Source organism: Eutrigla gurnardus, assembly GCF_963514095.1.
Source record: "Eutrigla gurnardus genome assembly, chromosome: 4".
In the NCBI taxonomy this organism is placed as follows: Eukaryota; Metazoa; Chordata; class Actinopteri; order Perciformes; family Triglidae; genus Eutrigla; species Eutrigla gurnardus.
The window spans coordinates 15,963,760-16,107,395 of NC_139918.1; the positions used below are offsets into that span (position 1 = coordinate 15,963,760).

The following is a 143,636-nucleotide window of genomic DNA, read 5'->3' on the forward strand; positions in this document are numbered from 1 at the left end:
AATAATATGAATGCTCTGACCGTAGAGATATATACACTACCTTTAACAGCAAAGACTGTCTCGTGTATATATCAGGGAAGTTCATTAATATCCACATGCTCTTACTGAAGCAGCAGCGCTGACCACCTCGCCGCTACAGTATGGTCACACATCATTATGTAGCGTTACTTCATTTGCTCATAATAGAAAAAAAAAACATTACTAATACGTCACATAAATAGCACATACTGTATGGAAGCGGTAATTTAGGGATATATTTTTGCAATGGGACCAAACACGAGTGTTGTGATAAAATAAAATGAAATGCATTTCCTTTTGGTTTAAGTGACCAACACGTCCCTTTCAAAGAGTTGTCGTGTAATCATAAGAACCCCTCTTATTTTAGCCCACGAGGATATTAACAGGGTTTTTTTAATTATAGAGGAGCACATTCTCCTAACATCCATTAAAGGAATGCCATGCTAATTTTAAATCCTCGCAGCAGGCATTGGCATCAACAGAAGAAAAGTGGATGAGTTTCTCTTTAACAGCTGTAATTTGTGTTTTCCAATCACCATGCTGATTTCTGCTCATTATACTCCGGTTTCACACCGGTAAGTGAGCAAAGTTTGGATTGATTGACTCTAATTAACTAAAAAATGTTCCAAGCCACGGATTTATTATCATGCTAGCTAGCCACAAATGTCAGAGACTTTCACAAATTATTATCCTGTTAAGATAAATATCGTTGAAATCAAACGAGTGTGGCAACAAAAGGAACATGTATTGTTATACTGATGAATTTGTTTGGCATGTTTTCGGCGCCGTTCCACATTAAAGACTCACCTGGGCAAACACACTGTTCCAGTGTATTGTTAAGCTGTACAGTATGACTGAATGACAGACGCTGTAGTTAGCTCAACTTTAAAGGGACACACTCCCTAATGATTTACTGTACTGTAGAAACACTGAAGAAAGTGAACAGGAGACAACGTTTTAAATGAGTTAGTCAGTATTCTCCACAAGATTAAAGATATTAAGAGCTGCCTGGACTCCTCTATCTGGACAGAGGACCTATTTCCTCTTCTGTGCTCCAAAACTTGGCAGCATCCCCCTCATTGATATTTTAGACACAGTGGCACCTCTCTCCACTCACATTCTTTCCTCGACTCCAACAGCTCCATGGATCAACTCTCCACTTGCTCATGAACAAAGAGAGGACGGTTTGAGTGGGACACCTCCATTTATTTCCTCCCCGAGTTTAAAAAGATCTCGAAAAACAGAATTTTTTGGGCAGCTCGAGAAGACAGAATGTTGCTCTGATTCACTCGGCTTCACGTCAGCGATCAGAAGCGATCACTGGAGTGAATCCAGACGAAACGGGCCCATCGTCTGCATGATGGCGCCAGGCTGAAATTGAGAATCATGCTGCCTGTAAATCAGATTTTCCTAACATGTCTCCTGCAAAATCTGCTTTTATACAAAACTGCAAAAGCATCTTCTAAACCGGTTTTGATGTATCACAGAATACAACACGGTGATGCTTTAGCTGTAATGTCCATCCTCATCATAACGAAACAACCATCCAAAACAGAATAAAAATAAATCCCAGCTGTCAAGTGGCCCCATCAGTACTTCCACAGTCCATCCTCTCCAGAGAAGCAGCGTTAAGGTGTGTGCACCTTGAGGCACGCCTGCAGATAAATGTGATGACATCTAGTTGTGGCTCACTTTCATTTATTTAGAGGATTGATTAGATGCAAAGAGAGTAGATTAATGTGTTGGGGAGGCACTCACTTGAGATATTACCATATAGTAAATAAGGAATATGAGACGGACTGAACATTTTTCTTTTCAAGGTGCTTTTAGAGATCTAGTTGCATGATGCAGGCAGTCTTTATGAGATTCCGCTTTAATGCCATTATGCAGGCTGCTCTGTATTATATACTTTATTAAAATTTAAAGCTACAGAAACAAACTACTAAAACTCTGAATTAATTTTTTGGGATAAAGAGACTACATGCAAATTTTTTTTAAATTTGTTGTTAAATGTTTACCAAACTATCTCCAAATGTTCCAGTTTGGCTGAATAATAACAATCCTTATTTTGAGATGAAATGCTAAGGCCGTGTTAAGACACTAGCCTGGTCCACGTTGCAGTCAATTATGTCTTCCTAAGGTTGTTGTGTTCACACTGCCCCCTTCTGTCCCCACTAGTAGGAGAGGCATCCAGCGTGTCCACAAAACAACAGCATCTCTATCAACCAGACACAGACAAGAGGAGGGCAGCACATATTTGAAAAGGAGCAGTCTGAAAGTGTTGACCTTGAAAAAAAAAAAAAACACACAGCATGGGATCTCTTTATCTTTATATGAATATTATTATTGACTTTGTTCTATTCTTTAATATAAATTAACAAAGTGTCTGATGAGACATCCCAAACATTTATAGTTAACTTTTAAAATCGACTGTAAGTGAAACAGACATTCGTATTTTGCTGTTGCACCATTAGTATGACATCGTTGAAACATGATGAAACAAAAATCTATTTTCTATAAGTACTAAATGTGATGAAGTTAATATTCCAAATTGAAAACAGTGTTTCCCCAGGGTTCTGTAGAAAGCCGGTGGATAGTGCGCACACAACATCCTTTCGTGCACACTATTTACCCCTGGATTGCTTCAGGCTAATGTCTCAATAATTTTCACTCCTTTCTCAGGTCCTTCCCACAAAGGACTTAACTAATGATCCATGGACAAAATGAAGCATTTAAATTTATTCATTAATCATTCATCTCCAGCTCATTGAAAATGCTAAACTTCCACAAAATTAAGATTGAATATTGAAAAGTGATTGAGGGAGACAGCTCTCAGAGAGCGAGGGGAGCGAGGAGAGTGGGAGAGTGCGGGGACCGGTAACAAAAACAGACTCTTTCAAGAAACGGTGGTCTTCGCGTGGGCATGGTCAAGGTGGCCAAGGTGTACTAAGTGCTAGTTAAGGTCACAGGGTTTCACTAGTTGTAATTAGATCTTGGAATCTGGAGAAGCGTAGAATTTCTGTCAACACTGCCTGTAATTATTCTCTTTTCCAATTAATGGTGACATAGATTAATTATCTGATGAGGCAAAGCCAATTGCAATCATTCACCCAGCTAAAATTAGATCAGTCCTGACAGCAGCATGAAAGTCACCTGTTTCATTGTTATGGATTCGCTGCAAGTAAAGGGGGGGGTGAGATAGTGAAGCGTGCTAGGGTAAGTAAGTTGTCTGGTACAGGTGAATGTCCAATTACATTGCTATTTGAACTGAAGGCATCTACTCATTCGATCCTGGACTGGCTTGTTTGTTCACCCCGGCATCATCAGGGGAAGTAGAGTCATCTGTCAGGGATTGCAGGAATGCAGAGATGAGCTGAATTTCTGCTGACAACCCCTCCTGTTTGAATAACATAATAAATGAAAACAAGCCAATTAGGAAAATGCAGGGTTTTTTTTTTTTTAAAGAAAGCTAATAATACAAACTCCTCTTTCTGTCTGCATCCCACACACGGCTGATGGTGAGTCTACATTTGTGGGAGTAAAGTTGCTCTTATTTTTGTGAGGAAGGAGAACAAGAGGCTCCTGGTGAACCACGTCCAGGTTCAGTGCTCTTCTGCTTTAAAAACCTCAGCATCCAGTTTTTCTATTAAACTGCCTGGCACTGTCAACCAGCTTGGGAATCTGAACCGGCCTAGCCATGCAGAAATTCTCTGACTAACAATTATATCAGAAACAGGATCTTGGATTACAGTCCCCTGGGACTGGGGCAGTGGGCGTCTGCTCCAATCATTATTGGCCATTCAACAAGGCTCTGCACTGCTCTCCGCTGTTAGCCATTGTCAATTATGCCATCCCTAGTGTAAACTCGCAGAACACAAAGCTGAACTGCCAGTTCTGGCAGGAGTGTAACAGGATGACAGCCCGCCGCCTCCCCCCCCCACCACCACCACCCCCACCCACTCGCCCACCCTAGGGTTCCCCGGCCTGCCTCCCCTCAAGCTACTTTTGAACAAACTGCCATTTGGCTTCTGATTCCAGCACGCCGTAGCCGTGAAAGCACTAACCTGACCTCTCTTACTTTCTGCTTGTGGGGTTAAGTGGACATGATGGATTAGTATAGGCCTCGTCGGGATTCAGCCTCATTTTCCTCCACTGCTATCAGTTCCTTTGATATCTTCCTGCCTTACAGGCTAGCAATGATATTGATAATCTATGTATCATGTTATTGTGAATCTGTTTAATAATGACCTCCTGAATTACCATGTGCATTATGGTCGTCTGCATACCGTGCATTTCTTTGTGGATCATGAGATCACATTAAAGGCCTTAATATGTAGGTACTCATGCAAATTGAGTGTTTATGCCTGCTCATAAAGGTTTTTTTTTCTCTCTCCTTTTCTCGTAAAGGTTGTACTTTTTGGAGGATAGACGCTGAGCTGGACTGTTCATGAGGAGCCTGTTTAAAGTGAGTGCTGCCTGCTCTGATGGACCCTGTGCTGAGCTGTGACGGGTGACGGTGTGGTGCGCTTGAATACACCAGCTCTTTTGTCCTTCACACTCTGCGGCTCTCTGATAGCTCCTCCCCCTGTGCCCCACTCCTCCCTGCCTTGAGCTGTGATCTGCTGGGGCCTTTTGAGGCTGGGCCACTGAGACATGGCTGCTCCCTGTAATGTCTGGACCAGACCCATCAAAAAAAACATGTCAGCAGTCAGAGGAGGAGGGACAGAGATGGAAACCACTTAATAGTATTTCCACTAGGCACTCCCCTGGAAAACCTCTAATCAAATCTCAGAATATTTTGCCTCCAGCTTATTTGACGAATTCATTTTGGTGAACAACAAAAACAAAATGACTCTCCTTTACACAAAAGCAACCATGACAAACATGACCAGTTAGGGGTTTGGGTTGCCCTCCTGTTGGAGTGAAGAAGAAGTCAAAGAAGGTAGAAGTAGTTCATGGTATGTTGCATGCCACCTGGCTCTGCAGTCATCCTGGACAGGACATTTCATAAAGATTCATCACTGTCCCTCTGTCCGCTTCGACCTCATCTCACATCACAGCACAGATTAGACACCGATTATCCTCTAATTGAAGATCCTTGCTTCTCAACCTTGCAGAATATGCCGCTACCCTTCTGCAAGATGGACAGAAGGTTATTCTGTTCACAAAGAAACACCTGCAACGCAGGTATCTCAAAAAGAACACCCCTGCTACAACAGGAAACAGGCTCAAATGTGATGTGACCAAACCCAAGGTGTTTGTGTATATAGAGTTATCCAGAGAGGCAGCGCTAGCCTCAGACATGGGGGTCACAGCATAGCAGACACATCATCCATCACGTCAGTCTGTGATCTGATGACTGAATGTATAGACTGCAATGTAACAGCGGCGCGGCGTCTTTAACTCCACCATAGCAGTGAGGCACAAAGCCTTGGTGTGTGTTTGCCTGGCTGCCCTCGCTTGGCAAAGAAGACACAAGGCGACCGACTAGCCGGATGAGGCTCAAACAATACCATGCATAACATGGAGTTACTGTAGTATGCAAAGGAATACGCTTCCATCCGGTAGAATACCTAGACTGGCATAAAAAGTTGAATAGAGGGATTTTATGTGAATTCATTTAAATGAATGGTGACAGTTTTCTAGCCTGTTTTACATGTATGTGTACAAATACCTGGGCTGTTTTTATTTTCTGGTCGGTCTCTTGAGAAAGAGCCTGGCACCGGTCCAGTTCAGCCTGGCTGTAGAGGCTGCGTTCTTTGAAGTATTTCACCAAAGCTTTGTGCATCCTCTTCTGCAACAAAGAGAGCTAGGGGGGGAGAAGGCAGAGAAAAGGAATTGGTAAGGCAGGAGAGGAAATTAATGGCAGTGTTCAAGAAGAATGATGGAGGGGAATAGAGAAAGCAGTCAATAGCCCATTCTGCAGTACACGGGCCTGACAGGAATTTCACAGTCTCTTGGTTTCTCTGCCCACTCGTGTGCACTCATCAGAATCCAGTCACATCTGGCTGCCAGGATGGGGGGTTAATTTTCTCTAAATGCTTCAGCAGTTTTGTTCTAGCCGAGGCAAACTCTGTGACTGCAAAGCTGATGAGTAAAATATTTCTACTTCACCCAGTTTAACTTTATACCAATCCCCTCAAGACATATTTTACACATACACACAGAGTCATGAACCCCCCACTGAAACCAGAAATTATTCCTAGTCTCTTGGAAAGACATGCTGCTTGCTTTATTATTTGAACACAGTTTCAAGCAAAGAGGTTTAAATTCTGATAGATGCCATTGCTTTTCTTCCCCCTCCATCTCTCTACTCTTCCTACAAAGCTTATCATTGCTTGGCAATGTGTTCCCCAGTGCATTGAAAACTAAAGCGAATTAGCTCAGTCATCAGCTCCTGAAGGAAAGACAATAACAAGAATGCTCTTTATGGTGTACCCTGTTAAAACCCAAGAGCAGAAAGCCTCTATATAAACAAAGCACTGCTTACACGTACAAATCAAGAGGATTTCTTTACAAGAGTGTAAGGGCTCTCAGATGCTAATTAATCTTTTTTTTTAATAAATGAGAATTGTGCTTATTTGAATATATATATATTTTTTTCTTTTTACTAAATGTCCTCTTTAAAAGGAAAAACTACTAGTTGTAATATTTGATAAACCAGCTGACGTGTCTTGATTGGACAATTAATGAATAGGACATACCACTACACACACACACATATACCACAACATATGCAACACCTGTGTGGTTGAATGGAATCGGAGTAAAAGTATCTGTATCAGAAATACCAGTATATCAAAGCTGCAATCGGGTATTTCTTTTTCAGGTTTTTCGTTTATGATAGATGTTTCAGGTTTCCACCTTATTGTATAGTTTTAGATGTTAAATCATGGTGCAAGGAAATGTGTTTATATAAGTACAAATCTTACCATACTTGATGCCAATTTATATTTAAGGCCTTAATGTGCAAGTATAGGTTGTTTTAAACTTGTCACTTGAACTATATGTCAGGAATGCCTGTTGTCAGGAAAATATGTCATATATACTGAAGAGAGAGAGTCATTGTGTCACACACATGACTGGTGTGAGGCATCTCACACACACACACACACACACACACACACACACACACACACACACACACACACACACACACACACACACACACTAATGTTCTGATCCCTCAAATGATTCTGACCATGTTAAATGCATTTACCTTGTTGCCTCCAGTCACAAACAAATCAATTAATGGTAATCACATTGTGTTATATTTGTACTAACTGGGACATACAATTCAAACACGATAAGGATTATTGTAAATTTGGAACAGGAAGGAGGGGTGCTTGGATGTTCCCGTATAAATCAGATCAAATGTGATCATTTACATTTCAGAAACATTGCTGATTATAAGCTTGTTATATAAAAAGAAAACTAAATTCAAGCATAAAACACTAGCCGGGAGGCTGCCGTTATAGAAGGGAAGAGTTGAAACAAACAAAAATGGTGAAGGCTGAATCCGGAGTAAAAGAAAATCAGGCTTTGATCACGAGCGTGGAAAATCCTGTCCACAGGATTTTATTTTTGCATGCATTTTTCACTTGATAACATTCATGCAGTTAGATGAGGAATTGCTCAAGTAAAGGTATTAGTCATTTTTGGAACAAATAATATGAAGTGTTTCATTGCAGGAGCAGTGTGGCTTCTTGGCGTTATGCTTGTCATGTGTAATTCTACTCCAGTTAAATAATGTCAAAAACTATATCGATTAAAACAGTAAAATGCCGCTTGTCTCTCACAACTAGCAAAGACCTCTGGTGCTTTTTTAGCACCGAAGGCACATTCATCCCCTCATCCGAACCTGCGTTTGCTGCTGATCCCTAACCAGTGGTGTGTGTGAATCGTGGTGAGCAGAGGCAAATTTGTAACACCCCGGTAATAAAACGTTTCACCTCTGGCCACCTTACAAAAACTATAATCAAGAAAATGTAGACGGTATAATATTTACCATCAAGCTCTCTCTTTACTCCCCTTGGTGGCAAAACTACATAGCTATCATTACATTATGTCACATCCATCATCCTCCTCCACTCAACTTATCTCATCATTATTAGATTGCTGCAGTCACCTCCTCACTGGTTGCCAAACTAAAAGCCTCTTAAATATACTGCCCTTACAAAGAAGAGCTATCTGGTGCAAAGAAGAATAGCATGCGATAGAACATATGATAACAGAGCCAAATATCCGTAGTCGTAAAACATAATTAAAAAGAGGGGGGGTGATAGTGGATACAACAAAAAGTTAGATAGAGCGTACCTGTGTGTAATCATGAAAAGATTTAAGTGCAAGGTTGTTCTCGCTCAATGCAGACACTTCCTCTTGTTTGGCCTCCATGAGGATCTTCTTCAGACCTTCGTACTCACTTGCCAGCCGTGTGTTCTCGTTCAGGGCAGTTTGTAGGGCTGTCTACACAAACACATGACAACAAAATGTTCAGGTTAAATGGTAAACGTAAACAATATGTTGAAAGTAAATTATGAACCAGTAGGCACAGTGTCGGCTACTGACCAATACTGTAACTATTGTAATTCTGACATAACTACTAACTACTCTAATCAACTCGGAGCACACTGAACCAATACCAGTTTTCTCTTTTTGCTAAATTTAAACTTTGCATAAAATTCACTGGAAACATTATTATGTAGGGTAACATGAGGCCAGGGTGTGTGATGTTAACAACTTGAGGTAGTGTCCCTCTGTGACTACATTAAAGTAAAAGTGGTTAGTGGAAAAATAAACTCTTTTTATAATGGCATTACCAAAGAAAGCACATCTAATGTGGATCAGTCATGCCACAGCTAACACCAGTTGTGATTAAGAAGGTCTGTATCGACCCTGATACCAATCTGGTGTATCTGACTGGTGTATCCCTTACTATCACTAATATACTGAAATCATTCAAAAAGGAACCAGGGACCTCTCACACTTTAATGTGAATTTAACAATGAGAACGATCACCATTCACATATGGAAATGGGTTAACGTGATGATTATTTTACCCATATATTTGTAGTAGATCACAGCTACGCTGGCAGATGAACAAGTGCTGAGGCAGCATTGTGTACAGTACAGATGTAAAATATATAATGAATGATAATGAATATAATGAATCAATGTTTTCATGACATGTACAGATACCCAATAAATGGTGGCATATGCTGAAGGAAACTAGAGGGTCAATATACAGTACAATGCATACCGTACAGTAACACCACACTGGCCATTTAGAAAACACTTTAGTTGTACCACTGACCTGTTATGTGAGTGACAAGACGATACATACTCTCTGTGTCTGTGCTGTTAATTAAGGCAATATAAATGGCAGGGATATAACAACGGACACTTTCTGGGAAATCAAGCAAATACATCACTGTGAATGTGTGTCTCTCCATGTCCTCTTTTCATTTGAGCAGTGTTCCCCACCCCCCCAAGCATGTGGCTGGTGAATACCTCAACTCTACCTGCAGACATAATGAAGTGTGTCTCTGCAGTAAAACAGAACAGCACTAAAGTGATGAGTTTAACCCAGCAGAAAGAGGGGCTGTAAACATGACAAATGCCTGCTATTGATTTCAGGTTTAATTACTCCATGCAGCACTGACAAAGCCCATCTGATGCTGTTGTGAAGTGTAAATGGAACAAATTACACTTCATTGCCCATAAGAAACTGATAGCGTCGGCAGTTTGCATTGTTTACTTTGTGCTCGCCAAACGACAAGCCCTGATCAAATCAAAAAGCAGGTGCAAGTATGAAAGACGGAATACCTTCAGGTATGGGTTGAATCTAGACGGTTAACAACCAACCTATTTCACCTAGATATACCCTGTAGTTTTATCTTTAATATAACCAGGTTGCATTTAATACTGACACAAACTAATTCCCATCAGGCTATTAGGCTTACTGACCTGTGCTAGTTCATATAGGAAAGAGGAGCTGTGACCTACAGCAGCTTATGTGAGAATAGTATGGGGTCAGCAGTTTTAGAAGAAATTTCTTCTCTAAGAAATATCTGAAAGAGGCTAACCATTCTGCTTCATGCACCGTGGCTTCTGAATGCACACTCCGCTTATTATGTTATGCTAATGCAGACATTATGTGTGCTTTATATTGGTCTCGATGATTAAAGTGACCAATTTCCCTCGAACTTCAGACTCTGATCTTTTTATTCGGTGAGGAGTATTGTTGTTATATCATCTTATTTCGTCAAGTGAAAAGACTAAACCCTTTTTTTTGCATGACTAACTTTTATCTGGCTAATGGGAGTTGTGTCTATGAGGAAGACTTCTAATTCTTAAATTGTCTCACGCCAACAACTTCCTTAAAGTTGCTGCACTTGGATGCATGGCGGCTTAAGCTCCATTGCCTTTTCTTGTTTTGAACTAATGCATTCTTGATCACCGTTTAATGAAACTATATACCACATGGCGATTTCACATTAGATAAGCCATGTGAAACCCCCATCAGCAATGAGGCTCTGGCTGGGGCTGATAATCCTGCAGATGAAAACCTTACAATAAATAGGGCTTTCTCTTATAAAGGAGTGTTCAAATACATGCCATGTTGTGTAGAGTGCTCCCATGTTTTTACAACAGCCTATTTGACATTGATATATAAAAAAGAGATTAGATGCTTATTTGATATTGTGAACTATATGCTTACATTGAAATTGCTATTGAAAATGTTGGCCTACAGGTAACAAAAATGGTGCAGCATCTCACCACGACACGCATCATCAAATTCGTCCAGACAAAAGACTATAACAACAGTGAGTTGTCATTTGTGGGAAAAGCACTTAAACAAGATTGACCATGGCTTGTAATTTTAATTGCACACAGCTCTTTTCTCTGCATCTTAAGGGAAGTATTGTGACAAGCAATGTGCTGACACTAATCCACAAACAAATAAACAACGAGGTGTTTTTTTCACAGCTTGTCTCACAGTATTTGACACAAGAAAAAGTTGTGTATTTACAGAAAACAATGCCGAACAACATTTTGTTACCTTGGTGTCTTCCATTTTCTTTTTTCTCGCTGTAACATGAGCAGTGTGTGTCTGCATGGCTCGCTGTGTTCGTTGTTGGCAGTTATTAATATCAGACTGCAAGGTGCTCATTATGAGAGCAGCTGATTTGTTTTTGAATTCCACCGCATCAAAAACACTTCTGGAAGGAGAAATCAAAACGCATAAAAAGATTATTATTTTTCTAAAATTAGTTCTGAACACCATGCATATATGATTACTGCATCAGTGGGGGAGCTGGTAGACGTATACTCTAAGTAAGGCATTTATTTAAGAAATACTAATTTAATATTATCTTAGAGAAAAGATTCATTATGAATTAATTTTCTTTCAAAAATCCTAAAATTGAAGATGGTTAAGTGTTCCCAAACAATAATATTCTATTCTTTAATAAAGGAAAGGGAAGGCAGTTTGATTTCTATAAAACTTCTATACACAAACAGTAAAGACAACAATATTTATAGTTTAAAAAGTATAAACAAAACATAAGGCCAAACCTCACCATCCAGTTCAAAGGAAGGCTATATACAAGCTAAGCTAAAAGCACACATTCTAAGCCATTACAGTAGGCAGTGTAACGCTTTTCATTGCGATTTATGTGGTTAGAATGGGTTTATTTGATATAATCTGGGAGATTATTCCAGGTCTGTGCTGTGTCACCGTGTTTTGTTCCAACTCTTGGGGCAGCCAGCTACTCAGCCCCAAATGTCCTAATTCAAAACGATTATAGCAAGTGTTCCTTGTGTTTAACTAACTTACTGAAGTTCTGCTATGTCGTCCGGCACGCTTTCAACAATTTCTTCCATTTTAACCGAAGCATCCTGGTATTCTTCTATCTGCTTGGTAAGGTCACTGATTCTGACCAGGGTGTCGTCGTATCTCTTTACAGTGGCAGTATGTAAATCCTGTAAACAAAGAGTTGCATTCAAACAAATATGTCTTCTCCAAAGTACTATGAGAGGGATTATTTTGAATAACAACCAGAACTAGCTTTGTGCTCAGTGAGCTTTGTAGAGTAAACCCGAGTTAGCAACTGTTCTTTCACACGTTTCTTTTCTTACCTGAGCAGCTTTCAGGTCGTTACATTTGAGTTTTTTCTCCTTCTCAAGGTTGACCAACGTGTTCTCGTGTTCAAACTGACTCTTTTCCAGTTTGTCTATCAATTTCTTGATTTTCTATACAAACAAAATATCATTAACAAATGCAGTTGATTTTTGTACAATTCTTTACAAACTACAAACTTTTTTGATGTTCAATTATCTTCATACTTAAGGTGAATCATTACCTCATTTTTGGTCTCTAGTTCTTTTGTTGCTGTGGATGCATCTTGAAATTCTTGCTGTAGCTTTTGGTTAGTTAGCTCTGTGCTCATTCGCTGTTGATACAATTCTTCATTTTTATTTGCACACTGAGCCTGATACAAAAGGAAATACAAAGCAGAATGCCATTATCCCAAAGGCTTCAAGTATTTAGGTGGGATAAATGCAGTAAGAGGAAAGGGTTTGGGGATGTTTAAAATTATACAATTGAATACAGCCGGCATTTAAAATGATCTTTATGAAACGTATAATGTTCAATTTTTATTGAGACTGTGCTTTGTGAAGCTGAACCTCTTCATACCTTTCATCATATAAAAGTGTTCCACAGAAACTTAAAAAGTCTGCAAAAAAACGGCAACTTGTTTGGAAGATTTCAAGTTAAATCTTCTATTTTTGTGTCCCGATTTTGTGATCAGATTTTCTTCTCTGAAGCGCCTCATGAATTTACCTTCAGCAGTTCCAGGGCAGCCATCTGACCCTTCAGATCTTTCCTCGGGCTTTCAATCTCTTTCTGTAGAGCATAGAGAGAGCATCACATTTCCCTTAAAAACTGTGACCCATGCAGTATACATAGAACATGTACATATGTTGTCACTGACCCTGGCCCTCTGTTCTTCCATGAAGGTGAGCTGCTCCTGCTCTTCCAGTTTAGTCTGGGTGACACTGTGCTGGGCTACAACTTGGGTCACTTCCTCCTTGGCCTTTTCCCACTGCTCGTCATTGTCAATGATTTTCTGGAGCATCTGCTTCCTCTCCTCATGCATCTGCTTCACTGCCTTCTCGCTAACAAAAAAATCACACAGAAAAGTAACGGGAAGCTCACATAGGTTGCCTACAACTGTATGTAACAATAGCAACACGGGGAGGTTATATATTGCTGCATGGTTTTGGGTTTGATACTGTACCTCTCAGAAATCTTTATCTTGTATTCTTCCACTTTCTGTTCACACTCCATGTTTTCTTTACAAAGTGCGGCAAAAGCATTACGTTTTGAATGGAGGTGCTCTTCTATGCAGGAAACCTCTGCTTCCCCATTAAATCTCTGTGGATAACATAACACACAGTGTGCCACTGAGTGGATGCACTTATCCAAAACACCTTACAGTGCCATGAATTCAAATATTATTAGCGTGCATAGCTCCAGTGAGAGTCCAATATCTATCTACCTATCTGAAATATATAGACACACATAAAGTAGACAGAGTAGCACCAATATTATATTTTTAAGAAATGTTTTTTATTAAGAAATGTCCAGATTTTGGTGACATGATTTGAACAATATTGTGACAATACTTACAGTTTTCTCAGTGTATTCTCGCAGTGCACTTAGTTTCTCTTCTAACTTTGTATTCTTTCGCATTTCATCCTCAATTCGTTGTTCCAACTGTAAAATCTGTTATAAAAGGGGGCAAAATGTGAATTTGACTATTTTTGCAAAATACCTTTTCTTAAACTTTAAAAATTCAGATGTAGACAATACACTTTACCCAGCCTTTTTCTGTTTTCTCTAGCTCCATTGTTTCGGGGATACGTTGCATTATGGCTGTGAACCTTTCTTCTGTGAGTGCAACAGTATTTTCAGCATCCTTTATTTCAGCACATAGACCTCCCTCAAGCATCTTCAACTGGTTTAAATCTTCCCTGGAGAGAAAAACAGTTTTGCCTTTGGTAATTGGTGGATTAAAGGCTGTTTTTGAGGGTTGCGAATCGGACAATGCTGTCACAATATAGGCAATGTTATCACAACACAAGTAACACATGATACTTGATATACTGCAAAATAATAATCTGCAACACAACAAGATAACTGTGTAACTGAACAGGGAAATATAACCTTCATTTCTGTAGTTATAACAAAAGAGGTATGACAGCTATATCGATTTGGTCATTATAGACTTGAATTAACATGAACATGACCTGGTTTTGACATTGTCAGCATCTAAGAACGAACAAATTTTATTATTTTCAGGAAAACAAGCAATCAAATCTTTTTTTTTTTTTAAGTTTGTTGACTGAATGGTTAGGTCAGTTAGACTAAGGCTCGTTATCTGGCAATGCAGCATCAAGCAGAAGTATTGTTGCTATGGATACGTGCAGGTTAATATACCTTGCACAAGCAGTGGTTAAACTATTGACCATATCTTTTTTTGAGGTGTCCTGTTATATCATCTCAACAGAGACACTGGAACAAGTTTTTTCAGTGGCATAATCTGAAATACAAAAATGCCTTAAATAGGAATCGCATATGAAATATTTAATGATATTTAATTATTTAGCAAAAATGATGCAGAAAATACATTTTACCTACAAGAAATCACAGAATAAATGCATTTGGAAATAATAAATCCACAAGAATACAACAGTCATAGAAGGTAAAAAGAAGAAACAAAGAAAAGGACAGAAGCCACTACAGTCCCACCACTTCGAAATAAAAGTCACCAATGATGTATGCTCTCAATATGTACTTATTGACAGTAATGATTCAAACTTTTTTATGAAAGATGTCTCCCATCTCAGTTGCACTATGTTGATGGTGAACCCATTGTTTTCACTACAGTTACATACTCACAATTTCTCCAACAACTGCTTATTCATCACCCAAAGAGCAGAATCCAGTGTTTCCTTTTCAGTGTCGGTGTCCAGCTCCACCTTCTTTCTCTCCTCCTGTAACTGTATGAGATCTCTTGTCCTTTTTGAGGATTCTTCATAAACCTAAAAAATAAAACATTTATCATTTTCCTCAGATATAATTTGTGAACAATTTCATAAAAAGGCACAGATATTAAAAGGCAAGATATTATCCTCACCCTGTTGAAACTAAATAGTTTGAGTCCCATACCTACAGTAAGCCTCTGCCACAAGCACAACACACAAAACAACATTACATATATTACATACATTTTTATTTCACTAATCCAGAAGCCTAGCGATTTACCCTTGGATCTCAAGAAAATGACTTGAATATCACAGCCCAGGGTTACTATCTTCAGAAAACTTGAAGAACTTGTTGAGATGTAATTAAAAACCAAACACATTTGTTGTCAGTTGAAGTTGCCCCGTCTGTATCACCCCTCTGTCTGCTCCCCATCACTCTTCTCTCTATTGATACACTTTCATGAAATATTTGCACTGAATTCTGTCATTAGATTTGGATGCATCCTGACTTAAAGGAAAGGAATTAACAAGGACAAAAGCTAAATGAAAAGTCAGGGAATTAAAAAAAGTTATTACGATTCATTCTCTGGGGACCAGGAATGTACCAAATTTCCTGGCAAACCAGTCAATTGTTAAAATGGAATGATTTCACTCAACCAATGTGTTGGATAAACACTGGACCAACAAACATTACAATCCCTAGTGGCTTGTCACTTGTGGATTTAAAGAGTTAAAAAAAGAGTGAGTTGGTGAGTGAGGGAGAAAGAGCTAGTTTGCGAGGGAGAAGCTAATCTGAAAATGTAGTTTATATTGTGCTTATTTTAGTGTGGTTACTTCCTAATGTATGAAATGCACCAGAACTTGGTTTGGCACTTATCTGTATGGAACAACCAGCAAAGACACCACTTTTAAATTCCTGGCCTTTCTGGGTTTGAAAATGATAACATAATGGTTTAAACAAGAATAAATCAAATTAAAAGGTTACCTCAGCTTGTGCAGTGTTGATTTCATTTATGATGCCTCCTTGGAGGTCCATGTTTTCTTTCACAATGGAAATTTGTTTTTTGGCAAAGTTGATGTCCTCATGTAAGCTCTGGTTCCACGCCTCAGCTTGTGAAAGTTTCTCCTGGGTGTGGTCAAGTTTCTCTCTTTCCCGTTTTAGCTGCCACTTAAGTTCACTAATGTCTCTAATGCAAGCTTGGTGCTCTAGAAAAACAAAAACAACCGCCAAAATTGAATTAGAAAGCATATTCATTGTTTTGAAGAACATTTAAATAATCTCTTCATAAACATTTTCATAAAAAGAGGACAAGACACCTCTCACTGACCTTTTGGGACTACAAAAGTTGCTTGTTGCTTCCGCAATAAAAAACTGTCAAGTTTGCTCTCCAAAAATCTTTTTGTTCTCTTCTCTTTATGGAGAGCATCTTCTGCATACTGCCGATCAGCCTCCAGCCGCTCAATCAGATACACCACCTCTCCAAGGACATCATTTATGTTCTTCAATAGTGGCGATAAAGGACAACTTTCTAGAGGATGAAAAACTTTACAACATTGGCATATTGTATTATACTGTATAGCACTTTATACTCAAAATGACTCGTTTTTACAAAACTATGTTAACATAATCTGACCAACCAATGCAGATGAACAACTTGACCTATATCAAGTATTCTGTTAGCAGAAATGCATACTGAATGGTATCTAATGGATTATTGTGTAGAAAAAAGATGTGAACCAGTAACTGGGACTGGTAGGAATTATTGTTTCACTGACTGGGCACACAAGAAAATAAACCTAGAACTTCTCTAAGGAAGGGGTAACGACACACTTGTGTTGCTCTTTTATCTGCATTAGCAATTATGATAGTGTTTGCTTTTTGAGACAACATATTTCAGAAATGACTTTATGCTATTTTAAAAAGAAAAGGGGTTCACCTCTTGCACTAATTGCGACGCCTTCAATAAACAACTCCGTAGATGTCACTGATTCAGTATCTGATTCTCCAGACTGAAATCTAATTAAAAAGAGAGTTAAATTCATGTCATGTTTTCACATTCTACTTAATGTAACAAAAATAAATAAAAATAATTAATGAAGAGCAGAAAACCTGACTTTAAAGCTTTGCTGTATTGGTGCTTGTCCTGGTTAATCTGTGACCGACATTTTCCAGACTGGTACAAGACAAAAGGAAAGAAATCCTTTTAAATGGATTTACTCATATATGTGTTGTATATTTTCTCACATGTCAGACACCAGTTTACCTGTTGACACCAATTTTCTACTGTCATCTTCAGTTCTTTGATATGGTAAACAGCGGTGTTGACACAGGGCAAGGGACTGTTGAGCAATGCACATGTGCGACGTCTACCAGAGCAGACAGCTTGAAGATCTGCTTGATCTTGAGAAACACAAAATATAGAGATCTGTAAATTCAACTTTGGTTTATCGTCAACAAAAAAAAAAAGATTTTGGAGAAGCAAGGAAAAGCCTACAAATGTATTTTACATAATGCCACAAAGCCCCTGAAATATTGTATAAATAACTCATTGATGAACCATGTCTCAAAGGAAAAAGAAGAAGAGGGAAAAAATCTGAAAACAACAGACTCTTGCTGGAACAAACATTCACCCTTCTTCAGTCACTAGTTTTAGAAGTAATTTGTAATTATTAGTTGTGGTTGGCTGTGAAATATGTTCTGTGATTCTTTCTTTTCTCTTTGATTCTGGTTGCATTTTGCAATATATTGGAAGCATCAGAGACAACTAATTTGAACATCTAAAGACAAACCCATGGCCACAATTCTTAGTGGTGAAAGGACGCCATCTGGCTGACGGAAGGGATACATTTTTTTTTTTTTTAAACCATGGCAATCATTCACATCAACGTCTGATAAAGAGTGGCTTGGTCTTTTGTCTATATTTTAGTGCAAAGACACATCGTGTTCATTCACAACTAAGACTATGTGCTGGGAAAATTCCAAATGTTGAAGATTATTGAAGACCAAGTTGATGTTATTGGCAAAAGGTTCACCATACTCGGTATCTAGGCGTACAGTATGTGAATGCCTCAAACACCACTTTTAATTCAAAAAGCCTGCACTTGGTAGAACAGTTAGTCTATCACATCATTCATTTCATTTGGTTCTTTTGTCATATTGTAATACTGAAATTATCTCTAACTGGGATTTCCCAAAGAAGTTATGTAAAATGTGTGATATATAGCAAGTAGATAAAAATAGAGCCACAAAAACATAAACTATTTAGAAAGACTTTTATGTACTGTAAGAGGCAGTATAAAATCGCAGGTTAGATGGTGGTAAGTTTTTTTTTTTAATGCAACGCCCTGATAGAGGGGGGAATAGATGTTCGTAGTAAGCAAAACTTTTAACATAATTTAATTCATTTAATTTTCTATTATTTAAATTTGACAGCTGTGTATGTGTTTTGGTGTGTGCTTAAACTTGGAGGCTGAGGGCTGCTCAAGGAAAAGGATGCAACCACAGATTCAGCTGAATCTGAATGTACGCCATTGAAAGGAAGGCCAAACATATGCAGTATGCAGACAGCAACAAGAGTGTCTTCAATAGTCACAAATGATGGTGTGGCATGCACAATCAGGTTATCAACTCAACTCAACTTTATTGTCAATTTCTTCACATGCACCGTACAAATACAATAGGGTCATTCCATGTGAAAACAGCCAATATCGGGGTACCACGTACATGACACCTCTCAGATTTTGCTGAAAAGCTGTGAAAATATTCCTTATTTTACCAAACGAGGGACTCCGAAGTTCCAGGTCAATATCTCAAATGGTTTGCCCGTCCATTTGAATTTTGGGTGCCACGGCCCTGATTGACACATTGGAATTTCACATTTCATTTTTTGGCATTTTTGGAAGCCCATAACTTCTGTTCTAATAATGGTATAAGGCTGGAAACTGGTGTGGTAGTACATTGTAGTTCGTACTACACATTCAACAACATTCCTTTCTGTTTGGGTGAGAGGTGGGTCACCAAAGTCCTAAACATTTTTGATGGCATGTGCGATTTTTCACTTTTTGAGTGCCCTTAGCACCACGGTTAATGATCATTATTCTAAACAGGATTATTTGTTATATTTGGGAACTTTGCTCTTGCCAAAATGAATTTGAAGGGTATGGTACCACTGGTGGGGGTTTTATGGGGGTCCAAAAACCCTCTCCGGCAGAGGTGACTCTTTTGGAACCCCATATTTGGATCCCCAAATGACTACGTGGGCACTTGATGATCCTAATGGGATTTATACCAGATAAAGATACATTATTTGTTATTTATTTTAATGAAATAAAACCTTTGACTATGAAACAATATTAATTTTATTCTTCATAATGCACCATTTTGGACATTTTTTTCCAGAAGTCCGGAATGTAGATCAGGGAGAATTTAGTGATGATAAAAAATGAAAATCGTGTAAATAACTTAGTATTGGTACCAGTGTTACCATAACCTTCAAATTAATTTTGGCAAGAGCAAAGTTCCCAAATATAACAAAATATCCTGTTTAGAATAAATATGATCATTAATCGTGGTGGTATAGGGGCACCCAAAAAGTGAAAAATAATTGGATTTTGGTGACCCACCTCTCACCCAAACAGTGAGGAATGCCTGCAGAATTGTGTAGTACAACTACAATGAACTAACACACCAATTTCCAGCCTTCTATCACTATTAGAAGAGAAGTTATGGGCGTCCAAAAATGCCAACAAATGAAATGCGAAATTCCAATATGTCAAAAAGGGGTGTGGCACTTGAAATATAAATGGACACCACGGGCAAACCTTTACAGATATTGACCTGGAACTTCAGATTCCTTTGTTTGGTAACATAAGGCATATTTTCACCGCTTTTCAGCAAAATCTGAGAGGGGTCATGTACATGGTTGGCTGAGTTGGCATGGAATGACCAAATACCATACAAAGAAATTGAGAAGACGTTTCTCACTATCCATCTGAAAAGAGATAAAATGCACAGGCATAACACTAAGGTAAACAATAAAGTGCACAACAGATAAAGACATTTACGAATACTAAAAATAAACAATAAAATATAATATAAAGTCTACTATGGATATGTAAGAAGTAGTAGCAATAGTTTCTGTATAAGTGGTAAGTGGTAGTAGTGCAAAAGACAGTCGGTAATAATAGCATCATACACCTGTCTTGCCAAAAGTGACTTCTGGTGTTTACTGGCACTTCTTTTTAAGGATGGAATCACATGTTTTGGGCAGTTGAACAGTTAGACATGTAAATAGCCACAGAGCGGAGACACAAACGGTAAGGGACCTGCAGACAAACCACCCGAACAAGTAAGAAATAAGTCACAAACCGTATGTAAGCCCACCTGAGACAACAGTTACCTCGCAGAGAAAATCCATTAATTAGAACAATGGATAGGAAGTGAGCTGACTCAGACCGATAGAAGAACAGTTCAGGAAAAACTGTGGGCAGACCTGAAATGAAGGCCATCTGTTGCCGAGCAGTTTAGATGAATAATACACAGTGAAAGAACCAAGTGGGGGTAGGAAGGTGGTGAGGCAATATGTCACCAGTGGGGTGAATAAGCTCTAAATCATACTGCAGGCTGCATTACAACCACAGAGGAGGCCCACGTGAGTCTAACGGCCAATATTTACACCTGTCACCTGTCTTTCAGATTGACATTAGATATTTAAATGGATATTATCATAAAACTATATTCACGACATAAATGACATTCCTGAAATGTGGCCCATTGAAAGGAGTCCATTGTGTGAGTGTGTTTCTTATTGCACTTGGGGACAGGTGTGGTCTCCAGAAGAGCCTCATATTCCTAGCCAGCACAGTAAATATACATTAAGTGTCTAAAAAGGACGTGAATAACGTACACTGTGACCACTGACCACACGGTTAACTTCTGTCGTCCATTTTTGTTTGTATTCATTTTCCTGTTGAGAGTGTCCATCTCTCGTAACAGTAATCTTAGCTTCTCCAGATTTTACCTCCGTCGTTAATCACGGACCGGTTAACTTTCAGTTACGAAATTATACGGTAACACTAAACTATCAAATTAAATTCTCCTTACCTTGCTGATTTGGTCGTCCTTCCCTTGACGGGAATCTAAGCGGTTCCACGTCTGGCATGGTTGAAACTCCGACAGGTCTAGGAAAATACCACCAGTTTAATCTCCGCCGTCCTGTGGAAAAGTAGATGTTGTGGTCGTTGCCGTCCAACGTTCAACGTTAACCCGGAAAATGTTGGGTTGGGAGCGAAGGCAAACGCTAATCAGCTTGGCTGTTTTATTTACACGTTAGGTGGCACAGGCTTCATATCCGTCGTTAGTTAATCTTTCGGACGTAGTTAACGTCAGCTAACGCTAGCTAAAGTTGCAACAGTCACTCACCTCGCACTCTTGGCTAACGTTAAGTTGACAGTTAATTAACCTAACTAATGACAAATTAATGAGCGCGGGGGGTTGTTGTCATGGCAGAAAGTGAAAGCGAAAAATGGCAGGCTATCAACTTACTTGTTTTAAAATCCCTTTGACTGCCGGCTTTCTGTTTGCTACCTTGAAGTTTGTTATTGTTCTTCTGTGTGAAAACGCTGCAGCTGACCTTAAAAAAAAAAGTTTCCTTTTGATAAAGTTCTTCAAATGAATCAATTGAAGGAGCTGTCAATCTTCTACTGAGGTTGCTTAGCAACAAGGGGCTGCGCTTGGAGATGGTGAGTTGCGTTCAAGTGCAGCAATGAAGATTTGTGCTTTTGTTTTGCAGCAGGTGTTTTCTAATATATAGGGGGCATTACATGAATAAGAATTCATTTCATATTTATTTAGATAGCTTTACGTAATGACAGCAATGCCCTCTGCCGTGTGCATATAACTACAGGTTTGGTATGCTTATCTCGGATATCATAAGCTAAACAGCCATCATTTTACTTTTTAAATCAACTTTTGATTGTCTTGAACATTTTTTTTAAATGTATTTTTAATGTCAGGTATAGGCTTAAGCAGCCACACACATTGAGTTTCAACTTCACTATTTATACTACAAACTAATCAACATTATTTGAACGTTTCTTGTGAAACTTTTGGGCAGCTAAGACTCCAAAATGATGCAACCCCTTAAGAGAGAATTTTAGTTTTATTTATTTTTTTATATTTTAATTTTTAGTTGCAAAACCTCTGCAGGCTAATGATAATAATGTGTTTGGAGTCATAATTCCAAAATATATAGAGGGATGTATTCAGTGTTTTACAATGCAAGTTTTGCCAGATTTGTTGTAAAGCAATTATTTTTTGATAAATATGGTTTTCATACACAAAGGTTACTAAAAAGAGCGCATATTTTATTTCGATGACGTCATCTCCCTAAAGCAACAAAGATGCTTCAAGCCAGCGACGGAACGCGTATTTGTATGAAAGGATGTACGTAAACGTGCTTATTTCCTGTATTTAGCCCCTTTTCTTTGCATCAAACTTTCACATTTTGCAGCCGAAGAACACCGACTCGAGCGGAGAGATTCCGCATTACGTCATCGCGAAGGCCACCCACTGGAGGCAACGCTGCCTCTGTTCTCCTCCGCCAGAGGACTACGCTATCCGAAAATTTCCACAACACAAGCTTTGCGAGGAGAGCGGCGCGAGATCGGCCGCTTCGCGCAGTGATGCAGCAGCCTACTACACCAAAGAAACCCTGATCCCAGCGCAGGACGCGACCGGCTGTCGGATTCCTGGATGGAAAAAAACGGCGATGTTGCACGACATGCCTCGAAATAAATAGTGGTAAGTCTCGTTGCAAGTGCGCCGCTGCAGCTGCTGCCGGTGGCTGGCGAAAGCAGCAGAAGAGCGACCTTAACCTACTTTGTCACCCTGGGTGAAATGAGTTGCACCGATGAAGTTTAAGCAATCAAAAGCGTTAGAAAGTGTCGTGTAGTCGTGTGTGCACGGAGATATTGTGTAACAATGAGAGCTGTGTGTCGCTACACACAGGTGTCAGCGGCGTCACAGGTGATGTGTGAGAGGAGGATGTACCGTAAGGTGCCTGTTGCCTTTCTCCTTTTTGCCTTTGGCCAGCATTGCTGTGCTGGAATTCAGACGTTTTAATGTGACCCCGTCTATACTCTGGAGCACAGCTCTTTTCCCAGCTTGTAATCGAAATGCAAGTGTACATAATGCACCTTGCATGTTTTTCATACTTGGAATATTTGTTGTATTTTAGCTTGTGCAAAGAACTCAAAAACAGTGTTGGAAAACAAAAATCCCAGCACCGGTTAATGTGTAGAGCTGCACTCTCGTTTAACACAGGGTGCTAAAGTTTTGGCCTTTTTGCAGCTGAAACCATGGTGATCATCAGCAGGCGACAGGGAGCACAGGCCCCCCAGCAGACATCACTGGCTGCTACCAGACAGGAAGAGAACACCTACACAGCTTTACTATAAACCCTTACGCACAACATCTCTGTGCTTGAGCCATAACTGATTAACCTTAAGTCAATGGTACAGCTTTTTTTTTTTTTTTTTATATTCCTGGCAGGGGATGGGATTAGGATGCCGGTGTAGTTTATAGTCTTGTGATGTATAAATAACTCTGGCCAATCAGTGGTAACAGCTGCGATGTACTGTACCGAGCGGGCCAAAAGCAGATTGCTCTATAACTCAAGTAAGTGCTTGTGTTTGGAAATGTTGCATGAAAATGAATGTTCCAGCATGGAGAAGGATGTACATTAACAGCACTGTCCCCCTGTGTTTTATTGAGCTGCTCCAGAAATACACTCATCATGTAAATAACGGACTAATAAGGCATTATTAGTGGAATATTGGTCCAGCGGAAGTTTGCGTAGCATTTAAAGATAGAATGAGTCTACCGTGGGACCCTCGGTGTGGTTTTGGCAGTGCTCGGACCTACCAGTCTCCCTGCAGCATTAATGGCACACAATGGTGTGCTCTTTTAAGGCCAGTTATTATTCTAATGCTGCCAGTGTGACTGTGCCACAGAGAGAGAGAGGGAGCGAGAGAGAGTAATGTCTGCTGGGCACATGCCAGGAATGAGGTTTGGGGTCTGCAACTAGAGAGCCAGTAAAGCTGAACAAGAATGTGGAGCCTTCTCATTTGTAGTTAAAGATAGAGGCAGCACAGGCTGTATCCTAGCTGACAGTTTCTAATTTCAGACATCTTCACTCGTCCGTTTTGGGGTCTGCTTTTGTTGTGACGTTTCCTCGTTAGAAAGAGGTTTGTGTTGGGATCGGTTGTTTCTAGGAGGAGGACTTGGCATCGGTGTATCACTGATATCAGGCAAGGGAAAGGAATAGGACCATGGTGCTTTATGAAAGGTATGTTGATCATCTCGTGTCCCTTCACCACCATACTCTTTTGTTTTGCCTGCGCCGGTTTAATATCAGCTCGCGCAATAGATTGTATCGATCTCATTTGTTTCCGAGACTGAAAACAGACCACAGGAGGTCACATGTCTCTCACACAGGATGTGTTATGCTTGTGATGTGGAAAGGAGATCAGTGTTCATATATATAATGGTTGGTATTTGTGAGCTTTTACATTCACTCACTGTTTAAGTGATGAATGAGCTTGCATACCCATCACTCCTGGCTGCTAGCAGTGGCCTGACATTGCTGTGTGTACATCTGTAACAGTTATCCACCATGTTGTCTTATTGTAACTGGAGATCACGTAGTATTTGTCTTCTTGCAGGGTTGTCATTTACAGCATCTCTCATAAGAAGAACCCTAACTTATGACTTGTCATGATATTGTGTGATTAAAAATGAGTTATTGCCAATTTTCTTCTGTGCAACTTTCCCTACAACTTGATTCTGTAATTCCAGATTAATTTAGTAGTTTAATTTTTACCTCCTTTTACCTCCTTATCCGGATTTCAAAGATTGAGCTCCATAACTGACTGCCAAACACTGACTGGAATCAGAGGGGAAAACTCCGCTGCTTGCTTTTTTTACACTAGGTGAATTCTAATTTCCACACCATGGGTCTCTGCAGCATAATATTTCAATTAAAGTTGAAGTCATTTCAAATACCATGCCTGAGCGATTGTGTTGCAGAAAAAGTGTTTTCAGAGCCGACCGCCCAAGAAGTGCCACTGTTCCCCCAGCTACCGTCCCGCAGAGCATTATCTCATAAAAAATATTTACGAGTGAGAAAACTTTTCTCTACAAACTTTGCTTGTCTGCAGGAGGCAGTCTGGTGTAGTGTAGTGTAGTGTTGTAGTGTAGTGTGGAGGGGTTACGAACGGAGTGGCTGGGATCTTTGCTGCCATGGCAACAAACCACATGACTAGGTGTATTAGATTGCCTCGGACAGTGTGCAGCGAGGCATGGTGTGAGCATTCTCTCTGCTGCTCTGCCCCTATGAAAATCTTGTCCTTGTCTTATTTAAGAGTTTCTGTGTCCTCCCTCCCCCCTTCACATTTCTGATAAGCACTGTAGTGTGCTACATTCAATTTGCACATGTACTTGTAGAAAACTGAGAAAGTAAGGTCAGTGAGAATTTACCATGGCCGGATTAACTGCTATGGAGCTCTAGGGGTAAAATGAGCTGTGGGCTCCTGTTGTCCCCCCCCCCCCCCCCCCCCCCTATTAGTATTTAATAATTTGTTTTTGGTTATTTAATCAAGCATGAAAATGCACACGGTCTCAATATTTCAGGCTATTTTCAGTTTTGAACTGAGTGATTATGCAGGTGTTGCCCCTAAGGCCCCTATCATTTCAGTTCATAGTTTGCTTTAGATGTACCACAACATAGACAATTAATGAAATAACCACAAACTAATTTGCTAATTCAATTGATTGCTAACCCAAACAGGAAGTGTCCCATCATACAGTAGCATAGCCACCATATACACACAGCAGGCCTGTCGAGCTTTGAATTTGTCTACATGCTGAAGCGATGTGCATAGGTCATACTGTAATAAGAGTGTTTCTTCTTCCTTTATTGGAATTGTTTGAAGGGTGGTGTCCTTTTTTAATAGCCAAAAACACAGAAACACAAAAGAAAAAGTGTCGCTTAAGAATGCATTAAACAGCGTGTTTATCTGCTTATTGCTCTGCAATGAGCAGCATATCTATTAGCATGTCACCTAATTCTGAGGAACATTACCACGTCCTCAATCATACCCTGCTTTATCATCATCATTTACTAAACGAACATCATGCTTTATTAAAGATCCCACAATTAGGGCAATGTTTACAATGTTTACCGAGGTAACAAGTGAGAAGTACGGTCATTATCACATAGACTTCCATGCAGTCTGACTACTTTTAGTAACCAGAGGAGTCGCCATCCAGTAGCCATTTAAGTTGAAGGCACTTCCTCATAGCGTTTCAGACCCAGAGGTCGCCTCCTGAATGATACGATGTAGCTGTGAGTTGCATAATGTCAAATGGGCATAATGTTATTACAGTATATCTTTGTTAACCAAGTGGCGAGTATGTTTCAGGGAACTGCCGGCTCTGACGTGACTTTCTCTCCTCTTGACCAGAATGATTGAAGACTTGGGGCGGAGCGGTGACAACATGGCAGATAGAAGGCAACTGTTTGTGGAGATGAGTGAGTGCTCAGGGCCACAGCTCAGTATGATCTGTGTTTCTCTCCTGTTTAACTCACTGACTGTAAAAATGACACATTCTTCTCTCTAACTTTCTTGTAAAGCAAATGGATAAAGTGTCTCCACTCATGTCAATCTGGCACTAGATTGATACATAAGACACGAGGGAATGGAAAATCATCAAGCATAATACAACCATGAAATTGTTCATTAAAACAGCATCATTATTATTATTTCAACATCATTCATTTTCTTGGTATTGAATAATTTAATTCCAATATTTCAGAATATCTGTAACCATAATACACTACAGGCTAATTAGAAGCAGGTTTTGAGTACATCTTCTGTTCACATCAGAAACATGGGAAAACATAAATATGAAAGTCAGCACACATCAACACATACGTTATTATTTGAATGTTGATCATAATGCATTGGACATGGGGAGAAACGTGGCATTATGAAATCAAAACTTTGGGAAAAGGACTGCTGGAGTGAAACAATAATCACGTAAAATAAACAAGTTTTGTGAAAAGAAGCAGGATAAAAAGACTTTTCATAATATAGAGTTATAAAGATGTATTTGGTAATTTCACAAAGTAATGTTTATAATGTGACCTGCATTTCTAATGTATTATTACTATTTTGGTAGTTTAATTTATTCATCAGATATTGAACACGTTGAGTCTCCACACAGAGATCCAGGTTATCTATGACCTAGCGTTGACATTCCTGATGCTCTTTAATGAATAATTCTTCCTCAGGGGCTCAAGATTTGGACTCCATACGATTATCGACGTACAGAACGGCCTGCAAACTCAGATTTGTGCAGAAGAAATGCAATTGTGAGTATGATGCAGCGTACTTTCACACACATACTTGTTCACATCAACATTTATTTACATTCCGTTTTGCCTGTTTCCAGTGCATTTGGTTGACATCTGGAACGTCATCGAGGCTTTCCGAGAGAACGGCATCAACACCATGGACCTCAACGAGGAGCTCTCAGTGGCTCGTCTGGAAGTGGTGCTGTCCACCACGTTTTACCAGCTCAACAAGCGCATGCCCACCACGCACCAGATCAACGTGGAGCACTCCATCAGCCTGCTGCTCAACTTCCTGCTGGCGTCCCACGACCCGTGAGTAACACGTCACGGGACGCGTCGGCGGCCGCCTGCGTGCTTTCCTCGTCTGAGGTTTTGACTCGAGCTAATGTAGTGTGAAATGTGACTCTGGAGCGTCTGCCAAAGTGGAGTGAAAGTGCAACTATTTCATTTCGTAATGTCACAACAACATAGTGTTTGTTTTTAGAGATGCTGAAAGCCGAGTAAACACTTTGGACGCTCACTGTAATTCAAGTTTGCCTTTAAAGGTTGTGCCTTTTAGAAAAACAAGCTGTTCAGTTAATAGGATTCACCGCATTTGGCAGATGCTTTTAAAATAATCTATGAGCGTAATGTAAAATTGATTTGCTCCTTTTTTTTTTTAGGGAGGGCCACGGCAAGATATCTGTGTTTGTTGCGAAGATGGCCCTCGCAACCATCTGTGGAGGGAAAATCCTGGATAAATTAAGATGTAAGCGACACAAATACATCAAATGATTGTTTTACTTTTAATTGTGAGGAATGAAATGAAAACCACCCATTTTACCCTTAATAAATCAGCAAATCTTTCTTCGTGCTGTTTCTAGTCCAAGTAATGTACTGCTTTGGAGTTTCTAACACAAAATGATTAGTGTCTGTATTTTCTATATCTCTGCCTGCCGAGCCTATTGTTCCTAAAGAAAGAAGCAGCGCTGGCCTAGCTCTTCATGGTTGGGAGAAGTCGTTATTCATTATGTGAAGGATAGGGTTTATTACATAATCTACAAAATCCGTGGGAGCAGTCGCAATGGCTCGTGAAGGGAAAAAAAAGAAAGAAAAGAAGGAGGGCTATGTTCCTGCTGTATTATAACAATTGATTTGAATAACTGCTTTACTTTGATTTGTTTTCACAAATAAGTGGGATAATTGTATTGTGTGTACTGTAATTAGCCGACTGTGGTGGCAACCGACAATTAGCTTGATTCATTTGCGTAACGTCTCCCTGCATTGTTTTCCCAGATATTTTTTCCCAGATATCAGACTCCGCTGGCATAATGGTGCACTCGCAGTTTGACCAATTTCTGAGGGAGGTTCTCAAATTACCCATGGCGGTTTTTGAGGGACCGTCTTTTGGTTACACCGAACAATCTGCGAGGACGTGCTTTACGCAGCAGGTGAGGCTTCGTTAACCGCAGATTGACATTGTGGAGGATTTCCTCTTTATTTCCCTGTTGAATCATCTCACTCTGCTGACGTCAACAGAAAAAGGTCTCCCTCAACACATTCCTCGATACGTTGATGTCAGACCCGCCCCCTCAGTGTCTGGTGTGGTTACCGCTCATGCATCGGCTCGCCAACGTGGAGAACGGTAAGACACAGGGTGCTTGGAAACGGGGGGAAGCTGGCGGGCCTGGGAGGATGTAAAGTTCAGCTTTGCATCATAATTTTGACTCACCACACACACAATCAGTCAAGCGCACACACACACACACACACACACACTGAAGACAACCCATAGGGACTTACTCCCTGTGTGTGTGTTTGTGATGTACTCATCATCACAAGTCGCCTCCTCGTGAGCAGAAGACACGCATTCTTGCACATACAGAGCACGGTGTCGTCGTGCTGATTTGTGTGTATACATTTAAAATGAGTCGCGCCGAATAGCACATCTGTCCTTAAAGGAATGGAAATGAATCCTCCGCCGCGTTCAAAGTATCCGGGCTTACAACCACATCTGCCTGTGTGCATGTGTTTGTCCATCTGTGCGTCTGACCCCGCCTCTCCTCCCTGCAGTCTTTCACCCGGTCGAGTGCTCCTACTGCCATACTGAGAGCATGATGGGCTTCCGCTACCGCTGCCAGCAATGTCATAATTACCAGCTCTGTCAGGACTGCTTCTGGAGGGGGCATGCCAGCGGTTCCCATAGCAACCAGCACCAAATGAAGGAGTATACGTCATGGGTAAGGGAAGGAGGAGAGGGGCGGGCTAAGGGAGGCGTGTCTGCACTGGCCCAGTCATTGTGGCTATTTTGGTTTTGCTTCACCACGATGTAAAGGATGCAGGTGACAGCGTTGCGTGTCCCTGTGCTTTGAAAAGACGTTCCCCGTCCTTGCGTGCTCAGAATTTGCACATCATTTCTGTGTTTCTCCCAGAAATCCCCCGCCAAGAAGTTATCCCATGCCCTCAGCAAGTCACTGAGCTGTGCATCGAGCAGAGAGCCTCTTCACCCCATGTTTCCCGATATGCCAGACAGACCTCTCAACCTAGCTCATATCGTGTAAGTGCATCTTCTTTCTCTATCCCCGACTCCAAGCTCCGATTTCCAAGCTCAGCTGATAATTATCTCGTTGCTTCCTCGAAGTCTGGAGTGATTCCAGTCAATCTCTTGGGTCAACTGATCAATGGGGCTTAATTATAGCCTTGGGAATGATTGTGATCTGCAACACTGCTGCTAGCTTTTCTTTGGCTTGACTGACGTTCTGTGTTGCGTTGTGAATAACAACGACAGCCTACACACAAGCACAGACCTTCTCACCCTTTGTTAAAGGCAGGTATAGGGAGAGACAATAAGGCTATTTCTGGAGCAAAATTGTTCGTATATGTTTGTCCTTTTATCTGCACATTTAAATTAGTTGCAGTATTTTACAGTAAAACGCTTGAAGGCGTAGAGGGTTCAGATTGTTGCAGGTTTGTAGAGCTGCATGTCGGTTTGAGAGCCTGACCTGGATCTTTTAAAAACAGAACCTCTCAGTATTTGAGAGCAACAATATCTGATAATGATATGTATCCGTGTTTTTTTTACTTAAACACGTAAAAAGACGTATTTTTCTTTTTATAAGGATCCCTATAATTTGGGCATTAAATATATGTTTCTAAGATACATTCAAGATCAAATATTCTTTATTTCCTTTTACTTTTTGACATGTATGCACACAATAAGCCATTCATATTTTGTCCTGCATATTTAACATAACGCTCCAGTGAATTTATTGATAGATCTTGCTTGTTTATTTCTAAATGACTGGAACTTCTACATGTAGTGTAGTCTCTGCACTGCTTGGCTGATTGTAATAAATGATTGTCCTTCCTTTCTTTTTTTTCTGTACTTCTCCCCAGAGATACGTGGTGAGTTTGCTTTATTTAACACATCACAAAAAGCGTCCTTACATATGTGTGCGTGCTAATCATCTACAGTGTTGTCAGATCCCTGTCAGTCACTGTGTTTGTCCCTCCATTCACTGCATATTTTGAGTAACTAATCATGTCTGACTTTGTTGCCACATCCTGACATATGAACAGAAAGGTCATCTACCAAAGTGGAAATTCAGAGATTGTAAGCTTGGAGGAAACACAGACAAAAGTTTGTTTTGTGTCTCTTTTACATAAAAAAAACAGCCTCTTGAGTTTGTGATTTAAAAAAAAACATTTGTTTCCTGTTCAGGCCACCGAGACCCGTGAACATCACCAATGACTACTCGCTCTCCCACTCCATGCCGACATCAGGGAACCCTTACTCCACCAAAAAGTGAGTACGGCCGTAACAATGGATGTCCTGGATTTCACAGCGGACCTTTTCACTCATCACTCTCACTAAAGGCCCGTCCCCTGAAGACTCTGTGACCCACACTGTCTTTATATCCGTGCCGTTATTTTCCAAAGTATGTGCATGTGGGGAACATTTGTGTATCATCCTGCTTGGTCTCTTTGTGGTTCCTTGTGCTGAATGTACGTAGCTTGCCTTACAGCAAGAATAATGGTGGTGAGCAAAGAAAGCCCCTGACTGGGGCTGCTCCACATCTGTTGAAAGGGAGAGGGTAAGTGACACAGGTGTGCTTATGAGAATGCCTTCGTAGCTCAAATGCATGTGCGACTAATAATACAATTAATGATGGTGGGGCTTAAACTGGAGTGCTTGTGGTCTTACGGATCCAGTTTTCTTATGGTGGGTTTACATTGTTGCACTCGAGGGACCTTTTCAAAGACCCCGGATGAAGCATGCATCATACAGATCATTGGCAATTAGTTTGGAGAGTCTATTACCATGTTTTCATTCTATGGGAAATACTAACTGCTAGTTTCAAATAGAAACCGCTTTCGATGTTACCTTCAATCTCTATGTCGACGCTTTAGCAGTTAAACCGTTTAAATTCACCAGGTGTGTGAAGGAATATACCTGTTTACATGAACACGTGTTGTTTTGTTTTCAGTCACTGTTTATATTTAATTTTGGACTATAAAAGTATCGAGGATCATGGTTTTATAGTAAAAGGCCGTTGCACCTGCACTTGATGAGGAAAGTGATTCTTTAGGGAACACTGCTCCCTTTCATAACTCTTATAGAAAAACATACAGATGTGATGAGTGAGCGTTCTTTAGGATATTCTCCATATCAGAGCATCTGACATCGTGGTTACTGTTTGCACAGATATCATACAGGGCTTCCGGGTGCCGTGCCTTCTGGAGCTTGACTTTCTAACTTTTGCAAAACAATGATCGAGAATAACATTCCCAAACTTTATGACACGATTGTAAACAGCTGGAATATGCTTTAGTTTAGCACTTCCATAAAGTTGTGAGACAGATTGTAAAAAGAGCCCCAGTTTGTAATGCATGCGTGCTATTAAAGCTGGATTGGCCGATATTTTATATTGACATAGAGGCAAGCCGGCAGTACTGTAAACAAATGTAAACATGTGAACATTGTGCAGGATAGTTTAGAAGTCAATAATAGTTTATAAAGATAACCCTCCCAATATCCATACTATTCCTAAAAAGATGATAAAAACGGATTAAAAAGATAAAGAAATAAATTTGCATAATTCATTAACATTTCAATACTAAGCAATAATACAAAAATGTTTTTTTTTTAAATGTACAACTTGCATATAAGCCTAAACCTACAAGTTGAGATGCATTACAATAACATAAAAGTCCCAAAGCCCGACCCGGGATTGCTCAAATTATATTATTATAATAAAATATAGTATTATTTTCTAAAAATGTAAATTGATGGAGTGTCCCCTTAAAGGTTCTCTGAAAATGTGGGATAAGTTTGCCTGAACAATTAGTTATTGTGGACGTTCAACTACCAGCCAAAGCTGCATACATACATAATGTGATGCTGTTTTAAACGGCTTATAATATTTAGCGGATGCATTAAGATCCATTTGAGCTCTGTGAAACATTAGCGTGTTGCGAGCGTGTATCGTAGCCATCATTATGAGGTCAATGTGCAATAGCTGCCGGTAGTTTTTTAATTGGATGAGCTGCTTTGCTAAATTAGCTTACCGGTTTGTTGGCTTGATGATTGACAAGGCAATTTTTTTTAGATTTAAAGAAGCAAATAGAAAAGACTAAGACAGTATGTCGTATGTATTTTTATTATTTAATTTTTTTTTTCTGGATGAATTCCTTTCATTTCTTTTCTGTTTCGGCTTATTCTGCACTGACCCTCCAGAATGGGAGGGTTGCTATCCGAGTTTGTCATGCAGATGAAAAGCCTTTAAATATAGGAGCTGCATCAAAACAACACTGTGCATGCTTGACATGACAGATTGTTTGACTGTTGAAAAAATGACTTGAACTACTTTTAACAATGGAGCAGCCAGTGATTGATGCTTGGAGAATGTAGAGGCTGGTGGAGTCTCTCCTGATGGGCATGTCCTTAATCGTGCTCCAAGCCTTCATCACTGCAGTGTCTCTCAAACATAATATGGCCTTGTGTCTCTCTAGTCACCCATGAATGGCTGCTTTTCAGCCACTCTCCTCCTCTTCTCCTTTGTTACGTTTCTCTCTCTCTCTCTCTCTCTCTAATCCCCCGTCTCTCTATTGTCACCTGTGTAACGTCGTCTTCCATGTTTTGTGAAACCCTGCACCGTTCCAGGTTGAGCTACAACCTGGATGTTGCCGATAGACTTGCAGACGAACATGCTCTGATTGGCCTCTATGTGACGCTACTCCAAAACAACCCCAAATCATGGTTAGTTCGCTGTGCCGCAGTGGAAACCGTGTGCTCTGCTCAACCGCCACGCCTCGACCCTTCGCCTAACCTATAACCTCATCCTGAGTGTGTCAGGCCAGTCGCCTCGGCCTGCACCCTCCTGGCGACACATTGTTGCAATAACTGAGTTAATTTCTACCAAGAGATCAGCATATATTAAAATATATATACACTGTTGCCCATAAAGTTGGAATATTTTGTTTTCAGATGCAGTCCTCTGTTTATTCCTATTTAAATGCATCAGTAATCACTTTTGACCAGGTGCATGATTTCATTATGTGTATCCAGGTGAAATGAATTCATGCATAACATTTGTTTGGTGCTATAAAAGACATTTGCAAATGATTCCAACTTCATGGGCGACCCTGTCTATAAAACGTACATATCGTTGTTTTTGACTGAAAGGACAAAAAGGCAAAAGTCTCATATTCATCACATTAAAATTCATCAAACTCCAAATGCTTAGATTACTTAGTTCATTGGTCCTAATCACTTTTAGCTGCTGTTTCCCTCAGATTTCATTGCCTCTTTAGGTAATCTCTAAAAGGAGTTTGATCCAGTAAATCTTGTGTAAATTGTTAAACCAAAACAAAGCCGGACTAACGTTTTCTTTGAACACTGGGAATACGGCGTATTGACTAATAAGCTTGTGTGTTTTAATGCCGGTTGCTATGTCATCTGTCACGTTGGCTCTCTGTATTATATGAGCAGCTCCCACATATCTTCCTCCAGTGCTTTTACTGTATGCGTGCTTGGAAATGCACACAACCGCTAACAAAGATCAGACTGTTCCTGTTTCTTCGGCTCGGCTTTTATGTAATAACCCAACTTCATTCCTGCTTTTGTGGTTTTTACATAAGTAGCTTAGCATGATTACGTGGGCCTCTGCTGTACAAACTGAAGCTTTTCTACCAAAGAGCTAATCTGACTCTTGAACAAACTCAACTTTCTTGGATTGTTGCCCCCCTTCCCTGCATAGTTTCTATCCGTGTAGCTGTGTAGTAACAGTGTCGTGTTGTGACTCCCCTTTCTCCTCTTGATCAGCTTGCTGGAGAGTAACCATCAAGATGAGGAGCACAGCCTCATCGCCCGCTATGCTGCTAGACTGGCTGCCGATGCTGCGGTGAGATATATAACATATTTACTGCTCACGATATCGTGGCATCTTTCATCTGGTGTCCACTGCCAAAAAGCTGTCCTTGATGAGGGTTTCTCGTACGCTGCTGCTCTTACTTTATTATTTTTATTTACCAAGATGATTAAAGGGGTTTACAGGTTTACAGCCGGACCTGTATGCCCATTCATGTTCTTATCAGGTCTTGATGGATGGCTGGTGACTTGACTGTTTTATTCCCCCCCCTTTTGAGATATGAGATAAGGTAGAGGATGACATCATCCTGAGGTAAAGCCGGCTCACGTGATGTCTCCTGCTTGGTTTCACCGACAGGCTCAACAGCAGAGGATCCCTACAGACCTCCCCTGCTCTCTGGATGCCAACAAACAGCAGAGGCAGCTCATTGCCGAGCTCGAGAGCAAAAACAGGTCAGGGACGACTGCTTCGGTGATGCTGTTCAGTTTTTTTCCCCCTCCCTCTCTCTTCTTTTTTCAATCCCACAACAACACATTCACCCGGAGAAACAGATTTCTGACAGCAAATATTAACATTATGCACACCGTGTGGAATATAGGCCAATGAATATCGTCTTATGTAAGGAAAGTCAAGGCAATTTATCTATAAAGCGTATTCCACGCACAGTGACGTATTCAAAATGGCTCCACAAATTGCGTTAAATAATTAAAAAGGAAAAGCAGTTAAGAAGACTTATCATTTAAAGCCACAGCAAGTTTAGCATTACAATGACAGCAAATAATAATAGTGAGTAATGAAACAAAAGTGGAGACAAAAGTTCAATTACAGGCAACAGTGAACAAGTATGTTGGATTTAATGCCGCTGTAATTAATAGTTTTATTTAATAGAAACAGTGGATCACATGATTATTTGTATATGACAGTGGTAACATGGTGAAGAAGCCACAGAGAGTTATCACTTACCCTCTGCTCTCCAGAGCTTTATGGGCTCACGGTCACTCCGCCATGGCTGGAATAGAAGAGACCTCGGTAACACCTGTGCTTTACTAGTAAGGCCAGATATCTGATGTGAAAAAGGCCTTGAGTGTCTTTTGTATCATTGTTTTGGTTTTCCAGCCAACATCTTTCAGCAGCAGACAGCTGTGTTTTAGCAACAAAAAGCACTAAAAGCCTGGTGTTCACAACTGGCTCAGCATCAAAAGTTAAGGATCAGAAGCTTAAAAGCCAGATATTCCCCTCAGGAGTTTAATTCAGACCAAACACTGAAAGAGAGTAAATGTTGGGGCGACATTCATCAGCTGGACAAGTGTAATTTTGCTGTGCGTTCTGTGCCAAGCTGATAAAATGTGTTCACGGCTTGTTTCCGGTGCCCCCAAGTGGCCAAGAATAATCAGTTACTGCAGGTCTGAGTTTAGATTTGGACCTTGTCCACTGCTAAGATCCTCTGTTGGGGTCTTTGTGGTCAAACCGTGTCTGAAATATAATCTGGTCTAATTTGCTTGTAACAGGGAAATCCTGCAGGAAATCCAGCGGCTGCGCCTTCAGCATGAGGAGGCCTCCCAGCCGCCACCTGACCGGGGTCAGCAGAACCCCACTCTTCTGGCTGAGCTACGACTTCTCAGGTAACTCTGCACAATGAAGTGGCTTTTCTTTTTTTGTTGTTGCTTAGGCCGCAGCGGAACGTACATAATGTAATTGTTTGGCTTTTTTCCGAGACAAATGAACAGCATATGTCAAAGTCTGCAGATGCTTGTACACATTTTTTTTGTTTGTTTTTTGGACATTATGGCATCATCACGATGTACAACTTGTTCTCTCTGTTAGGCAACGCAAAGATGAGCTTGAACAAAGAATGTCTACTCTGCAGGAGAGTCGCAGGGAACTCATGGTGCAGCTGGAACAACTAATGATGCTTCTCAAGGTACCGCAGACGCGCCTTTCATCTCTTTGACTTCACGGCACTCAAATACAGAGCAGGCATAAGACGCCTGCGTGATCACTGAACCGACACACATTCTGTTTCCTTTGTGGAACAATAAGGTGGTGGTAATATAGTTCCCACTTTCATTTTTGGCCAGAATCAGCTCTGTTCTAGTTGAAGTTTGCATGTTTATATACGTGGACGTGTCTATTCTAGCTTGTAATTTTTTTCTTTCCCCATTTGGAGGCAGGTGGTAAGCAATATATTTAGATGAATTTCCCTTGTTTTACAATTCCTCCCAGCTGTGCGCCATCACTCCAGCTAATTTAAAGCAAACGCTGCACCTCACTGCAGATGAGGGAACGTGGGATCGATTACCCAATGTGTCCATTAGAGGGCGTACACCTGTAATAGCTCTGTTGAGATTGGTAAATCAGTTTTTTAATGTAGAAATTACAAGTTCAGGACTCACATATATATGAGAGATTTTGAGCAACGGATGAAAAATCTGCTTTTGCGTGTTTCTCACCTGGTCGAAAAATGAAAACACATTTAACAAATCTTTCACAGCATTAGAAACATGTTGCGTTTTGACCTCTGTTACAAATGCCATTATTCTATATATACATCATACGTTTGTCTTAACGATGTCGAATCTGCCCCTGATTAGCTGTGTTATCTAAGAGTCCAGATGGATGATTAACGAGCAGGGCATTGAATTTGGGATTATGCTCCATCGCACCTAACAAGACAACTTGTCTGCCACCCGCTAAAGAGGATAACCTTTGGTGCGAGAATATCTTCCTCAGCCAAGACAGGAGTTCCTCAAAGCCTCCATAAACTGCTCACTATACTGGCTTAAGTGGGCAGGATATCAATCTAATTAGGCTAAAAGGATCAATGCTAATCCATTAAACTTGCATGAGGAAGCCACATGCTTGTCACGTCCTGGAGGAAATACTGATTGGATTTTACTTTTAGAAATACTCAATGTGATGTGGCCGTTGTTTCATGAGCCATAACCTATTGTCTTTTTTTCAGCTGGAGGAGGAACGGAAACAAGCTGTAAGTGGGAAAACTTCCAAGCAAAAAGAGGCTGGAAATACACTCACTTAGGGCATGTTTGAAGTGAACACGTTGCTGTTGTGGGGTGAAAACTTTGTATCGGATATTAGGAGATGCGTGGCGTTCACCAGACATCACCAACTCGTGGTTTGGTCCGTGGTCTGCTTTTTGAGAGAGAAAATCTGTTTTAACTGATAGAAAATATGAATATATTATATAATAATACATATAATATATTGTACATTTCCAGCATGTGTGTAATGTTTGTTACTTCTTAGTAACTTTTAGGTCTCTGATGAACTAAAATATAACACAAGTACAGAGGCAGCAGCCCCAGGTTCGAATCCACCCTATCTGCATGTCGTCCCCCTCTCTCTCTCTCTCCCCCCTTTCACTCTCACGCTGTCCTCTCTCTCAAAAGGCCAAAAAATAACATTAAAAAAAAAACACGATTTAACTGAACAGATGGTTGCTGTTTTGTGGCGTTTGAGATTTATTGCTGTGACTTGAGTGCTGAAAATGAAAGGAGTTATTTGCTGCATTGCTTGTGAACGGTTTGCTTTGACAAGAAATCTTTTGATGTGGATTTTATGCTTACTATTCATCCAGTCTTGCCGTCGGGCTTGTCTGTTCACAGTGCCAACACAGTGGCACTAGTTAACACTGATCCGGTCTCTGTGTTGCAGACTCAGGGTCCCGGCTCTCCGCGCTCTTCCCCCAGCCACACCATCAGCCGGCCGATCCCCACACCGATCCACTCGGACTCTGCCGGCACGACCCCGACTCACACACCTCAGGACTCCCTGATGGGCGTGGGAGGGGATGTTCAGGAGGCCTTCGCTCAGGGTAGCTCAGGCACTTTGGTTACGGGTCGACCAAATACCAAAGTATGGTTGACAAAACTGTGTGTGTGTGTGTGTGTGTGTGTGTGTGTGTGTGTGTGTGTGTGTGTGTGTGTGTGTGTGTGTGTGTTTCTTTCAAAGGTCCAAGGAGAAATCTGAGAAATGACCTTCTCATTGCTGCTGACTCCATCACCAACACAATGTCATCGCTGGTTAAAGAACTCAATTCAGGTAGAAGTGAATGGAAAAAGAGGTTGCATTTTGCTTTTTTGAGGTTTTTTTCGACAACAGCTGTTTTAAAAGGTCTGTTTTCCCGTAGAGGGAGGGAGTGAGACTGAGAGCACCGCGGATTCAGACTTAGGACGTGCCGACCTCTTGGCGACTTCAGATCCCTTCTTCACATGTAAATCGAGGTACTACTGTAGGATGTACCATCATTATTGACAACTGAGTAAGAGATACCTAATAAGTAGGGTGTTATGACTCGTTGCTCTCGTCTTCTGTCACAGGAGTGCCAGCGCCGCAGAGGAGAGCTTTGAGAACGACCTGGAGCAGCAGCTGGAGGACGAGCTCAAGTTGGAGGAGCTGCTGAAGCACAGGCAGGAGCCAGACAAAGCGTGCATGGTGAGCTCCGGCTTTCCAAGACCGGAGAGGGAGGGAGAAGGTGGAATGTTGTGTGTTAATGCTGACTGTGTGTGTTTCAGGTGACGCTGCAGCAGTGACTCTTGTTTGTCCAGGTGACTGGTACGTATGTGAAACGACAATAAAATGCATCCGTTCTGTTTGCGGTCATGTTGGTCATCATACCAGTGTTTCTCAATGTATTTCTTTTTTTGTTTTACTAAAAAATGACCACATGACAGACACTAATCAGAAATCTGGACATTGGGTTCTCATGCCACAGTGTTTCCATCTGAGTCCTCCAGGTAGCATATAGAGTGCTGCAGGGATGGTGAGGTATTTATGTTAAGCATGTCACTGGTTCCCCTCATTATTGCAGAAAAAAGGCTCTGAGGCAAACACAAGTTTATGATACTTACACTTTGGGTTGTAAAGACGAACCAGTCGCCGTTACGACGTTTAGTCTCATCTAGCTGCTTGTTAATAACCGCCTTTTTTAAGATGCATAAAAGCCTCAAAATTCACGAGAGGGGTATGTACTGACGTATTAGATATCGTAGAACAAAACATTAAAATCTCTGGAGCCTGTTATAACCACAGATCTTATGTCGGCATAAAACCCATTGGCTTAGAGACGAGGGAACAGGAAGAGCAAAAACGCTAACCTTAAGTTTTTTAGGAGTGATTCCTGCACCACACTATTTGTGATATGATGTTTACTTGTATTACACCATGCTGTTAGTAACACAACCTGTTTCCCCGACAGGTGAGCAATATGAAGAGCAACAATAGTAGAAGACACTGGACGATCCGACGCGGGGCCGGCTACACGGAGCACCGAAGATATGAAGAATTTAAGTTGAATAAATGGCTGAATCCAACCACAGAATACATTTATGTAAAGATATATTTTTAACCAACCAATTATTTAAGGTAATACTGTGAGCTGATGTAAAGAGATTAATTAGTGAGCTGTCTATTACACCACAGGTGCCATAAAAACCACATGACTTTGGGGAATTACTTCTTGATTTTTAGCCTTTTTTTTTTTTTAATATATATATGAGTTGTCAAGCAAATGTACACTGTCACTATTAGTTCAGGGGGGCAAATCTTTCAAATTCTGCAAATAGCAAACCAGGTTTAAGTGTTTGTTTGTCTTCTGATTTGAGAAATAAACCTGCGTTGGAGTTGAAGTTATAGATGATGACATTTTCAATATTTTATAAATGTATAACTCCAGATTTTACCTCTAGACCATAGATTTCTTACAGTTGCTGTCAAGTGGCTTTTGTATTGTTTTTTTAATTTGTTTTTAATTTGTTTTTGGAGCAGGCTGATCAGATAAGTTTGTTTTATTTCATACATTGGAGGGAATAATGCACACATGCCTCAGCTGATTGGATGATCTCTAAAAGGAGGTCATTCAAACTGTCAATGCAGCGTGTAGCTGACAATGAAACACACACCTGCTCAGCAGCAATGCTGGTTGTCTTCACTGAACAAATGAGGTTCAACTCATTACAATCTCATGCTGGGAAGATGTTGTCTGCATACATGTACACTCTATCCATATAAACTGTCTGTAAGTATAAGAAATAGATGGGTTGGTTCTGATATCTGGTTTAAGATACAGTGAAAATGTGTAACAAAGAGACTTCCAAATGGTTTACACTGGTAGGAGCATTGAACGTAATGTGTTTACTCGCACTGGTTTATGAATTAAGGTTGGATCATTTGCCAGTGTTTCATTTGTTAGCGTTGCTGCTCTCACACACACATCTCCGTTGTGACTCGCACACGAAACACACACACTCGCGATATGTTTCCCCGAGTGTGTGTGAAACTTTACTCAGTCACTTTGGAGGAACGTGGCAAGCCAATCTAAAATCATAAATGTGTGAAATATATCTAGTTTTGATTTTTGAGCAAGTTCATAGCAGTGATTTTGCATGGTGGTGATGCATAATAATAAAGTGTTGACACAATATCACAGTTTTTGTCTATGAACTCCTTTTCTCCTTCCTTATCCATTCCAGACCGGCACACTTCAATTGGCTTGGTTTGGCAGCGCACATTTATTATCTGTCATAAATGCACTGTTGGCTGCCCTCAACCTATTGTCTATAATTCATCACATAGACCCGCCATCCGAGGCAACATAAAAGCAGCCATTCAGCACTGAATCTCACAGTCGTGAATATTAGGAGGATGAATACTGCCCTCAGGCTCGAGCAATATTATCCGGATATGAACAAACTGATCTTAGTTATCATTATTCTTATTCTTATCAGTACTTTTAAACACAATAACACACACCTGTCCTTATAAGGATTTAAAAGATAGATATGACATATATCACCAGGACTTTCCATAATTGAATGGTGTTTCCCACAAAATGTCCTTTCTTTATTTGGTCTATGTTGTGTCTACTCTTTTCAGCATAGTTAGCAAAGCAGCTATAAGAGGGATGGATTTCATACCAAGTTAATATATAAGTGCATGACTGCACCCTGGTGTTCAAACATGGGAAATGCAGTTGTGTCAGCGGCTCATAACACCAGGTTTTCTAGTCAAAGATGCAAACGTTGCACTGTATCTCTGAAGTTTCCTCTCTGGAAAAATTATGCTCTTTGCCTAGAATTGTATTTTGAATTTTTATTTTCTTTTTTTATTTGAAAAAGAAGGGGAGCCTTTTTTCCACAATAAATATTGCTAAATTGCTGTCTCAGCAAGGGAATTCATACAGATATAATTATATTCTTCCCACTGGAATGTAAAGACATGTACTTAATGACTTGATCCATCAAACGTCCACCAATAATACAATTAGAGTGAAAATGACCTACACAAATAAAAAAGGACCCAATGTGACCTATGCATTTCTTGCTTTGCTGATCATTTCGTGTTCCATTTGAAATAATATAAATAGAAAAGCAGCAAACCTTCAGAGTTTAGAAGCTGGAGCTGAAATGTGAATGTATTTGAAAAGCTTTATACGGGGACAGTGATGTGACACGGGGCGACGAAACGGAAAGCTGTGTTTCGATTGATCAACGCACCGGGGCGCAATTGGTCGAACTGACGACAGATGTCACCAGAGGACCAACCTGCCACGAGAGCGATGACGCGCCGTCCAATCAGCTGCCCTCCTTCAGCTCATCGGCTGGTGAGAACGGGCGTTTGAGGGTGGGGTGACTCAGCCGGAAAAGAGCATTTTTTAACACCTTGTAACCTGCGGAGCGGAGTTCACTGGTAAGTCTCATTTGCTTCGCCGAACAATCAGTCTGTGATTTCATCCGAGACGTGCGATGTGGCGCGTGAATGCCAACAACCGGCGCGTATTCACGTACGTGTCGGCGGCTCGTACGTTGACGTCGGACGGGGTCAGGGCATATGTCGGCTGTCACCGCTCTGACAAAGTGTCGCCAGGAGCCAAATTAGCTGCCTGTAACTTGGCGGTTAGCTGAACAAGATGCGCTTCCGTCTCTGTGAGTAACGTCTGGCTCGGTAAAAACACTCTGTTTTTTTGGTTCTGCCATTGTTTGACTGTGTAGTAGCCTGCTTTCCACAACTGTCATCCCCAACGCGAAGCGGAGTTAGCTTAATTCACCAGATGCACCGCTAGCTGCTTCGTTACGGAGCTGCTTTGAAATCTCAGAAATTAGCAAAGATTGCCTCGTCTTTTTCCTCGGTTGAAGCTATTTCCGAGCATCTGGCGGGCGCCGGGACATAGGAGGAAAAAAAGGGGGGAGACCATGGATCTCATTGGTCTTTTGTCTTTGCTGCATATTGCCCTTATAGCAATGGCAAAGGAAAACTTTTCTTCCCCCCTTGTTGTATATTAAAGACTGGTTTAAAATATGTGAGAGATGAATGATCCCTCCTCTCTGGTCCCGCGCCTCCTGTCCTCATTTTGGTTTGAGGTTCCTTTGTAAAAAACCCTCCCATCATTAGTTTGAATCATAAATAGTATTCTTGAATGCCTAGCAAATATGAACCCGCTCAACCCGCAATCCAGGATCACGCAGACCTCCTCGCTGTTATTTGAATGTTGAGGGCTGGGTCTGTTGGGTGGAGCTGCCTCCCCTCACACACCCACTGGATCCTCCAGAGGCAGCCTGGGGAGATATGAATGGGGAGAGGGGGGAAGCTCAGCTCTGGTTTTCCTCTAATGGGATGAGCTCGTAGGCCAATGATTAATTTATCACGCAGCATTAGCAGAGACCTACAGGAAGCTACACAAACATGGGAGGCAGACAAAGCAGCTGTAATAGCTACATTACCTTGATTTCAACATGTGATTCTAATGTGTCACCCATCTGACTTGACCATAGCTATTTAAACCCACTTACCCCAGTCCAGTTACAGCACTGGACTTCACACCTCATTTGACTGAAGTTTAATCTAGTTAATTATTTTCCCCTACAAGTGGGCGTACTGCATATTTTCTATATCTAACATCGAGGCCAGACATAAGCGTTGTCCTGCAAAAAGGTGGAAGCTGACCTAACTTGCTGAAACACAGAACACCCTCATCTAAATATGTTTAAAGGAGTCATCACCTGGAAATCGCAATTTCTCTTGTTAAAACATGCATATCTGTGTTTGACCTCAGTTGAAACTTGCCTGAAAGGCTGGAGTTTGAAAGTGGCGCCGTTTTTTCGCTTCTGCTCTTTTTCCGAACAGGAATAGCACACAAGGGTGTGCATTCCTAAAGCACGAGATTTTGATTCTGCGCCTTCGGTGACGTCACCGTGGCGGCTACTTGCATAAGCCCACCCCTCTTTCACCACCCAACCCCGCCCCGTCCGCTACCTGAAATCGCCGAAGCGCCGCCATTATGTTTTGGAGTCTGCATGCAGGCAAGCCCCCCCGGCTCTGTCCTTCCTGCGGCGAATCAACGCGCGCCTCATTACATATTATACAATGCACATCCGGACCAGTCAAAACCTCGCGCGTAATCTCGCGTGATAAAATCGCGGTACGAAAAAGGGTCAGAACAAGCTCAATGTTTTATTAAAATTTTTTTTTTTTTTTCTAATAAGTTTTACGAATTGATCCAAAGCGATCCAAGGGGGGCTGGATACGTATAAAACCAGGTGATGACTCCTTTAAGCACATATTCCTGGTGGATTACTTGTTGTAAAATTCTTCGTCGTAGTACTATAAGCCTTTTGTAATGCCTTGGCATCTAATAGGCCCTTATGTTCACAACTCTATAACCCCAACTGGATTTGGATTGTATTTAATCTCACCAGCACGCTGTGCTTTTTTTGAGTCTAAAAGCCCGGGAATAGATTAATTGACAGCCCCTGTATGTCTGACAGGCGTAGTCGAAAATGGGGTTGTGTCTCTCATGCAATATTTATATGTTTAATTGTTGAGCTTTACAGTCTGAGCATTAATTTTAAACAGGGCATGCATGCTTTGCATCTGTGCTGACACGTAAAGGCCTGTCACACTGAGAAGTGGAAAGTTCTTTTCAGTGACGGTATGGGAATGCAGTTGCTGGCCATGTGAACAAGCACAGCATTTTGCGTTTTCCCGCTGCCCCTGAAGTTTGACCATGTCACAGTTCTGCAGATCGACGCCCGGCGCAAAGCGGACCTCTGCTCGCTGTTGAGTGTTCGTGATGAGACTAATTCACTGCGGTTGTCACTTCTCTCCAGTCTGAAAGAGCCTTTAGTGTTACTGTAGTAGCAATTTAACACTGCATGCCTTGGGTTCATAGTGGAGGCATTTCTAGTGGCCACAGTTTGGTCATTTAATGAGATTAGCACTTGGTTTTGACTGCTGTTTGGTCTGCAGGAATGTGTGTAAAGATTTAAGTGCACGTTTGACCCAGTAGATGCAGGGGATTGTGAATATTTGTCCTTCCATAATAACCACACAAGAGATGGACATCCTGCATTTCTATCACTACCTCGATTTTTTTTTTATTTACCCAAATATTTTACTTAATAGAGTATCTTAAATACACATTCCAGCACGAGGATGAGTATCACAGTCTCAGTCAGAGATGCAATCCATGGCACATACATCCTCTTTGCTGACATATGACTTCTGAAAGCCCCTGCCGTGATAACTTAAAGCTGAATAACTGAGTGATGAGGTAATTTATGGCCACCATTTCACAGAGAAACACAGTTGGAATTTGTAATATGTGTCTTCAAAGCAAAGCTTTAGAAGGAGGCGGTTACATCAAGCCGTTGCTGTACATAAAAGTAAGGAAGATGAAAATCCTGTTGAAAAAACATAATGGGCCAAGGAAGTGAAGGGTAATTGGATTAACTGCTACAATGCTACTACTCAAATAGATGACACTGTTATCGGATATAATTAATCAGACTTCGTTTTTGGACATTTATCTTTATTATTGTAAGATTTATCTGGGTTGAGAGTCTGTCTGAAGACTGAAAAAGTTCATAGGTTGGATGTAAAAAGTGATCTCAAGTGACCTGATGGTGGCACCAGAGGAACTGTTTTAACTGAGCACAGATGGTGACAATATGTTGTAAGTACTAGACATCCCATACCCAACTTTAAATCCATGATGGAGGGTTTGAGGTTTTTTTTGTTCACCAAGTAGTGATTGGTGGTGGAAGTGAACACTGCAGAATTACATCTTTGTCGAAAAATCAAGGCTCCTTGGACTCATCCTGACCCATGTTTTCCATAAAAATGCAAAGGATTGTAATGAAAGGCAGTAAAACAATGCTACAGTATCAGAAATGCTGCACCTTTGCGGTCGGGGTGTTGGTACAGTAGAGGCCGTATATTGGCTGGACATAGAACTGCTTCATGCATAAAATTCCTGTGGGAAACATCATGACTGTGTTGAGTTGGCTCAGTGCTGTTGTTGATATGTCATCAAATAGTTTTTCTATCATGCCTGTTAACCTGCTGGTCCACATGCACTGATCACTATAACCATGTTCATAGTCGTACAGATATTTTAAGATCAGGGGTGTGATCACATTTTAATTTAATTACAGCAAAAAAAGTGAGTTGTTATGGAAATTCACCTGGAAATGTATGTGAAACACAATCGCACGACTTGAACAAAACCATGTAGATTCCTCTTAGCAAGGGGTCTGTCAGTGGAAGCATATTGTGATGTAATTCTTTCAGAATATCGTGATGCAAAATTACTTTTTCTAAATTGACAAGACCATATTAACTTCAACATGTGCTGAATTAAGATCTTTGTAGGAACACTAAAGCATATTGATACACCCCTACTTGTAAATTCATATACATTTGAGAGCTACATGATGAATCTATAGAAAATGAATCTGGCACCATTTCAATATTTGATATTTGAATTGGATTCATGATTTAAGTAATTTATCATGCAAAAATTAATAACTGGTTCCAGCTTCTCAAATGTGAATATTTGCTGGTTTTCTTAATAATCTCTGATAGTAAATGTAATGTCTGTGTATATAGTGTATATGGGAAGTGGCGATTGGAATTGATCTAATCAGTATTTCCATGATCCATTGATTCACTGCTTATTTTCTTGATTTAGCCCAGACCAAAATCCAAAGACATGCAGTTATCTATCATTTAAAATTAATTTCTATGTATATGTTAGCACGTTTTACACATATCTGTTGTAATCTAATAATCAACTAATGATTTTAAGGTGAAACTGGGTGGGCTGCGTTTTCCTTTTTAATCAAATCCACATATTCCAGTTGATTGGGTATCGCCTCTGATCACTTGATGAATGGTGATAAAGTTGATCTGCATCTCAAAAGCATCGATCTGACCGGTGATGATGCTTTTCTGTGTGTTTTTACGCGAGTGATCAATGTAATTTGGTGTACTGAAATAGCCCACCATAAGGACCAGGCAGCCAGCCCCATCAGTCACGTGGTACGGGGCGCAGCGACGTCATTAGGGCAGAGATTTGTGAAGAATAAGCAGACAGAAGGAAAGACACCCGGAGGTGCGGCACTCTCTTAGCATTTGCATCGTTCTTGTTGGTGTTTTTTTCCCCCCGGCCATAGACAGAACAGAGTGTCTGTTCAACATTATAGAGACCCAAATGCCCGGTCCCACCCAAGCCCTTTCCCCAAATGGAGAGAATAACAACGACATCGTCCCGGACAACGGAACCAACATCATTCCTTACAGGAAAAATACAGTGCGAGGAGAGCGCGCCTACAGGTAAACCATCGTACTGATCCGCTTTTTGATTTCATGTTGGACAAAACGTTTTAAAAGACGACCGCCGCTACAGACAGAAACCCGCATTCCGGCCTGGTCCTCCACCTCGTCGCGTGTTTGATTTTTGCTTTGCACCCATCCGCTGTTTTCCCCATGTTGTCTCCTGTCATGTTAGCTCCCCGTGTGCGGCGTGAATCGCCCTGAAGTTAGCGTGGCGTTGGAGCCTTCTGCCGGTTCGTAGCTCCCCCAAAATTATAGCTGGCCCCGGCGTAACGTTGTCAAGTGTTTTGGTGCGCAATGTCACCGGTACGTTTTGGAGGAGTGGATCGCTCGTTAAATGACAGGGATACAGAGACGGCCGGCCGCCCCTGCTGCTGCCCCCGCTGCTATATTCTCACCATGACAGGACACCACGCAGCTGTTTAATAATCCCTAATATCACGATGGATGATGGTTATAATGTTTGGATGTGGGGAAACCAAGCATGACCTGCTGCATCAGCCCGCTTTCCCAAATGCAGTCATCAGCCCAGCCCCGGTGTCGGCTGGCTATCCCTGCCCGGCTAACAAAGCATGCTAGCAGCGCGTACATCCGCTTTGTTGACATGAGATCGGCTGCCCCAGTTTCATCCCTGACTTCCCTCCCAGATAATCACTATCTGCTCCTGCACTGCTATGCTATCCCGAGTATTACTGTTTCCCCGAACATAGCCTGCTGTCGGCTGGATCCTGATGATGATTTATAGTCATACACCAATAAAGAGGGGGTGTTTTTAATGCAGCTCTTCTCTGTAATTGAATTAAGATGAAATGGTTATGTTGCAGTCGTTTCTCTGTTAAAGAAAAAATGCTGCATTTATTAATATGTACTATGAGTATTACTAATCATATACACTTATATAAGGACCCTATAGAGATTTTGGTCAACTGGGCTTCAGGACTGACTTCCACAAACATGCACTATAATTTTGCATTGCAGTGAAACATGAAGAGAAAAGGTGTTGTTTTTGATGAACTGGTTAATAGTTACATTTTCGCAGCACGATAAGCACAACCCCAATTGCTAATATTTGTTGGAAAATAGTTTTGAGGTATCCCTTGATGCTTTTTAATATACTTGGCTGTACCCAATATGTGGGAGACACTGTGAATGAGTCCCCATCCAATATCACAGAGTTGAAAGTATGCATTTGTTCATTGTGTTGTGGCTGTGCAATGTAATGGTTAAATGTGTATAATGGATCTCAAAAAGATTGAGATCCATGATGCATTTAAAAAAAATGTTTTGCACCTGATGCATGCTTTTGTTGGATATGCGCCTAAATATCCTCAGTGTAAGTGGGGCAGGTACCCCGGAAGCAAGCAGGTCAAATTACATCTTTCTAATCCAACTTTGTAATGGCTTCTATTTACCATGCAGGTAAAGTCTGATTAAAGGATCCCTGGCACAAATTCAAACAGCGCCTACAAGGCCTGTTACAACCAAGTCGTTAATATAGAAAGGTGTCTTATCACCATACACTGTAAGTGTCAATACTGTTTAGTTCAGTCAGACGATGCAGAAAACTATCTGAATGTACCGAAAATGTTTCAAAAGAGCTGTAACCAAAGTTGGCGACACTCGAAATCACTGACACATTTTTCACCATCATGGATCAAAGGTTTACTTGAGTTGTTTATTACTGTATCATTCATGTTTTCTGTGTAAATCATGTACAGATTTTTAGAGCTTCAATAAACCAATCCGCAATCACTTTGATGATAATTAACCGGAGGCGTAAGGAAACATTCTTGATGCATTGCTTTTGTTTTTAAGCGTTGTTGTTTTTCTGTTGCAGTTGGGGGATGGCGGTCAACGTATATTCTACCTCAATAACCCAGGAGACTATGAGCAGGCATGACATCACTGCCTGGGTTAACGATATTCTCTGCCTAAACTACACGAAAGTGGAGCAGCTCTCCTCAGGTGAGAACAGAATGAAATACTTTTCTGTCACCTATTCCCTCTGCTCGTACTGCTTTTTTCAAATAAACTGTTTTGAGATAGGAAGTATGTCTTAGAGATTACATCTTCGCCTGTGGATCACAAAGATCAAATAATTCGGTATGAGCTGGCAGTTGAAACAACCTGTGGAAACATGCTCACCTCTCCCTAGCAGAGAGCCGTCTATAAATAAACTTGTAGCCTGCTGTATTCTCCTGCTGTAGCCAAGTAATCCAATTTCAATCACTCTGCCTACACACACACACACACTCACACACACACACACACACACACACTTTTAAGCTACTTGTTTGAGGCAGATTACCACTTATGTTCTCTCTAGTTTGGTTAATGTGAGTTTTATCTGATAACTGACTCCCTAACCAGGTTTAGCTGGTGACCTCTTTTTCAATGAATAAATGTCTAACTAGGCTTTAGTTAATATTAGCTATGTTAACAATAATCTGTATTAGTAGTATATAATTACATAATTATTTTTATGTAAACGGTGTCATAGATACGTAGAAAAGGCTCCCAAAGTGGATTTCTGTTCTGCAAAGGCAGCCCTGACAAATCATGGCCTATATCTGGGCTCTAGTTCTAATTTTCAAGCAAGGGATTATGTGCTCAACTAACATTTTATTACGTCTTTAGGAGCTGCGTATTGCCAGTTCATGGATCTGCTCTTCCCTGGCTGCATCAGTCTTAAGAAGGTCAAGTTTCAAGCTAAATTGGAGCATGAGTACATTCACAATTTCAAACTGCTGCAGGCGTCCTTTAAACGGATGAATGTGGACAAGGTGAGTTGCTTAACGTTAATCTTGTTCATGGTATCGGCAATCAGATGTTTGCTCCACGCTGTATGAGCTTTTATTGAACTGCACAAATGTATTTTTAATTATTTTTTTCCACAATTCAGATTATTCCCGTAGAGAAACTGGTTAAAGGCAGATTTCAGGACAATCTTGATTTCATCCAGTGGTTCAAGAAGTTCTTTGATGCCAATTACGATGGTAAAGAGTATGATCCAGTTGCAGCCAGACAGGGTCAGGACGCCATTCCCCCACCTGACCCCGGCGAGCAGATCTTCAACCTGCCAAAGAAATCTCACCATGCAGCGAGCTCCCCCACTGCCGGTAAGCTTCACCTGCTCTGGAAAGGAAAGTTAGATGTTGGTTGCAAAAATGTCCTTTGTTATGCAAATAGATGTGAAACTACTCAAGGGATTATTGTGTCAAAATTCCTCCAAACTCAGAACACAGACAACTTGTGCAATTTCCTTGGAGAGGTTAACTAAGTTACTATTAGGTTGCCAGTCAACCATCCTTGAGTAATAAACCTTTTGTCTGCCGTAGGAGCGTCTAGGTCAAGCTCTACAACCCCCAAGTCCTCAACACCAACATCCAGACCCTCGTCAGCTAAAAAGCTCCCTGTAATTGCAACGCCAACTCCTGCCAAAGGAGAGAAAGAACTGGAAGCACAGGTCACACAGCTTACTGAGCAGGTACGTTGATGAAAAGCTCCATTCTGACCACTGGACGATAAATTTGACGATGGTTCTGAAGCCAACAACCAACAATCGGACCACCAAACTCTTCGCTTTCTTCACATTGTTCCCATCCATACTGACAGTCCTCACTTGTAAACTGCACTGATAGTAATAGGGCTGCAGCTATTATTTTAATTATCAAGTATCATATTACCTTTAGTGTCAGAAAATAGTGAAAAATGAAAAATCCTATGATAGTGTCCTTGAGCCCAAGGTGGCATCATCAAATTGCTTGTTTTATTCAACCAACTGTCCAGAACACTACGAAATTCAGTTAAGACAAAGAAAAGCTTTGAGAGGCTGGAACAAAGGAGTCATTTAACTTGAAAAATGACTGAGACAATCAGTTATTTAAATAGTTGTCAGTTGTTTTCTGTCCATTGATTGATGGACTTGACAGAGACGTAGTGTGCTTTCAGAGAAGAGACCACAGAACTGCATCTTATTTTCTAACTAGACATTTTCTTAAACAACCCAACTTTTTGAATGAAGCTTGTGCAACGGGAATGCAGCAGCCTGTAAATTCAATATACATTTTTCTGTAGCCAATTTATTAATCTCTTATACCAAAACCACGGCTGCTTTCTAGTCAGATTTCACCACAACGAATAGTGTGACCAGTGTACAACAGCAGCTTTAAAATATTTACTTGAAGGGGGCAAAGATGTATTTTTTATATTTGCAACACATTTAGGTTTGCTTTTACTAAGACTTTTTACTTTTTATTTATCTGTGTCAAACTCTCATTTACATCCAGCTAGAATGAATTTGATTGAAAAAAGAATAAGACCAAGCCAGATGTAGCCAGTCATTCTGAAAGACAGCTGGAACTTATCTAGTCTGACCTTTAGCCGGCAAAAGCCCGAAAGTATTGAGTTTATAATGCAACCAAATAAAGAGAATGTATCAATGGATCAATTGATTAGCTAGACTGTGATTAGACTGAGTTCCAATCCATAGAATAATCAATTAAGCAACATACTCTGGACTACTCTATTTACACGTGACTTGTGCAGTTTCACAACTTGTATCAGCAAACGCAGCTATAACTGATATTTCTTAAAAACAATGTATCAAATGACAATGTGAAAGGGGTCACTTATTGTGACATAGCCAACAGAATTATCACCTAAATCTGCATCCAATATATTTCAATACTGCTGAACTCACTGTAATGCAAAGCTGCTTTTTGACTTGACTGCTTATCTGTTGCCTTTGTCTGTAACCAAAGTCTACATCGTTCTGTGTTTTCATATTGATGCTAAAAATAATGTTGTGAATGTTATTTTTGTAGATGAACACATTAAAGTTGGCACTGGAAGGAGTGGAGAAGGAGAGGGACTACTACTTCAGCAAGCTGCGAGAGGTGGAGCTGCTGTGCCAGGATCAGGGTGAAGAAAATGCCCCGTTTGTTGATCGGCTAATGGAGGTCCTTTACGCTTCAGACGAGCAGGTCAGTCTGTGCCCTCAATTAATCTGAACAGGATTTGGAACAGTTGGAGGTTGTTTTGTTTTTTTTTCTTGACTGAATTACGTTTTTGCAGTAGTGTAAAATGTGTGAGTGCCTTTTTTCCTGGTGGTAAAATCATGTGGAAGTTATTGTGCCATTGAAAGAGACAAGAAGTCAGTCTTTGTGTGTAATCACATGTGTTTGCCTTGGAGCTAAATTTCTGATCAGGCACAACAAATCAGCCCTGACCTTACAGGAACCTGCATGGTTTCTCTCCAAGCCTGAACCACGGTAGCAGTTTTGAGACCGAGTTTGATGAGAGACCTGATTTTATGGAAATATTTATTACAAACTTAAAGCAGCAGTGTGTAAGCTTTCACGTAGTCCGCCATGTTGCACAGCCATGTTTGTACTGTAGCCCGGTATGGACAAACCAAACACTGGATCTAGCGAGGGCCTTTTTTTTTTCATTATCTGATAGCTACTGTAGTTTCACGGACATGCTTGAAAAGCTAGAGGTGAGCAGAGGGGTATTTCGTTGATTGCAATCTGCAGACCCGCTGCTATGTCACTAAATCCTACACACTGGTCCTTTAAGTCAACTGAGACTGTGTTCCAAATCGTATACTTTTACTTTTTACTCTTAGAGCATACTGCAGCTACCCTTACAAAGCAGTGCTGTTGTATGCAGTATGCATCCAATTGGGACATTCCTCACAACATTGCACCTTGAACTGTCATCAGGCTGTCATCTCTCTGCGGCTCACTCAATGTGACGTTTCTTCCACTGTGCAGAGGATTGTGGGTCAGAATAGACAGAAAAACAACCTAGTATCTTTGGCATTGTGTATTTGACATACTGTACCTAGGAGCATACTGAATGTTTTTTTTTCTGGCATACTAAATCGTGTGGTTGTATGAATGCTGGAAAGTCTTTTCAGCCGGTAACAGACATTTTGTGACACAAATCACAGACATCCTTCTCCTACCGAATGTTCAGGACTGCCTGCCTATTTGATGGCGATTGTATAACATTTATCCTCATTAATGAGAGGCAGGAGTTGGGAGTCTGTTGTAGGAAATTGACAGTAACAAGTTATTTATTATAGCAATAAGCATTCCTGCTGAACTGAAAATAAATGTGGCCATCGAGCGCTGGCTCAAAAAAAAAAAAAAAAAAAAAAAATTAAATGAAGATAACAAAATGGTAAATAACAAAACATATGGGCCTACCAAATTACATAGATCACTAGGGACATTACTCCACATTAATGAATTGGGAGTCAGGACCGGGTTGTGGTTTTTAAGTTAACACTGGTGCGAACCCGACCCGTTTGAGCCTGGGGGAATTAAGAGAATTTACAGCCCAGGTCATGTCTTTTTCTTGCTAAGAATCCAAGCTTGATGTGGAGCGTAGTATAGTAGCACAAGTATTAAGCCGTCTTTGCCGCCCCCTGTTTTTTAGGAAGGAGCAGAGCTGGGCGAGGGTGACGGAGAGGATGTGGACCAGCAAGCCCATGAGGAGGTGCCAGATGATCAGCAGGAGGAACAGGACGAATACTGACTGCCATCAACCCTCACCACAGTTACACCCTCTCTTTTTAATATGTGAGAACTGTTAAAGGATTTTCATTTTTTTCCTCATGGTTTATTTTTGTTTTTGTTCTCTCCAAGACTGAGCACATGAAGCAACCTCCTGAATAGAAGCACCGTCACAGTTCTTTTTTTTTTGTATCCCTCTGCTCACTGTTCGATGTTTTTTGTGACTTTTGGTGACCTGCTGTGGCAGGTTTGTGGTGACGACCTCCACCAGCACAACAAGCTCAGACCATCACAGAAGTTTCTGAGGACTGTGTGGGTGGAAAGTTAATTCAAATCCGACGTTAGATAAAATGCTGAAGTTTAGACGGGTAACTTTTACCTGTCAGTGCAAGTGTTAACTTCCCAGCTTCTTGTCCTTTTTTTATCTTTATTTTATTTTTTTATTTTGCATATCAACACTATTAATCACAAGAATGCAATAAGCAAAGCCCTGAAAGGGCTCGTAGTAGCTCTTATTTAACCTCCGTTCATACGTTGCACTGACATTTGACTCTGTATTGGACAATCTGTCCATAGACCCTCACCATATTTATTATTATTAAGCCTTAGGAATAGTGCGAGATTCTGCATTGCATCCTCATGAAGGAGGACAATACAGTCAAGGAATTGTGAATAAAATGTAGTATAATGCCAACGTGTGACTGTTTGACAACTATCCTCACAAATTTACAAGATTTCAGATAATCAATGTGCTCAACAATGTGTTATTCACACCATACATGGTGGTTTGGTAATAGAGTTAACTTGGTATGCCATAAACGTAGGGAAGGAAGAAACAATGTTGTGGGCTAGTCTTATTACGATGCCGCATTTTAAGTTTTAAACCTCAGCTGGAACTTGTGGTCTGTTCAGAATTTCAGATGTTATTCTTTTTTGTTTTTTTGCTTTTTAAACCACAGGTCTTAGGGAGAGTCGGTTCACTGAGTAATTTGCCATGCTATATTCCATTAAGTACATTGTACACCCTTTCTTAATATTGCATTTACTAATATTGAACTGGGCAGTGCACCATTATGCTTTAGTTATATATTATTGTGTAAATGAAAAAGGAATGTAAACATGTACTGTCAATAATTAATGAATGGTAAATGTTTTGTTTTTTTTCATGTCCCACTCATTATGCATTCCCCAAAAAACGTGTTGCATGTTTGCATTTTATTTGTGAATAACTTGACCTGCTTTTTACATATTTAATAAAAAACCAGTATGTTAAGTGAGCTTTTTGTATGTTTAACCTGCTATTTGGAAGATGTTGAGATTCGGATGGATTTGCTGTAATAAAATTACGTTTTGAGTCCACGGGAGTGTTGTCATGTCACACCAGCTAGCCTTGGTCATAGTTAGAGGAACTAAACTAAGTTATTTACTGCAGGTCAGATTAACTGGGTTAGGGTGTGACATTACACTCTGACTGCCTTTTTCATTATAAGCAGTAAAACCGATGCCATTTGTCACCATATTTATTTATATTCGCTATGGAAATACTAGCTATCAAAGTGAGGTCTAATTTGGACAGAGAGAGACTTGAAATTGGGGATATTCATGCAAAAAAAGTCAGACAAGCGGTTTTTTTTCTTCATGCAAGAATGTATTGCAAATAGAAATGTTGACACGAATAATCATTTGTAAAGGTGGAAAAGGTTAATGGAAGTTGAAGGCTGCTAATAAGTTGTTGTTTTTTTATTTAAAAAGAATAATAGGGTGTAGCGTTACATAATTGCTTGTTGTTATTACCCTGAGAGAGTCTTGTAATTGAATTGGATGCATGAATATATTAGTATTTTAATGTTATGCCTGCTGGAGGTGGAGTCAGTATTAACTTCTTTTATATACGGTCGGGTTGTCCAATCTCTATTCTATGCGGATTTAGATTTGACATGCATACTCCAAGTAGTGACGAGACACCAGCAGAACACAAAACTAGAGACGAATCAGTCAGGAAGGAGAAGGAGAAAGCATTAGTCTGTGACCACCACATCAGAACCATTCCCTTTTGGGGGTTGTCTTGTTTTTGCCTCCATTGCACCTGTTGTCATCATTTATTAGTTGATTTTTATTGTTTTAATAGCTGAATCTGCAAAGTAACTAATGTTGTCAAATAAACGCGGTGCAGTAAAAAGCACAGCATTTGCCTCTGAATTATAAAGGAGCACAAAGTGGAAATACCCAAGTAAAATTGTACAGTACTTTAGGAGGAGTAATACAGTATAATTTCCTTGCACAGCACCCACACCCCTCCCTCCCTCCGGTCCACACGGGTGAATAATGAAACACACCCCTCTTCACATTGAGCAACAGCTTGAACTCTGAGTGGCTGTTAGTTTGCAAACTAATGAGTTGACAACCACAGCGATGGGTTAATACAAGGCATTTGAGCAGATAGCATCGTGGGGACACAAACTTACTTTCCTCTGTCGCCATGTCTTCTAGAAAGGTAAGAAACCGGTTGACTAGCTAAAGTGCTAGCCGGTCAATGCTAATTGAAGCTACAGGCTAGTTAGCTTCGGCTAATCCTGCCTCCGGCCGCCCACAGCTGAGTTGAGTTGGCCTGTTTCCTGTATTAACTGATTTATCCTCACATTGTCTCTGTTGTTATAATACATGCAGCAGTGTAATGTAGCGTTAATGTTTTTAAAAAAGACCACAATGAGAACCGGCGCAAAGAGCTATGAGACCTCTCTTCTCTTTATAGCGTAAAAGACTCTACAAGGATATAAAGTGTGTTGTCTTTCCGGATGATGTCGACAACGGTTCACAAAAAGTGGGGAGAGAACCGTCACTTCCATCTGCGTCTTCAGCCAAGAGCTGGGAGAAGTGTGGGGACAGCTTTGTGGACACCGCACTGATGAAGGTCGATGACACCCACATAATAGTCACATCCCCCCCTCTCCCTCCCCCATGATGGTCCCCCAGTTTGATACTCGTTTCTGCTGCAGGACCTCAAGTCATCAGGAAGGAAACTGTCTGACATGAGAAAGCTGCTTCAGTCCCCGGCTGCAGGTAACTCTAGTCCTCTGGTCTAAGTGCATCACCTGATACATTAAGGGCTTCACAATGCATTGATAATTTATTATCAAACATAATGTGGGCTATCAGTATAGTCATAGTCAGTAATATAATAATAATGTCCACACGCCATCTCAATAACATCACATTCTATTTAACTTAATGTGTAGTAGTGATGGGACGATATAGGATTTTATCACAGATCGGGATAAAAAACAAACAACAATAAGTTGATCATGGAGAATTTCATCATTGGGATAATCATGAATATCATCTTTGAAAAAGCCATCTAGCTCACTGTCATGGTATAAAAGTGAAAAATAGAGGCTTATTTCAAAATATTTTATAAATTTAAGATTTAGTGACAGGAATTTCATTTTCAGATTATTTGTTTATTTTTTCACAAAAAAAGATGTCTTGTCTGTGATGTATTGAACGTATTTGTTTCTTAACAAAATGTTAAGTGATACCAATTTGTTTGAGGGTAATTTTTAGGCCTGGATAATTATGGCATTACATTTTCATAAAGTCCTACAAACTGATCAAGTAGTGAAATGTGTTGTTGAATGTTTGGTCAGAGATGTTTGTTTACTCATTCTTTGATCAGGTGGTTCCTGATTTTAAATCCAACATCTGATATTTTTATAATGTTTAATGAGGGGGAAGTTCTCATAGAGCTGCTTGTAATTAGGCAACAATTTCATGTCTGAGATGTCCTCCCTCTGAGTAGAGGACACAGGAATATAAACAGACTCCTATAAACAGACAGGTGGGAGTGTAGCCACTCATCTCTGTGGACGTGTCTCTTGGGGTTTAAGCATTCGCCTCGCCTTTTCCTGATCATGGTATGATCTCATCCTCTTGTGTACACTTGTGATTACCCAGTTCAGACCAGTGCCGTTAATGAGGATCCAGTGAACATTGCCTGGAGCTCCAGTGACAGTGAACAGTCCAATGGAGAGACCCAGGAGCAGCAACAACGTCCACAGAGACCAGGGAGACCTTCCACTCCCAATCGCTCTTACACCTCAGCACTACGCATGCTCAGCACTGACAGAGGTAAATTTAGTCTGTTTTGACTTGCTGGGCCGTATTATACGATATTCTTTATTGTCCCCTTCGGGAAATTTGACATGGATCCAAAGGATGCACACATGCATGCCATGACAGTCCCAATAAAACAACCAACTTATAAACAAACAATACAGAACCAGCTGTACCAATCACAACAATAACTTGCACTAACAGAAGTAATATTAAATTGTCCTACTTGGAAGTTCTGCTTTTTAAGAGCTAAGTTAAGTTAAGTCCCATACAACACAGGGAGAACTATATAGTGACCTCATTGGCAATATGAAGAAACACTTTCTGACATTTCTCGGGTCTTAGCTCTGTGCCGTTAATTACGTCAGTGCTGTGGCACAATAAAAACATTCCATATTAACGCCGACGGGTGGACCATCCATTATAAAACTGACATTTCTTTTGTAATAAAGTAATATTGTAAGGTAACTAGTTGTAATTTAAGTTCCCCTGGTAAGCAGTGATGGTGTGTATGTCTAGGGCTTTTATTGTGAAAGGTGAGAACGAAAGGAGCAGTATACGCTGCCGTCACCATTGTGGAGGCGTATTTTCCCAAAGTAATGAATAAATACAAGGTATTTGTGACCTTGTGCTTTGCTCACATTAAATATATTATTTTCGTGCCACAACTGATGAATTTGTCTCAATCACGCTGCTCTCCTTACTTCAGTCAGTCTGTCATTTTCCTTCAGAGCAATGCATGATGGTATATAGTTCTCGCACCTTTGGTTGTTCTCTACTTTTCAAGATGAATTGTGGGATACATTGAGTCTACTATATAACGTCTAATCTCACTAAACATTCAAACAGCACTACAACATAGCAAGTAGCGAGGGATTTCAGACAGTCTAGGTTTTTGAGACTCCCTTGGGAGATGTAACACTTTCAAAGATCACATTTTGGTCAATTACATGCTTATTTACTCTCGTTCAGAGAAGACAGCCGCATGATGTTATAGACTGTAGTGACTCAGAGGCTCGGTTGTTTTTATAAGTGTCTGACAACATTATGAAAGGACCCTAAAGAGAAATCCTATATTTTTCTTTACATTTGGCTTTACCCATCCATGTTGTTGAAGTCACCTAAATATGAATCCATGTCAATCAAAACCCTAAGCTAAGTTTTCTGTACTCATAACACAACAAACCTCTGATGAAAGGTAAGAAACAACGTTGGAATGGAATGGAATTGACTCAGCTGTCAATCTGTGACCTAAATCAGGAACTTTGGTCACTTGACCACACGGTGACACAGCTGGACAACATCTTTTCACTGATAAGCTCTGAGATGTCATTGAAAGCTTGAAGAAAAAGCTACTAAGTGGACTTTGAGATAAGGTTATTTCGCCAAACTCCCTGTTTTCATTTGTTATTTCATTTCTTTCTTTCCTCAGATGACCTTCCTGTAATTGACACAGACAGTGATCCAGCTGAATCTGAGGAAGATGCTGAAAAGGACAGCGGCCAACAAATCTCTGACTGTGAATCAGAGGAGTCCATCGATGAAAAACCACTAAATACGCCTCTTAAAGCTACAAATGTGAGTAAACTGTTCTCATCCCGATATACTTTTTGTTGCCTACACATGGGGTCCAACGTGGCCATTTTCATAAGGATGCTATGTGTCCTAAAGAACACTAGATGGCGACAAACTACCACCTAAAGTTTACATAACTTTAAGAGTCCAGCATGTGTTTCTAATAAAGTGTTTGGTTGACTGCCAATGAATGCAGTGATCGTAGAAGTAGTGCCATGAGTGTCAGTACTTTTCCTCGAGTCCAGTGAGACACCAGATATACATAGACTCACTGCACACACATTCTGTTCAGAGTGTATTAAACCTCAACAGCTTTACCATCTGCTTTTGGCTTACATGGAGCAAATACATTTGTTTCAGTATAAAGTAGAAAGATTATTATTATTTTTTTTTTTAAGTTGTCATATCAGTGCTGTTCTAATACTTTTTATCAATCATGAGATTGTATGTTTAGCCATTCCACCACAAGGTGGAGTATTGCAGTCTCAAATTCATGCCCTGAAAGGGCCTTACATGCTCGAACCAGCACTGCATTGTTCTCTTTCTAGGTTCAGGTCATAATCCAAACTGTCAAAGTTCACAAGCTGAGGTAGCAATCAAACCCTGACTGAAGTATGGAGGGAGAAGCTGCCACTTATTCACAAGCAGTTATTAAAACACTTTGTAATGCACGAATGTGACATTTTTAATGAAGACGATGGTTGCTGTTGATCTGCTAAAACTAATTTTAATAGTTTCATTTGTGGAAATCAAAACTGTAGAGCTGTAACACAGTTTATTGATTGATTGTTTGATTATTTCCAAGCAGGAATGTCAAATATTCGATGATTCCAGCTTCTTAAATGTGGGGATGTCATGCTTTTTTGTGTTTATATAATAGTCATTTGAATATTTAAGGGGTTTTTACTGTTTTTCAGGCGACTCTCTCTCATATGACTCGAAAGTAATCGGCAGATTAATCTATAAAGATAATAGATTAATCTACGTATTTATTACGTCTAGGCGTGTGAATCTTTGGCTTCACTTCGATTAACGATACAGTAGTTGGCGATTCAATTCAAGGACTTTTTAACGATTCGATTCAGTAACTTGTAACCAAAATTCTATATCCATGAAATAAACACGCATTAATGCGAGTGAAAATATCTGTATTCTTCTGAAAGGTAAACAAATAAACCATAGACCACAGAATTACTTATTTAACATATTTATTCTATAAAAAAGTAGTCCTGCATAATATTTTATGCTGAATACAAAAATGTAATTAAACATTGCTCAGTTATTTTCAACATTTTTCAATAGACTACATGCTGGCAGGGGAGAGAGTGTCTTTAACGTTTTAGCAGATCGGTTTAGTTGAATCGATAGGACTGACAATCGATGAATCGAATGAATCGCTACACCTCTAATTACATCATTACATGGCGTTTGATTATTAAACACCACGTAATATGACGCATAGACTGGGTTTTACAGAACACTCTTGTGGTATTTCATTAGACAAATATATTTGCATTATCGTAGCAGTCGATCTTGTGCTGGCCCTCCTGTATGCTGTGGGGAGTTGGATTGACTGTTCCTTCTGAGAAGTCATTCGGGAGCGGTGTTTGTCGAAGGCAGGCCCGGCATTGACAGACTGTACAAGGAGTGGTAAAGGTGCCGTGCTCAGGTACACGACCACACAAGGCGTTAATTTGTTGTAGCACACATTCACAACATTTAATTGATCTGCTGGATGTGGCCACATTACTGCGGTGGCGCGGTAGTGTAGGTAGCGGTTTGGGAAAATATCATTTAACATGATGCCGATGATTGAAGCCAGTAATTCATTGATTCAGCAACAGCATAATACTGTACCGCCGATTAAACTCGGTGTATTTAAGTAAGCAGCATCTTGTGATGAAGCGCTGCGTTTCTGCAGGCTGTATGTCGAGAGGAAGCCTGGCGACAGATTAACATCACCCCCACAGACCCAGCAACTTCCCCTTGTCACACTTTAATTTGCTGCAATCAGCTCTCTGGGGTCGAACAAGACGTAAGATCACCAAACCGGAGGCTTGTGGTCAGAGGCATCCTAGAAAGAAAAGAGGGTCCTGGTTTTAAAAATATGGTTCATATGTCGTATTTTTGACGGCGCATATTTCCTCATTCATGAAAATGAGTATTTAGCTTTTTAAATGTAAATTGTTTGGTAATTTTTGAAAAGCATTCATTTCACTGAGTATCAACATGTGCACACTTTAAATGGCTCAGAGCTAGAGCGTGTCGACACCGGTGGTTCGGTGGCACCTTGCATGGTGGCCTCTGCCATTTGTGTGAATACTGCTATATAAAACCTATGTAGTGTACTATTATTATTATTGTGTGTGTGTGTTTAAAGCGTTTAAAGTGGTCACACTATATATAAATACGGGTTCATTTACTTTAAACACTTTCAATAACGTTTTGCAGTATGTTTTATAAACGTTCCACAGACTTCCAGAAGTTTTCATATATAAAATTTGCATTAATTATTTACAATCAAACACAGGAAGTTTTCACCTATAGATATTACAAAAAAGAAGGGAAAAAACGAATAAAACTGACTCCAAAGACATCCATGTGTTTATACATTTCCTGCCAGTAAAGCACACTAAGGTATCTGGCATTTTATCAGTAAAAATGTGGTAGATTTTTATTTAATCAGAGTAGCAAAATATAACGACTTTGCTTTTTTCTTTGCTGCCCGGAAAGCTTGCTTGCACACTGCCAATTTTAAATCAAACCGGATCTAACAGGATACAGAGGTGACGATCCCAGTCCAAGTCAAGTTTGTTACTCCAGATAAATGTACGGCTGACTCACTCGATGTATGCCTGCCAGATTTCTCTGTTATTGTACTAGCGCTGAAAGTGGATAGGCGGAGCTGTGAGGGCGTTTTTTTTTGCATCTCAAGGCTGAAGAGAATGGCCGCTTCCCAGATGAAGCGCGTCCCAGTGCTCGAACATCAGCTGCTTAACGGGTCAACAACCTCCACCACATCGGGGCTCTTTGCTAGATTAGGGGTGCGTTCACAGAGCACGGCTGTAAACATCTTTTTACTACTGTTTGTTCAGGAAAACATGCGGGGGGATGAGGCTGCGCAGAGCTGTGTACTCACAATGCTTTCAGTGCCGGGTGAAAACATTTTTGATCCCGGGCCAGGAACATAGTGTTCCTTTCTCTCTGTAGCTGGTTAGAGTGTGACGTCTGCTGGCACTCGGCCTAGAAGGGTCAAGTTGATTCAAATACGAAAGCACGTTGGCTGACAGAGCCTGGTATGCTGGTCTTGTCTGCACATGACAGGAACTCAGGTTTCTCGTGGCTTTTTCCATGAGAACTGATTCCCTCAGGTGAGCAGTGAGACAGCAAAAAAAGATGAAGTTCTCATTTCTTTTTAATTAATCAGCCTGACAGTGTACCAGTAAATCAAACAGCCCGCCGTATGATTGATTTTATTTGATCTTTAATGACTCATTGTGAATTTAATGAAGGCTCATTTTCTAATATCCCCCCTGATATATAGCGGTATTTTATCTCTAATTTAACACTTTAAAATGTTAAAATTAATCCAAACATGACATATTTCAAAATTGGGTCAAATCATTGTTTTTAATGTACATTAAATAATATTTATACTTTTTTTAATCATAGGTGACAGAGCTGGAGATCTCAGGCTATGTGTCTGACAGTGAGAATACTGACGCCGCTATGACTTTGAGCAGACCGGACTCTCCTCTCCAAACTGGTGAGGGCAGCAAAAGGTCAGTGAGTGACTGGGTCAGATCGGCTCAGGCCATGCTGCAGACGCCTCAGAAACCACAGTCCCAGTGGCAGTCCAAGACTCCTGAAGACTCTGCCAAAAAGAAAAGAAAATTTCAAAGGTTTGAATGTCATTCTTGATTTTTAAAAGGCAATTAGGGAAGCACTAATTCAGCTTAGTCTCGTGATACTGCTCATGATGCCTCAGTCAATCAGCTCATAAACAATCTGATACTAGTAACTATTAAACTTAGGCCAGGGGATTGTCGTGGTGGTAAAACCTGAGTCAGCAGCCGGCTACGACTGAATGAATGATCAGATAAAAACAGAATTATTTAATGACATTAATCTGGGTGACATTAAAGGGCCATACCAGGGTTAATAACCTACATGTCATCGGCCACCTAGTTTACATAAACCTGTCCATATTCAATATACTTTAGTTAAAATCACCTCGTCGTTAAAATCCTCATTTGATTTGATATCAATGCGCACATTTGTATGGATTTTATTAGAGTAATACAGTCATTTTAGATCAAATAAACTATGCAGTGATTTTCCCTAGGTTGAATTTTCTAAACCCAGCGATGTTATGTAGAGTGTCTTCACACGCGGTTTCAACATGATTGCCAGTGAACGGAGGTTAAAACAGGAAGGCTGAGCTATAGTTAAGTAACACTGGAGACACTGATGCACACAGGATGTGTTGAAGACGGAGAATCTCTGGTAATGGAGAGAAGTCAGAATTAGACTGGTATGGTCCTTTTAATAAGTATTGGCCCAATACTGATCTGGTAGATGTGATCTGCATCCCTACCCATACATTAGTATATAATGTATATATGGAGTGTATTGACTCTAAAAAAGGTCACAAAGTCAAACCACATATTGCTTGTCACCAGGCGACAATGTTTCCACGGCAAAACTGCTGATGAAAGGGACACCTGGTGTCATGATGTGGGTGCGAAATGTCACTGCCATTCCAAGCCCACCAAATCTGACAGATGGCTATCTGCAGGCTTTTAACATTTTGCGTCAGAAAATCTTCCTCTTTGAAATAAACTATTTTGCATGTGCTTTTGCGCCGCAGGTGTCTATCGAGTAACGTCATGTGTTCTGCCTCTGTTTGTTGTACAGTGGAGGTCTTGCCGAGAGGTTGAATCGACTCCAGTGCAGACAGAGGTCAGCTGTTAGCTTCTGGAGGCACCAGTCCATCTCCGCCACCTCAACAACAACAACAGGTGATCCACACGTACCTACACACACCTCCACAGTTACACCCAGGATGCTGCACACGTTGACCTCTGAACAACTGTCATGTGTAACATTGATTTGTGAGTGGGATGAAGCCCGTCTCTAAGCAGGCGTGATTCTTTTCTCTACTTAGTCGTATGGAGAGGCCGCGCTGAGGAAGTGCTGGCTGTAGGTTGATCACTGTGGCCCTGAACTGTGAACTCAATATGTAGGTGACAGGAAACTGCTTGCCTAGTTTGTTTTTCCGTTTCGTGGTGCACCAAACCACTTCTGTTCTCTTGTTAAGTGTCTCCTTTTATAATAGGAGGAAAGATGTGGCTTTAAGGTGACAGTTGATTGCGGAAAAAGAAAACGCCCACCTGATCCAACCGAGACTTCACGGCCATGACGGTCTGATTAGCGTACTGTGTTAAACGGAGGCTTAAAACATGGAGGTTAATGTTGACTTGACCTCATTTTAAACATCCGATCAATATTGCTTTTTGTGTCGATTACTTACTTCTGTTTATGTAGAGTTTTCAAACCATTCAAGGCGGAGTGTCTGTTAATTTGTATTTGTCCCACTGCCTGGTACATTCTTAAGAATAATAACACTTATTACCAGATCATGCTGTTACTTGACACCTGTTCAGCTTTGTAGCTGTCAGTTTGATGTGTGTGAAGTAAGTCCGCTCGAACGCAGGCCTCGGATTGTTTTACTGACATGATGCCCTGCCCACAATTAGTAGATCATTGTAGGCAAAGAGGAGGACTTGAGGACAATCTCACTTTTTGGCCTAGTGCCAGTGGTTACTCTGCTGATTTAGTATTCTGGGACATAAAGGCACAGAGCACAAATGAAGCGCTTCAGTTTCATGTTTGGACAAAGGCATGTTAAAACTTAATCACTCCCTTGCGATCCCTTTGATAAGATTTAATGTTATCGTATTAAATTTCGCCCTCCGGCCACATCGAGGGATAGTTAACGGCGTACGCAGACACTGATCTGCATGGACCGTGAGCTCTCATCCTGCAGTTTTACTGCATTCAACTTTACAGATAACATACAGCCAAGTTGTGCTCTTATCTCCAATATGATTTACAGCTTCGGGACATTATCTCTTAATTATTTCTGTCGAACTTTCTTGTCCGGGCCAAAGGCACAGTCAGCCCCGTGGTAAAATTCCAAGCATTTGCACACTTGGCCAGTGGGCTTCACTAAGTTTTATATCGAAATCAGCCCGATTCAGTAACAGATTTACAGTCTTACAGTGCGAAATTGTTCTGACGCTGAAAGTGAATCACTCCTAGCGCGTAATGAGTCCCACAGAGAGAACAAGTCCGTGAGAGCATGAGCGCACACTCGCATACGCACACCGAAACAGACGCACACACTCAACATCTGTGTTGTTGTTGCTCTGCTCTCCAGTGGACAGGCCTGGCGTGTTGGTGCTGGAGGTGCTGGAGGTTCAGCAGGAGTGCAGCATGCAACTGGCGCACTGTGAGCACCACCGGCCTCCCGGAGAGGGCCACCAGCACAGTAACCCTCTCTCTGAGGGAAGAGCTTGCATGCTGGTGTTGTTCAACAGAGAGACTGCAGCCCAGCTGACTCCTGCACCCAGAGATATCATCCACATATACCCGCCTTGGTGAGGGAATGCAGTAAATGTCACCCTTTTTAAAGCCTCCACCACTCTGAAATGTGCTTTGCTTATTGTTGGATGTTTGACGCTCACTGCAGAATAATGTGTGTGCAGAGTTTGACTCTGGAAGACTGTTTTAACTTTATCTACGTTCCTGTGCTCACTTTAAATCTGAGTTGAACATGGGAACGTACGCAACTTACACAAGTCTAATGAGGAAACTTGAAACCTCCAGTGGACATACACTTAGACCAGACTTTTCAGTGAATCAGGAGACATGTTGTTCAGTTTTTAAACTTTTCAAATGAACATTATTTGCATTTACGCACAAACTGTCATATAAATATAAAGAGTAATGGGAAAAAAATACTTTTACACTTACTTTTACAAAAGCTTAAGATGTCTATTGAAACTTTTATGTGGAAAAAAACTTCAGACACATTGTTATTTTAAGCACATCATGCCTTAAAATGTGTCTGGAGGGGGTATTTAAATGAAAAGCACAGTTTGCATGCAGTTGGATTTGGATATTTGGTGCTGCAGGGTCTGAAAGTGGCATCTGTTAAGCAACAGCTACAGCAAACTTTGACTGGGAGATAGTAATAAAGATAATTTGTCACTTTAGGGGTTTTTCCTGCAATATAAGATTAATTGCAAGATGTCTAGAGCCTCAATTATCTCTTATAATTGCTTTTTTTTTGTCCAAACAGCAGTCAAAAACCCAAAGATAATCAGTTTACAATGATTTGAGTTTCACAGTTGCTGAAATACATGAGTGAATCAAAATAGCTGCCGAATCACTTTCTGCCGATAGTTGTTTCAGATCTGATAGGAATATATACATATTGTTTAAAACTCTAAGGTGAAAGTGGCTAATAGGATGACAAAACATGAACATAATACTGATGAGTGAAACTTTTTCTTGTACTTCCCTGTTTTTGATTTTAACGTCATCATCTAATGGCAGGCGAGCAAAAAACGTTACAAAAAACCCAACAAGTTACACAATAGACTGACTCACTATGTGCAGGACAGAGAGTAACAGGATCTCCTCAGATAATGCTGAGGAGGCATACTGACTGACGGAATACAACGCTTGAACATATAAACATATAAAACACTGAAACCAAGTTTGGTTTAATTCTGTAGAAATCATAATTCTTTTGGAGTTTGCGTTTAAAAATGTGCTGTTCTCAGCGCAGAGTTGTGAGCAGCAAAGGCCCAGATGTGAGAGCAGGGCGGAGAGGCTAGGAGGGGTGGCCAGTGTGTGTGTGTGTGTGTGTGTGTGTGTGTGTGATTGTTTTGGAGTTGGAGCGAGGCAGCAGTTGACTCCAGCTGTTGGGAGTTTAGGTTGAGTGTACTCTGGAATATCCAGGCTGGCGGAAGCGTAGGGGCCTCCTCGGCGCTCTGACGTCACGAACAGCTCCAGGGAATGCTTCACATTCCTCTTCCTGGCAGTAGTTAGGTCATTTCCAGCAAGCCGGGGAAAAAACACAGTAGGATTATTTTCTGGAGCATTTGGGAGCAGAGAGTGGAGTGAGCCAAAGGAGCGAGATTGAAAACACATGGTGGTTTGAATGTATCTCTGGCTTTAGCACCTCTCCTTCCTCGTTGTATTCCATTCCTGAAATCACAAGATAGAGTGGAGCCCCCAGCAAACGCTCCCATTTACTCCCTCAAAGAATCATTAATCCTTTCAACACACTTCCTCAAATCTTCTTTTGTTTGTTCATTACTTTTAACAGTTCCAGCATTTGGTCCACATTTCAAATCGATCAATACTCCTTAAAAAGTCCTTAAATCATAAGAAGACTTAGTCATAACCAAGAAAAGATGATGACAAGCTTAAAGTAATTACACAAGTTGTTCATTTGTCCAATGTCTAGAGCGACAGGACACGCTGAAGTGGAAAAAACCTGGAATTTAGTGCATCGGTGTATCTAGTAAAATTCCTCTTATCAGTTTCCTGTCTAAGACCCACGAGGGGTTAAACTCCTCCACAATTCCTGCAGTGAGTATTTCGCTCCTCCCACCTCCCACGCCTTGTTGTGAGTGGGCCGAGGCCTGAGCGGAAATACCTGCGGGGATTATTCACTTACAGGCTGTGACGCCAGCAGCCCGGGCCACTCCTTAACTCAGCTACCTGTCTGATGATGATGACTGCTGCTGCCCACTCACCTGTTCACAATAGGGTCACACTTCCTGTACGGATGTTGTACCTGTTCTTGTGAGCACAACGTTCCACTCTACTAATAAATCACTATGGCTCTCGCTGATTAATAGATCTCTGCCGAGATGATGAATGGCATATCAAAAGTTCGCATGCAAGGTCATCAAGTACACGTTAATAAGGAATTGTAACAAGTAAGATTCGTATAGCTTGAACCCATTATTAGACAGGTAAAGAAATTATAACATCATACATATTCATAAGAATTGACTTATATAGTAAATTAGAGCTTATAATAACTACATTGTTATGCTGTCAATAATCTAATAATCATAAATGTAGGGCTTTATTAGGATTAAGTGGCATAGAATGGAAATACTCAAATTAAGTACCTCAAAATTGGACTAAAGTGAAGTACTTGATTAAATATACTTGTGTAAAAGAAATATATAATTTGAATTATTACCATTTTCAAGTAATTATTCAAGTCTGAAATGTCGGGTTTGCATGCTTAGTCTGACTAGGATTCAGGATTTAATCCTATAATATGATAAAGTGTAACCAGCAAACCTTAGAAATCTTCACCTGATAATTGACTTAGATTATTGGACCGTCTGATTAATTTTAATTTGAGTGACTAATGGATGAGTCACCTAAGTATCTGCTCAGGCATGATAAAGCATACATCATGTACTGGATGTGGCCAACGCATGACATAGAATGCACTAATGCAGTGCCTGTTCAGGGCGTGGCCCTTCAGAGCGGCGCATTGATGGCCCCTGGAACCACTCGTAGCTCGTCAACTCCAGCAAGTGAAGAAGAGTTCGCCCTGAAGCATACCCTGCTTTATCATCTATTTTACTCTTAACGTGAAATGAAACACGCTGTATTAAAGAAGACTTCAAACTAGCGAGAGAGACCATAAACTCATGTTTCCAATGTTTACTGAGGTCATAAATCAAGTGAGAGTTGGGTCCTTTTTTCATACACATGTTTTTGCATCCGGAGGATGCCATTTAGAAAGAATACAATTTTTAGGCACTTCCAAGTTGGGGTCACTTTTCAGACCCCGAGATTGCGGTCTGTTTGACCCTGCTTGCATTTTTTTATTCAAAGTGTATTAATAATGTAGTGGCTATTTGTTAAAGATTTTCTTCAAATTAAAACTTGCGCTAAAGGCCACCAAAGCACCATTTCGTTTGGGCTGTACTCATGCAAGAAAGTAGTCCAAGTTCAGGCAAGATTCACGTTTTGTGTTGTTTTAATTTCCAGTTCAAAGCAAACACACTTGTTCATGCTGCCTCTCTTGATCTGTTCTTACTTGCTTTGTGGCAAATAACCGTGTCCCTTCCGGTGCATCACCTGACACTAAACACACCTGCGTTTATTATTACCCAAGTGCTTGGCCTGGTGCTTGGTGCCCCTAGTGTCTCCAAAAAGTAAAACACAAAATGATCAAATCGATTAAATGGCTCCTATTGAATATTGAATTTCTGCGAGTCCAAACTACACCAACTCGGGCCCCAACAATACACCTATCAAGTGTGAAGCAGATCAGGTGAGCGCTTCACGTGATGCAATGGACAAACAGACACACACACAGACGGACGGAGTGCCTTTGTTTATAGTCAGATTAGTGATGACCGCATGTAGTGCGGGGGATGAAAGCCTTACATGGACGTACAGTAAAAATGCAGTCGGGGACAAAAACCTGCAAAACATACTTCTTAGAAGACAAAATTATCATTTATATCTTTATTAAGTTGTTAAAATGAGGATGTTTGTGTAACTGTCCATCCACGTTCTACATTATTTGCTATACATATTGACTATCTATCTCGATATCAATGTAAATATGATTATTAATGCTCTACTTTGCTTTGTAAAAGGACACAGTATCCAGGGCACGCTATCAATGTTATATCAAGGAGGATAGACTAAATATTAGAAACGCCTAAACAGAATTACAAACTACAGCCACTGAAATAACCATAATCACCGAAGCAAAGATAGAAGCAGAATTTACCAACTTTACAAATGTCTCATTAGACGAACAGTGAATTGAGTGTTTGTGAGCACCCAAACAATTGTTTTGCGCTTTTATCTACGTGTTTAATTTCTCCGAGCGACCTAGACGAGCTGTGACACATCCAGCATTTCCAGTCACACAGCGATCTTGGCTCTGAGTCAGTGATAAGCCATCATCACACTATTATCCATGTCACATGTGGGAGAAATTAAGTCGTAATTCTGATGAATCGTAAACAACGTGCCATTTAATGATCTATTATTCTAGTTGTTTTGTTCTCAGGCTCGGTACCACTCAGGTATGTGTAATTTACCTCCCGTGACTCAAAACCAGTGACCGGAAATGTTATTTTTCCAAAGAAGTTCGGTATCTCTTCCTTGGCGCGCACACAGATGAGTGAAACCTGAGCTGGGAAGCAGCTAAAAGCGAGTAAAATTAAACACCAGGGCACCTAAGGTCACACATACGCAGTCTTTGCATTTGATTTGATGTTTTTTACACCACCGTGCTCTCAGCCTGATTGCGGCGGGTGTTGAAGTCTTTTTTTCCATACATGATGTCACATTTGGAAAGCGTTTTAATCAAGCTGTGCGGCCCTGCGAGGTGTTGCCTTTTAAGAACCTCACTTACATGGAAAATGTAAAGTTAAAAAGAGGACGGATGCATTCGTTGTGTATTTTCTCTCGCCTCGGAGGGGGTTGGCGTGTCAGTGCTCCGCGCTGGTTGGTACCGAGCGGAGAGACCTGTGGAGGTGGTTGCTACCTTATCTGAGTTTGACATTCAAGCTGTCTCGAGCTCCTCGCCCCCCTATGTTTGTGCAATAATCTCCTCCATGTAATGTAATATGAGTCTTTGCGTCTGTTATCAATGGAATCCCAACGCCTTACATCTGTATAATTTCATGGTGAATTCAAAGTCCCAAACTCAATAAGAAAGTGTAGAATACAACAACTGTTGTACCCCGAATCTAAGCACTCCCAAACTTTCTCTCTTTGCAGGCAAAGTCTTTCTATAGAGGGCTTCAGCTGTGACGTTATTCTGAACACACACTTCAGCCAGAAAGTCTCCTCTGCTACCAAACCGGCCAGCGTGTCCATTCCTCAAGGCCTGCTCTCTGCAGAAAGGTGTCGTCCTTATTCTTTGTGTAAGGTATTTGGACTACTGGAGGAATGCAGGACCACAGCGGAGATCGATGCCAAACAAGTATGCATGCTTTGATATCATCAGAATTATGCGTCTTGCATTTAAATCCCAATTCAAAATGGACTGTATGTAGTGTGTATATAGTTATAAAAGACATCAGACAAACTGCTATTAATGCATTAAGTCCAACTCACTATCACAGAAAAATGTCACCAGTTGAATGAGTTACTGGCTGTGTGGTTCCACTCGGGGCTAATTGTTTATGTGCAAACACAAACTTCAATATCCCACATCGGGAAGCTTATGTCAACATCCTATCCAGAAAATGAATGTGGCTTTATTCTTCATAAATTCATATTAAATCACAGATGCGGAGCATCAAACTCACATCCATCAGTAATGTTATTTGTATGTATGAATGTTTGATTTCTTAAATCTGAATCGTTGTTTGCTTTGAACAAATACAATTATTGGCAAGAATAATGAACAAATAAATGATGGCGGCGAGTGAGTGTTTCGTGGGCCACGCCCTCCTTTCTAAGATTTAGCTTTCAAATGCAGCGTTAAGAACAGGGTGATGGTAAACTGCTCATTACCATGATTATTACTGTGTGATGTAATAGTGTGAGTGAATTTAATAATGTGTTTGAGTATGTGGTGTTATTTTTTGTTAGATAGATTAATTGTTTGGACTGTATCATAACAAAAAAATGGATCACTAATTTCCAACAGTTGGAAGTCAAATATACTACGATATGATATTCAACTGAATAAATATCCAGCAATTATTCATATGTCAGGTTCCTTAAAGGAGAAATCCAGTCATTTTTGACTTTTTTTGTCCCCAGGGTCCCACAGGCCCATAAATATATGTTTTTGCTAGTTATTCACCTCAAATCACCCCGTAGCCATTAGCAGTAGAGTGCCGGGCGCACGCTCGTCCCTCCCAGGCACCGCAGGAACGAAAACGTTTTCCTCGTAGTTTTGATTTTGTGAAAACAGCTCCAGAGTGAGGACGTCAGACAGGAACTCACGCAAGACTTGCATCGTTTTGGCTACGGGCTGCTGTTCAGCTGTAAGCAATCGTTGCTATGTTGTAACATAGTCATACATATGGACATAACAGCTTCATGGATTTATTACGGACATGACGACTGCACTGCTCGATCGTTTCTTTATGGATACAAAATCAAAACTATGAGGAAAACGTTTTCGTTTCTGCTGTGAGTGGGAGGGATGAGCGCGCGCTCGGCTATCTACTGCTAATGTCTACAGGGTGATTTGAGGTGAGTAACTCCATGCAAAAACACACATATTTATGTCGTTTCGCCACACTATTTGAGCTAAACGAGTGCTGTCGTGTCTCGTATGGACCCAACCTGTGTTGCATAGGTCTTGGAATTATATTCTGAGGCCCAGAAAAGCAGATAAAACTTGCCCCTATGGGTTAGCATTGGAGCCAGTCTGGAAGGCTGCCAGGCAGGTACAGATCTCGGGCTAGGTCAAGTAAGTTTTTGTCTGGTTTTTTGCTTCTAATAAGTCGGGATGACCCTGGGGACAATGGCAATGGGGTCAAAAATGACCAGATTTCAGGGATTTTCCTTGGAAAGTAACATTTTAATTAATTATTACTTGATGCACCGTTTCAGTTCTAAAGTGTAATGCAAAATTTCCATTAAGTCTCATTTTTCTCTCTGTCTTCTCTTCAGGTCGTTGCCTCCCGTTCTCTGTGCAGTTTTGGAGGTTCAGGGGTTTTAGCAAGACGCAGCCTTTCTCTCCTCGAAGCTATCGAGGGGCTGGGCCAGGCGGGCTCTGTGGGGCACGATGTGGAGGTGGTGGTCCAGAGAGTTTACTCCATCCCTGTGCCTGACAGCTCTCCTGTGTCCGTCCTCAAGCCCAGGCTTCCCACCAGGTCTTCCTCAGCGCCGCCTCCTGCAGAAAAAGGCAAGACAAGGTACTGTTGGACCAGCTGATAATTAGAGCCCCAGTGAGGCCTTTGGTTTGTCACATGATGCCAAAAAGAGATTCACTTTTCATCTCTCCCACAATATACATTACACTTTTTGTTTAAAAGATAAATAAAGCATGCTGGTTTCTTCGGTCTCAGGCCCTGCATGCCCCTCCTTGGTGGCACAACGTGTCAAAGTGGTTGAGCTATTGTTCGCAGCACAGCGGGGCCCCACAAAGTGCTCACACTGTCTCCAGCCATATGGCATTGCTTGACAAAGGACACAAACACTTCTAATTGAATCCAGCCCCTCTGAGAGCGACTCTGGCCAATTGTTGAAAAAAAGACAGCATGATGTTTTCAAAATCTCTTGCACCAGCAAGCCGGAGTTGAATTGGTGCCCGCTCATTCTTCACTGGGTGGAACAGGTTTGCAACAGCTTGTGACACATCACTGCTCCAAAGAAAACCGCAAGTATATTTTACATGGGTGTAAAAATGTCATGCCTCTCAGTCTCAGCATGACAAGGATTGTACAGTTATGTGGAATGTGTGGGATTTGCTTTAGCTCTGGTTACTTTATCTGAAGGTGGAGCCCACACATTTGATTAATATTCATGGGAAAGAAATGTTCTGTAGAGCATGAGGCGATTAGTCGATCATTGGCCTGTTTTGATAATCGAATCATCATTTAAATCACTTTTAAGAGAACATTCGAAACAATTGCTTGTTCCAGCCTCTCGGATGTGAGGATTTTAGGCTATTTTCTTTCATGAAAGACAGAAAATAAATTTGACTATTGGTTGGACACAACAAGACATTTGGCTGTAGGAAACTGTAGTGGGCATTTTATCGACAAAAGGATTAATTAAATGAATCAAGAAAAAGACACGGAGCAACATTAGCATAAGTAAGCTCAATATTCACGCTCTTGAAGCTCTGTTTTGGTCTCCACCACCCTCTGAAGGAAATCTCTGGCTCTTTAGCTGCTAAATGCTCCGCTGTGGTGCTCGGCTGTAACGTAGAGTTACTTTCAGTAACAGCTGCCTGATGCGACTGGAAATGATGATCATAGTGGTGAGATGTGGCGGGCCGTAAAACCAAAACAATGAGCTGAAAGACTAACAGTGTTGTTCCTCTGTGGGTTTGTCACCAAACTATTGTGACTATTTCACTTCACATGTTATTTATTCATGTAAATACAAAAATATTGATTATTGCAGCTTTAAAAAATATCTTACTTGAGTAGAACACATCCAGTGAGGTGACGTCTGATAACCTTTCTACAAAACAATAGTTAACTCTTGTGAAAGACTGGCAGTGCGAGCGCTTGAAATGACTTAGAGGTTTACTGAAGTGGATTTATTCTGGTTAATGAATCAGTGAATGTTCTATTTGAAGCAAATCCAGCAAGCATGACCTTCAGTTGCCTGGCCTCCCCGGGCTTGTTGTTTTAGCCCTTTGCTGAGTAATAAAAGAAAAGCCTTGGTTCCTCTGAGTGTAGGGGCCCGAGGGGCACGCTGTGGCGGAGGGAGAGCCCTGGTCAGCTGACAGGCTAACTGACTAAATCAGGGTCAGCTGTAATATGACACCTGCTCCTGCCATGCTGCTTCCACGGCTGGTAAACAAACGCCGCCCTCTGACCGGAAACACTCCTGCACTTCCCTCCCGTTTCTCTCTAACTCAACCGGATTCAACAGGCTTTGGTTGGTGGTGAAAAGATGGAGGTTTGGAGGGGATCACAAGGGGCCAGAGGTCAGAATATTTGGCTGAACATTTTCATTTTTGTTACTATTGTGTTTTTTCTCAAACACAATAAGTTGCTGAAGCACACTTGCCCTTGCTTTTTTTTTTTATTGGAAGTTTGGTTTGAATAGCAACTTGTTGGTGCATATGAATAGTTTTTGTTGCTTAAAGTCATTTCCAGGATGTGTGCCTGCGCCGCAGTGGGCAGGGTGGTTTACTTTGTACCCCTTCTGTCTAGAGACAGTTTGTACCTCTCATGTTGTGTCCCCAGCCTCTATGACTCACTCCCCTGGTCAGCATGCTTATTCGATCCATTTGTTGTTTAGCCTCTATGTTAACACACGTGTGGGAGGGAGGCCAGCATGATATTTATGCCTGAAGAAGATGTTAAGTTCCCGTAAATTCAGAATAGGATAAACAAGAAGATTAACTGTTTGCAGGATGTGAGGAGAGGCTAGTTGTGTTTCTCTCTCTCTCTCTCTCTCTCTCTCTCTTTCTCTCTCTCTCTCTCTCTCTCTCTCTCTCTCTCTCTCTCTCTCTCTCTCTCTCTCTCTCTCTCTCTCTCTCTCTCTCTCTCTCTCTCTCTCTGTCTCTCTCTGCCTCTCTCCCTCTCTCTCTCTGTCTCTCTCTCTCTCTCCCTCTCTCTCTGTGGAGAAGGAACACAATGTGCTGCAGGGATCCAGTTACAACCGTATTTATCACTCTGCCTGCACTGATTGGTGGACAACACATAGGAAGGAATCCCGCCTGCCCGCCCCCCCACCAATGAGGCCTCTCTGCTGTGTTCTTAATGTGTGGGTCACTTACTTGTGCGTTGCCAAGTAATGTGCATGTGCATGCGCAAACAGTGTGACTGTGTGCATGCGTGGTTGTGTGTGTGTGTGTGTGTGTGTGTGCTTGGTTGTGTGTGTGTGTGTGTGTGTGTACTTGCAGAGACTCAGTGGATCGTAGTTCCTGGAAGAAAACCTGAGTTGCTGAGAATTCTGTGATCGCTCACAATAACAAATTCCTGAAAACAGCCTGCGACTGAAAGCGGCCAATGGCAGAGGGGTTTTTTGGGAGTGAGGGGTCAATGTTTGAGGAAGTGGGGCTGTGAACGGCTAAAATAGAAACTGAATGGGGTTGGTGGTTGTTTATGTCAAGCTGGTACCACCAAGAGCCTATCACTCTTCTTTTTTTATCTGTCAAGTGTCATTATCAGATTTCTCATGAAGTTTTTGCAGGTTCAGACAAGCCCCACTAAAAGTGAAAGTGTATATATATTCCCACCAAATGTGCCTCTAGCAGCTGTGTTTGTGCTGTAGGCAAGGTCTTACCGATTTATTTGCTGATTTAGTCAGATACACTTTTATAAAACAACTGGTTTCACACATTTGGATACAGTATAGAATATAAAAATGTAATGTAAAGAAAAAACATTCAGTGTTTTATGTGCCTGAAGTAATAGTTAAAGGATACGCCTGGTGTTATATGACCTATATTTTTGTTTTTGTCAATAAAGCTCATGAGAAATACATAAACAAACCAACAATAAACTGATCCTGCACAGTATTTCCACTGAAGCCAGAGCTGGACATATCCTATTCCTCTTTGCTCTTTCTTTGCTCTTTCTTTGCTCTTTCCACACTGTTGAACGGGGTCACACGTTACACTGTAGATCTTTTTAAGCCGATCACACACTCCTCCTGGTGTAAACACTCACAAGGGCACCAAATGTGTATTCATCTGCACCTGATGATGATGATATACATTTGTTACACACTTTTAGTCCTATTTGTAGAGATATTGCATGGTATTGTTTCGCTATATCCCTCGGCTGAATGCAGTGTGAACATTTGCATTAATGATCTTTATTTACTGTGGATTCCAAACATCTTGGTAATGAATAAACTACTCCTAATGTGCTAGAGGAAACGACTGAGCTATAAACTGCTGACTACCAAATCTGAAAAAGATTTCAGCATTTTTCACTTTGACGCTTTAGACAAACCAATAAATGAAAATAGAGAACAATAAATAATGAAACCTATTGTAAGCCAACTGGTTACATTTGTTATTGCCGGTTCATCGTAGGACAGTAGCCTATTTCTCACTCCAACCGTAGTAAATATTGTTTTTGAAAGAATGTGACGGAGTTCAGGCACTTTCCCTCTTTCCAGAGGCATTTCCTTGTCTCACTTGACAATAAAGTGTCAAACGAGTAAATAAGTGATTTAAAGTAAAAAAATACCGAAAGATTTGATTGTTCAACATTCCTGACTAGATGTAGTATCGGTCCGATTTTGGATTGTGAATAAAGCAAACAACTGAGAATAATCTTGGTGAAAATGTTGGCTTACACCACAAGAAGTCATGTCAGGAATGTTATTGAGATATCTATTTCCAGGTCTCCCAAAACAAACACAGACAGACCCCATGTTTACCAACAGGAGACGTTTATAGGCCTAATCAGGTGGTTGAAAACAGTCTCAAAACTTTCCCAATGTCTGGGATGTGCGCATACATGCACATGCGTGATGGGCATGCTGACAGTCCTCCTCCCTCTTCCCAGCTTTTTTTCCTCTCTTCCATCTCCTCCTCCTCCTCCTCCTCCTCTTCCCTGGCCGTTGCTTGTCTAACCAGGGGATATGAACTCTGATGTTTACTCTCAGGGCTGGTACAGGGCTGTGTCTGGGCTTGACTGGCTGAGATACTGAAGCCTATAGCAGTTCCAGCTCCCTCGCTCACTGGGAGCAGCAGAGTGCAGTGAACACTGAACACAGCAGCTCGCTGCCTCGCCACTTTGTGGGCCAAAGGTCTTTACTGTCAGCGGCAGCCTGTCAAACCGGCCACCAGCAGTAACACTTCCAAAATGTCAGTACTAAGCCGTAACTGTATTGCCAGTGTCACAGTGCTGCTTTCCTTTTCAATGCTCAATTGTATAACTGGCTGGTTCTTTTTTCTTAAAACACAAAAGGATTGGATTATGTGATTTGTTGGAAATTGTGAATCCGATCAATGTAAATACTTGATTCCAGCCCAGCCTCTGTAGCGTACAGGTGCACCAGGTCCAGAGCTACACCTAAAAATGAAACTGAAATGTACAAAGCTTAGCAGTTTGTTTAATCTGAGTTCATGTTGGCTTAAAAGTTTAAAGGGTCAACTTTGAACCTCGATAACCGAAGACGGTGACGTTTTTTAGTGGTGTGGAAAACTCCAGTTCACACAGAATGGATTGCGTCCGCCGATGGCACCATGAATAGTGTGTGATATGCGGCCGCTGTCTGTCCTGTCTCACAGTCCGATTCCATGAGCGAAATCTTTTTGGAATTGGCCAGTAACGCTACAAGTACGTTCCAGTTTTGTTGGTATTGTGTACCATTACGAGGAATGCTGCCGTACAAATCTGCCGCCGGTCTCGCAGTAATCTGCTGTTCAACAGTTGGTGCTGGTGACGTGTAAAGAAGCACAGCAATACACCGGGAAAGGCAGGATAACATAACCGAACAGAAACTTTTAACACGATTACGAAGTATTGAGGTTAAGATCAGTTGTTTGTTTCTTCACCAGGCTCTGTGTGCTGGTCCAGGATAGCTATGGGATGTTCAGCGTGGTCCAGCTCCACTTCCTGCCCCGCGAGGACGACCTCCACCACTACTGCCACATGTGGCAGGGGAGAACCTGCGTGTTGAGAGCCATTAAAGTGGTGCAGCGGGTCATTCGAGAAAGGTGAGACCGGCACACCGTACCAATCCTTCAGGCCCGGTTAGCTTTTCACTTGAACTTCAACCTGTGATCAATGCCAATCTGGACATGGATTTTTGCTATATGTGAGGTTATCTTATCTCGCAGCCATGTGGAACAACAACCCGGGTAAGTGCCTCAGGGCCGTGTGCTAAAGAGGCACCGAGCCTCAAGCTAAACAATCGCACTTTGGTGCCTAATGTGTGATTCTCCAGCATTTAAAAACCGCAGCAAATTCCCCATCTCTACTCTATAATGCCCTTCTAAAAACATTATCAGCCACATTTGCAGCTCATATGAACCCGATTATGCTTGTCCTGCCGGCAGTGTGACTGTGTTTACATGTAAAGTGATACCGAGGTGCACAGCACGCTCTGTGTCCCTTGTGAGTTTCCATAGTCAGAGTCCCAGATTAGAAGCAGTTAGAAGAACTGACATGGGAACATTTAGAGACCAGCTGGGGGTATGTTTACATCCTTGGTATTTTCAATGCCACCGCAGCCTATAATGTCTCTGGAGGTTTTCTGTGGTCGGACTTTGATGGATCGGCTATCTCCACTGCTCGCACATGGGCCATCTTACTAGCTGTAAGTGGAAAAGCACGTGGGTGTGGTTGGGATAAACCAGGCATTCATTTTTGTTTGCCAGTTTCTTAGAACCGTTAAATATAGGCCTTCTAAGCATATCACAATGTCTACCTTGTCGGAAAGGTTTGACATTTTAGGTAATATGCTTATTTGCTTTTTGGCCCAAAGTTAGATGAGAAGATTGTTACTACTCGTGTCTGTATGCTAAACGTGAAGCAGCAGCCAGGAAACCTCAGCTGGGCCGAGCAGTAAAATTGGAATCGGCAAACCCAGACGTGTCCAAAGATAAAGAAGAGGAGAAATGGGCTTGCTGTTGATAACCGGCTCCGGGCCCAAGTTTCATATTTAAGTGGCATCAATCTTCTCATCCAACTAAAAACAAGTTAATGAGGAAAAATCCCAAGATGTCAAACTATTTCTTTATGAATATCAGTCTTTGAGGGGTGTGTGGTTTCTAAACAATCAATCAGAGGCTGCCCCGGTGCGTGTGTGTGTATATGTGTGTACATGCAGATTCATACATACTAAGAAGAGAAGTCAAACTTAAGTACTGATCACCTAATCTCTTAACCAAAGAGAAGTGCGTTGAATGAGTCCTGTTAGTTTCTGGTTACTCATCCTTGTGCGTGCCTCACTGGACTTGAATGGGCTGCAGAACCAGTTCCACACAAAGAAACCCTGTGATTACAGGCTGACTAACAGGTTGTTAACCGCTCGCTGATATGACAGCGCACACACACAGACAGACACACAGACACACACATGGTTGAACAAGTAACATTGAGCGGCACTGAACCGGACAAGTACTGTGTAGGAAAGCGACAATGAATCAAGAGATCGCCGTGTCCTGTTGAGGTTGCTATTTATTTTGTCCTTCCAGTATCAGTCTGGGGGAAGTGAAACATCACAAATCCGAGTATCATCCAGATTCAATCCGTCATTACTGAGATTAAAGACAAACGTCACTAATGGAGCTCGTTAAACGTGGCGGCTGAAATCACGTGCGGTTGTTTTTGCAAACGTTGTTGTTTTTGCACCACAATGATATTGTGATTTACACAGGGTGTGAACAGTTTTCCCACCCTTCAGTATCTCAAAAACCTGCTTGTAAGAACCGTGTCTGTGCCCTGCCAGTCCCAGCATGCTCTCTGTCGATTCGTTAAAACAAGCTCTGTCTTAACAGATTTGTGTTTCAGTGGAAGTGAAACTGGCTGTTTAGGTTCTCTATCTTCCCCTTATGCACCCCTTCCCCCTCCTCTTTTCAGCGCTCCCCTCTCCTTACTCTTTTTCTTCTCCTTTTTTTCACTCTCAGGAGAACCAGGCTTTTCAGCTTGATAGACAGTCTGTGGCCCCCAGCAATGCCTCTTAAAGATCATGGAAACACAGCGAGTATGGCCAGTGTAAGTTGTTAACACAGCAGCAGTCATGCATCCTCACCATGCATTGGGTTTGGGAATGTACAACAGGAAGTGGGGCAACTCATTATTGATCAATTCATGTTCAATGATCAATTAGTCTGCAGACTATTTTCCTAACTGAGTAATGTGCATCAAGCATCATAATTATGTCATATTGCTTGTTTTGTGGATATATTCAGTTGAAAATCACACTTTAGGAGCTGGAACTAGAGGTTGTTTTTTTCCCTCCAAAAAGAGTTTGTTTTTTATTTAGGTCGCCTTTAATTTTTCTTTTTTGCAATAAACCATAAGTTCTATACCATAATGCTTACACCATTGCAGCCCAGAGATACATATGTAGCACATGAAACAGACAGAAGACAATCACATAAAGACAACGTTCGACAACTAGGGGAAAACATTCAGCAAACTGACATGTTCACAATGCTGACAACGCATATTCAATATGAGGAAATGAGCTGGAAATTCACGACAAACACATTTCTATGTTCTTCCTTTAGTTCTCTTGTGTTGAGTTGTCAGGCGAGTGTAGAACAATTTGTCATGTCTGTAAAGATCAGAGAAAAACATATTCATATTTAGGAATCAATATGTCTTCATCAGCCTTATTCTCACAGGATGCATATTACCTGGTGTTTGTAATAATGGCAGATGTTTCTGTAATATGTCAAGTCTAAATTCCACCTCAAATTACCCACCATACTTCACTGAATGCAGAGGTTATGTGACAATACTGTGAGAAACAGTGTTTCTCTGTGACTTGGGGTTCTTTTAATGTTCTATATCATGAACCTGGTAATGCTAGTCCCGTACAATTAGGGTTTTAAACACGAAGACGTTTTTCACATGTTTGGTTTTTGTAGGAAAGCAGACCCGCCGGTCCAGCTCCGAGTTTCTGCTACCTCCTGTCTGGTCAGGAGAGCTCCGTCGAACCCTCTGAGGTTTCACCGCTTTACCTTCCTCCTACTAAACAAACGTTACGAGACATACTCCAGGTGAGCGCTTTCTCACACACATACAGAACATTTCCTAAATTCGCTGTAGATCCTGAAAACTAAAGTTTATTTTTCCTCTTCTTTTTCTTTCTCAGAGTGAGAATAAAACCTGCCGCTGCAGTTTTGTCGCTACTGTTCTTTACAAGAGAATAATGCAGGTGCTTTCATGTTTTTCTCACCTTCTTAAAAATACTGATTTAATTTGACATCAGAAGAACGCTGTGTTTTGTAGAGCTCCTCACTCATCCCTTCGACATCCTTTGAACCAACAACTGATAAGATTGAGCTCTGACGTAGAGAGCAGCGTCCGTATCGCTGTGTGTATGACAGTCTGCGTGAGGCCCGGGCGTTCTTAACCATTGATTGGTGAGACCTTTAAACTTTGACCAAGATGAGATAACAGCTCAGCACAAAGTGGACTTTGCCTCATGCTCACACCACTGAAACACAGATACACCTTTGAAATGTTCTACTGGTAACCAGCAGTGGATGTGTGGCTTGTTGAAACAATAATCTCCTCCTTTTTGAAGAAATGACTATTTGCATCTCAGTTGTGCTTTGCAAGCTTTCACAATGTAATGTTTCGTTTAAGCTTTTTCTTTCTAGGTCATTCTGTTTCTAAGTAATTCTCAGTCTGTCCTTTGTCTGCCTGTTTCAGAGCAGTGATGTAGGCCAGGGTGAGGTTTGGTTGGTGCTGACAGACCCCAGTCTGCAGGAGGAGCAGCCTGAGAGACCATGCAAACGAACGGTGGCCCTGTGTGCGAGCACTTCCTGCGTGCTCACTTCCTCAGTCCTCGCATCACTAAATTCCCCCGCTGCCTGTCGCATGTCATTCAGAGATGCCATCAGTGAACATGGTACAGCATTATTGTGACCTGGCATGACAAGTCATTCAGTAACTATGCCATGAGCTGTTCTTATAGGACTGTGTACACATTTAACCCCAGCAGTGTATTTTACTCTGAGATACTTGTTCTATTTTAGCAATAACTCGTACATTTTAGAGGATTATATTACACTACATGTATCTGACTGCTATAGTTATTCGTTGCTTGCAGTAGTGGGAGAAGTACTTTGTAGATTGTAACAAATACTCCATTACTAGTAAAAGTCCTGCATACATTTACCTAAAAGAACATCAGTATTTTCAGGCAGTGATCATGCAGTAAAACATCTCCTGTGATATTTTATTACACCACATTATTAGATTGTTAAATGTGTCTTTTTTTATCAGAACAATGTATGAAATGATGATATGAAAACAATTTGACAAAGTTGCTACAACAGTCATCAGTATTAAGAATGCCATCTCTAATATCCCATCAGTGCTTTTGATACTTTAAAGGTCTAATATGCAGCATATTCCAAAATGGTGTAGAAGACTTCTATAGAATCCCTCTCAATCATCACTTTCCAAAAGCATGAGTGTTGGTGTCTAAAGAGATCCTAAACTCTGCGCCCGATCCCGAGGTCACTTTATCGTCTGTGAAACAAAGCGCCGTTATCTCACGGACCAAAGGTTTGTTGCATCGCTGCAAGTTCTCACACAGGGTGCGCTTCAGCTACATTCACTAAAAATGTTGTTTATTTGTGCTTCAGAACATAACCGCTATGATACAATCAGAAAATAAGGTTTTATTCTCCGCTTCCCAGCTTTAATCCCTTTCCTCGTTCACGCTCTAGCTCGCTGTGCTCTCGCTAGGACGCTGAAACCAGCAATGCTACATAGTAAACCTTCAAGTACAATAGCTTCAATGTGTTGATATTACCTCTGTTTGTTTACTTAAAGGGAAAAACCAGTTTACATTCAAGTTTGTTGACAGGTCTTTGTGAAAACTGCTGCAAATGTGATCACAAAGGTTGTTTAAAACCTTTTGTGGTTGGAGCTTCTTCCACCACTGCATCTAAACTAGTCCGTCGGTTTCAGGACGACACAGTCAACACTCGAGTTTGATGCATATTTCCATTGCAATAATATTTCCTTTTGTTTCAAAATGCCTAGGCGTCCTCCTGTGTGTGGAGCAGTCTGTTATTGAGATGTGCTCTGTGGACGCCGAAGGCAACCTCAGGACTTCAGCCAGACCAGAATCCCTTTCAGAGTCGCTGTCTGAGCCTCAGGCGAAGACCCTGCCCCAACCTGTGAGACTGGATCCCCTGAGTCCTGAGATCACACCCAACTCCCTCTGCTCTCTCTCAGGTCAGTTTCTGTGGTTGTCATGCAACTCGCCTCATCTGAAGGGAACATGCCCGATGTGTTGTTTTTCTCAAGGGAAGAAAAGCACTTTTTTTCAAACATTAGTTTACAGCTCAGCAAGGGGCCTTGGTGTGGCTTCAAGGCATCGCTTTCTGCTGTTAGTTATTCAGCGTCCTCGGGCTGTCATTGTTTGGAACTTTATGAAATGAAAACACATGAAATTTGGTTGGATTCTTGTCAATTCCCATGTCATGTTGTCAGAGAAATCAACATGTCTGCTTCCCATAAGGCTTTAAATTTGAGTACAATAATGTAGTGAAAATAAGTAACAGATTGAAGAGCTGAAGTCTTGCTTCCCCTAAATGTCTATTGCATACTGACAGTGTGCATGTTCCTTTCCATTATTGCCAACATGAAGTGTTTCTATTAACTTAATTAAAGTATAAAAGAGTTGCTCTTTTGATAAACCTTGTTTCTATCAATTAACGATCCTTGTCGTGACACATTGCTTTTCAATGATGTAAATGTGGTGCACAATAATAATCTGCATCTGTCGCCTTCGTGTCACAGTTGAGGGCAAAGATCAAACTGTGAACCCTCTCGGTTCTGGTCCCTCTAGCTGTTCGTGTTTGGCCAGGTGGCTGAGAAAAAATAAACGTATTATCTTTTGCACTCGTGCGTGAATACTATCTTCTGGAAATTACCAGGGGGAAAACGGCTCACACCGGAATGTACGAGAGCAATTTATCAGCGTAGAATTCAGTATCTCGTTCGCGGCCCCGTGTTTGTGTGGAGCAGCTCTCTGGTTAAGTGAGATGGTGTTCAGGCAGGCAGCGCTCTGCTGCATTTATCAATGCAATCTCAGATAAAAATGAAAGGGATGTGTTTATCTCATACACACTGTCACAAACATACACACACTTTGAAACCATGCGTAGATTATTTATCACCGCATCTTCTGGTAGGGCGTCGCTTCTTTCTCTTTTGGCATCCCCCAGTTGAAAATAACAAAACAAAGTACAAAATTAAAAATAAATAAATAAAAGCTCTAAACTATGGATGTTTCTGACGATTTTTGTGTGTTAAAGTTGCAATATACAGAGCATTCATAACGAACTATTAGCTATGTAAATATGGAGTGGAGAATGCTCTCCCTCTGTGTGTGTTGTTATCAGAGCTTCTCCTTGCTTTTGCTGACACATCATCCGGTGTTGGCGCTTTCATTTCTGTCTGCAGGGGAGGTCGTTGGTGTGGATGAGAGCTCGGCGTATTCCTGGCCTGCCTGCAACCACTGCGGAAGCGACAACTTGGAGATGTTAGCTGAAACACCGTACGCTCCCCGGTTTAATCAAAATCACTTCATGTTCATTCGTGCACATCTTAACTTTACTTTGTTTTCTTTCCGCAGTCAAAACTTCCGCTGCGTTTCTTGTAAGTCATTGGTCGACAAGCCAGACATGAGGATTCAGCTAGAAGTGTTCCTCAGTTCTTCATTAACTAATTGCACTTTGAAGGTTAAGGTGAGAACAGTGTTATTTGGTTTTAAGTATGCATTTCAATATGATGATGTCTATCGTATGGTTTATCAGGCTTCATAAATCAAAGTGCTTTAGGGCTGATCAGTCTGTAAATATGAAGCTCCAGCCAACAGCCTTACCTTAGCATGAGACAAAGCCCAGCTCTGCCCAAAGATAAGAAAAAAAGTTCAATAATTAACATGCTATGTATGATTTGTTTCATCTATACAAACGCCGGTGTGTAAAAGCGATAGATTGCTGTTTTATGGGAGGCCATGTGTCATACTATGTCTGGGTTCAGACCGGTAACTTCCTGGAGCCTCCACTTGGCTCCTGGCAACTTCTATCAGTCTGGCGTTCACCAGCGAGCACCGTGTTGTCCGTGCAGCATTTTGTTTATCCATTTACAGCATTAAGGTGATAATGAAAAAGGCATTAATAACTCCAAATCCTTTCATCTCCCCCGACAGCTGCAGCAAAAGACGATCAGGTCGATCCTTAACACGGCAGCACTGGAGGGTCACGAGGTAGGTTTGCCTTTACGAGCTGTTGCATAACTCCGGACTGAACTGCTTGGTGCATTGATCTTGTGTCAATATGTCCTGAAAGCACTGTCATCTGTTCACGTCAGACTGATTAAGTTTCGTACCGAACAGAAAAATCCCAGAGTCATGCTGGTCACTTACACTGTTGACAAAGTAATATTCTGCCAAAATCCTGACGTAATCCTCCGCCCACCTCTTTTATTAAGCGATTGTTTTTTTTAAATTTTGCATGTGGTTTTTACACTGGGGTTGTATGATTAGTTGCTCTGTAATCTGAAGGCGGTGGAGCTGTTTGTAACTTTGCAAATACAGTGTTATTTGCATTGTAAGCATTAATGCTTTTTAACTGGGGGAGTGCAGAATGAATTCTTAGATCAACAGAAATACTGCTGACCAGTGTGGGGAGTGCAAAGGTCAGGGCCTTGCATGCACTGAAAACTTGCAACATCAGCAGATAAATTAGAAATCTTTCAATTTCATGTGCAATTAGTGGACGGTGTTTTAAATCAATAATTAAAAAATATGCGTTGTCAACCTAAAACGGTAACATAAAGTAAAATAAAGTATGTTTCAGTATCCAGGTTACGATGTGGAGAGCGTCCTGGGAAAAAAGGTGGGCCCCCTCGCCGTTTACGTCAGAGTCGTCACCAGGAAACCTGCCCTCTGGATCGGCCTGGAAGAAATCTGCCTCTGAAGCTGTCAGGGCAAGCAGCTAATGGTATCAATCCTCAGGCTTCAGTTGGCTCCGAGGATCTGCACACTAGGCCACGGCCTGAGCCAGTTCACCCCCCCCTTCTCCTCCCCCGCCTCCCTCCGGAGGCCTCCCTGACAGCTTGAGGCTGTGCTGGAGTGAAGCAGACAAGGTCTTGTTTGTGTTAATGATATGTGATCCTGTGGACCAGGAGTTGACAGCCCAAGGGTAGACCAGTGGCATGCAGTCTGTCAAAGCAGCCCACGTGCTTCATCAACTGGGACTTTTTTTTAGGTTGTGAACACGTTAAGTGGTCTCAAAAACTTTTCTCCAACTCATCTACCTCCTGTATTTAAAAGCACTGACACTGTGTCAATAAAGTTGTATTTTTGCTGAAGTTGCTTTTTTTCTCTTCTTCCTGTTGCTCTCACTTATTCTGAGAACACAGCCCTGCTGCTCCCTCAACATATACTTTATGCAAAGACTACTCGCAGACCAGGATATTTCTGCACCATTTCAGCGATTTTATTATAGATTCCATAAACAAAAATATTTTCAAGGTTTCAATACAAACTATATAAAAGATCATGCTCTGGCTCTTATACAAAGTTTGGAATTATAACATGTACCATATCAGGTATAAACATCATGTAAATGCAGTGGTAAAATAATTTAATGCAGAGAAAAATCCCACGAAAAAATATGGCAGCAAACATATTTTTCCAGTGCCATTATGGTAAGCTTAAAATACATCTGGTACAGATGGTAAACACGAAAAGTCTGTTGAGGTATGTCTGCTAATAGCTCAGTTCATAGGACAGTGAAGCTGTCACCGGCTCCCTGCACTCGTGGAGCCCGCAAAGGTGGAGTTGGGCATCTGCTTGAAGAAGTCTCGGAGCCCGGAGAGCTCTCTGCTTAGCTGCTCGATTGTTTTATGAAGCCTGTCGTTGTCAGAGCTCAGTTCAAGCAGCTTCTGCTGCATATCTACGTTGCGCCTCTTGGCTTTGTCTCTGCTTTTCCTCACTGCAATGTTATTCCTCTCTCGTCTCTGTCGGTACTCCACGCTGTACCTGTCCACCCTCTTCCCCTTCTCCCTCCCGAGCTTCCGCGGGGACGACTTGGCGGAGCTGGCGTTGGAGACGGGCTCCGGGGTGGTGGGGGGAGTCGGCTGACCCGTCGGGAGGCTGACGGACGTCTGAGCGCAGCTCTCGATCTGGGAAGGCAGGGACGAGGACATGTCACTGTCGCTCCAGTCGGACTCCTGCTTGATGGGCGCGCTGAACACCCCTTTATCCAGCCCGATGTCCGCCTTCCTCTCTTGCGCGTACGCGGCTGACAGCTGGTGCACGTCGCCGGGCAGCGCGGGGCTCTGCATGTTGTAGAAATCCAGCTTCTCCTGCTTCACAGTGTTGAACAGGTCGAGGAAGAGCTCGTCGTTGCACAGCTCCAGGTTGGGCACAGCTGTCATCGACTCGATGTACTGGCTGAAGTCGATGGCGCTCTCGTCGTCGTACATGGCCGGGGCGGCGCTCAGCTCCGCCATGGTGCCGACCTCGGCCGCGCCGTCGCCCCTGGAGCCCGGCTTGCAGACCCCTTGCTGCGGGACGCCCAGCTTGGCGCTCTCGTAGAAGTTAGCAGGCTCCATCGCCCAACTCATGTTGCATCGTGGAGACACGCAGTGGGAGTCCAGGCTGTATATGTCACACATGAACACTGGTGACCTGCCCACGTGCTTTAGGGGGGCTATAAACTGGTAAGAAACGGTGAACCCACAGGTGTGACAGCGCAGCGACCCTCAAGTGGCTTCACTCTCCCCGTCTGTCTGACTGTCTGTCTGTCTGTCTCACTACTCTTCTTCAGGCGCGAGCCTCCTCGGACCTCAGGCTGCTGTCACAGACAAACACTTGACACTTCTCTGAGGCGTCTGTACTTTCGCGCAGTGTTTTTGTATCGTTGCCCCGCTGACGTCACACGTGCCGCCCTCTCGCGAGCCAGTCAAGGCAAAACCGGGGGTCACGTGGTGTCCGTTGACTTCCCATTTGAGGAGAGACGGGCGTGTTGCTCCTGCCACCCACTTTTTACTACGATAGTATGAATGGCTCAAAGTTGTTTACATGCAGAAGCCTCTGTGTGTGTTTGGGATGAGTGTAATTAGTCACCAGCACTTCTTCAACGAAAAGTACTAGTAGTATTGTATCAAGTATGATCAGCAAAATGTACTTAAAGTATAAATAAATATATATATAAAATATAAATGGCTCATAATGTGTTACAGTATTGTCATATTACTGAATCATTATTACTGATGTAATGACATATAAGCAGTACTTTAATGTTGTAGCTCATTGTAACTACTTAAATAAACTCATTACATGTTTTTTTTGTAAATGAATGTAGTAACTAGAGGAGTAAAAAGTACAATACATCCATCTGAAATGTAGTATAAGAATAAAGTAGCCGATTCTCAAAGTAAAGTACATCACAAAGGTACTTAAATTCATATGGCCTCCTTAAATACATTGCTGATGGAGACAAATACTGGCAAATACTGTCACGCTGATGACACATACCATGAAGATGTATTTGTTACTTACAAAATATAAGCATGAATTTGTGCTGAAGCAATACTAATACAAGACAGCATCTATTAACACTAACCATGTGCAGCATCAATGTGTTGACAGTAGGCCTAGCCGTATTTTTAGTTTCTGGTTAAAATGTAGTTATGTTAGCAATTGTTTGTACTTTATTTCTATTATTATTATTATTATTCTATTATTCCTTTTTGAGGGTCCTCATGTTGTTGTGTGACTTGGGGATGAAGTTGAATTTGCCATCCGTTGCCAGGACTGTAAACATCTGACCACGAGTGGTCAAATGCAAAAATATGGATAAATATGATAAATGTGATGCTGTGGGGGTAAAACCACCAAAACCAAAGGCTACATACCGACTTTCTAAAGCTCCTATTACATCACTCAAATGACAGATAATAACCTCGCTGATGTAATTTATAAGGGCGTTTAGCTAAGAGGAAATGCACTGATTGGAAAGTATTCAAAGATATACAGCACAGTTTTTTGTCATATACTACATTATTGATTCATTGGCAGATTAATCAATAAAAATATGTAAAAACAACAACCATTGTTTGCAGCTCCAGTAACACATGCAGGAAATTTGAATAATGTTGTTTGTGGCTCTCCATTTAAAACTGTGAGCAAATTTACAGAGGGAAGAAGAAAAAAACCCGGACACACTTAAACAAAGATGACAAGCTCAACAAATATGCAACTAAAACATACGGTATTGCTGTCATATACAGGCAACCAACTATCTACAGGTCCAAGTGTAAGCTGTGAATTGGACATGGTCCAGATGGATACAGTGGTGGTAAATAATGGTTAATTAATATGTTGAAAGTTCATAAACACTAAATATCAATATCGGTATATCGCAAGCTACATTGTTTCTGTTACCAAAACCTTATTTACCCTGTCATCACAAGCCTACCAGCACCATTACACTTTATTATAGGCTACAATAAAATTTGATTGTGGGGACATCTGTATTAAATTATAAAACTCAATGAATGTGGCACCTGTTGAGTGTAAACAATAAAGTATGAAGTGTACCGTTTTATTTCATTGACTCATGTTGACAGAAGCAAGTGAGCAGTCGTGATGAATTGGAGGTTGGTCGTACCACCTTAAGGGACGCATGTACCGACACTTCTCGGAAACGCGCCTGTGTTTTCCCCCTCAGGAAGTGCGCTGTACTTTTCCTCTGTCAAAGGCCCTTTTTGAAATGGAAACTGCCACACCTGGTGGTCAATAAACGCACGTTCAGGGGGAAAACGTCTCACGAATAAAAATATCTGATAAGCCAATGTCGGCAAAACAATTGCAGAATTAAAATGAAAGATGATTAAATATATTAAAATAAACACACTTTGTGACAAAGACGAGTAGTTGGTCCTCTTCTTAAAACGCCCACTCTGAGTAGATGCATACATGTATCTTGACTGCTTTCGCCAAAGTAATATAAAAGTGTGATTTATTTATTTACGTCATCAACCATGTGCGTGAATGGAAAGTATTTTCTTTTATTTTTGTGACGCAAATATCAAAGTTAATTCCTCATTTCCTTATGTATTTGTATTTAGTCAATTCGATTTATTTAAAATGTGGTGGTTGCACTTTTATTGTTTTGTTTTTGTAATTTTGTGATGTTTCAATAAAGAAACGGCAGACACAAAAAAGGTTCTTCATTATTGGACCAAACCAAATCAGCTCAGGGTATCATAAACAGCATTACGCTACGAGCAGAAATATAATATCATATTATTTGGTTTTAAAACATAAAACAGAGAGATTACGTGTTGCTTCTGTTCATTTCAAAGTATTTATTGTATTAATAAAGACGTTTAATCGTGTTTAGTTAAAGTCGTAACAACTGGACCTCAACAGGAACACCCCTCTGCAGCGAAGGAATCGGCCGGAAGGACGTTGATGATCCTGGCATGCTATTGGTCCAAACTTCCCCGCGAAAAAAACGTCACTCGCAGTTTCGCGCCAGATCTGCAGCACTCGGACGTACACACAAGAAGAGGTGAGAAAAGACTTAATTTGATGAACTTATTTCTACTTCATCCATTGATCATGTTGCTTGGATCGAACAGTCTTATGTTACACGTGTTTACTTCGCTGTGCGCCAACTTCCGAGCTCACTTTGACGTGTTGAATCAGGACAAACGGCGCAGTAACTTTCAGTGTATTGTTTCCTCGGCAGCCACATGTCAAATGGTGGAAACGTTATTGTCAACTGACGCAAAGCCTTTAATACAAGGAGCAAAAGCACGATGCAATTAAGACCTTTAGTTCAAACAACTTTATTGGCCAAATGAATGTGAACACATACAAGGAATTGGACTCCGGCTTTACGTCGCTGTCATTATAAATACACAGAAATAGACATACAACTAAAACCAGGATAACCAACTCGATACAAGTGTAATGGAGTGAAATATTACACCCAAGCACTAGCTAGTATGACGCTTAGCATTCAGCATCACATGTACGAGACATTTAATGAACAATAAAACAACACATTCTTGAGGACTCTATATTGTCCACACTTTGACTATTTGGCTAAACATCATCGCCAACTCAATTTGGCAACTAATAATCCAGAATGTATCAAACATATCTGATGTTGGTCTCATTTAGAGGATTCTACTCGGCATTTATATTGGTTTTAAAGTATCACAAACAAAATGTCCATACAGCTGTTTGTGTACAGTTTTCTACAAAGTCACTAGATCTACAAGCAACCGTGGGACTTGTAGCATCTTGTGGCTTCAGCTTATTACATAGTGAGGCTTTTGCACACCAAGCCGGTGGTAGAAATCCATGTTCTGTTAAAAACCCTACCTGAGCAGAGTTTGTTTTACTTCCCCGCAGAAGTCGGTTAATACTGTGCAGCTGATATTTTGGTTTAAAAAAAAAAGTCACTAGAATCCATCTGATCTACAGATATCCCAGCAACAATGTCTTCCCCAACATCCACTCCTGGCGGGCGCAAACGAGGAAGGAACACCAACCCATCCACACGTAAGTTCATGTATCCTCGATGAGAAACGCTGTGTACTCGTCTCGTGTGTTACTAACTTGTCTTTGTGTCCTGTGTATCCTCAGCCAGCAGTGAGGGCCCCACCTCACCTGCCACTCAGCGACGCAGAGGCCAGGACTCCTCCACCGGGGACCTGATGCCGATGCCCACCTCCCCGCCCACTGACATGCTCAGTCCGGCAGCACCCCAGGACAACTCCCTGTTCTCCAGCCCTCGCCCCTCAGGTCTTCACCACACAGAGGGCCAGATTTAAGTTTAAGTCAAGGGCAACGTGGGGCAGTTTTTAATCTTTGTTGTCTCTTTAACAGTCCAACCCAATGACGTGGACATGAGCTCCCCTCTGATGTACGGGACCCCCAGCTCCAGGGTTGAAGGGACTCCTCGCAGTGGAGTGCGCGGCACACCAGCCAGACAGCGTCCTGACCTGGGGTCAGTCAGGAAGGCTCCACAAGTCGATCTTCACTCTGAGCCGGTCAGTGGAGGACGACATGATTAACATGGGTCATTTATTGAAATCACATAAGATAATTAACACTTAACCTTTCAGAATTGTGAAATTGAATAAGGCTGAAGAGCTTAAAATCACAATAGGAGCCACTTTCATGTTTTTTTGTTTGCAGCCAAGTGCTGATGGCGCCGTAGCCAGCGATTCCAACGCAGGCCAGAGACTGGTGATCTGGGGGACTGACGTCAATGTTGGGACCTGCAAGGAGAAGTTTCAGGTATAAAATCTTACAGCTCAACTATTGGAAGATATCTCCCATTCTTAGTAGAGAAGAGTTAAGTGTACGCTTTGCCTCTCTTTGCTTTCAGAGGTTCCTGCAGAGGTTCATCGACTCGACCTCCACTGAAGACGAGAACGCTGGTTTGGACCTGAACGAGCCTTTATACATGCAGAAGCTGGAAGAGGTCGTGTACCTTTTTGTTTTTTTTTTGGTCTTTCTTTCATTGTGGTCTGTTGCTCTCTTGTGCTGTATGGCTCACTTTGGTTCAAATCAGACTAGATGATGATTTGAGATCAGCCTCATTCCTGTGTATTTTTCTGCCTGATGTCCAACCGTGTCCACTGGAGGTTTTTCTTTTTTTTTCCCCAGCTGGGAGTGCTTGAGAGGTGCAGCATATTTTCAGGTGAAAGCTTTGGTTGCAGAAGTAAAAAAGTCAACACAGGGTAGAAGACTTCCTCCTGCCCTTAAAAGCTCATAGGGAGAGAGGACGGACCTGCAGGTCTTTGTGGCAAATGAGGTTTTGTGGGCGAGGAGACATCGTTATGTTCAGATTCAGGATTTGATTATCTCACATGAGGAAATTACCTGAAAAACAAAATGGCAAACATGCAGCACAGAATAAACTCACAGCGCCTCATCACGCTGAATAGTGTAAATACATAGTGCTCCATTGAAAAACGCTGTCCTCAGTGGGGAAAATCCTGTGGTGGACACGGGCCCTTAGACAGGAAATACATGAGGGACAAATGATGTTTGAGTCTGAACATCACAGGAAATGTCAGGTGACGGTCTGTCTTAAATGTGAATATTTCTCCTTTGTCTCACAGATCAGCGTTGTTGGTGATCCAGTCCTGAATGTGAGTTGTCTTCATGTGCAGTCCTTCGATGCAGAGCTTTACAGGCAGCTCATCTGCTACCCACAGGTATTGTCTTTTGTTTTATAAGTACATCATAAGCATTACAGAGTCAAATTGGACATCTTTGATCCCATTTTTTTTTTTTTTTTTTAAATGAAGTTACATTTATGTTGATTTGTTAATCTTTACTTCGGTCTTTGGCCGAATAAAGAGTATATTATGGCCGTCCTTCTCACAATACAAAATTGAGAATTCACGGTTAAGCGACACACTTCTGAATGCAGGGTGAACTGACTTATATGAGGGTTGTCACACTAGCATCTCTGTTTGACAGCATATTGAGGATAATGAGTGAGTAATTTGTTCCCTTCGCAGGAAGTCATCCCGACCTTCGACATGGCAGTCAACGAGCTCTTCTTCGAACGTTTCCCAGACTCCATCCTGGAGTTCCAGATCCAAGTCCGCCCCTACAACGCCCTGAAAACCAGAAACATGAGGAACCTGAACCCAGAAGGTGTGTGGATTCATTAATCCGGTCCGTGTGAAGCGACATCGCACTTAATTAGGAGCGGCGCGACGTCTCGTCGCATATTTAGTGTGGGATTTTGGTGAACGCCGTCCTTCGCTTTGATAAAAGGTGGGGTATCGGCTCCAAGCTAAAGCATCTGTGTCCCTTTTTCGCCTCCGCAGACATCGATCAGCTGATCACCATCAGCGGCATGGTGATCCGCACCTCGCAGCTCATCCCTGAGATGCAGGAGGCGTTCTTCCAGTGCCAAGTGTGCGCCTTCAGCACCCGCGTGGAGGTGGACCGCGGGCGCATCGCCGAGCCGGCTGTGTGCCGCCACTGCAACACCACCCACAGCCTGGCGCTGGTTCACAATCGCTCTGCCTTCTCCGACAAGCAGATGGTGAGAGTTCCACAGGATTGGGAACGGGGCAGGTTGCCTACAGGCGGCAACACCTGATCTCAGAATATGTTGAGGGGTAATTAATGACGTGACGCTGTAGAGGCCATGACATCTGTTCATTTGTTAACAGGTAAAAATTCAAGAGTCTCCTGAAGACATGCCGGCGGGTCAGACGCCTCACACGACTATCGTCTACGCTCATAATGACCTTGTTGACAAAGTGCAGCCAGGAGACCGCATAAACATCACTGGTAAGAGTTCCTTCCTGCCCCAAACCCAGAAACATTCAGTGTTTGATGATTTTTAAAAAGCAAATGACAACAATGTCTCAAAAATTACAAGCTGGAACGAGAATATTTCAAATGCATCAGAAGATTGCTGTTATTAGTTGTTGCACATAAACTTTCTGTTGTTTTTACCTCTAATATAGTGTATAAAATGTGATTTTTATCATTTCTGAAAAGTGGCAGTCACACTTGCATCCTCCCTAATGCCCCTGCAGGTGTCTACAGAGCCGTCCCCATGCGCGTGAACCCCCGTCAGAGCAACGTGAAGTCGGTGTACAAGACTCACATCGACGCCATCCACTTCCGCAAGACGGACGAGAAGCGCCTGCACGGTTTGGACGAGGACAACGAACAGAAGCTCTTCACCGAGGACCGAGTGCAGACCCTGAAGGAGCTGGCGGCCAAGCCGGACGTCTACGAGCGCCTCTCTTCCGCTCTCGCACCGAGTATCTACGAGCACGAGGACATCAAAAAGGTGCGTGAATGGACGCAGGCCGACTCCAACAAATGAATTTCCACCAACCCCAACAGAAACCCGAAACGGTTAATCACATCATCTACTCCACTAATGCAGCTCTCAGGGCTCTGATACTGTTCATACTGTCTCACTGGGACACTTGATGGTACTGAGCAGTCATTAAACAGATCTGACCTTTCCCTTCTATGGCCAGTGGAAACGTCCCAAGTCACTGGAATCATCAATCATCGTTTATATTATTAGTCCCAGCTGTGTGTCAAATTAAGGTTGAGTAGGAACGTAGTTAATGAGGTGTACACCCAAATTAAGATGATGGGATAAAGGTGTTAATCTTAGTATAATGCATCGCTTGAATTGGAGCTTATTAATCAAATGGCAGCATTTTAAAAGAAAAGAGGTAAGGCCCTCCTAAGAGAGCACACTGGCACTTGGCGACTTTCGACAAAATCCACAAGACAAGGAAGAAATTAGATCAATTTAAATAAGAAAATATAATAAGATAAAACGGATAAAACAATCTTTGAATGAACAAACACGTGTTAAAATGCTCTGCCACAAACGTTATCACCACAATCAAAGTGAGGACTATTCTGTTGACAGTATTGATGAAAACTGTAAACATGATTGACCGTTTTTGAGTATTTATTTCCCCGTATGTTGGTTCCAGGGCATCTTGCTGCAGCTGTTCGGCGGCACCCGCAAGGACTTCAAGGAGACCGGCCGCGGCAACTTCCGTGCGGATCTGAACATCCTGCTCTGCGGAGACCCCGGCACCAGCAAGTCCCAGCTGCTGCAGTACGTCTACAACCTGGTGCCCCGTGGCCAGTACACGTCGGGGAAGGGCTCCAGCGCCGTGGGTCTCACCGCCTACGTGATGAAGGACCCGGAGACCCGGCAGCTGGTCCTGCAGACCGGAGCGCTGGTGCTGAGCGACAACGGCATCTGCTGCATCGACGAGTTCGACAAGATGAGCGACAGCACGCGCTCGGTGCTGCACGAGGTCATGGAGCAGCAGACCCTCTCCATCGCCAAGGTGCGTTTCCTACATTTTAAACGATGTCGACAATAAGGTGCAAAAGTAAAGTTCTCACTTTTTTCTTTTTTTTATCCTGTGTGTGTCTGTCTGCAGGCTGGAATTATTTGCCAGCTGAACGCTCGCACCTCTGTGTTGGCCGCTGCTAACCCCATAGAATCTCAGTGGAACCCCAAAAAGACCACGATCGAGAACATTCAGCTTCCTCACACACTTCTGTCCAGGTGATTACCGTCAGTCAGCACCTTCACACTGAAACCGGCTCAACCCTTCTGGTCCAGCATCACCCCTCATCTAGAGACCGTCACTAAACATCTTCTCAGTGCCGCTCAGAAACTCCTTTCCTTTCCCCTCATTCCACCAAAAGGAAATGTTAAAATGTTGGCAGGTTGACTCAATACCTTGCATTTGAGAGGATTCAAGATACTTTAGAGAAATCTCATTTTTGTAGCTTAGTTTGAAATGAGAAGACTGAACTACTTTGTAATATTACGCAGTATCATAGAGATGTGATTAATAGGACATACGGGGAGGTTAGGGTCAACGTGTGGCTGTATAAAAGTCACACTTATTACAGTTTTGTTTTCAACAACTGAATTATTCCCATCTTTATATAAAGCAATCTGCTCAATAACCCCATGGGAGAACTTGTGACATGTCAAACATTGATAAAGAGGGACTGCAGTTGATTACCCTCTCCTAATGTCATCCTTTCATGGCTGAGTGTCCCTTCGGTCGTGTCGCTGGTTTTTAACGCTGCATTACATGCTCCATCAGGTTCGACCTCATCTTCCTGATGCTGGATCCCCAAGACGAGGCTTACGACCGCAGGCTGGCCCACCACCTGGTGTCTCTGTACTATCAGAGCGAGGAGCAGATTGAGGAAGAGTTCCTCGACATGGCTGTGTTGAGGGACTACATCGCGTACGCACGGACGTACATCCAGCCGAAGCTGAGCGAGGAAGCCAGCCAGGCTCTCATCGAGGTCAGTTTCCTCTTCCACTATTTCGCTACTTTTTTTTTTTTTATGAAAAGTTTGCCCCATAACACGAGCCAACTGACTTGTGCATGTTTGGTCCTCAGGCTTATGTAGACATGAGGAAGATAGGCAGTGGTCGGGGGATGGTGTCGGCCTACCCCAGACAGCTGGAGTCCTTGATCCGCCTGGCAGAGGCCCACTCCAAGGTGCGCTTTTCTGAGAAGGTGGAGACCATCGACGTGGAGGAGGCCAAGCGACTGCACAGAGAGGCCCTCAAACAGTCGGCCACTGACCCCAGAACAGGATTCGTTGACATCTCTATTCTCACAACAGGTGTGCAACACAGGGCCTCGGCAATATTAAATCCTTAACAGCAACTATGTGTTTCCTGCTCATTGGAAGGTTTCAACTCAGAATCCCTGTTGTTGTATTTTTAGTACTATTTTAGATATCTCATAGAACAGTTGCATGAATCAATGAAGAAAATGATAATTAGTTGCAACCCAACAGCATTTTGAGTGTATGCATTTGTGACTCCAGGTATGAGTGCCACCGCCCGCAAGCGTAAGGAGGAGGTGGCCCAAGCCCTGAAGAAGCTGATCCAGGCCAAAGGAAAGACTCCCGCCATGAAATACCAGCAGCTGCTGGACGATCTCAGGGGACAGTCTGAAAATGTAAATGTTTTTGTGTTAAGTTGTGCTACCTTTTTGGAAATCTATTTCTTTCCTTTCCGGTCCATGACATTGATGTAAGATGCAATAATGCATCGTTAGAAATCGACCAGACAGTTTATAATGTTGGTAAAGAAATAACAAAAAGTGCTGAAATGATTTGAACTTTTCTACAAAATAATAATATATTTTTTTAATTATACGTGGTCTATTATTAACGCCACCACTTCCCGTGATGACTTCCCTCTGTCACTTTGTTTTCAGGCGATCACAAAGGAGCTGTTTGACGAGGCGCTCCGAGCCCTCGCTGACGAGGACTACTTGACGGTTACTGGCAAGACCGTCCGTCTCCTCGCCTGAGGCCCACTCTGCATTTATGTACAGTCCTTAACTTTATATCTTATCCTGCGTCGACCTCTTTCTCTCGTGCTGTAAAAACTATTTTGTGTAATTGAACCGACTGTGTTAGGTGTTTAAATACGCTGCGAGTTAGAGGATTCAGAGTAACTGCATGACTCGTTCATTGTCCTGTTGTGATTTAAAAAAGAAAAAAAGAAGAGAAGAATACAAACACGTACTGGCAGTTAAAAGAGCAAATATATATATAAATATGCTTGTATGTCACTTTGTTTGCCTGTTTTCAAGTAATGCTCTTGCTGCTCTGTTTACTGTGTTGTGGCTGAAAAAACAAAACTTTTGTTCTAACTTGTACATTGTAATGACTTGGAGTCAGTCACTTATTATTTCCACAGATATGAATTGTCCCTGTAGCTTGCATTGACTACTTGTTAGGAGGGAAAATAAAACGTTGCTCACTTGAAATGGTTGTTAACATTTATTTTCCAGCAGTGTTGAATTAAATTCCAGTTTAGTAAACTGTGGGTTCCGAGCGAGAACTGGATGTTTTAAGGTTGCAACGACATGAGGTTGTATTGATAATCCCACACTGGATTCACAGTCACCGTGTGAGAAGGCGCCTACGTTTAATTCCTTAATACATCTTTTCAACTCTGCTCTGGGCCCCTCCCATCTTCCATTTTTATTCGAACCCACGAAAACTAAACAATTTCAGTGGAAAAACTTATATTCTGTGACCAGCAGTTGGTTTCATTTGAACTATACTCCCCAAATGAATGGGCTCTTTTCACAGTCGCTGTTTTGTGATTGTGAATTGAAAAAGGTCAAAACTCCATTAAAAGGTACTTTTGTATTTCAGGTTGTCTCACAAACCAGGAAGTGTTTTACTCCCTGTTAAATAACTACCATACTAATGGGGTGGCTAGTTTGTTGTAAATCCAGTTTCCTTAAGTTAAACATCAGTAAAACATCAGTAAACATCAGTAAATTCACGTTGCCATGGTGTTACTGTTGTCTGTCGTACTGGCCCGACAGTGAACAGTAAACCGTGTGGAAACCGGCTCGGGTGTGAACGCAGCAGCTTGCAGTGCCGCGATCCGCCGGTGTGATGTTGCTGTCGGATTTAACGGCTGTGATGTCACAGCTCTGTGTGATTCTGGACTCGGCTGAAGAAGATGGCGGCCTCCTCAGGTTCGTGTGACTTCAAACTAACATACAACGACACAAAGTGTGGGCGAAGCCGCTGCGGCACTGACATAACAGCCACCAAATGTGGCGACTTTCTAATGTATACGTGTTTACCCAATTTGCTCTCAATCGTAATTCATTCGTTAGTATCTCCTCTAGGTGGAGCGACGGTCTCCACGGGAGCCATCTATCTTGTGCTAGTATGTTGCCGAAACCTAGCTTATGCGAGCTAGTAGCATGCCCCGTGAGTTAGCTGAAATAGCTGAAGCTGTCAGAAATAAGCGTCGGCAATGCAAATATTAACTTTCGTGTCACAAAGAACCCCCGTAGGTTGTGTAATGCATAAGACAGGTTTAATGGGTGTGTAAAGTGTGGTTAATATGTTTGGTAACCGCAGACATTAAGATAGTAGCGTAGCTAATTTAGCCACTAGAATATTCCAGCACTGCTCGACAGCAAGTGTCGGTCCCTTTTATGTCAAGCTAGCTAGTTATTTCATGATAAATAAACGTTACCAGTATTATTTGTATATAAATGTCCAGGCACAAGTCCTACGTGTAGCTTATTATCCATTAAGCTGCAACGATTCAAACGATATTACGTTTTTTTTGTTGTTTTTTTATAGCTTCCCTGTGACACACCTCACATTGTTACAGTAACATTTAAATGAAGGGACCAGTCCCGCTCCTGTTTTGAGCATGGCTTTGCTAACATTATTGTCAAATCTGAACAGGATTTCTACTGTTTAACGCTAGAAAGAGATGCGGGAAATACATCGTTTTCTTAACGTAAACTAGGTGTTTGCCATTGCTGGGTGGGGAGGCTGGAAACGCACCGGACTGTCACGCTGTCGTTAGCACGCGTTGTTCCAGGAAATAGTCGGAGCCCATATTTTTGCTTGAGCGCTCAGTAGGACGTGTGGTGTGTCAAACTTACAAAATGTATTCTTTGGGAATTACAGAAAAATAAAATAATGATCGAATTAATGTTTTTTCACAAGGTTTGATTTAGTTTCTTCGGCACCGCTGGGATGTTGTTACAAAGTGGAGAAACGGGAAGTAACTTAATATCAGTAATCGAAACTAACGTTACCATAGACAAGTTGGCGCTACTTGTGCGTTTCATATCTAACGTAGCAAGGTTTAAGTTACGAGTGCCAAAGGTAACAAGTGTTGAAAGGGACGCCAACAACACTTATGCTCTTGAAGGACAGGTTATGTAGATTTTAGAGTTGATTTAATCACTATTTTGACCTGCTTGACGATTCATGTGTATTGTCATCTAAATGTGTGTATCTTATGTATCATAATTGAAATTTAATAAATAATAATTTGTTCCCCCACAAAGTTAATTTGACATATCATGGATACATACTAATCAGCGACTCGGTTCCATGAGGTATTGATTTTCTCAAAATGTGCTTGGCTTTATACTTTATAGATATTCACAAGTTTAAGAGTTTTAAACGTCAAACGATATTACAAAGGCATTACAAAATAACTTTTCATAATGAGCTCTTAAATTTGAATATTAAAAAGGTGTGACCAAGACCATTACAGTTTCAAAAACATAACGCTAACCGCAAATATAATTATCATATGATATATAATAATATAAAGAAAATTTGATTATTGTTTAAAGCTATAACTGAATTAATTATAGTCAATTTTAGGAAATTTATTTGGTAAATGTTTTTATTTTAAACTTATCACTTAAATACTTTTTCAAGCAAAGATGCAGAAGTGGTTCCTCACCAGGCAGCGTCTTTAACGACAACACCTGAACACTTTCCCACTAGCTGAACGCTTTGACTGAATGATGTTATCAACTGTCTGTCATAAGATGACTGGATGTTACCCTGACTCATTCATTAAAACAATCACTAAGCACTATAGGCCCATGTGGTCCGAGTCTCGGCCGTGTAAACAACTGTCAAGACTGCAGATTTGTATTATTTATTTATATATATATATATATAAATCTTGAACAGGAATCAAATTAGATGCAGCTCCACAGCAGGTAAACCAGGATGGCGTGGCCATAAGCATGTAGCATAGCACATCTATCTGTTGAGTTATTTCTTGTATGAACCAGTCCCGTCTTGCACAAGTTCTTACTAATTTTGATGCGTTAAGATGAATGTCTGCCTGCATCAGTTTTCATGAGTGGATAGTTGGAGTGCCAACACTGACGAAACCCTTCAGTAACGTTCTATTGTGTATCATAAATTAATAATGTTGCAAAGATATTTTATATACAAAGATGTAACAAAACAAAAAAAGCTGAACATCTCTCGCATCTGAGAAGCAGCACCCAGGGATATTTTTAATTCTTTCATGATAATTGACTGGAACAGTTAACCAATTGACTAAGTAGTCGCACATAAACTAATCATTTCAGTTCTGTTTATGATAGGGACACATTATTTTGTCAATAAGTCAATTAAACTTTTGGTGTCCGTCATATTTTCCCATAGTGACATTTTCAAATCGCTTGTTTTGTCCAAGCAACAGTCCACAGTGTCACAGATATGCGGTTCTTTTGGGCAGTCAATCGCCCAAATAAATGAGTTACAATACCAGATTTGGGCTACACAGATAATCATTATTAGTAGGGTCAATTAATTGTTGGTTTTGGTCATTTTACCTAATTTGCCAATAGTAGAAACAAAATATAGAATATTTTATATATATATATATATATATATATATATATATATATTTTTTTAATTTATTTATTTATTTTTATTCTGATTTTGCTCTTTTAGGAGTTAGAGTTCCACGCAATTTTCGCTTATTGGAGGAGCTTGAAGAGGGGCAGAAAGGTGAAGGCGATGGCACAGTCAGCTGGGGCCTGGAGGATGATGAAGACATGACTCTCACACGGTGGACAGGCATGATCATCGGACCGGCAAGAGTAAGCAGAGCAAACTCAGCATGTGGACCGCCAGTCAAATCTGGATACTCTCAACTGTTAAAGATACTGTAACTTTATTTCTTTTTGTGTTGTTTTTTTTTAGACCAATTATGAGAACAGGATATACAGTCTGAAAGTGGAATGTGGATCTAGATACCCAGAGGCGTCCCCAACTGTTAAATTTGTAACAAAAATTAGCATGAATGGGATAAATAATTCCAACGGCACGGTAAGTGTCATCACGACTCTGACAAGGGTGTGTTGCTCTGTGTCTCATTTGTTGAACTGAAATAGTTTCACGTAGCAGTGTTGTGATGATAACTCCCTGATTGATTTGGTGTCTTTGCTTTGTGTCGTCTCACAGGTGGATTCACGTAGCATACCAGTTTTAGCAAAATGGCAGAATTCTTATAGCATTAAAATTGTTCTTCAAGAGTTAAGGCGTCTGATGATGTCCAAAGAAAATATGAAGCTTCCACAACCACCAGAAGGACAAGCCTACAGCTCTTAAGTGTCATGGATTGTTTGACCCTCTGTCTTAAACCTTACTCTTAGAAATCTCGTGTAAAATCATCAAGAGGCTCACTTCACACATCAACAATATCGTCTGCAAGCAAGATTGGACTTTCTTATTACATAGCTCATTCAAAAAGAAAATGTCCCTGCAGTTAAGCACTGTATAATTAAAAGACTACAAGACCACAGCTATCTGCCGTTTAATCAACTTACTTTGACAATGACTTTTGTGTTCGACATGTTCCGGCTTGGTGGGCTTGAAGAGGGAAGCATGACGCCATGCAGAGGCTGTACCCGAGTCCCAAAAGTTTTAAGTTCAAATGAATGATCACTGAAGCAAGCAGTAAGATGTGTGTATGAAGGCATGTTCTGTAACTAATACCTAGTGGAAGATGAGCCATGTTTTTGAGTTTGTTAGTCAGAGTAAGCAGGTTCATCAAAATATCATGCAGATTGCTAAATATTGAACTGTGGCTGTAGTCTAAAAGTAATGTCACAAGATAAGATCTGTATTTGACACAATACCAATATGTTTCTGTTCTGCAGCTCTTTGACATGTAACAGACGTTGAAGCCTGTTCTGAACCCCTTGCCTTTGAACTTCTAGTGAAAATGGCAGGTGTATGAACTTTTGATTTTCTGAAATTAAAATCACTGTCTGCGAAAAAACAAACAAACTGCCAAGGTTGAAGTTTATTCCATTCCCCAGCTGCACTGACATTTACCAGTTTTCCCACAAGAGGGCCTCAGCTGACAAGTTGTCGAATGTTGGCAACAGGACCCACACTCCTTCATTAGCGTCAGCTCTCCTGTACCTATATTGAAACTGCATTGATACCACACTGCACGTTTTTGATGCGTGAATTAAGCCACTTATAAAAATCAAATCAAAATGTTATTTATTGTACACTGCAGTTCTTGTTGATTGGCACATTAATGACATGAACCAGCCAGCTCCTTTATGATTGATAGTCATGTTTTGTGGTTCATTAATTTGTGTTTTACAGGCACAATGTTTGGTAGTACACATGCAGTGTGATGGAGAAAAAACAGGCTACTGTTTCCTTTGAGAATGTGACCTTTTGTTGCTTTTCAGCAGTTTGATTATTGACAGTTTAATTAACCAAATGGGCATTTTATGGGAGTTCACTGCAGATGGCATCATCTTATGTCTTTATTACGCTCAGTTTGTTTATCCAGTTAGAATAATTGTCTTTTCCTAAACATTAAGTCGGAGTAGCATCTTTGAATGTTATTTTTTAAACCCCATTTACCAGGAAAACTGAGCAAGACCATGTTCTTTGTTTAATGACGGCTGGGGAGAGTGGTTGGTCTGTGAGGGAGTGTTAATGGTGTATTTTGGAGGATTTCTGGCAATTTACATTCCCATTATCGTCTGGCACCAGCCTTTACTCGTTTTTGGAGGGATTAGTATCTGATGGTCCAGTCGCAAAACACTGATGCATCATCTGTCAGATCATTTGATGACGTTCCAGTTTTTCTCTCTACTCAGAGCTTGTGACTTTGACCCAACATTTTGAACACCCTTGTGAATGGAATTTTGCATTGTGAAAGGAAGCAAGTACAACCCTGTCCTCGAAAAAAAAAAGACAGTGTGTCTGATGTGGCTTCCACATTCGACCTGAGTGACCTCTTGGCCGCATATCTCCCTCCCAGCAGCAGACTGCAGGCGGCTTGTCTTGTCTTGAGCACACGTCTGTCTGCCACGTCGTCTCCGCAGCAACACTTGTCACTGCAGCACGACGGGAGCTTGGCCTTGGCGATGATTCACAAATACCCCCTGAAAAAACATGATTTATTGTGTCACACGGTGTGTATTCAATCTCAAAACGGCTGACTTGCATGTAGATGAACAGAACCACAAAGGCATCTCGCCTCAGTATCTTTTACTTCATGTGCATATACATATCACATTTGCATGAGAAAAGCAACATAAACAGAAAGAGAACATGCTCCGGTTGTGAATTTGTGCAGCATTTGCATATCAAAAGTAAAGATGTTTCTAACTATGTCTATTTTCAAGTCACATTTGCATAGGGTGAACTTTGATGTGCTGCTGCACTCATATGGGGCGAATCAGCTCAGAGCTCTGTCCCCTAGAGGGCGCTCTACGCTCATGTATGCCCTTGGCCGGGCTCTGTGAAGGGGGCTTCTGTTTAGAGGACATGAAGGCCACTGTGATGCTCCCAGGCTCCATTTGTGCATGCTGTCATCATTCCTTAAATAGTGACGTGTTCTGCAGTTTGCTGTAGGGAAACAACAGCCCGGCTGTTTGTGGGCTCCAAAGGCTCCTCTCTGGTGTCCCTGTGTGTCCTTACGGGGCCGCTGACGCCGTGCACATGACAACTAAGGCACCGTTTGTGATGTGTTCCCATTAAATGGTGCAAGCGATTTCAAACCGTGTGCACGCGCGTGGGCGTCAAGATGAGCCACTGTTTGCTGCGGACTCTTCCTCAGTCTGAGATTCGCCTGTCTGGATGTGACAGTTAGTATGTGGGTTCGACTTCCATCAGCTATAGTCTCCTTGCTTGCTTGTTATTTTGTCTCCCCCCCCCACTCCTCTCGGAAGTCATGAATATGAAATCAGAAGTGGCTTGTGTTGCAGCCGGTTCACTCAGCAGCACAGTCATCCCCGAATATAAAAGACACAGCCCCAGGTCACACGGCTTATTCCTTTATTCACCACATGCTTTTCCACAGCAGACTTCTCTGAACCTTTTCTCATGGTGACTACTCCTTTTTTTTTTTAAGAGAATCTCATTTGAATGGAAGTAGGGAATCCTTCCGTGACTATTTAACCTCCAGCCCCATCAGACAAATCTGAATTTCAAACTCATGCACCTGCACAAAAGCACCAGCTGAAGCTGCACCGGAGCTTATTACACTTGTACCACCCAGTTTATTTTTGGTTTCTTTCTAAGTTGCCATCCGGGTGGAAATATAGAGTGGTATTGCTTTTGGGTTGGAAGGTGGAGGTAGCGAGCGGTAGAGAGAGAGGCGTTCTGTGATCTAAGACGGGAAGGAATGTGGCGAGGAGGACATGCGTGTCGTCTGCCGGCAGACTGCTGGAACCAGGCCTCCACTCCCAGAGCTCTCACCTTTTGCCCCACAGGGCCAAAAGGTCGCATCTTGTGTCTGTTGATACTGTAAAAAGCTTTGTCTTCTTTATGGCCGCTGAAGGGAGAATGTGTCCGTCTTCCTGAGAAAACACATTTGTTACCACTCTTTAAAGCCTTGTCATAACTCTTTTACAGAGAGGAGAGCTCATATAGTCTGTGGCTTCAGATTAAATATAAAAATGTTAAGGTTAGTTAACGCGAGAGAGGGAGGACATTAAATCAAGTTTCCATTTGGGAAGACGGGGAAGGTGCAGGAGTTTAGGTGACTTTACTCAAAGTCAAACATCCCAAAAGTAAATGGTAAAAACACATTTAGAATGAATTTGATGTTACTATTTTTTTTAATATGCAAAGAAACCTTGGAAGGAGCAAGTATCCGTATTTCCATTAAAGCTTGCAACAGCAACTGGTCTTTGAGATCCTCAGGGCTCTGGTGTTATGAATACCATGTAGCCTTCTGCACTGAGTTGTAATTTTATGATTCACCAGTAAACAAAAAAAGTAGGCATTGTGAGTTTCTGCAAACCAAAAATATGTTTCATAAATACATTTCATCAGCCTTGTCCCACGTGAACGTAACGGCATGAACACCTGTAGCCGACTTACACTGTAACAAGTGTAACTGACTTTTCACTGACACATTACACAAAGTTATTTATGAATATAAAAATTCTGCTTAGTGCCTTTTTTTTTCTTTGACCCTCAAAGGATGAACAGGTAGAGAAATCAAAGTGACACAAATTGGCCACCAGTCTTAAAAGGCCTTCATCAACTATTAGAGTTATGTTGTTCCCCTTTAATGCCATGCTTCCTCCACCCAGATTTCTGTCTCACTTACGTCCCAGATTCACTCACTTTGGTAGAAACATCCTTGTAGGACGGCACAGGTTGAACTTAACTTAGGTTTTGGGACCAATATTGCACAGAATGTAAACAAATTTAAATCTGGGGTATTTCATCCATGTACTTTTAAAAGCAAATCAGCAATAACATTGTTTGCTTAAGCTAATTACCCACATGGACAGTGTTTTAGGGTGGGGGGCTCTGAAAACAGTGTGTCCGTTTAAGTGCTGTATTTACAGTGAGATAAATGAATGGCCTCCTCTCTCGCTGTGAGAAAAGACACAGATTGGAACCACATGTCTCGTTGCACTGCCGGCTCTCTGGCTATTGACATGCCCTTCACAGAGCCGTCCACATTTCGGATACGCTGCGGCAGCGAACACTTGAGGTCATTTTTATGCTCACTGATGTTCGACTGCAAGACTCCTAGAATGTGACATGTCTCAAGTGATGGGAAAGCTTTGGTTTGGGTCTGTCGTATGGATCACGCTATCTGGAGCATGAATTTAAAAGTCAGCTTGTCGCTCGTGAGCGCTTCAAAACTCCTCTCGGGTCAAAGCGACTCAGAACAGGGCTTCTTACAAAATGTTGCAAGGGAGAGGGAAAAAAAGAGAAAATCGTCTGTCTGTGTACTCACTGCATTCCAGGTTATTTATACAGAGTGAAAAAACTGTGTAGACTTCATGTCTCTACTTGGTGAGAACTATTAAATTACTGGTGGATGTTTTTAATTACTTCACATAAATGTTGGAACACAACACTTCTCCAGTGTTTTGAGGAGGAGGAGGAGGGGGGGGGGTCTATAATGTCTCACATGTTTAGGGAAGCACTGGCTTGCACTTAATCATGGTGGTCCCTGTGTGATTCTGGCGTTGGAAATGTGGCTTTGTGAGAGAAAAGTGAGCATTCCTTCTGCTGGCGCAAGGGAGAGGAAATGGGTAATAAAACCAGGAGAAAAAAAAAAAAAAAAAGCCTCGGCGGCGTGCTGGAGCCAGTGATTCTGGGATCCACTTAATTGCTCTTAAATGAAAAAGATTTTTGGCTTCCCATTTGCTGTGTTTAAAGAAAAGTCAAGTCAAATCCCACATGTATACCAGCCAAGCGGTGACTTCTCATTCAGCGGTATGGGCACTAATCCCTCTCTTTCAGTGGTGCCATCGGTAATATTATTATTAATATTGAGAAAGCTGCTGTTCACAGTCGGCAAACGCCAGAGGAGGCAGAAATTCAGCTCTATTGCTCATTTACTGAGGCCAGAGAAGTCGCTTGGGACAGAGGATATCAATACTAGTTTGCTGAATGTATTATCTCTGTTTTTTTTAGACTTCTTCCTGACAAATACGACAACAAATAACTGCCTTTGCTTCGAGACGGTAGTGGCAGTGCTGTCTTTCTTTGCTGGTAATTCTCCTTACAGCCATAAGCTTTGGAGGAACAAGTATTCAGATTTTACTGAAGCAGATGTACAGACGTATTGCCAGCAAAATGTATTTAAAAGATCAGAAGTAACGGTACAGGCAGCAATATGGCCTTCAAGTTATATATTCTAATAATGGAGAGTGCAGTAATCTTTGTTGTAGCCGGTCGAGGTGAATGTTATGTGCTGTTGTGCAGATTTTGTATGTAATCTGTATCTGCAAAGTCACTATAAAATAAATATAGTGTAGTAAAAAATACAAGAGGTCTATTTTGCTGCTGAAATGTACTCAAGTAAACATCAACGTCAACGTTCTTTCATCATTTTCTCATCTTATGAGACACATTCTTCGAAAGAGCACGACCTCCTGCTCAATAATACATCCTTGCACTACTTTTCCATGTCGCCATCATTGGCCATTTTGGTTTCTGAGTGTGATAGCCGGGTGTGAAGATGCCACTCAGCGAGTCATTAAGGCCTGGAGTGCCGCGCTAAGCTGTCATGTTTTGTCATTCGTTTCTTTTGTACTCATTAATTGTTGAGAGAAGTGTGTCACATCCTGTCAGGCTGACGGCTGGTGTCCCTCTGGTCACCCCTCAGTGCCCGCTGCCCGCTGATGCTATTGTGGTAGCGGTGGCCACAGAGGAGAGGACAGCCGGGCCCTGCAGGATGTGAGACAATTCTGGGAAGGAAGAGGAGGGAATCCCGGAGCTGTGTGCAGAAGCCCGGTCAGCCGAGTGTCTCTGAGAGCACTCCCCTGTGACCCCCCCCCCCCCCCTCGAGGATAGACTCTGTCATCCTCTCACCTTGTGTATACAAAGAGAATGAGGATGAAGATTCTTGGTCCTTCGCAGGTTTTTAGACGGGATATATTCATTGTATTTGGCATGGAATCCACAGTAGCACGTTGTTTTAACCCTCTCTGTAGCACTAATAAGCAGTGTATAAAATAAACATTTTATAGTACTACTTTTTTTAGAAAGATTGGTATGTATTGATTTTTAGATTCATGTATGTATCAATTTAAAGCAACACTAAAGTGTATTTAGTGCCTTAAAATAATGTTTCCAAAATAGTTTCAGTGGTTCATCACCTCAACACCGGGTGAACGGCACTTCAGCATTCACTCTGCGGCCCTCTATTGGCTGTAACCGCACTATGTAACTTTGCCTCGTCGGGTAGCGGTTTTGTAGTTCTAATGAGACTACGAATTTGACCTGCTTTACGACAAGCGTTACAAAAGCCGGTAGGTGGAGGCTCTGCGTGGAGATCAGTGGGAGAACACCCGGCAGGTGCGTGGAAGATACCTTGCAGCTAGGTAGTTTTTAAATTGGCGTCATGGCAGAGCCTGCAAAGAAAAGGAGGAGTATAATGTCCGATGAGGCGAATAAAAGAAAACGGGAGCATGACAAAGAAAGAGCTCGTACGAGAGTGAATATCGGACCGGCTCACACTCGTTGGCGAGAGCTGAAGGAGGCTACAAAATGCAAGACGGATGGTGACTCGGCTTTGTTGCTGCTGGACTTGTAAATAATACCTGTAATCATTTTTTTCCAACAGTGTGCATCTGTGTACAATACATTGTCGATTATTTTATTGGCTCATGTTAGCTAAGGCGTTAGCTATTGTGCTAATATATATGTAACTATCGCTATGGCTCATGTTAGCTAATCTTAGCTAAGGCGTTAGCTATAGTGCTAATATATATGTAACTATCGCTATGGCTCGTGTTAGCTAATCTTAGCTAAGGCGTTAGCTACTCTACCTTGTCACTGGACATCGTTCAAATTGTTCATCGTTTCCAGAGCCGGTTCTGCATACAAACAAATAGCGTGCGTGCGACGGTAGGCTGCGGTAGGCTAAATTATTTACGACGGCAGTAATGGACAATTCCCTTCCAACCTGTAGGGGGACCGAAGAGGAAAACTTCTGAAGTGTTGCTTTAATATTGCAATTGGTAAAGGCAGGGCTTCGTAGCTTAACCTAATATATTGTATTTTATATATTGATTATATTTTTTCACAAATAATCTGAATCTGGCTTTAAACAAACTACACTGCGGTCACATGAGTGCACGTTTCCACAATGAGGCTGTACAGTTGGACTAGTCAGTTTAGCCCCTTGTCAGCTTTTTGAAATTCCGGAGAGTGGTAATTTACTGATGTAGCATGTATCACGCTGTATTAAATATATCTCATGGAACACAGCGTTAAAATCCCTTAAACATCATTGACTCTGACACAAAGGCAATGGAAGTACGATACAAATCGTATATCTTGAAGTTATGCTACCTAGCAACTAAGCTAACTTAAAGGGGACATATTATGCCTGCTTTGAGGTTCATACATATATTTTGGGTCTCTACCAGAAAATGTTTACATACTTTAATGTAAAAAAACAAACAAAAAAACATGTATTTCACAGTTTGTGAGTTGGTAGGCACTCCAGATGTTCTAACGTATATGCACACACTGAAAACGTCAAGGATAAATATGCTTAGCTAGCTAGCTAGCATATGTAAGCTAGCTATAAAGTATAGTATAAGTAGTAGACCTACTGTATCACAGTTAGATGTGGCCAACACTATATACCCGACTACGAAAAGAACTGGTGATGCGAAGGAATATCTTAATACATGCAATTTCATGAGAATCCATCCAATAGTTGTTAATTTTGCTCAAAGCCACAAATGTCAACCTCATGGTGATACTAAAATCAGCGGATCACCAAACTCAGAAAGATTCATCCTCTGGGCACCATGAATGGATGTGCAAAATAAAAAAACATCCAATATGTATTGAGCTATTTCAGTGTGGGGTAGGCTATAATGACCGACTGATAGACCAACATTGTCATCCCTACGGTTAAACATTTATTTTTATGTTTCCAACTACATTACAGTGTTATCAACCATTCAATAATAATAATGTATATGCTGACTGCTAATCAGAGGTGCTATATTTCACCTGCTATCAGTAAAAACCCAAGACTCGAACCTCTTAAGAGATGAAATATAATCCAAATTAATTATTTATGACACCTCTGTGAGCTTGGTGAGGGGAAAAAAAACAATTACATAAGATTCTCTCATGTTTCCATTGGCAGTTTCACCAGATATGACACTGCTTCATCATACGGGCAGTGATTATTTCTGTCTGACTGAAAATAGGCTGTTACAGTTGCCGTGCTATTATGAACCGCTGTGCATGAATCAATGCTCGAGCAGTGATAGACCGCATGGCACGGATAGAGAATTAATGAAGAAGAATCTGCGGTGTTGGGGAATGCGGTCGCAATTTGCTCCTGCTGAGTGGCTGAAATGCAGTCACACAATTTAAAAAAAAAAAAAAAAAAAAAATGCAAGATCCGACCTTTTAAGGTTCTGCCTCTGGCCACTTGAAAACATGTCTCTCGACCGCAAAAGATGATGCACTGGATTGCACTACAGACAAGCGGGGGAGCGAAATAGATGTCCAAATATTTCCATGGCTCCTGTGGCCTTCTGCTTGCATAGTCCTGGCATGAGCTCATCGGCGTGCGGCTAGTTTATGCTCCCTCAGCACTGTTCTCTCCCATTCTGTAAGTATCAATGTCGAAGCTAAGTAGGCATTGACAAAGTCCTCTGAGCTCCCTTTCCCACTACCCGCTAGACTGTGGCTCCATTCGGTATTGAGGGTAGAGGTTTTTCATAAAGGCAGATTATTATCTCCGCGTCAACTTATACTGAAAGAGTGCAGGTCACGCTCCCAGGTTTGACTTAATATCTGGAACGCTCACAGTGGTCATTCTCAGCCAGGAGTCTCGACGATAGCGCCATTCATCATCAGCTGCAATAAGGTATCCATGCTTTGTGGTTTGTAATGTCTTTTTAAGTGAGTTCACCGTATGAAACCGTTATTTCTTTAATTCCCCCTTAGTAGTTATTTTTGGAAGCTCTGATCCAAATGGAAAAAAAGCATCAGAAGAACAGAGAGAGGACCCTCTTTTTTTTGGGGGGGTGGGGGGGATAAGCACGCTTTTCAACTGCAGTTGAAATCTCCCAAAGAGTGACTCTCTCTTGTGGTATTCAACCAACGAATAAATTGACATGAAATGTTTTTCTGATAATGCAAACATCGGGGAACAGAGGAGCCAGAAATAACTCTCCCAGGCAAGATGTGGAAGAGATTAAGGCTGAACCAACGAAATAAGCAAGTGGAGGCGGGAGGTTGGAAAATGAGATGGGGAAGGAGGGGGAAGGGGGAGAGGTAAGAGGAGGTGAGGAGATGGTGTCGGCGGGGGTGAGTGTGAGTATGTGTGTGGTGGTGGCGGGGGGCTCGGTCCACAGAGGGTTTGCAGAGTGAGTCGACAGGCGAGAACTTAGCCTGAGAGGGGGGTGGCCCTGTGAAAAGGAACTCATAAAAGTCACATTTGTTGGTGATGCATGAGGAAGTGAAGCCAGCTTTGGCACATGTGTCTGTGGTGCTAAATTAACTGTTAACACAAATAATCAAAGTGCAGGGCCCATTGAGCACTGGCGCCAGTGAAATGAGGGGGAGAGGCTGGCTCGCTTCTCCCTGAGAAGTCGCTGCAGACTTGTAGTGAGCTAGCAGGTGGAGGTCTACCAGGGGCTTTCACAGGATGGAAGTGCTTACAAAACAGGCCGACCAGCCCTCTGACAGAGGAAAGCACCGCCGTACTCCTGCTTTCCAGCTATTGTGTGGAAGCGTGCTTCTCTTTTTAGATCTTTCTTTGTGAATCCTGACAACTCAGAGCACTGAAGGATATGGCACCAGCAATTACCTCCATGACTGGCTGATGGTAATTAAAATCCCACTATTGTGACCTTGGGAGTTTTTTTGTTTTTTTTATCCCAGCACACAGGAGGTCCAAACAAGTGGACTTCCACTCTACAAAACCACGTGGCCACAGAGCTGCGTTCCACCCATACTGGGGGGCTTTTGACTCACCATCCCTATTGATTAATTAAAGTGAAATAAAATGGCCTTACTCCTGTTAGAACACGTTGGAAGAGTCATCCAACATGAGGAGTCTGGTCTTTATAAATATAGTTCTCAGCACATTTCATCGTCAGTTCAAACTATTTTTGGTTTGTGATCCTTTAAAGAAATGAAGGTTAGCTTAGCTGAACACAAACACTGGAAACAGGTGGAAGCAGCTATCCTTCAGTTTTAAAAGGAGATGTAACATTAATAAATAAGCTTTAGGGGTGCTGGTAGGCAGCTTCAAACTTTTTTCAGTCTTAAGGCTAAGTTATGTATAACTATATATATATATTTACCCAACTTTTAATCACCTATCTTTTACCTACTTTTGATTTTCGGATGTCTCATTCCTTCCTTCCTCTTTTCAATTGTTCCAATTTTTACTGTCTGTATTTTTCCTGCAATTAATTTCACTTTCCCTGTGCAAGATCTATGGAGATGGTAATTAAGCATTTGACTGCACCCTGCACTGTTTATTGTGACAAATAAATCTTTGAATCTTGAAAATGTTAAAGCAAGGGCTTAGACATAAAAGTGATATAATGATAATCAGTTGGGGGGGAGCAAATGGATAAAAAACGTTTTGAACTGAAATCAGCCCCCTGAACCAAATAATACTGAATTGAGTTAAGAATAAAATAGATCAAGATGTTGGTGTATTTTCAGAGCTCGGTTCAAACATGATATCTTTGATGCCTTTATGGAAGATTAAACAAATGCGTAGCATTCAAGTTTGCCTTTACAAGACCATTTCAGCTCTGGTCTCCCCCTGCCAAAACAGTCAAGTAGTGAGGGGAAAATAAATACAACAATTTGGAAAAAGTAATACCCTGCAGCTTTGTGACATCAGCACAAAAGAAGCATGGCCCCTGATGCTCTCCACTTCCCATGCAGGCCACAACTGGGCTGTAGACCGAGGTTGCCTGGCGCCACAGTCATCATGTGTGTCAGTCACTTTCAAAACTCACTGTTTTCCTTAGAGGATGAGCTAAGCTCCTCCTTTAGCCCTAACGATTTATTTTAGACTCCAGCATCCAGAGACCCCCTTTCTTGAAATCCCAGTTTATCTTGGCCATGTTGTTTCAATATGAACCAATCAGCTTAGCCTCCAGTGGAATGTCCCCTGAGACTCGCCTTTGGTTTCCCAATAGGCCCATTCATTTTGAGGACACAAGTTTAACATCTGGTTTGTATTAACGCTCCCTACAATAGCTCTCATCTTGGTTTGAGTCGCACATGAGGGACAAGAGGGCAATCAGTCCCTGCAGAAACATTATTTGATAATAACACATATGAAGAAAGTTGACTATGAGATAAAACTGCTAAAAGAAATAGTTTGACATTTTGTGAATTATGCCTCGTCCCTTTCTTGCCCAGAATTAGATAAGACCTTCGATACCACACTCACTTCTTTTATTAGTATTTAGTGGGCATTAAGATAAGCTGAGTTTAGCATAAAGACTGGAAGCAGCTCTGTCATAAGGTAACACAATCCACCTACGAGTAGTCCTAAAGGTATTAACACCTTATATGTAAGCTGTATAAAGGCTGGAGTGGAAAGACATGAGACATAACATGTTAATGAATGAGCTGAACAGCTGTTAGTATGTAGATTGTATTACCGTTGGACAAAGGCATGCTAGCTGTTTCCCCCTTTCCAGTCTTGTTATGTTATGCTAAGCTAAGCTAACGGGCACCTGGCTGTAGCTCAATATCTAGCCTACCACATCCTCATCATCTTACTCTCTGAAAGAAAGCAAATAAAGTCATTTCCCTTAAAGTTGAACTGTTTGTACTTTGTCTCTTTAACCTATTCTAAACAAAAAGTCAATTTCTCAGCCAACCAGCTGAGTTACTGTTCTTTGCCAAGAAACCGAACAAATGGTTGATTCCTCACTTGTGGTGTTTGTCGGGAATAAATAAACATGATATAATGCATTTACTAATGAGTTTGAGGTGCTGGTAGGTGTATTTTGTGACCTTTGGAAAGAACTAGGCTAGCTGTTTCCCCACGTTTGTTATTGTCATGCTAGCTAAGCTACATTTAGCGTCCAAATATGAGAGTGGTCCCAATCTTCTCGCCTAACTCTCGGGATACGTATATGTATGAGGTGAGGTGATAATTTGAAAAATGAGTTATTCGGCTGTATGAATTTATCTCTCCATCGTGTCTCGTCACCGTACATGTAGCTGAATGTGGCGGCTGGGGTTGGTTGACCTCCAAATGTGTGGAAATTAGGCTTTGTGCCACTGCAGAGTGCTGCGTGGACAAATCTCTGTGATACCAGACAAGAACACTTTAATACTCCGGTAATTGGCCTCCATACTCCAAGTGTGTCCAGATGTAGCGTTGTGGGGGGTTTGTCCTTCGTGAAATCACACGGAGACAGCAGGTGCACGTCCCAGGTAAAGGCTGCTCCTCCGAGTCTGTCCCTCTTTCTCCTCCTCCCTCTCTCTCCCTTTATCATCTGTAACACCCTGGAGTGCAGTGCATTGAGGTGCCTGCCAAAATGCATGCCAAATGAAGAGCAAGAAGGGGAAGCAGGCGAGGGTGCTCTAAGTCTCTTATCTGGTTGTTGAAATTGTCTTCAACGTAATAAATCATTTGAAGTATCCTTCAATTATGCTGTGCGCAGAAAAAGTGTAATCTTTTGACCGCCGCGCAAAGGCACTTCTACTATCTGCCCAAGTATCTCAGATGTAAAGAAAACCTATTGTGCTTTAAATGAACATTGTCCTCTCAACAAGCTGTATCTCTGTCTGCTGGAGTTCCTGTTTAACCTAATGGAGGCTTTAAATTCATGAAAATGGATTACAAGCTTTCTCTCTATTCATAAAACAACTCAGACTGTTTACGTCTGCTTCTTGAGTATTTACACTGCTGTTTCTGTCTACTGTCACTGTGGAGCCAACTGTATTGAAACCTTCTAGTTGTAACTAGCGTCATAAGGGTATGAGATTTTCACGCTACTATAACCGTCTCAATAAATAATAAATTGTAGCTACAAATGTTATATAACTGAAGCATGCTAGTGTTCATGTAAGCACCGGTATAGCATGTGAAGTGAACTATTACATGAATAATATCATGAGTTGTGAGCCCAGTTGTAGCCAGAAATGTTTTTATATATATCTCAGCAAAATCAAAGACCTTTCTTCTCTGTTATGGACTCATTGATTATTCATGCAACCAAAGACATTGTCTTTCACCTTCGTATGCCTGGAAGCCACACAGCTCACCGTGCAGCACAGATCAATATGACACACTTGCTGCAGTCCGTTTGAACAGGGTTATTACAAACACACAGCCTACCGATGAGACACATTTCCACACTCCTGATGTGATATCGCGTTAATCTGTCTGTCGTCACCTCTCTGACTCTCCTCTTACTCATCGGAACAAATGTATCATCAGGTTTTACAGTTACAACATCGAACCATTTCTGTCCTCTTCGTCAAAAGGAAAAAGACTTGTAGTCACCTTTTTGTAATTTATGAGTCTGAGTGTGATCGCTGAGTACAATATTTGCATAAGTAGTAGCATATGTCTTTATTTTATTTTATTTGTTCAAGGAGCCTATAACAATAAAACATTAGGTCTATACATTAATGAATTAAAGGCTTTACCAATGACATCGCAAAAAATATGAACTTATGAAAAGATAACTCCAAATTGCGCCGCAAAAACTAAATAAATAAAACAATGAATGCAGCTGTGAAGATAAAAAAGTAGACCAAGTAGTGTGAGCGGTGCTTTGAGCTGAATGCTAATGCTAGCATGCTAACATGCTCTCAATGACTGCTAGCGTGTTCACCATCTTAGCCTAGTGTGTTAGCGTCAGCAAGCTAACATTTGTTACAAGTACAAATGAGGCAGATGGGAATTTACAAGTATATAGTCATAAACAGGAGTATTCGACACATTTAAATTTTGACCCGACGGTGGCACTAGAGGAGGGCGGGCTATCCACCCAACACTTGTGAAGACATGTCACCTCATGGTGGCGCTAGATAAAAGGTCAGGGGGATCATCAATAGTTGGGTTCAATCTCTGGAGATGATGAAATATTTTGCAGTTCTTCCGATATTTGTTGAGATATTGCAGTGTGGACCAAAGTGTCATCCATAGAGAGTCATATGGATGAAATAATACTGATAGACATTAGTATAACACAGAATAGAACAATTAGCACCATTAATTATAGATAAAACTGAATCCTTATAATAACCCGTGTCTAATGTCTCTGACCTTAGTCTTACAGTGAATGAGGATGTTAAGGTCACTAATTCACAGGCAGTATAACATGAGTGTCTGACTTCATATTAAATCCTGGCCATGCTCAGGCTATGGCGTCTCTCTGAAGCCCAAACATTTTGACCTCTGACCCCCTGGGAGGTTTGGTTTACAGCCAGAGTTAACAGTGCTGATAGCATGCTGAGAACCTGCCCATTTGATCTGGGAGGCAGCTTGTTCTGGACTGTTTTACAACCAGTGTCATCCAGTAGATTATCAAAGAAAAGTTCATTTATAATCCTGTAGATAACCATGTCTATGTTTCTTCCTCGATCTGTGAGTCCTCATTGTTATCCAGCCCAAACTGGAGTGTAATGGGTGCACACACAGGAACAATATTCACAAATTGATCTATAAAATATGTATTTAATGGTCCCAGAGTCAAGGATATAAGTTAAGTGTGGTAGGTAATGTCATCTTGCAATTATGGGACACAGGCAACACTTCTGGTATAATCTTGGACCAGAGAGAATCTATAAACATGACAAGTCACTTTCTGTGTTTTACACGAGGCAGGACCGAGTCTGTGCTCTGTGGTGAACTCGTAAAAGGCTCTCTGGCACTTCTCGGTGGGGGGAGAGCTGGTGGAGTCTCCCATTGTGGGCATGGTGGGTGGGTGATCATGAGCGATGGAAAACAGCATCAAAGTGTCTTGATTCATTTACAATCCTGAACGTTGAGGCAAGAAGAGGTCAATCTACTGATTAAAATCTATGTTTTAAGGATAATAGTAATGCGTTTGAAAGGTCATTGTAACGTTGGTATAAAAAAAAGAAAAATCTTGGCACCGCTTTTCTAATAAGGAACCTTTATTTTTTTAACGTAGATACTAATGGCTTTATCAAAGGTTAACAGATAACAAAAAGCAATCTTTTCAATTGGGTACTAATGCAGAATGTTGGCAAACAATAAATGTTCATGGATTTCTCACCTTCAGTAATGCCATTGGATCTACGGCTGGAAATCATAAGAAGTCATTAATACATACAATTATCCATCCAATCTGCAGTTGGGTTACTGAACACAAAGTACATTATTAGAAACTCAAAGTCCACTAACTGCATCTTATAGTCTTTATAAGCAGATGGTTTTCTCTTTATAGCTCAGCTTTCATCATATGACCTAAATACAGAACTTTAGTCACATGATAGGACTTTGTTTTTTTCCACACATTTCTGCTCAACATGGATTTCTAGTTGGGTGATACACGACAGTGAACGAGATGTATTTGTCTGGGTTATGTTAGTGTTGTATACCAATGCAGTGTAAACTTCCCGAACTGCAAATATGGATATGGTGAAAAGGACAATATGCATTACAAAGCTGCATTCATCACAAAGTTTTGTTGTTCAGCAGTTGACAGCCTCCCTACGGCACACGTATAGACATAAATAGCCCATGCTTACAAATGAATTACCGTGCAAAAACCTCATAAAGGAACAACAACAAAAAATGTTCAACTTGTAAAATTAAAAATGACAATCTCAAAGTCTTGTGTTTCAGCATCACCTACGAGGATATGGCTGTCATTGCTGGTTTGTTTTTTAATCAAACTCAAGTGCCTTTCCCGGGAGACAAAGAGAAGTTCGTAATAGTGCAAAAGCAAACTATTGTGTTATATCATTCAGAGACAGATAGGGACATTTATTTAAATGGAAATCTTTGAGGTTATTACCTTACGTTTCAGATCAGAGTCTACTTTCATAGACGACAGCGTTAAGACAAAAATCCTCGTTTTTTGTTCACTTTATAAAATCTTCATCAGAATTACTTGTAGTGAATTGGTAAAAATATGCAAAACCACCAGTGTGACCTTTTGAGTGAAACAGAGAGGCAGCTTATTAAGAATATAAAAGGTCAGTGAGTTATATATGAACTTTCTCCCAAAAAAGGAGCAGGAGACATAGTTCAGTGTCTGGTGTGTAAAAACACGTTTTAACATACGAGAGAGATGTACGAAAGTCATGTTGCTACTTAAAGGAGCTTCGTGTTCGGAGAAGCACCGTAATCTAATCAGTGTATTCAGACTCGGTATTATTTGAGCCCCTGATGCAATAACTGATTCATAACACAAGACATTTGTCATCTTAGCAGCCAAACCCCCCTTTTTTAAAAATATGGAATGAATTTGCGACTGCAACAACATGGCACGACTCTCTTTTGATGAATGAATGGGAGTTAATACATCTTATCAGTTACTGAAACAACACCATATTTGGTCAAGGGCCAGTTCTGGCATCCTTCTCACCCCACAGAGTTTTAGCCTCGTCCGTGCACGGTTAAACCTGGGTTTCAATTTGCTTTCAGGATCATTTTCACTCCCTTAATTGAGATAGAGAACAATTTAGTGACGGGGTGCAGGGATGCTTCCGAAGGGAGTCTCGCTGTCTTAAAATATCTGAGCTCTCAATTTGAAGTTACAAACTTGAAATCGAGGGCACAACAGACAGGTGCTACTTCAACAAGACATATTGCCTCCTAAATGGTGGCAATTTTCTTTACATATGGGACAGCTATTTCTAGGTCAACATCCCTCCTGGGTCAGACTGGAAATGATTTATTTTGATAATACACGAAGCTATAAATCATTTTAGATCAACATGATTTCAGGTGTAGTGCTGGATTGAAAGCAGTATAGAGGCGGATGTCTTAAGTTACATAGAAACGTCAAACTCAATATTGTCCATCCATCCGTCCAAATCTGTTCCTTGAGATATTTCACAGGCCGACAGGATGAGATAACAAACGAGTGCTACTTCACAGATGCAGGTAGCAAAACAGGTGCTCTCTGGATCCCAGGACATATTATGAAACCAAAGGTTAGACTTGTGCTTAGCCTTGTGATCAATAAGTCATACCAGAAAATACCAAGGCACACTGCTTTGAAAAATGAAAAGGCCTTCATCAAATTGGCTGCAGGTGCATGTACAGTCCAGCAGGTGGGCGCATGATTAATCCACATCTTTAAAGTAAGAAATTCCATCATAAAGGTGGATAAAATGGCATCGGCATAGTTAACTGGCCATTTATTAATGATACAATACAATTTGCTGCTGAGAAAAGACGCTTGATTTAAGGTAAATTACTGACTGAAAAGCACCCAACAACACATATTTATCGCAATTTTTAGAGTGCTTTCCCCAGGAATATTGGTTTATATTTGTATAGTATATGGTAAACCTATGCCTATTTTTGCACACAGGCACTAACAAACGGTCTTTGAGTCCATAATGTCTACCAAAATATCAAATGAAGGCATCGCTGATAAGCACTGTAGCCGTCTGGTCTCAGGATTTGGTCGCGAGTGGTCCATATCTACAAAACGCTGCTGAAATATGCTTTCGTATGCATGATGTGAAATTGCCGAGATAATTGAACTGATATTAAGCAGCGACGTTGCATAACGTCTTTGATGCCGACTTTTGGTGGCGCCTAACAAAACAATCAGTATGTTTCTGGAAAACACCACATCGGAGAAAATAAAGGAGCCTTTCAGATCAAACAATGCTTTGTGAGACTGAAGCCAATAACCTCTAAGTGTCCATTATGAGGGTTCCACATTAACTACCTCATCCCAGACTCTTTCGCCACACGTTTATTTCCCAATTAGCAGTAATCTTCTGAATGGCTGGCAGAGGATCTCGCTAGCCTCTCTCAAATGGGTCACAATTAGACGCATTGTATAGAATTAGCATTGTGGAGCCTGAAGTCGCGCCCCTGTGAGGGCTAGTGTTTTATTTGTCACCTGGGAGCACTGCTCTGAGGCCAGGTCACAGCTCCACACAGCAGGGACCCTGTAAATCGCTTGCTGCTGCCGCCGAGGCTGACCTGCAACAGGGCCGCCATTCAACCATCTTGTGAGGAATGTCTCCTGCACCAGTGGGGGTGGGGGGGTGGGGGGGGTGGGGGGACGGAACTTAGATGTGGTTTAAAGCGAACAGACGGATGAACCGTGTGCGGACAGTGTTTCCTTTGAAAAGCCACTCAAAGAATCCTTTGACAGCGACTGTGTCAGCTGATTACGAGTCCTTTGACTCTTTTCTGGTATGTGATGCGCTGAAGGACTCCAAACACTGACACTGCAATATAATACTCTCTAGTATTGTACTTCAGTACCTTCATGTTATGCTTCTTTAGGATTCTCATTTTATAATTCCAATCCACTACATTTCAGAAGTAAATATTGTACTATTTGTTTGAGATTTTACATAGAAATATTCCCCAAAATGTAATGCTTTAATGCATCAGGAATAACAATCCAAGAATATAATATCTACACTGTTGCCCATAAAGTTGGAATATTTTGTTTTCAGACACAATCCTCTGTTTATTCCTATTTAAATTCATCAGTAATCACTTTTGACCAGGTGCAATGATTACATTATGTGTCACAATTTGCACATTTGCACATTTGCAAATCATTCCAACTCTATGGGCGACTCTGTATAATATATAACATTCTGATTCATATAACTTCATACTAATATCAACTGCTTTTAATTTGATTGTGTGTGTGTTTACTTTTATTATTTCAATACAGGACTTTTACAGAGTATTTTCAGACTGTGGTGTTACTACTTTTATTGAAAAAGCACACTCTTGTATCACTGGGAAGTATAATGGACCACACAAACACAGGACATGCAACCAGGAGACTGGTGTTCATGTCTCATACAGTACTCGTGTTTTAAGTTTCATGTTTCACTTTAGAGACGTATTCATTTTAGCACCAACCATGATGTTTTTTCCTCTAAACCCGACTGTGTTTGGCGTGTCGTAGTTGATGCACTGGGCTACCCAGGGTGTCAGAAACTGGGCTGCTGGGAAGCAACTTGGAGCTCAGCGTCTGACTCAAAGACATCAAAGCACCAACCTTGTGGTTGAGGGACAACCTGTTCTCCCACTATGCCAGCGGGTCTTTCAGGTAAAACAATACCAGTTATATTTATTCTGTTTAAAGCATTTGAAAGTGCCAAAATCCAAGGTGTTTAAGATCGAAAGCTGATCCAGGAAAATGCGGATTAATAATCTTCATATGCAAAGGGACTACTTACTAAAGCTTCTGAATGAGTGGAGTAGAGAAGTTTCTCAGAAGTGTACTTGTGTATTGTAAATGTTGACTCATCAGTGCAGGTTTTATGTCGAATAATCTTTCAATTTTTACATTCATATCATGCTCATAGATACATTATGTTAAATTAACTATTTTATGGATTTCTGTAACGGCGCCCACATCTTCCAACCACTTAGCACTCAGAGTCAACATCCAGCTATTCACACACATCAAGGTGCCAAACGAACCATCAGGATCTAATCTAATCATTCACACACGCTGCCGCCCCATTATGATGACACATCATTACTGTGGTGTTTTCTCATTAAACAAATGTTCAGGAGGCCATAAGAGTCAAAAGAAGGAACATTTTCGAGTGATTAAAGGGGTCAGTTGGGATTTCTGGCCGAAGATGGAAATATGGCGTGAAGCATTCAGGCTCGCTCTCAGCAGCCAAACACACCACAACTGATGCGTCATCAAATTACCACGAGTGTTGCCAGTCTCAATTGTAGGGTAACATAATGAGTGTGCTTTGCCATAATAACGAATAATTGCAATTCTAATGGCACAGCATATTTGTCTTCAGCTCTGTGTAGTTTCATCATGGCTCCGAATGTTTTTTTTCTGTCTTTCTTTCTCCTGATTCCAGTTTATCAGACAATCAAATGTCAGAAGACTTTATTCACATGACGCGGCGAGTGTCACAAACCATCACAGTGGCTGTATGAGCCTGTGATTACGCTCACCCTTCCACTGTCATCAGCCGATTCTCCATTATTCAAGCACAAACGATGAGAGGAACACTTTGTCAGTCGGTTGTTTCTCGCCTCCAGCTAGCTGTGACAGCGGATCGCCCATGACTGGAGCACAATTAGCTGCAGCAGCAGGGCGCCAACCTTAACAATGCTGTTGTTTTCCTCCTGCCATTGCGGTTCATTTTATGGCCATCCAGGGCGCACGTTTTCACCTCTGTTTTGCATTTATAAGGTAGAACTTGGTGGAGACGTGATGTAAGGAGTTAAGAAAGACGATAAAATATTTAACACATTTATTATTTAGTGTGTTTTGGCTGGTTGCAGCGTTCCTCACCTTCTGGAAGACAAAATATTCTATTTGTTTGCATTGCAGGGAGAACTCATCGTGTGTTTTCTAACAGTTAGGTTTGTGAACGCACCGGCACTGCAGACAAGTGACATAAGCAGCTCGGGGTGAAACGAAATGGCATGCTGAGGTGACCTGTGCCAGCTTGTGGTTGGACCTGCGAGAGTGTGTGTGTGTGTGTGTGTGTTGCCGGGTAGAATTGGCGCAGTCAGGGCCGAGAGTTGAAAGGGCGAGGGAGGTGGTGGCAGGAGTGCGGCGCGGAGCAGTCAAGGATAGACCTCCAGTGTTTGTGGAGGGAGGGAGGCCGGCCAGCTCGGATTCTGGGGGGACTGTGGGGCTCGTGGGCTGGCTGGTGGGGGGGCGGTGGCGGTGGTGGCGGGCAGGAGGGTTTTCTAACCAGGAGACTGTAACTCATTGTAGCCTGACTCCACTGGCTTGGGTGGCAAAGATCGTGAAGTCCTGGACATTCATCAACCTGCCGAGGAGGGCCGACTGACTGGAGCCAGGGTCTGTTTTCTTCCCCCCTTCTTCTCCCACTCACCGTGTCAATGGGATCCAGTGCGACTGTGCCGAGGCAGCCGCCCCGAGGAGACAGACCCGGGTCAGTGCAAATAATCAGGCCTCTGACGCCTTGCCTCGTTACTGGGCAGAGGGGGGGGGCGACCCAAAGTTGAGTGTGGGGGATCCCAAAGGAAACCGGGGACAGGGGTCGGGCAGTGGGTCTGTCTCTGGAAGAGGAAAAGGTCATGGTATGGGCATGCCGACCGAAGGACAACAACACAGACGCCATTACTCGTGTTTGCACATATTAAAAGGCGATTAGAAACACGGTTACATGGTCTAGAAATTGGCTTTCTTCAGGAGAAATCTAGCTGGGAAATGAGGTAATCCTTCACCCCAAACATGGCCACGGTTTCCCTTTTACATGACGTTTAAGAAATCAGATTACTGCAGAAACTATAACTGCACATCTACACTACCCAATAACAGTCATGTTGCATTGTGCAATGGGTCACAGTTTAGTGGGCTTGCCTCTTATTGATTTATTCAATTATCTATATTATATTACATGTGTTTGTTTAAGGGTTTGTTTTTTCTATTTAATGAATATTATAATTGGTTACACCAGCAGCGTGTTCTCCTTATGCTGACTAGTTTTTGCAGCAATCACATTATGAAATCTACATTTAATAAGATTCATTTAATCTAAGATTAGTTCAAATCTGAGTTAAAAGTAAAAAGTTTTAAGCGGAGCTCTGTTAAACAAATAAACATAATCAATATGGAGATATTTGTTGACCAAATTAAAGATGAATTAATTTATACATTTCCATGCTGTTGGGTCTTAGTAGGCTTTATAGTTTTGGTGCAACAAAACTATGGACACGACTCACAGAGATCACTGTTTCGGACTGACGACCAAAGATTTCACCACGTTTCTCTCACAGTTGTCATCGGCCCACAATTGCACAAATTGTGATTAATAGGCTTTAACCCAGTAATTTAAGTGCATGTAAACACAACGGTTGTCGCGATAAAGCTTTAAACCAGGTGACAGTTAAAAGAAAAAGTGATCGGTCACCCACTTAGCTTCTTTCGTTATCCGCGGCTTTCTCATTCTGCAGCCGGCCCAGCGTGACAGAAACCTGGCTGACCTTTAATAACATCAGATGGGAGGAAACCACATCGAGGACGGAGCTAAAACATTAGTCTGGACATGAGGGCTTCACTCTGTAAGTCATCAGCAGCTTTCCTATGACTTGTTCCCAGTGATAATGGCGCTGAGTCAGGGCCTGAGCTCTGAGCATGGGAAAATGTAAAGGGAGGAATGTGCGGGGGAAACACTGTCTGCCCTGATGGCACTCCAGAGTCTGCTCTGTGTCCTCTCCAAAAAAGAGCTTTGTCTTTATTATGACTCAGGCCTCATGGATTCATATTAACCGAGTGATATTGTATCAACATGATTGACATTTTCTTGCTTCATAATTAGGTTTTGACATGTCGGTCTGCTCCTGGTCGCCGGCATTAACTGTAATCAGAAGCAGCTCTCTAGAAATCATTTTGTGTGTCATTTCAAGGCTCGTTGAGTCGCCTTGCCTTATGAACTTGAATCATTCTCCCTCTTATTTTGCTGGATGATTTGATTTAAAGCATGTTGAAATACCCTGACTGTGACCTGCTTCCACAATCTTGTCTCCATTTTCAGCAGAGGATAAATTTCCCCTGCGAAAGCCATCATTTGTTCTCGCGTAAACGTCATTCTCGTCTCGCGTTCCGCCGCCGAGCCAGCTGAGCTCATTATCCCTTTGGACGGGAATATTCAGACATTTGTTGCACCTTTTGTGCCTGTTAACGGTCTCTGTCCCTAGCTACTCATCAGTTTCAGTTTTGAGTTCTCACTTCCAAATATCCTCCCCTGCCCCCTTTTTTCTCTCTCTCTCCTGCAACACCACCCACCTCCACCTCCCCCAAGGCCTCATGGGAGCTCAGCAGTACAAATTTCCGTTTATACCAGTGGCTGGGGCTGACGACACCGCAGCGCTCTACCCCACAGATTGACGAGCCCTCAGATGCCGATTTACTGTACATGGCAGCCACTCTGGAGCCGCCGCACATCTGGAGTGGAGTACGCTTACTGAAAAACAGGGGCCAACCTTGGCCCAAACAAGTGTAGCAGAGCAAAACCGATGAAAGGCAGACTCCCCCCAACCCCCCAACCCCTCCACACACACATCCTCAAAACCTCCCCCCGTTCTCCAGAGCCCAGATCTCTCAAGCTATTACAAAGACCTTGGAAGGACTGGATTCTGTAAACAAAAACTTGAGAGAGGCATTAGGAGACATGGTGGAGCTAATGATGTGATTGTGGTGGGAATGTCTTCACCGGAGCTGCTGAAATCTCCACTTTGAAAGTGTGACTGTGTGTGTGTTCGTGCGTGCATGTTGCAGCGAACACAGTCGATTCTTGGAAAAACAGTGAACCTTCAGCTTTGACAGAGTTTGCAACAGGAACACTTCCAAAAGTGACAACTTAAAGAGGGGAAAAACAACAACCCAAGGAGCGATGTGAATTATACATAGATTATATGCGACACATTTATTTTCTTTACATTTCCCAGGAATTCATTTTATTTGGCGTTTGGGCTTCAGACTAAAAATATAGAATTACAGAATGTGAAAACATAAATAATCTGACGCCTCGGATGTTCAAAAATGATTTCACAATCTGCCGTGGCATCCAAAAACAACAGAAGAAAAGCAGTTGGCTTCCTGTAGGAACCTCATATTTTGTAACGTCGTCTTTTGCAATTCACAGCTGACGTTGTTCCCCACAAGAAGGAAAGATTTCATAAAGCTGGGACTGCGCCAAGTCAGGAAAAAGACACTTTAAAAATGTCAAAATATCATGCTCAGCAGAAGTCCTTTTTTACTTTTTTTACTTATTAATAATTGTACTATTGCGTCACAAAGGTTCAAATTTGTCAAAAGTCCAAGCACTCCAGACCCGGACCAAATGTTCTGTATTGTTGTTACATTATATTGTCATGTGTGAAAGCGTAAAACAGGTCCTGTTCAGCTCTACAAAGAGAGTTCCACTTCCTGCCTGGATTGCTCTCAGATCTGGTCGTTGGAGCCACACAGACGGCGTCAGGAGTCTCTCCCGCTCCCCAAAGTGTGTTACTGTGTGTTTTGAGAGAGTGTCGGCGCGTCTGCGAGTGTGTGCGAGGTAAAAAGTGTCAAGGAATTCATTGTCTGTTCTCCACCTGTTATTATTCTGGTCCCAATCAACCTGCTAGCCAGTCTGGAGCCAGTGGCCATCTGGAAACACTGCTCTGTTTATAAACTTGGCAAGGATCAGCACTCCGGGGCTCTGACCTCCCACACAAATCTGGAAACAATTAGAGCAAGACAGTCTGGCTGATTACTGCAAAACGGGCCCAGCGTGGATCCCACTGACGGCTGTGGGGACGCCAGACCCTTGTTAGAGAAAATGCGAACTCAGTACAACAAAAAATTGCACAATTATCACTTACGATTTCAGGGTTGTGTAACCTTTTCATGTAGTGTATTTTTGTATTTATGAGCGTTTTTTTGTTTGTTTTGCTCTTACGGACGGATGGGCCGCCTGAACCACCCACGCACACAAACAACACAATGTATTGATCTTTTTGCATTGTTCATGGGACGACTGGCACCTCGCTTGGCTCCCATAACGTCCGTCCACATGTTGACTCACGAAAACTGCCGACGTAAAATCTTAATTTAGAAAACGCCCTGAAGAAAAAACACAATAAAAGGAAAAGAAGTTGGATGACTTTTTTTTAAGGCCACGATTAGCCTTTTTTCCTCCTTTTATTATTTTGTTGCCATAAATAACCTTAATAAATCTTAAAGTCATTATACACATGCCCTAACCGATGCCTGCGTAATATCAACATGCTTCACAGCCGGGGATTCAAAGGCAGCTCAATTTGATGACAGCTCGGAAAAGGGGTTTCCCTTGCAAATAAGCAGGGAGCAAAATGAAGGTCTCGACTCATAATTGTGACAAACAAGCGCTTGAGCTTACATAAACATTTTACTCAATTATAATTAAATTAATTAATGTAATTTATGCATATTAAAGTGGCAACCAGTACTGACATTAAGATTTCAGTCCTGGTTGATTTACAATTTCTATTTGACTGAAAACTGTGGAAGTATGCTTCAAGATTTATGAATTTTAATTTTCTATTCTGGGAATGTCGCCACACAGTTTGTAATACTGCAAATATCATACTTTCATCAGTGGGCCATAAGTGATACTATCATATAGACGGTGACTTAGACATTTATTTCAATGAAAATATTTCAATGGCCACTTCAAAGCAAACAAAAGGTTATTTTGATGTTGTAAATTGATGTCTGTGCATTGATCCAGAGTAAATATTAATAAAAATACCACAAAAGATTAATTAAAAGCACATATTCTTCCTGTTAGAAAGGTCTTACTCATTTCTCATACGCTATCCGGACCAACAGAAAAGCCCCCAAAAGCTTGATTGCCCATTCATCACCGGCAAATATCAACTCCATACATCAAGTTGCATGATGTTTGTCCAGCAGCTTCTGTCTCGCTCATTACCAGAAAACTATTAATAACTCACGTTTTGCCATTAAGAAATAGTCCCATTAATAAAGAATCACGTATTGAGTCTGAAATATTGTCCCCTCTCTTGCTAATGATTTAGAGGATAAGAAATAAGATGATGATGTAAGTTATGTTTAATATTAAACGTGATAGAGTTAATCTTCTTTTCAGGATGTGTGGGTCAAGCAAGAGCTGTCTTACGTATCACTCCACCAGCCTCAACCATTACAAGGTGCACCACAATAGTGATAATACAATAGTTATGTTAATCATAAATCCAAATTATCACAATACAGAGGAGAAAAATAGGAAAATTACAAAATAAATCTCCGCAGAAATACATCCCTTCCTGTAATATAATGATGGTGAATAATTGCTCTTCTCTTTCTCCCTCTCATCTTCTCCCTCCCGGCCGCCCTACTCCTCTCTCTCTCTCTTTCTCTCTCACACACACACACACACACACACACACACACACACACACACACACACACACACACACACACACACACACACACACACACACACACACACATTCGGTCTTTTACAAGGATTTATGGTATTCTGTTGCACAGAGCATGTGAATAAAGCAGGAGGGGCTGCTTTTAATTAGCAAAGATTATAGGAAATGGGCCCAAAGCCCAATAGAACATTTCCAGCTGGAAGTCCAGCCTCTGTGCGGAGCAGCAGTGCAGCTCGGCAGCTACGGTTTAACAAGGAGGGAGATGGAGATTGAACGCAGATACTACATTACATGGTACTCTCCCCATTTCTGTTTCATTACTTATGTTGTTTGGCCAAGCTGCTCCCGTGCTCCCAGGGGCCGAAGAAGCATTCTGATTCCTTGCCGAAGTGAAAGTAGCAATACATGAAGTAAAATGTACTTCAAATATCAAAGTGTTTGCAGTAAAATACCTCCTGCTAAGTGATATGGTATATGCATTAGGCCTATCACTCGTTTTACTGATGGATCAGTGCATGAGGGTGGCTGTGGCTCAGCAATTGGAAGATCAGTGATTTGATTACCGGTTTCTCCTGGGTGAAGATACTGAACCCCAAATTGCAAAGGTTTGTGCCATCAGTGTATATATAAAAACCCCTTGAGTGGTTGAAAGGTGCTATAGAAATGCCAGTTGACGCAGAGCTTGTACTTTCTATAGATAGTTTAGTCCATTGGTACCCAACCTAAGGATCAAAGAGCCACAAGTAAATCTGAAGAGATGATTAACGTGGGAGAGCCAATGAAGAAGTTCTGCTACACAAGCTTTTCTCTGATCTTTCTTTTGGTGGAATCTGGTATAAATTGACTTATTTGGGCCTTGAACAGTAATTTGAATCAAACTTTTGAAGTTTAAAGGGGAACTGTCTCTATGGTAACCTCTAATAGCTCATACACATCTCACAATCCATCTCGTTGCCTCTTTAGAAGACGATGAGTCCGAGAGGCTTTGGTGTTCCGGGTTTTGGGTCTTTTGAAGGTTCTGTCTTTGCCAGTTTCATGTTCACTGTTCATGTTCAGCATTTTCTGTTTTAATTTGATACACGGCTCTTCTTCTGTTGCAGACAACCACCTCCTGTGTTTCCCGCCTCCTTGATTATCAACACCTGCCCTCAATTACTCACCTGCCCCTGATTTTAACATTGGTCCACCCCGTTTGGATTCTCCCTGTTCCTCTGCCAGGTTTTTGTCTACCTACCTCAGTGGTTTCCAGCATGCCAGTGTAAATTCTCTGTGTTTTTTGTATCTGTGTTTGTGTATATGACCACCTACTATTCAGTAAACCTTTTTGAATTACCTTTTGTCTGCTATTGAGTCTCTGTTCAACCTTTGCCTGGTACATTCCCAGCAGAAATGCCTTGTGAAGTATGTTTTGAGGGAATTTTGTTTAAGTTTAAGGCTGCATTAATGTAGACTGCTACTGCCTTGTTGTGTTTCAATGTCATTGTCATTTTAAGCCAAACCCTGGCTAACCAAGTAGATGTTTTTAGTGCGTTTAGAGTGTTGTTTGTTTCAAACTTAAAGCTGGAAATGTAATTGAGAGTGCAGTTTAGCTGTCAGCAGGCAAACTGGCAGTGGAGGAAAAAATGAAATGTAATCCTGAGGAACTATACAGAAACATAAAAGGGTAAAACTTAAGTAGGCCTACCTCCATAATGCTACTTGGGTTCGGTACCAAAGCCCCTACGATTTAAACAGGTACAGCACTCACAGTCCACACAGTAAATACATGTGACATATCTTTAAAGGTCAGAGGAAAACCTTGAGTATTCAGAAGCAGTTTTAATAATGTCAAGTGACTTATGAATCACTGTCACTTTGACATTGTGACATAGATTCAGAGGTTAGTTATAGCTCGGTGAATCACCACAACTTTGCAGTAATCACTTCCTCCTTCCACAAACCCTTTCAAACCCCTGAATATCTACCGAGTCCGATGTGTGATCAGCTATCAGTTATTTGGTCACATGCATCATCCTAAAATTAGACGCTGTGCTCCTGCTCGGGAAATGAAAGCCTCCGGAAGAGTAGCGGCCACGTTTGGTCACATGTAAGAGCGTGTGTCATGTCACATCGACCCTTTTCCTTTTTGGAAACCATGAATGTGCGACACAAGGAAAAAAAAAAAAAGTGAAAACAGGATCCTGGTCGGGCAGCGGCTAGAGCTGGTGTATTTTTGACGTGGCAGAGGAAGAGCGAGGGCAGTGTCCTTCCTGGTGTTCTACAGCTTCCTGTACAAACTGGAATTTGATTCAGAGCAGCTTGTTGTATACGCGTCCAATGCTATTGTTTCACTGACCATTGATCTTTGGAGATATGCTTCCTCTGACAGTGGGGCCCTCCCGAATACTGCTGGAATGTAACTCAATACATTCACTTCGGTACAGTTTTGAGGTACTTTTAAGTATTGTCATGTGACTTCATACTTCTATACTAGGGAAATATGATACTTTTTAACTGACCGCTATAGTTGCTCATTCAACTGCAGATTGTCTGTACAAAGACACGCAGGTGTTTCCAATGACTCTGACATTGTAGACTTTTGCTCAGGTGTAGGTTGGATGAAGCCACGCTGGCGATACCGTGACGTCACCAAGCTATACGTATTAATAAGGATGATAACAGGGTACATTTGCCTCTATAAAGGGGACTCCATTAAGTTCTCAACATCAAAGTCTGATTACAGGTCTTGGGAAGTTTCACAAAAGCCTTTTGTACCTCCAGTCAGTGTCGGTTGAGCTCTACGAGTGTTGAAAATGAAATCAATCTGTGGTTGTGGAGTTAGAAGTGAGGTTACGAGACCTCTCGAGCCTGCACCCCATTTCTGCTCGAGGCTACATAAGCCGCAAGTAGTGTAACACATCTGAATCTCTGAGCCAACTTTATGTTTTCAAGGTGCATTGTGGGCACTCTCGGAAACCTATCTGCCACTGGCCTGATGACTGATAACCCTCTGTGGCCAAGGGGCTGTATTTCTGAGGTTCTGGTGCAGCGGGCAGATAACAGGGGCCAAGACTTCCTTTCCCGGTGTGCTAGTCATTGTTTACAGTCCGATTAGCAGCTCGAGATGCCAAAACTCTGCCCCGTTGCCTACAGATTGTACACATGAATGTAGAATCTGTTTATAGACATTTCATGTTGGGTAATGTATGGCACCAGGTGCTGACAAGGAAGAACAATGCGTGGAATAAATAGATATCTCTGGTTCTGCTGCATCAATTTTGATTGATCCCTTTTATTAAAAACTCCATCGGTAGTCAGACGGTGTCAAGCAGGAGAGGAGTGCTTTTTTTTTTTAATGATACCACACGTCGGGTGAGGGTGATGTCAATCAAGGGAAGGTTGCACATGCCCACGCTGTCCTGAGAGGAGGTCTCATTAGGTGTGGAAACAGTCGTGTGGTGGACTGAAGGTACAATCACATTACACTTCTGTTTCATCTCCTCAGTCTCCCATTCATTTCTATGGAAACCCGACGGATGGACATAATCAAGCATGCTTCCTGTTCTGCTGTAATATCGAGCCGACGCCTCCCAGGTCAGGTTTACCTTTTTATTCAACTTTGACCTGAATGTGCCAAGAGAAACACTGAGTTTCATTTCACTGTGATATTGCTAAACAAAATGATCTGGCTAGTTCCTCCACCACTGTTTCTGACTAATCCTCCTCTTCAGATAATCACCATTGCTAACAACCATGTGAATCATAGCGCATGGCACTCATGCACTTGTACACCGCGTGCAATAACGTGGGGGGAAAGATCCTTCTGGTTCCATGTGAAAAGCCATCAGTAAGCCGCCACGCTCATCAGTATCACACAGAGTCACTAAACGCATCACCGTGGCTGTGGGCTGATTGCTCTTAATTAAAACCTTGTATTTGTCTATAAGCAACCTCTGTAGAATTCAGACAAATTTCCCACATTTATTGCATCTTTTTTTTCTCTTCCAACTCTGTGTGTGTGTGTGTGTGTGTGTGTGTGTGTGTGTGTGTGTGTGTGTGTGTGTGTAAACAACACATGCTCATTAGAGTGAATGAACACACCTGTCTATTCCGAGTCCAAGTGTTCCCTGCAGGTGATGATGCACTGCAGCTCTGCTCCAGCTGGTGGCAACAGGCCCTTATTTCATCAGGTGCATCGACCACGTTCACGCTCCTTCACAATACGCCCTGCAGGTCTGTCTGGGAAGCCATTTAGTCGGCTACAGCAAATATGATAAACACCGTTGCCTCAAAAGTCTCGATTCAAATGCCTGAATGTCTCTTTGTAATTAAGGGTTTCGGCATTTTATTAGGCTCAACTGTTCAGCTCTCAAAATAGGCACAGCTTAAACTTATCGGTTCAATTCATTTATTTAACCACCGTTTGGTGAGATGAAAGAGCCTCGTTACAGCAATGGTGATCAAAGATGTTGAATGCTGGCGTTGTGGCATTTTAATTTTGGTCGTTAAACTTGCTGCCCTTTTTGTTTTCAACGAAACGGTCCAATTTTAACAGGCAATTTTAGACAGCCAATGTGTCACCATTGGGTTTGGACTTAGATGACACCCTTTTGTAAACAGTTGTTGAAATTCATCCGTTGAAGTTCGAGGCAGGTCTGAGGTTCTCCTGGAAACCCTCCACTCAGTGGGTTTGTGTCATGTGGATTGGAAAAGCTGCAGCAGCTTTGCTCTGACATGCAGCATCCAGGATTTTGATCGTTGAAAGGATTTATCCTTCCAATTCATCACAAAAAGTACTGAAAGTACATGCATGCGCAACACGGCATACAGAGCATTATTTAGATCTTGGCTTTAATATACTATATATGAAACACAGAGGTGGCAAGTTACTCAATATGTTTGCTCAAGTAATTAACTTAAGAAATTAATGTTCATTTGCATTTAATGAAAAGTGTAGTTTAACTATAATGTGGCAACAAAAGGAAATACTGAAGTACAATGGACTTATTTGTACTTAAATACGGTACTAGAGTAAAGGTATACCACTGCCAGTTCTGTATAATTATTAATATTATTTCTCTGTATCCACTTAGGTAAAATGATGGATGCAGGACCTTTACTTGTGATTAAGTATATTTACATTGAGGTATTGCTAATTTTTCTCCACCACAGAGAAAATAATCAAACTGAAAGCTGTTGTCTTGGGGGGGCGATAAGAATCACTCGCTCTTGGCCTACATGTCATGTGAAGATGTGAAGAGTGAACAAATGAACCACAGCCATCAGGCAGGATTGTATGCAACAGAGCGGTTCAAAAGTGTTGCAAAATGGCAGTGAATTACAATGAGAAATGCGGTGAGGCAGAGTGGGGAGGACAAGAGAAGCCAAATATGCTTGTTATCAAGTCAAGTCGAAAGGATTCACCAGAGCATGCTGGGTAGAGCTGATGCTGCCGAGTGGTGATGCACTCTGTTATGTCCGGTGGAAACCTGTAGGTGGAGTGGATCATCCTTCCCGCATGTTCCCACCATGCACGATCACCGTCCGCCATCTAAATCACTCTTTATTGCCTGGGAATATTAAGCGATACGCGGTTCAAACCAGCAAGTCTGTTTGATTAATGTTTCAATTAAAGAAAGGAGAGAGGGAAAAGGTTACCGAGTAGTTGCAGGGAGTGTGTATCATTATTGGGAACATTTTCCATTTGATTATGTTGGATTGGAGTTGGGGAAAGTTCCTCTCATAGCTCAAACAGTCCCTGGGCAGCCGGAGAGACTGGGGGGGGGGGGGGGGGGGGGGCATGTTAAAAGAGACGGGGATACATTTTGGAAAAGTAGGTGTATACAGGAGCTGTGAGATATAACCCAATGTCTATGGGATTAAATGCTTCAACTCAGATCTGGGAAAGATATGGTCCTGGGCTCAATTAGGTTTTTATTATGGCTATTTTTAGGGTTTTCTGCAGTGAGCCAGCTGGCGGGGAACGCTATGGAGGAAGCAGGTGTTTCAGATTTGAGTGGCAGGTGGTGATCGGAGCAGATCTATGCAGCCAGAGCGAACCGTTGGATAAATCCATAATTTCTTATTACAGCATGCATGAATCCAATGAGCCACTTCTGTATTGTGGGTTTTATTTTATAGCACATGCATTTAAATATTTATGTTATGAATGTTACGAGTCAAATGTTTTTTGGAAATATGCTTATGCATATTAAATCTTTATTTGTTGTGCAAATTCACAATAAACTATTAATTACGTGGTTTTAATGAACTGGGTAAAGAATTAATTACTTTCCATCTGCATTACGTTTACATTTACCTCTGAATGGTCCCATAACTTTCATTAAAAACACAGAAAATCTCCTCTTTTCCGAAAACATCATGACACACTACCATTTTAGGAGTCAGTGGGTCGTAATTGACACAACAAGAGGTGGTATTTATTTTAAAATATCTGACAGTTTCAGATTAAAAATATGGACTGGGTGTGCAGAGGCCTTGAGATGAGAAAAGCAATACCAGTCTGTAAGGTAACTATGTAGCTGGAGCCTGGAGATCGCTACGGTTAGCATAAAACTGCTGGCTAGCGGTGTGGTTGCAGATTGGTTCCAATTAAATACCCCTCTGCTCACTTTTTCCAAGACTGCGGTAACGTGAGCCGCTGAGTGCAAAAACGTGGTAACAAAGTTCGCTTTGCTCAGAGGCATTCCTTACCATAATAACAGTACTTCTGGAGTGATGGAAGTCAGATGGCGGCTGGTGGTAGCCACAGTTTGGCACTCTGCGGTTCAGTTACACAAGCGTGTCACAGAACTATGGTGGCCTTCAGGTAAAAAAACAAACAAACTATGATTCTTCTTTTCGGATCATACACTTATGAGAGAGTTGTGATAGTAACTTGTGGATGCCCTATGAGTTAACATGAATGCTTGTTAATGGAGGCTGCTGAATCATAGACGCTGTGGTCAAGGTGATGTCACCCTTTGGTTTGTGGGCTACGGTTTTGATACCCCGAGTTCAGCAGTTTGGGCTGTTGCCATCTTGGATTTTGGCTGTCACCGTTTTGGAATTTTTGCAACCATTTAAAGGAGGTGACCATATTTGGACTGTGAAGGAGCGAGGGGTGGATCTGATGAACACAATCGTCAGAGCAACAACCATATTGGATCTCGATCTATCTTGCTTCTGGTGTGGAGCTTTTAACAAAGTTAGCTTCATAATTCAAGGACTCAAGGATTCAAGTAAACCAACATGCTGTGGTAGCAACGTCACAATGTAGCCATGCCCTAAAGCATACCGTTTCATATCATTTTACCATAATTTACTAAATTATAAATCATGCTGTATTAAAGAAGACTTGAAACTAGATATTGAGACCATACACTACTGTTTAAAATGATTACTGAGATAATAAATAAATAAAGAATTAATTTTTATGTAATTGGCCGTGGCTTCGCTTTTCAGAACCGGAGGTTGCTGTGCTGGCTACCATATGCTACTAGCTAATGTGTGGTAATGGCAGGCTGTTTCGCTGATACTGTGGCTTTACATACATCATTGGTAATGCACCGTCAGTACAGCAACACAGATGCAAAGGCACTAAATTGAATGACTAAACCAAATAATGCAAATGAAATGCAGCAGCACACTTTCTCTTGTTCTTGACTTTTCCTCACAAAATAGTCTTCTGCTGTTTCCTGCTGCATAAGAAACCAACCAGCCCACATCCCCTGGATCTGGGTCAGTCATTTGACCCAATATTTCTTTTAGGTGTATGAACAACAGCAAGAGCAAATGTATTCTGAAATGCAACTAAAGTAGAATGTGATAAAACACGTACAATATTCAAAATATGCATACAAGACGGAAAACAAAAAATACAGTCATAGTATAATTTATCACCTTTCAAGAACTGATATCACAAAGTGCATCACAATAAGACACAAGTTGATAAGACAGAACAACTGACTTAAATTGCAGAGGAAGAAAAAACATTACTTTCAATAAATAAAAATGTAAAACAAACAAAACTGGAGGGTTTTGAACTGCATTCTTAAGGCGTCCACACGGGACAGAGTCCAGTCTCCTGATGAGCCAGTAATCATCTTGTTTTGCCCTCCTGTGTCTTCTTCAAAACTGTGAATAAATATGACGTCATTCAATCTGCTGCCATCTTCTCTCACCTCATGATAATACACAGAGGGCAGAGGCAATAGATAGACAAAAAGATTGCCCTCTGAGATATCCGGAGGACGGTGACCTGTGAAGTGGATTACCTTTCCGGGAAGGAGACACAGTTTTGGTCAGTCGGCTTAAATCCCACAGCGACTTCAAAGTCTGTCAGTATTTTTTTGCCGCCGTTCTGACCTTTTTGTCTGAGAATAAAGCTGTTTTTTTTAGGACAGGAATGTACATTTTTCACAGGAGCTAAAAGAAGTTGATGTTTCTTTCCCTGAACTTCTACAAAAGATGAGCCGTCATTCAAGGCGAGGATGTAAAAGTCTACATTTCCAGCAGAGCAGTGTGTCTCTCTCCTCATTGATTGGGATCACTTTCTGTAGCGTAACAAGAATCCTCTCCCCTTTCCTTTTCATCTCATAGTCTCATTGATCACTGGAGCTTTTCAGATACAGAGAACAGGTGTGATCATCATCCCAATGCATCTTCTCTCTCTCTCTCTCTCTCTCTCTCTCTCTCTCTCTCTCTCTCTCTCTCTCTCTCTCTCTCTCTCTCTGTGTGTGTGTGTGTGTGTGTGTGTGTGTGTGTGTGTGTGTGTGTGTGTGTGTGTGTGTGTGTCAGTGTTTTTCTGTCTGCTTACATTTAGATGAATACACTCGGGTGTGGTCCGAAAGCATGAATGAATGTCGAAGCAACATCAATACTCATCCATAATTTATTTTTGGCTGAAAACACTTTCCATAGCTTTTTGAATGTTGATTTTCCCCGTTTACCATATCATGTTGTGAGAAAAATAAACATTTTAGTGCTAAAACTGGGCAAAACCTTGCAAGCCAAAGTGTGCAGTGCAATACCTCGCAGTAAATTTGTACACATACTTACGCCTTACGTATGTTATGTGTGTGTTTGTATCAACTCTGGCATAATGATAGACTGACAGTGGGAGCGACAGCACCACCCCAAGCAAGTAGAAAAGCCCTACATTCCTGGGCTGCGAGCTGTGAATCTGAGCACAGATTACAAGTTAAAACATGCAGCCAGGAGCCACCACTGTTTTAGTAAATACTTTCAGAGCTAGTGTTTAGAGATCATAGCTTTAGGACAAGGGTGGGATTGATTTCCCAAACAAAGACTGTGTGTTGTGGTTGTCCGGTTCGAGTGAAGGGCGGAAACGGAAAATCGGCTTCACCTTGCTGCTGAGGGAAGGGACGGGATGTCCTTCATGGTTTACTGATGTTGTCAAGAAATGGGTCAATATTTGGAGAAATTCTTGCTGAGAAGGGCGATGCCACTCTCATAGCCAGGCTAAATGTGACATGACAGTCAGCCGCCAGTTAGCTTAGCTTAGCTCAATAGCTGGAAACAGCTAGCCTGGCTCTGTCCAATTGGGGCAACCCAAATCTATGGAGGAGGATTTTGTGTGTGGTCTTTCAATTTGACAGCATGACATTTTTCAATGATTTCCCTCTAAAGCCCGTCCTGCTGCTTGTGCTTGGATTTGCTCTGCTTCTGCTCTGACAAGCTGTATGTTAGCACTCAGACATTTCTCCTCTCCTCTTGGTTTTTGTGTTATAAACCTGTCAAAATACTCCATCCAATAGAATGACAGGTGTAGTGTTGACCAGTGAAATGATTCCTGCCATGTTAAAATAAAAGTGTATATATTGTATGTATTTTTGCCTATATACTGTTTTTAAATGTCCTTTTATGGAACGCACCTGCAGTGACGCAATGAATTACAGCAACAAGGCAGGGATCATTTCCTTGGTCAACCTGGAATTCTATTGGTTGGGGAATTTTGACAGATTTCGTGCCATAGACTCAAATAAAATCCGTGACAACATCCTTGAGCCACGCCAGCTCTGATAGTGGCATCTTGGCAGTGAAGAGGCCAGATCTTTATTTTTTTGCACCATGCTGCCAGCGTGTTTATGTCTGCTGTAAAGTTGGGCATTTTAACATGCTGATCTATGGAGATTGATTTGCTTTTGGAGCCAGCATCAAGTGGCTGTTGCAGGAGCGGCAGTTTTTGGCTTCATTTGTCAGCACTGGAGATTGCCTCTTGGTTACAAAGAAATCCAAGAGCCACAATATATCTTCATGTAAGCATACAGTAGCAGCAGCAGAGCACACACAATGCAAGTGGGGGCTATTTGAATGCAAGGACAGGTAGAGGGAAAGCATGTGAAATCAGTGAGTCATGATCTCCAATTGAAAAATACATTTTTAAATAAAGAAAGGAAGACAACTCCATTAAAGTCACTCATGGACATGTTATGTCTTTTTTGTTTAATTGGCCCAAATAACATACACATTGTTTTAACACTTCTGATGTTTTGTAACTCCCATCTATCTCGCTATCTATCGTTTATATATCTAATATTTTATTTATATTGTATTTATATTGTATTTAATATAATAATATTTAGGTTATTATAATTATATTGTATTATATTATATTATATTATAATATCTATAAATGAACAGTCACAGCATTCATAGCCTTGTTTGCAATCTTCATCCCATAGAATGACTTTCATACAAAAATACAAAACAGTATAGAACTCAAACAATGACACAATTTACTATAAAATTCAATGACAAGCAACCGGTCATTTATTACATCCCTCTATTTTGTACTTTTGACATTATTTATTTCTAAACAAATTAGCTATCACATATTTAGATATAGGCCTATATACTAACAAATAAATGTCATTATATTTTTCAATTACATTATTATGTCAAATTGTGCTACACAGCCAGGTGCCCTCTTCTTTTTGTAAAGCGAGTGCACAATATGTTTCTCCGTTTGAATAAATAAATTGCTCTGATTTGTAAGGAGAGTAGTCTAGGGATTTGGTGAGCGATGAACTCTTAACCTCGTGCCTTTGGGCTCTTCACAGTGGAACTTCCTGTTGTTTTCTTTGTTACACGGATTGAAAACTCTGAATGGGTTTTGAAAAGCCGTCTTTTACTCTCAGCCCGGGGCTATGATCATAAAATAACAGATATAGCTGAAGGCAATGTGAAGATACTTTTAAGATAAGAGCTACTTGAACCTGTCCTCTTCAAGGCTAAACATCCAGTATGTCTTAATAAAAGGCGTTGCATTTATATGTATGAGATAATGCCCATCTGCAGTTCTATAATGTATCATACTATGACTGCGTTAAAGACATTAATAGCATGTGCATTCCTGTCGAAGAGAAAATTGGTGTGCAGATTTATATACCTTGGTAAATGCATTCTCTGGCAGCTCATTTTCACTTTAAACTTCCTCTGTTCGTGCAGGTATATTTCCCAGTGGTGAGGGCTCCCGAGTCCACCGTGCAAGTACACGTCTCAGGAGATTGAGTGACATCCCCTGCTTTTAAGAGGATTTTATTTTGTGAAGCCAGGGAGATGGACCGTGGTGCTAATCTATTCTGACACTGCCATGCTGGTGGATCTGCTATTCATTCAGGCAAAGCAAACAGAGGAGGGAAGGCGGATCCTTTTGCTTCCTCTGCCCTCATTGTTAAAAAAAGCTGCCATTCCTTCAGGTGTCTGCGGCCATAATTGCTAACATAAGTAAACGGTGTATTTAGATTTATATCATCACATTTGCTCCACGAGCTGCTGTGAATAAACTAAAGAATTGTAAAAGCAGCATGTAGTGTAAGTCCACCCTGAAGTTACCCGCTGATAAAATACTCCAGGCTTAGGAGGCTTAAAGAGGGCTTATGGAGGTATATTTAAATTCCTGTGACTCCGTGTTGGTGGGCATTGACGTGATCTTTGATTCTCCAAACCAGCATGAGGGCTTAAAATCTCTCAAATCATCTCAGTCAGGCTTTTTATTTTTTATTTTCTCCAACACAGGCTGAAACAAGCTCTCGTTAACAACCACCATAGCAACGACGCTCTCTCTGTCTCTCTCTGCAATACGTCAGAAATAAGTGGGCATGGAAGCATTGAATCTGAGACACAATGACCCTGGAACTTCCATCGCCACAGTAAGAAAACGTGGCACAGGAGTGAGTCACGTCTCCTTCAGAAGATTCGTCCTTGCATTTTAACACACTGAACATTTGCCTTTTTTCCTCACTCTGCCCTTCTGTGCACACAAGCACTGTTGCATTGTGACGACAGGAATCCCATGACATGGCCAGGCTTGCAAGCTTATATTTGTTGGTGATTCGCTGTGCTGTAGGCTGCTACAGGTGCCTCTTTGGTGTAAACACAGGAGCGTAACACACTGAGGCAGGAGGATGAATGCAGCGAGGGCTTAATGAGCAGAAAGCATGATATTATTATATTAGTAGGAAATACTGCCCCATTTTTTTGAGGAAATCTTCAGTGGGAAATGTGGAGACTACACAAGCTTCACGAGTGCCCCAGTTATTTTATACCCTCATATACTAGCTATTATATATAGCTTTAGGATTAGTCCACCCCTATTAAAACTAACCTTTTGAATTTAACTGCCGAGCACTGTAAATGATGACTTTATTCTCAAGTCTGTAAATGCCTATAGTGCTTTTTTTAGGGCAGAACATAAAAGAAATCGCTGGGATTGTAATTGTTGTTATGATGTATTATCTTCCACATTAGCCTCCACGACAAGCATCACAACAATCCCCTATAATTTTATCTTTGAGCCCTGGGATTTTCCAGTTCCTCCATCACGTCTTTAGATGTGCAAGTCATAGTATGCGGATCTGGTTAGCCTTTCAGAGCTGGGTGGTGACTGACTCCTCCAACTTGTCCTGACAACTCGGCAGGTTGGGTACTTCTCAATAGAAACACCTCGGCAGCGTCACGTCTGCTACCTGCACCTGCCACAGGCAAGTGCTTCTGCCTCACAAAGGCATAACTTAATGCTGAAGCAGGTCCCAGCCTGCATCACCCCCCCCAATCCTCCCCCCTGCATCCTCTTGCCATGCCCTGCCTTGTTGTTCACACCACCTTATTGTCAGACCACAAGGAAAGCAAGAAAAAGTACCTACTTGACCTTCTTTGCTCGCTGTCTTTGCCGTGACTTTCACATGAGAGGATGACTTTTATCCCGGAGTAACTGCTGGACTGTTTCCAGCGTTAGGGAGCCTTGCCAGAGAATTTGAAATCCTCATCAAAGCTGATATGACAAAATGAGTAGCTCTGATTAATGCTGTTTACAAGCAGCTCACAATGCGCCTTGTATATTAACATGTACAATGTGTCTTCTGTCGGGGCCCTGTGCACGCTCTGGTCAGGTGGGGATAGCTTCATTCTATTAAAGGCTTCTTTCAGAGATGCTACAATATTCCTTTCACAACATCACCACTGCTGTTGCATTGAAATGTCACATTTCCACAGCTCCATTGTAAAACGAAAGCACTTGAATCGGTGAATCAGTGAAACAAAAGTCAAAACATGATCCCTCTGTGCTCATGATAACCCCCCCACCCCCACCACCATGCATGCCCAAACAGATATTATTTTG

General features: G+C 41.6%; 7 protein-coding genes across 22 annotated transcripts; 5 read left to right on the forward strand and 2 right to left on the reverse strand.

Moving 5' to 3' along the window:
• Positions 1-2,350: 2,350 nt before the first annotated feature.
• On the reverse strand, positions 2,351-21,280 carry ccdc178 (coiled-coil domain containing 178). Of its 2 annotated transcripts, XM_084007633.1 has the most exons (20): positions 21,176-21,280; positions 17,337-17,473; positions 17,188-17,246; positions 17,010-17,089; positions 16,401-16,601; positions 16,058-16,278; positions 15,225-15,269; positions 14,987-15,129; positions 13,905-14,058; positions 13,715-13,810; positions 13,323-13,459; positions 13,017-13,200; positions 12,866-12,928; positions 12,384-12,512; positions 12,160-12,273; positions 11,858-12,003; positions 11,081-11,240; positions 8,335-8,484; positions 5,693-5,827; positions 4,447-4,691 (listed from the first exon to the last, which is right to left on the reverse strand). In XM_084007633.1, exons 1-20 carry the CDS (start codon positions 21,231-21,233, stop codon positions 4,479-4,481), a joined length of 2,625 nt encoding a protein of 874 aa, XP_083863759.1. In that variant the 5' UTR covers positions 21,234-21,280; the 3' UTR covers positions 4,447-4,478. The 2 variants fall into 2 exon arrangements, with proteins under 2 accessions (XP_083863758.1, XP_083863759.1); XM_084007632.1 differs by lacking the exons at positions 4,447-4,691; positions 15,225-15,269; positions 17,337-17,473; positions 21,176-21,280 and adding an exon at positions 2,351-3,415 and having other exon boundaries at positions 17,010-17,226.
• Positions 21,281-22,630: 1,350 nt separating this feature from the next.
• Positions 22,631-41,279, forward strand: dtna (dystrobrevin, alpha). 13 transcript variants are annotated; one of them, XM_084007209.1, is made up of 23 exons: positions 24,282-24,419; positions 26,596-26,663; positions 27,426-27,506; positions 27,587-27,800; positions 28,151-28,236; positions 28,764-28,918; positions 29,007-29,112; positions 29,541-29,707; positions 29,900-30,024; positions 31,189-31,272; positions 31,481-31,561; positions 33,631-33,726; positions 34,792-34,870; positions 35,195-35,289; positions 36,346-36,459; positions 36,662-36,758; positions 37,800-37,823; positions 38,510-38,669; positions 38,807-38,896; positions 38,985-39,078; positions 39,175-39,289; positions 39,370-39,409; positions 40,053-40,178. In XM_084007209.1, exons 1-22 carry the CDS (start codon positions 24,403-24,405, stop codon positions 39,385-39,387), a joined length of 2,166 nt encoding a protein of 721 aa, XP_083863335.1. In that variant the 5' UTR covers positions 24,282-24,402; the 3' UTR covers positions 39,388-39,409; positions 40,053-40,178. The 13 variants fall into 13 exon arrangements, with proteins under 13 accessions (XP_083863331.1, XP_083863329.1, XP_083863335.1 ...); XM_084007210.1 differs by having other exon boundaries at positions 31,493-31,561; XM_084007205.1 differs by lacking the exons at positions 24,282-24,419; positions 39,370-39,409 and adding an exon at positions 22,631-22,873 and having other exon boundaries at positions 40,053-41,279.
• A 1,149-nt stretch (positions 41,280-42,428) lies between these two features.
• mapre2 (microtubule-associated protein, RP/EB family, member 2) lies at positions 42,429-55,345 on the forward strand. 3 transcript variants are annotated; one of them, XM_084008376.1, is made up of 7 exons: positions 42,429-42,541; positions 49,302-49,429; positions 50,102-50,247; positions 50,367-50,583; positions 50,803-50,951; positions 52,291-52,449; positions 53,912-55,345. In XM_084008376.1, the coding sequence occupies exons 2-7, from the start codon at positions 49,309-49,311 to the stop codon at positions 54,008-54,010; spliced, it is 891 nt and encodes a 296-aa protein (XP_083864502.1). In that variant the 5' UTR covers positions 42,429-42,541; positions 49,302-49,308; the 3' UTR covers positions 54,011-55,345. The 3 variants fall into 3 exon arrangements, with proteins under 3 accessions (XP_083864502.1, XP_083864500.1, XP_083864501.1); XM_084008374.1 differs by lacking the exon at positions 42,429-42,541 and adding an exon at positions 47,177-47,464; XM_084008375.1 differs by lacking the exon at positions 42,429-42,541 and adding an exon at positions 47,179-47,464 and having other exon boundaries at positions 52,291-52,453; positions 53,919-55,345.
• A 978-nt stretch (positions 55,346-56,323) lies between these two features.
• Positions 56,324-87,421, forward strand: spidr (scaffold protein involved in DNA repair). The gene is made up of 20 exons (XM_084008182.1): positions 56,324-56,482; positions 56,741-56,899; positions 56,985-57,048; positions 57,940-58,113; positions 59,531-59,676; positions 63,346-63,575; positions 64,591-64,694; positions 66,116-66,335; positions 71,527-71,731; positions 73,381-73,625; positions 78,914-79,072; positions 80,987-81,074; positions 81,956-82,087; positions 82,183-82,245; positions 82,746-82,944; positions 84,090-84,284; positions 85,518-85,611; positions 85,690-85,801; positions 86,269-86,325; positions 86,918-87,421. The coding sequence occupies exons 1-20, from the start codon at positions 56,468-56,470 to the stop codon at positions 87,035-87,037; spliced, it is 2,781 nt and encodes a 926-aa protein (XP_083864308.1). The 5' UTR covers positions 56,324-56,467; the 3' UTR covers positions 87,038-87,421.
• Positions 87,422-87,537: 116 nt separating this feature from the next.
• Positions 87,538-88,949, reverse strand: cebpd (CCAAT enhancer binding protein delta). The gene has a single exon (XM_084008183.1). The coding sequence runs from the start codon at positions 88,740-88,742 to the stop codon at positions 87,864-87,866; it is 879 nt and encodes a 292-aa protein (XP_083864309.1). The 5' UTR covers positions 88,743-88,949; the 3' UTR covers positions 87,538-87,863.
• Positions 88,950-91,594: 2,645 nt separating this feature from the next.
• Positions 91,595-99,428, forward strand: mcm4 (minichromosome maintenance complex component 4). Its single transcript, XM_084007413.1, has 17 exons — positions 91,595-91,645; positions 92,569-92,646; positions 92,731-92,889; positions 92,974-93,137; positions 93,286-93,387; positions 93,479-93,574; positions 94,218-94,313; positions 94,623-94,761; positions 94,938-95,158; positions 95,289-95,409; positions 95,661-95,920; positions 96,591-96,956; positions 97,053-97,180; positions 97,734-97,941; positions 98,040-98,268; positions 98,476-98,609; positions 98,871-99,428. The coding sequence occupies exons 2-17, from the start codon at positions 92,583-92,585 to the stop codon at positions 98,964-98,966; spliced, it is 2,583 nt and encodes an 860-aa protein (XP_083863539.1). The 5' UTR covers positions 91,595-91,645; positions 92,569-92,582; the 3' UTR covers positions 98,967-99,428.
• Positions 99,429-100,001: 573 nt separating this feature from the next.
• On the forward strand, positions 100,002-104,259 carry ube2v2 (ubiquitin-conjugating enzyme E2 variant 2). The gene is made up of 4 exons (XM_084008776.1): positions 100,002-100,154; positions 102,919-103,067; positions 103,171-103,296; positions 103,432-104,259. The coding sequence occupies exons 1-4, from the start codon at positions 100,139-100,141 to the stop codon at positions 103,576-103,578; spliced, it is 438 nt and encodes a 145-aa protein (XP_083864902.1). The 5' UTR covers positions 100,002-100,138; the 3' UTR covers positions 103,579-104,259.
• The last annotated feature ends 39,377 nt before the right edge of the window (positions 104,260-143,636 follow it).

Excerpts from the sequence above, each read along its gene's own strand:
- ccdc178 (XM_084007633.1), bottom strand. The coding sequence starts at position 21,233 with ATGCCAGACGTGGAACCGCTTAGATTCCCGTCAAGGGAAGGACGACCA. Across the intron at positions 15,270-16,057 it reads TCAACACTGCACAAGCTGAG|AGGCTTACTGTAGGTATGGG; the intron begins GTAACCTTTTAA and ends TGCTTGTGGCAG. Across the intron at positions 12,004-12,159 it reads ACGACCTGAAAGCTGCTCAG|GATTTACATACTGCCACTGT; the intron begins GTAAGAAAAGAA and ends CTTTGTTTACAG.
- dtna (XM_084007198.1), top strand. Across the intron at positions 36,460-36,661 it reads GCTGAGCTACGACTTCTCAG|GCAACGCAAAGATGAGCTTG; the intron begins GTAACTCTGCAC and ends TCTCTCTGTTAG. Across the intron at positions 38,897-38,984 it reads GGTTAAAGAACTCAATTCAG|AGGGAGGGAGTGAGACTGAG; the intron begins GTAGAAGTGAAT and ends GTTTTCCCGTAG.
- mapre2 (XM_084008374.1), top strand. The coding sequence starts at position 47,343 with ATGCCCGGTCCCACCCAAGCCCTTTCCCCAAATGGAGAGAATAACAAC. Across the intron at positions 50,584-50,802 it reads AGCGAGCTCCCCCACTGCCG|GAGCGTCTAGGTCAAGCTCT; the intron begins GTAAGCTTCACC and ends TGTCTGCCGTAG. Across the intron at positions 50,952-52,290 it reads TCACACAGCTTACTGAGCAG|ATGAACACATTAAAGTTGGC; the intron begins GTACGTTGATGA and ends TTATTTTTGTAG.
- spidr (XM_084008182.1), top strand. Across the intron at positions 66,336-71,526 it reads ATCCACATATACCCGCCTTG|GCAAAGTCTTTCTATAGAGG; the intron begins GTGAGGGAATGC and ends CTCTCTTTGCAG. Across the intron at positions 85,802-86,268 it reads ATTGCACTTTGAAGGTTAAG|CTGCAGCAAAAGACGATCAG; the intron begins GTGAGAACAGTG and ends CTCCCCCGACAG.
- cebpd (XM_084008183.1), bottom strand. The coding sequence starts at position 88,742 with ATGTGTGACATATACAGCCTGGACTCCCACTGCGTGTCTCCACGATGC.
- mcm4 (XM_084007413.1), top strand. The coding sequence starts at position 92,583 with ATGTCTTCCCCAACATCCACTCCTGGCGGGCGCAAACGAGGAAGGAAC. Across the intron at positions 93,575-94,217 it reads ACATGCAGAAGCTGGAAGAG|ATCAGCGTTGTTGGTGATCC; the intron begins GTCGTGTACCTT and ends TTTGTCTCACAG. Across the intron at positions 96,957-97,052 it reads AGACCCTCTCCATCGCCAAG|GCTGGAATTATTTGCCAGCT; the intron begins GTGCGTTTCCTA and ends GTCTGTCTGCAG.
- ube2v2 (XM_084008776.1), top strand. Across the intron at positions 103,068-103,170 it reads TGATCATCGGACCGGCAAGA|ACCAATTATGAGAACAGGAT; the intron begins GTAAGCAGAGCA and ends GTTTTTTTTTAG. Across the intron at positions 103,297-103,431 it reads TAAATAATTCCAACGGCACG|GTGGATTCACGTAGCATACC; the intron begins GTAAGTGTCATC and ends GTCGTCTCACAG.